This window comes from Miniopterus schreibersii (genome assembly GCF_964146895.1).
Source record: "Miniopterus schreibersii genome assembly, chromosome: 2".
In the NCBI taxonomy this organism is placed as follows: domain Eukaryota; kingdom Metazoa; phylum Chordata; class Mammalia; order Chiroptera; family Miniopteridae; genus Miniopterus; species Miniopterus schreibersii.
Genome location: NC_138102.1, coordinates 167286836 through 167431014, shown reverse-complemented (window position 1 = coordinate 167431014; position 144179 = coordinate 167286836). Strand labels below are relative to the sequence as shown.

General features: G+C 39.6%; 6 protein-coding genes and 1 pseudogene across 8 annotated transcripts in view; 1 reads left to right on the top strand and 6 right to left on the bottom strand.

The window, feature by feature from the left end:
- The window catches only part of CLEC4D (C-type lectin domain family 4 member D), a 7863-nt gene extending 4946 nt beyond the window's left edge, over positions 1-2917 (bottom strand). The window contains exons 1-2 of the mRNA XM_081128854.1: positions 2838-2917; positions 1209-1295 (exon numbers count right to left, since the gene is read on the bottom strand). Coding sequence (XP_080984980.1) covers positions 1209-1295; positions 2838-2865 — 115 coding nt within the window. The 5' untranslated portion in view covers positions 2866-2917. The remainder of the gene's footprint in view (positions 1-1208; positions 1296-2837) is intronic.
- A 22554-nt stretch (positions 2918-25471) lies between these two features.
- On the bottom strand, positions 25472-35100 carry LOC308553394 (C-type lectin domain family 6 member A-like; the record flags this gene model as incomplete). Its single annotated transcript, XM_081129288.1, has 6 exons — positions 25472-25616; positions 26925-27040; positions 28376-28527; positions 32744-32845; positions 34297-34389; positions 35070-35100. The coding sequence occupies 6 exons, from the start codon at positions 35098-35100 to the stop codon at positions 25472-25474; spliced, it is 639 nt and encodes a 212-aa protein (XP_080985414.1).
- A 16009-nt stretch (positions 35101-51109) lies between these two features.
- LOC308552938 (C-type lectin domain family 4 member A-like) lies at positions 51110-66911 on the bottom strand. Its single transcript, XM_081128390.1, has 7 exons — positions 66884-66911; positions 66360-66502; positions 62545-62661; positions 60852-60953; positions 55149-55300; positions 54015-54130; positions 51110-52274 (listed from the first exon to the last, which is right to left on the bottom strand). The coding sequence occupies exons 2-7, from the start codon at positions 66439-66441 to the stop codon at positions 52130-52132; spliced, it is 714 nt and encodes a 237-aa protein (XP_080984516.1). The 5' UTR covers positions 66442-66502; positions 66884-66911; the 3' UTR covers positions 51110-52129.
- C3AR1 (complement C3a receptor 1) lies at positions 56149-121162 on the top strand. 2 transcript variants are annotated; one of them, XM_081128388.1, is made up of 2 exons: positions 56149-56178; positions 117796-121156. In XM_081128388.1, the coding sequence occupies exon 2, from the start codon at positions 117806-117808 to the stop codon at positions 119306-119308; it is 1503 nt and encodes a 500-aa protein (XP_080984514.1). In that variant the 5' UTR covers positions 56149-56178; positions 117796-117805; the 3' UTR covers positions 119309-121156. The 2 variants fall into 2 exon arrangements, with proteins under 2 accessions (XP_080984514.1, XP_080984513.1); XM_081128387.1 differs by lacking the exon at positions 56149-56178 and adding an exon at positions 112285-112377 and having other exon boundaries at positions 117796-121162.
- On the bottom strand, positions 78449-92019 carry NECAP1 (NECAP endocytosis associated 1). Its single transcript, XM_081128389.1, has 8 exons — positions 91904-92019; positions 86902-87002; positions 86641-86745; positions 85897-85978; positions 84966-85074; positions 84689-84872; positions 82669-82771; positions 78449-82343 (listed from the first exon to the last, which is right to left on the bottom strand). The coding sequence occupies exons 1-8, from the start codon at positions 91996-91998 to the stop codon at positions 82295-82297; spliced, it is 828 nt and encodes a 275-aa protein (XP_080984515.1). The 5' UTR covers positions 91999-92019; the 3' UTR covers positions 78449-82294.
- Positions 112821-113281, bottom strand: LOC308552842 (large ribosomal subunit protein uL23 pseudogene; annotated as a pseudogene). Its single transcript has one exon. The product of its transcript is annotated as a large ribosomal subunit protein uL23 pseudogene (transcript).
- A 707-nt stretch (positions 121163-121869) lies between the features above and the next one.
- Positions 121870-140945, bottom strand: FOXJ2 (forkhead box J2). Its single transcript, XM_081128417.1, has 11 exons — positions 139858-140945; positions 133757-134103; positions 132484-132558; positions 131656-131724; positions 131335-131475; positions 130189-130387; positions 127725-128126; positions 127225-127326; positions 126475-126684; positions 125573-125671; positions 121870-124666 (listed from the first exon to the last, which is right to left on the bottom strand). The coding sequence occupies exons 2-11, from the start codon at positions 134087-134089 to the stop codon at positions 124578-124580; spliced, it is 1719 nt and encodes a 572-aa protein (XP_080984543.1). The 5' UTR covers positions 134090-134103; positions 139858-140945; the 3' UTR covers positions 121870-124577.
- Positions 140946-144179: the final 3234 nt, after the last annotated feature.

The window sequence follows — 144179 nt, the reverse complement described above, 5'->3', positions numbered from 1 at the left end:
TGTGTTTTGCTTCACAAGTTTACCTCTTAGATAACATTTCTCTAAACCGTATAGATTAGATTTGCCTGCTTTTGAAATTTATATAAATGGAATCATACAATATGCCTTCTTTTGTTTCTGTCTTCTGCTCAGTGTTGTTACAGGCAACTATAATTTATCTGTGTTCATTGCTGTAAAGTGATCTATTGTCCTAGTGCACAGACAGGTATTTATCGATTCTTCTGGTTAACATCTGCGTTACTTCCAGTGTTGGCCGATTGTGACTTACGCTGCTCTGAGCATTTTTGACCATGTGACATAAGTGTGCGCTTCTGCAGGGTCTATGCCTAGGAGTAGAATTGCTGGTAATAGTGTATACATATTGTCAGCTGTGATATTGGCAAACTTTTCCAAAGTGGGTGTAGTTCTTTACACCCCTACAGCAGCAATTCATTGGAAGGCCAGTTGTTCCACATCACTATCAATATTTGATAGTGCCGAACTTTTTTTTAACAGTTCAGAGGCCTTTTATTTTTTTACACTTATGCCATTAATTCATAGGGAATGGGTTTCAGCAGCTCAGGACCTTGGGTTGGTTTTTTGTACATGATATGAGACAGGAGACCAATTTCATTTTTAAAATGTGGATAATCAATGGTCTCTACACCATTAATTGAACAAAAGTAACATTTTCCTATAACTCTGCAATATCCACTTCTGTTTTATATAAAGACTTTATATATGCAGAATCTGTAACTAAGCTCTCTATTCTTTTCCTCTAGTCTATTTGCCTATATTTGCACCTATATTACTTTAATTATAATAACCTTATACAAGGTCTTGGTATCAGAAAGAATGGGTCTCCCAACTATTCTTTTCAAAGCCAGACTGCAGCCCATCTGAAGGTTGTTTTTTTGCTGGTTAATCTTTACTCATATGGGGCAGCCCTTTGTAATTCTAGTCCAAAGTGAGGGATGATTTACTACAGCAATCAACCTTCAAATGTATAGAAAAGGGTCTAAATTCCATCTTTTATTCCCTGACACAAGGCACCATCATCAAAGAATAGCAGATCTAGTATGTAGCTCTGAATTTTAAATCAAAGATCCTGAGGGCATTTTAGGTTGATATGTTGAGGAAAATCAAGATAACAAAACATCTGGAGCAACTTTATGAAATTTGTTTGGGAAAATAACTCAAGGAGAGCTCTAGTTTTCCTAACAACTTACCCAAACAACTTGCAATACAGCAGGCACCGAGAAGTGACATGAAGACTACAGCAATGGCCCAAAGGGTTAGCTGGAAATGCTGGCCCCCTACAAAGACAAAAAGAAACACAACTAGGTTATTCCCTTCTCAGCCCCAAGAGCTAGGAAAACTAATTCTACCAAGGAGCAAGCTAAATATGGGATCATCCAAAGTATTTTAGATGTAGAGGGAGTTTAAAGATTTTCCCTGAATAAACCAGTTTTAGAGCTAATAAATAAATAAATGAATAAATAAATAAATAAAATGTAAACTTTATTTTTTAATAGAAAAGACTTTTTATAAGGAAGGCACAAAACTCAAAAATCATAAAAAATGATAATTTGGGTACATAAAAATTAAAACTTCTATATAACAAACAATGTTAAACTAAAGGAATACCTGGAAGAAAAATCAGGTCACAATATTAATATCCAGGCTGTATAAAGAATTTTAAAAAGCAATTAGAAAACAGCAAAAATTTGAGCAGGAAATTTGATAAAAATTTGATGTGTTGAAATTATAAATGGCCATTAAACAAATAAGAATATATGCTCAATCAGAGAAATATAAACTAAAATATTATGGTATGATTTTTTTACATATCAGATTTTTAAAAGTAAATTAAAAATACAACACTCTAGATGAGAAAATAAATACTGCTACTGAACTAGAAATTAGAAAGCCATTTAGACAGATCAAATTAGCAACATTTATCGGTTTTTAAATGCATTACATTTGTCACAACAATTTACTTTTTTTATTTCATTTTGTAATTACAGTGTATATTCAATATTATTTTGTATTAGTTTCAGGTGTACAGCATAGTGGTTAGGCAATCATATACTTTACTAAGTGCCACAACAATTTCATTTCTAGAGATTTATCTTATAGAAATAACTGAATTTATTAATATTAAAGAATATTCATTGGAGTCCTTTGGAAACAGAAAAAACACTGAAACCTAATACTTGTATGTGTATTGTCAATAGTAGTTATTTTAAATTATGGTGAATCCATATGATAGAATTCTATATGGCAGTTAAAACAATCATGTGTATCAATATGTATTGTCATAAAAAAATCTCCAAGACATATTGTTACATAAAAAAGCTTTTTTTTCAGTACTATTATTCATTGTGGGTCCATTGAAGTTTGCCATGGTGGGGTGATGAGATAAAATGAAACATTAATTTTAAAATTATATATTTCTGCATATGTTTTATATATTTCTCAAAATAACATAAAATGGGGAAAAGTTAGAGCCTCAGAAACACTGTGAGCCTTAGTCAATCTGTTTTCTATATCTTTCTTCTCTCTCTTCCCTTTAAAAGAGTCTCCCCAAATTACTCTTTCTCTCTGTCTTGTTTTTCTTTTATATACTTTAACACCTCTCTTGGCCCAATTTATGTTTTACAGGAAATTTCTGTTGCCCAATGTATTCAAATCTATTTATAGCCTTTCTCTTCATCAAAGTCATTCTTATTTTCTTCCACCTTCTCCTCCCCATATCATCATATTCAATCTTCACAACTACAACTATCAATTTTATCTTTAAATCTTAGTTATGATTTTATCTTCCTCTTTAAAATTGAAAAGAGAGAAGTACTCACGTTCATTTTGAGGTTCTTCTTGCCCCATTGTGTGTTAACTCTCTTGTTGTTCAGTGTTTGGGAGGAACAGATGCTCTTATATATTTTTTCCAAGGTATATTTCTGTGGATAAAAGAATATATTCAGAAATACTTGAGATTAAACACCAGTCTTACTATTCTGATGAGACTATAAAGCTCCCAATGTAAAAGACTTAACTCAAAAGAAGAGGTATTTTTAAAGACTGGGGTTTCCTTTGATTCATGCTGGGAGATGGAGCAAAGAACAAAGGAAATTGAGAAAGCAACACCGAAAAACAGTTAGTAGAAACTTCCATAAATACCTTGAGATCACTAATTAGTGTGTCATGTGGAATTATTCAATTTATTTTTATTCATTCAAGCAAAAAAATTATCAGTACACTAACAGAATAATCATTATACCTAATAAAAATTTAATGCATCTGTTTGACAGACTTGGAACTGCTACTGTCTGCTGCTAAGGTTCCAGTGCAGACATAAGAAAAAAAGGTCCTCACACTTGGTCTGATTGTGGCAGCCAAGCTTGAATGGGGGAATACAATAGAAAAACGTGGAGTTATTACAGCTCAGAAATTACCTCGTCAACAGTTGAAGAGCCTGTTTTACTCCAAAGAAGAATCTAAAATACAAGTTCACAGGTAAAAAAAAAATTAATGAACATGCTCTTATTTTTCGCTTTCCCTGGATATTTTATTTTCAACAGCAGTTATATGCTTGAGGTGAGCTCTTCCCTAGAAAGTGCTCTGTACTAAGTTGTGTGCAAAATTGTGAAAGACAATGTGACCAATGAGCAAAAGTTTTTAATGTACACAATGTACATACATTGTATGTAAAGACACAAAAACCTTTGTTTTGGAGTTGAGAAAGAGGTAGTGGAAGCTGTTGAACTAAATCCCAAAATTTTTATAGCTGAGGGAAAATAGGCTTGTTATTGCAAAGGAAATAAAAGTGTGACATTCTCTGCTAAAGACACCATCAGGGTTCCTGACTTCATTTACTGTACTGTCATGGACCGAATGTTTTTGTCCCCCCACCACTATTCCGGCACCCCCATCGCAGACTTCTCAGCCTCCAGAGCTGTGAGAAATAAACGGCTACTGTTTAAGCCATTCGGTCTCTGGTAGTTTATTATAGCAACCCAAGACGACAAAGGCAAGTACCTATTATGTCCTTTTCTCTACGTTCTTCCTTAAAGTACAATATTACTTCATATATATAATGATCTTGAATGAAATGCTACTTTACTATGTTAAATTGAGAATGGGAGAAAGTACAGTTATAAATTTGACAATACATATCTTTTCCAACACAATTACAACCAAAAGTATTCCCACAGCAACAACAGCAATTACCTACAAACTCTCATAAGCAACACTGTAAACTAGATCCTGTCGAAAGTAATACCCATGTTTATTGAAAGGAACGAGGACTCCTGGGGGATGTATCAATCCTACTTAGAGCAGGAAAAAAATATAAACTAGATTTGGCACCTTTTGTATTCCCAGAAAACAAAAACTCTGCTTGAAAAAGTTCTCTTAAGCTAGATGAGCAGCTGTGTCCAAGATATAGTTAAGACTGCAAAAAAACAACATGAAAACGAGAAAAGGCTCTATTAACCTTTGTTTTGGCTTTGAGGAAGAAGTGATAGAGCTGTTGATTAAATCCCAAAAGGAAGCTCTTCCGATGAGAAAGCAGACTTGTTAAGGCAAAGGAAAAGAAAATGTAAAATCCTTTGGTAAAGCCACAATCTTTATCACAGATAAAAGGTACTGAAAAGTAAAGTGGTAAACTTGCAAGGATTCCAAGGACAGGTTTGAATACTTTTGTTATAAATATAATGTATTTTTATTATGCTGATTAATTAGAAATATTTGAATGTATAAAAATCTCTGAATTCACAATGATCCAAAATAAAAATAATTTATATTTGTAATACAAAATGAATAAATATTATAGGTATTTGTTTATTTTTAATTGATTTAGTAAGCAAAGGAACTATTATATGTACATTAATATATGTATTTGATTTTTCCATTAAAAGTATGTACATTTCTAATCATAGGTATTTCTTTGCTTTGTTTTGTAAACTAAATAATAGACACCAGAAATGATAAGACAAGTAATACTGGGGAAAAAGTCAGTTCTGTACCAATAACACGAAGGACTAACGTATATCAGTTGTTAACATTTAATAACCATGTGGAAAGGGAAGCCAAGAGTTTGTACAAGTGGAAAGTAACTGAGCGGAAAGAGGACTCAAAATTATAAATTAATCAGACATACTAAGCAAAAGGGCTAACAATACAGACTCACTTATATCCTAGAAGATGAATCCCCCCAATAGACCTACTGATTATTACAAAATAAGGAATACATAGTTATAGCATACTGCTGACAGATAAAGACAGTGAGTTATGTGACACTAGCCAAACAAGATGTTAGAAGTACAGCCCTGGCTGGCATGGCTCAGTGGTTAGAGCGTCGGCCTGCACCCCAGAGGGTTGCAGGTTCAATTCCCAGTCAAGGCAGGTACCTGGGTTGCAGATTTGATCCCCTCCCCCAGTCAGAGTGCATGTGGGAGGCAACCAACAGATGTGAGTCTCACATCAACTTTTCTCTCTCTCTTTCCTCTCTCACTCTCCTCCTCCCCCTCCCTTCCACTCTCTCTAAAAATCAATGGGAAAAAATATCCTTACTTTCAGGTGAAGACTTTTTTAAAAAGACATTAGAAGTACAGTATTTTTGGGAGAAACACCTGGCTGCAAAAAAAAAAAAAAAAAATCATATAAAAAGTACAGATTAAGCCTGGGGAGAAGGCAAAAGGAGGGAGGGGAAGGGTCAATGGTGAGGAAAAAGGGGACATCTGTAAAACTTCCAACAATAAAGATAAATTTTTTTAAAAAGTACAGACTAAAATAGACTAATGTCACAAGTGAAGAATGAAAATAATTATATGTTCTGGTTCAAATTAGTGACATGGGAGGCTCCTGAACTCACCTCCTCCCACAGAAACATTAAATCTACAGCTACACATGGAACAATTCTCTCTAAAAGAAACTGAAGCATGTCTCTACAGAAATTCATAAGATCAAATTTATAATTTTACTTTCTCCCTCTCCCATTTTAACATAGTAAAGAGAGCAAGCAAGAGGAAGAAAAGAAACAAAGAAATTTTAAAAACAACCAGAAAACAATAAATATGGCAATAGTAAATCCATACCCTATCAATAATTACTTTTACATAAAGTGGATTAAATTCTCCATTCAAAAAACAGAATGGTTGAATGAATTTAAAAAAAGGACCCAACTACTTGCTGCCTATAAGAGACCCAGTTCAGCTTCAAGGACACACACAGTCTGAAAGTGAAGGGATTGAGTTATAGTATTTTGTGAGAATGGAAACCAAAAGTATAGCAGAGCTAGCTACACTTAGAAACAATAGACTTTAAGACAAAGACTGTGATAAGGGCAAAGAATGTCATTATATCATGATAAAGAGATCAACCTAAAAAAAACATACCTGAATAGAGAAATAAATAAGCAATACAATAATATTAAGGGATTTTATTACCCCACCTTCATTAATGGATGGATCATCGAAAAATAAAATAAAAAAGAAACTTCAGACTTAAACTATATGTTACACCAGATGAACTTAGATATTACAGACCATTTCATCCAACAGCAGCAAAATACACATTCTTAAGAGCACATGGAACATTCTCCAGGATAAGTTATGTGATGCAACAAAACAAGTCATAATAAATTTAATAAGATTGTAATCATATCAAGTATCTTTTCTAGTGACAATGGTATGAAACTACAAATCAATTATAAGAAAAAACTGGAAATTCACAAATATGTGGAGTTTAAACAACATGGTACTGAAAAACCAATGGGTCAAAGAAGAAATCAAGAGAAATTCAAAAAAATCTTGAGACAAATGAAAATTGGAATACAAGATACAAAAACATGTGGGATGCAACTAAAGCAGTTCTAAAAGGAAACTTCATGGCTATAAATGACTATATGATTTTAAAAATTAGTTTTTTGAAGTAAAAACAAAATTTTAAAAAATTTAAACATGCATTTAAAAGGTGATATGTAAATAAAATCAAGCTACTAAATCCATTAAGATTTTGACCAGACAACCCTTTCAGATAACCAAACTAACTTGCAGTAACCAAGGCCAGAAATGGAGATAAGTGTATGGAATGTGAGTTTCAGAGGTTTGCTAGAGTGAGGAATCCTGTATAATCTATTGCTCAAAATTTTACAAATTTTTGCGAAATCTGTAGGTAATTTACAGCTTCCCATTCTGTTGAACTGCGCAATCTCTTCTACACCACAAGTTACTAGTTTTTGTCATTTTCACTTTAATGACCCTTGTCAAAGACTGTCCCACAGTGTTTCATAAGTGAATTAGTGCTCTGAAGTGCAAGAAACATTTCAGCCTCAAATCTTATGTCCAAATTTAGCAAAGAAACTGTTCTTTTTCCCTCAGAGTTTTTGAATTCACAGGATGATAGAACCTAAAAAAGGTTATATAGAAAATAAACATAACAGGGAACAACCTGATGAAAAACTAGAGCCAGAAAGGAGATGGAAATAAAACTAATCACTCAATCACCAAAATTTAGTGATCATCTACTATGGTGCTATGCATTTTGTAGGTTGTGGGAATACAGCAGGGAACATTGTCTTTTATTGATTCCACAATATACTTATTATTTGCCAGGGACTCTTCCACACTCTGGGGAAAAGGCAATGGCTAAATAGGTAAAAATTAGCTGTCCTAGGATGATCTAGAAGATGAGAAGTTGTTCTACTATGTCCTACTAATTAGATGAAAGAGAGTTTCTTTCAAATGTATTTTACAAGATAGTTGTTTCATTCTTTGTTCTAAGATGTTATAAAAAGTTAATACATAAAAATGACAAACCAGTGATCACAGACTCAAAATATTTTAAAAGACCAAGCATCAGGGAAGGACCTTGATGATAGGAACAATCACCTTTAACAAAAACACAACTGAATTAATGCATGGGACTCATAGAGAAGAAAATATAATCTTAGACCATTTCTTGGTCCAAAAAAGTCAGGATCATGTAAAAATTCATTGACTAAAGTGAGCCTCTCTACAACACATGGGCACTAAATCATGGATGTTGTATATAATTAAGTGTTAACAATCTTAACAAGGTAAAAATAAAAGTGTGGCTGACAAAAGGTAGGGATCATTCTCATTTTAATCAAGATATAACAAAAAATAAATGAACAAAAATGTTATTTATAGAGTTGCAAAAACAACCAATATTAAAAACCAAAATAATATAATCAGGTCAACTCAGAACTAAGCAAGGCTGAGTTAGTGGGAGGTTGACATTGGTCATTACAGCTGAAAGAGGCTGAAGAAAGAAGTGGCTAACCAGTATGAATGCTTTGTAGACTGATCCCTAAAAAGGTGATCTAACAGGTTGTTTCTGATTCATTATCCAAATCTCTTGGTGAATCTGCAGTATACCCTCAATCCTATTCTGACACCTCTTGGTAAAAAAAAAAAAAAGTTAATACAACTAACCCAAGCAATACACCTTGGAGCATTATGAAAAGTATATCTCTAAAGCAATAATAGTTAATACTTATTGATATGACAGGCACTGTTCTAAGCACTGAACACAAATTAACTTCCTTAATCTTCACAAAATTCAATGAAAAGTTAAAAACTTGTCTGAGCTCCCACAGAGAGTATGCTACACCTGGAATCCAGATCTAGGTAACACAGCACTCAAACCCATACTGTTGTTAACCACTATGTTATAGTCCTCTGAGAAAAGAAGGACATTTTATCAGGTAAAATGCCACTGATAAAATAAACAGTAGCTTGCAGATAAATTAAAACATAGACTAACAGGAAATAAAAGCACATCTAGTATGGAAATCATGAATAGACTACACTAAAAAAGGAGTTGTTCAAGAGGCAGAGAAGGGAAAATTGTATACCAACTCCAGTGATGATGAAATCAGCAAAGACGCAGGATTACAACCACAGCAACAAACCAATGACTCAACAGAGACCCAGTTTCCTCTTTGGTGGAGCAAGTAAAGAACACTAATCTGGGATAATATGCTTCTCAGAAGTCAGACAGGCCAGAGTACACCAGAAACATTTACAAGTGACCATGCCTAGGCCAACAGTAAATATATGAATTTCTTTCCATAAGTGATGCAGGTGCATCCTAGAAGCCAGTCTGTAGTCAAAGACATTAAACAAAGAACTTCCTTCAAGTAGGATAGACTGCACCCACACTTTTAGGCTACTGACTGGGTTTGTATAGAGAAGATGGACTTCCCCTAAATGGCCATGAAAATATTTGAAAGAAAATGACTAACTTTTTTCCAAGTTAGATGAAAACCGTAAACACACAGATTCAAGAAGTTTAACACACCCAAAACAGGATGGACATCAACATACACATACACGTACACACACACAATTAAGGTATATCATAAACAAATTGCTTTAAAAAAATAGTGAGGAAATCTTAAAAGCAGCCAAAGAAAGAAAATACATTATATACAGAGGAATATAGTAAAGAAGGGCTACAGACTTCTCAACAGAAATTGGCAGATTTTATAAAGATGTACATAGACTTTCCATTTGACTCAGCAATTTCACTTCTAAGAATTTACTCTTAGTAAATGAAAACATATGCTCTCAAAAAAACTTGGACATAAACATTCATAGCTGATTTATTCATAGTTGGTGAACTCTGGAAGCAACCCAAAGTCTACCGACAGATAAATTGTGTTACATTCATACATAGGAATACTACTCATCAATAAAAAGTAATTTGTTAACAGCTAAATGGCAGTAGAATGTAACTGGCAACCTCAGTACTTGAGCTCTGGCTAAGAAAGAATTCAGAGACAAAACTCAAATCCAAGCAAAAGTTTATTTAGAAAGTAATAGAGGTAGAAGAAATGAGCCATGGAAGAAGTGAGACAGCTGGGCTTAATGGGCTCAGGAAACAAGTTACAGAGGCAAAAAAGGGCCTTTGGAGCTAAGGAGAAAGAAAGGCAAATGTAATGTGCCCGGGAGAAGGAAAAGGGGACAAAGACATGGGTGTGCTCCAGGGAGAAAGAGCATGTCTGAGAATGGGGTGGGAAAAGGCACAGGTGTGGGAGAGAGAGAGAGAAATGGGTCCTCCCTCCTGAGGGTTTTTATTTGCTCTCTAAGGGCGAAGAGCTGATAAGGCCCAATGGGCCCCTGCTGGTACTTAGGACAGGTCTGCAACATGGTCCTGGGTGGGCTTATCTGGAATCCTGCCACACTATGCCATAATAAGAAAATGCCAGTAACAGCACCAAATTGGCTACTGATAAAAACAATAATATGAATGAATCTCAAAAACAGTATGCTTAGTGAAAGAAGCCAAACACAGAAGAATACACATTGTATAATTTTATTTATGTCACATTCCAGAAAATGAAATCTAATCTATATTCACAACAAATCAATGGTTGCTTGGAACTGGAGGTGGAAGTAAGATTGGTTAAGAAGAAACTTAAACTTTCGGTGTAATGGAAAGATTTTATCATGATTGTGTTGGAGTTCACATGGGTGTAAAAATTTGTCAAAAGACATTTAAAATGGATGTTGTAATGAAGTGAATGTTTGTGTCCCCCCAAAAGTCAGATGTTGAAATCCTAACCCAGAATATGATAGCATTAGGAGGTGGGACCTCTGGGAGGTTATTATATAATGAGAGTGGAGCCCTCAAGCGGGATTAGTGCCTTCATAAAAGAGGCCCTCAAGAAGCTCTCACCTTCAAACCACATGAAGATATAATGAAATAATAGCAGTCTGCCACCTGGAAGAAGGCCCTCACTAGAACCCAAACATGTTATAACCCTATCCTTGAACTTCCAACCTTTAGAACTATAGGAAATAACTTTCTGTTGTTTGTAAGCCACCCAGTCTATGGTACTTTGTTATAGCAGCCTGAACTAAGACAGGTATAATTTATTGTATATAAGTTATACATACATAAATTTGATTTAAAAAGAAGACAATGAGTAAAGTAAAAATGATTTTTTCCTCTTCATATTCTTTTTCATTTCATACAAAGGAATTTCCACTAACACTGCCATTGTGTTTTTGTTTCTTTTCATTTCTCACAGTATCTTAGGCTTTTTGTCTTCCCACTTTGGCTGCCTTTTTTTGTTTGGTTCTATGTATTAGGTAGATCTGCTATGCCTCCCAATCTTGGTAGGGTAGCCCTATGTAGTAGGTGTCCTGTGGGACCCAGTGGTGCAGTCTCCCTGATCACCTAGGGTGGGTGCTCCAGGAATGCCACTTGTGTACATTATGTGGGCCCTCCTGTTGTAATTGAGTCTTGATTGCTATTGGCCCATTTGTGCACGGGATCAACTCTCATGCTGGATGACTGTGAGGCTGAACCACCAATATAGCATGCAAACTACTGTGCAGGTGCTGATGACACAAATTGGAATTCACTTCAGCAGGGTTTGGTGCCAGCAGAGATCTCCCTGCAAATATGCTGCTTGTGAAGCTTATTAGATCATACTCTGTTGTTGTCTGAAGTTGGCCACTGGGTGTGTTGGTTCTGGGCCTCTCCAGAGGGACTCCAGTGCTTGTCTATGTCAGACGCTGCCTGTGACTGGTCCTGGGCTACTTGTTTAGAGCTATCAGCAATCTACCACTTGTGGCTCCCTCTGCTGGACCTGGGTACATGCAGAATGAACTAAGCTGTGCATCAGGGCCAGCTTTTACCAGCATCAGCCCCCAGAGCAGGTCAGCTAAAGTCTTAAATCACCCAGAAATCTGCCTCTGCCTGTAGGCTGCCTGTTAGGTTTAGTCACTGAAAGAGCTTCCAGTTGTACACCTCAGCAGGATATAAACTCCACAAGGTAGGACAAGAGGCATTCCAGTGTGTGGGGGTGGGGTGGGGGGCTACTGCTTCCCTCCAGGCTGATGCCAAATCTTGGGAATGCTCTGCTCAAGAAAGATGGCTTCTGCCATACAAGGGAATGACTCAGCACAGTGATTCTGGTGGCTGACCCCTCAGCTCTCTCCCCAAAGACAACAACCCCAGACTCTCCTCACATGGCTCTGGTCCACTCTGCTCTCCCTCTGCTGGATCCTAGGGTAAGTGGATATTAATGATATTTTGTGCATTGCCCTTTAAAGGGGTGCCTGCACTTCTGGCCATCTCTTCCAGATGGACAGGAAGCCCACTGCTTTTCACAGCTGGATGTTAAGTGGGTGCCTATCTTGGTCTGGTGATCAAAGCTGGGAAGCCCAGCTTGGGGTTTAGACCCCAGTGTTCTCAGTGGGAACCCCTGACAGCTGAGATATCCCTTCTGAACTTCAGCTGCTGCTTGTGGGAGCCCCACCAGCCCTCTTGAGCCTCCACACTTCCTCTCAGTTTTCATGTGGCTTTTTCTCTAAGTCCATGGTCATAAGGCTTCTCTCCAGCTAGTCTTCAGTTGGTTATTCAGGATGATTTTTCTATAATTTAGTTGTAATTCTAGTTTAGGCCAGGGAGGAAGTTAGTGTAACTTCCACCTAATCTGCCATCACCTTGGATCAGTATCTCAGACTCTTAAGAAAGAATCCAATGCTCTAATTACTTCCACTGGGGAAAACTAATTCATCAAAGGGCAAAATTCAAGTGTTGCTTTCCTCTCTTGGTTCTCTACAGGAAGGTGAATCGGAGGCCTTTTTTTCTGCATGTAGACTACACATTTTCCCTAAAAGGGGTTTTAATTTTAGACTTGGAGTTGGGAGAGTAATTTAAAAACTTTTTTGGCTAATAATCCAATCCATGTTTTTAGTACAGATTTTCCAGTAATAAAGCTAGTATTTGGATTCCTTCCTAGTTCCTTTATATATTTCATAAATTCTCCAGAATTCAGAAGTGAGAGCGGTGTCACTAATCAGTACCTTTAAACTTTAACAAATAGGATTTGATAATAGATTAGATGAGGGGGTATAATGTAAGCACCTAACAGTTGGGCTTTTTAAAATTGTAAGGCAAGTGCCTTAAGCTGTTGATTCCTAAGGCATCCACTTCAAAGATAGCTATCTTTGAATTAATACTGCCAGCCACTTGACTAGATAGAGTTGGTCTGCCCCCCTTCCCCAAATTTCCTTTGTTTTAGAAATCTCTTGTTGACTTTGGTAACTGACCCTTCAGCTGCTTGTTTTCCCTTCTCACACTTTAATTCTACTCTTATGTTTTATGTTTTAAATTCACCAATGAAGAATGAACCCACAAAACTCTAGCCCACTCACCCTCAACCCCCATAAAAGAACCCCAAACCTGTCCTCCCTCTCTCTAGCCATGACCTCACTGTGTAGATTAGGCATGCCGCGTGCCCTCCAGGACTTGTGAATGATAAACCTTGTTATTTTTTTCAAAGATTTTTTTTTAATTCTCACCTGAGAATATTTTTTTCCATTGTTTTTCAGAGAGAGTAGAAGGGAGAGACAGGAAGAGAGAGAAACATCTATGTGAGAGAGACACATCGCTTGGTTGCCTCCCGCATTCACCCTAGCCTGGGCTGGGGACTGAACCTGCAATCGAGGTATATGTCCTTGGCTGGAATAGAACCTGAGACCCTTCAGTCCACAGGCTAACACTCTAACCACTGAGCCAAACCAGCTAGGGCTTTTCAAAAAATTCTGATGGTTATTGCTGAAAGTATCTTGCAATCATGATAAGAACCACAAGGGCAGATCCAGCCATAACATTAGTTTTAAAAGTGAAGATGTCTGTGGAGGCTCACTTCAGGCCCAGGTGAGTGCCCTTAAGGACTTCTAGCCAATAGCATCACTATCGATAGACTGAGACCAACACAAAACAGGGGGTAAAGAAAGGAAAATTGTTGAGAATGTTTCTTAGATTTATAGTTTGGGCATCTGGATATATGTTGAAACTATTTACTGAAATGGGGAGCACTAGAAGCGACAGTTTTTTAATAAACTCTAGGGCCTCATTTCAACATGTAGAATTTGAAATACCTATTTATAATCTCCAAGTGAAACAGCAGGACCTACTCATTTGGAACTCAGAATGGAGATCAAACTGAATAGGCATTTGAACCATCAGAACAGAAAGTCTGATTACTCATGGCAAAGTGGTATCTTTCTGCCGGAAGCCATTCCATCCTTGCTGCTTGACACGGTCCTTCAAGGAGGAGACATTTGCATAACCAGTGCTCCATGGGACTTGGTGTATGGCATAACCCTCTTCCCATGCTTGTTCCCCTTTCTAAAGCTGTGTCCTTACCCGAGTCACTGCACCAGAAAGGGGCATTTCCCTATCTGGAAAAGACAATGATTCAGTAAAAGCCCCAAGTAGTACAGGAAAATCATGTGCCGCTTATGAGGAACTCAGACTGTCAGCAGGAAGTTTAGGGCTTGTTAGGCCACTATCACAGGCAGTTTCCCACCAGGGAAGAGGCCTGAGTCCGGGCCCCTGCTGACTCGCCGGCGCAGGGCCATCCACAGGGAGGCCACCAGTGAGTCCCCACTAAGGAATGTATTACTGGGGGATGTTTATATTAATGAAAAACTCTGGGAATCCCCACAAGGAAAGAGCAGTCTAGGAAAAATTATTTCAATCTACAGCTGAACCCTTATCATACACAGGATAACACAATGAGGACGGATGGCTGCAGGGAATGTAAGTGGAGAGACTAAGGCAGGTGCCAAGCAGGAGGTCAGTCACCACAGCTAAGAACAATCACGAGCAAGCTACAGAACTCTTACTTAGGACTCCAATAACCTTTACACAAGAAAAGCTGGCTTAGTTATTCTCCTTTTAGCTATGTGGTAGAGCAATAAATAGTAACTTCAGAATATAAATAACAAATTAGAGAGTAACATGTAGAATAGCCTATAGAAATTTAAACAATAGGTAAGACTAAAAATTAACATACCCAAACAGATGTAAATTCTTTAGCAAAGGTCAGATAAGAAGGTATATTCATTAACTGTGAAAGGCCAAAACAGAAACTGGAACAAAGCATGATGTCATGTTGTTTAACCAGCAATAAAATCAAATGGTATAAGTACAATTGTAACAAGGCAATAAAAAGAGAAGATGATTGTCCTGATGCTCTGAACGCTGTCTCCGTGTCCTTCCGTCATTCTTCGCCGACGCCGTCCACACCTTTGGGGACCCCTAGACTGCTGCAGCTGGACCCCGGCATCTTTCAGTGGAATTGCATTACACTGAAAGAATTTTCCATTATGAAGAATTTCCCATTATGAAGAATTTTGATGAGTCACTGGGAAAGAGGTAGGGGAATTAGTTCCCTTACGATTTATTATGTATTTATCAGGCTAGAGAGCTTCATGTTTTCACAAACCAACAGAACACAACCCTCTCACAGATTATTGTATTCCTGTTCTCCACATTTATTTTCTCTTATGTGTTTTAAGATTAAAATATGGCATCATGCCCGGCTGATGTGGCTCAGTGTTTGAGCATTGATTTAGCATCCAGGAGATTGTGGTTCAATTCCCAGTCAGGACACATACCCGGGTTTGAGGCTCAATCCCCAGTCAGGGTTGTTCTGGTGTGACCTGCGACAGACGACCACCAGAGTTTGTGTTTGAATTTTTGGAGCCTTTATTAGCTGGCCAGCGGCTACAGTTGTGGTGTCTCACCCACATAAGAGCCGAACTGCAGCCCCGACCCTTAGTTCTTCCCACATTTTATACTCAGTAACTACAAAGGCAACTACGGTAAAGGGGCTTCTAATAATTTGATAATTTGTTAGGTTGTCAGCTTTTGTAACATGAAACAAGAGGGGGACCTTTAGTAACATAAAAGGGATGATTTAAACACAATGTCTTACAATGAATAATGGGGTTATGCTTGACCGGAATGTGACTGATTTGTTTTGTTTTTCTATAGTCTTCAGGGGGAGTGGTAATTATTGGGCTAGCTTGTCAGGCCTTGTCCTGTACAATAAGGATCTTTTTCTACCTTTACTGTTAGTTCCTTAGGTGTTCTTCTGGCCATGGTGGCCAGAACAATGATGGCCAGAACAGGGTGTGCAGGAGACAACTGGTCAATGACCCTCATCATTGATGTTTCTCTCTCTCTCTCTCCCCCTCTCCCTTCCTCTCTCTGAAATCAATAAAAATATATTTTTTAAAATTATATATATATATGTCATCATGATTCTAACCATTTAATGCCAACTTTCTAGTCCTCTTAAATATATTCACTTTTCTATGTGCCTAACCTCAAGAAAGAAAACTTTGCTACATCAGGGCTTGCTTGTATTTGCTTTTATTTATTGTTTTATTTATAGGTTTATATATTTTTGTAATGTCCATCCCATTAAAATGTAAGGGCTATAGTTTAGAGCAGAGACTGTTAGGGACCTCACTGTTTCCTTAGTACCAAGAAAATAGTAATTATTCAATAAAAATTTTGCCTCAATGGCTGTCTACTTCTCTGTATTTTATTATCCTCTCCCCGCCAAAAAAAATCTCATGGGTCTTATATAAGTGTCTGAAGTTTTCTGACTACTAACAACTACAAAAAATATAAGGAGTAAAATAAACAGAAGAAATGTTTAATGCTTTGAGGTATCTTAGATGTCTTACAATGAAAACTATCTTTGGTAAGTACATGAACTGATCTCTCTTAGGTCCTCACTTCATTTTTTCACTCCTTTCATTTATTTTCTTCAGATTTGTGAAAACTCAGCTCAATCCAATATCTATACATTTCTCTTGATTAATGAAATATCTATCCTCAAACTCACTTCTCTCTAGCACTTGACCTTGAAAAACTAAAATGGAGCTGAAGTAAATGATGATGCTAAGTTCTTTTTTGTTTGTTTTTTTTTTCACTAAAGTCTGAGATTTTTTTTAACATTCAAAAAATTTCAAGTTGTCTAAATCAACATGTTCCTAATTCACATAATAATGCAGCTTGGGTTATTCTCACACACTCTTATTATCTTCTTATTTGGAGATATATTGGATATATATTGGAAAATAGATATATTTTAAATATCACAGAAATAGCAAAGCAGAGAGATGAGAAATTCTTAATGCCTCTCAAAATGTAAATCTTAGATATTTGCTTAATGGTGTACGAAGCAGGAATAATATATTTTAGTATTATATTCTTTGATAAATTATTCTTTGCACATATTTTTCTTTCTTAGTTTGGAAAACTTTCACATTAAAATTAAAAATATTAACCCAGAGATTATAATTATGTAAGATGCTAATTACCCAGTATACTTCTTTTGAACCATGAACATTTTAAGTCTAGAATTGGGACATAGTGTGTTAAAGGGTTGCTACCATTGATGCACACATATAAATGACTACAGAATAGAAATTTGGGTGGTGATATCAGCAAAATTGAGGGCTAGGAGGTCCCAACACAGTCTCCCCACAAAACAATAAACAACTACAAACTGACAAAAATAGCTCTGGGAAGCTCTGAGCTACAATGAAAGAACAGCAGAAACCCCCAAAACCTCAGAAACAATGAATGGCTTCAGAGAAAAGAATAGGAAGCATATGAACTGCATCATCTCATCCCCCAGTTCAGAAAAGCTCAGCACCAGAAGGAATCACCTCAGAGGTATTTTACTCTATGGGGAACAGGATAGTGGGGGAAACCCAGCAAGTCTCACTGCCATGGAAGTTTGCAGCCTTCGTTACTGAGGAATACTACAGTCTTCACTAACATTGATCCCAAAATTCTAGAGCTAAAGAATAGAAAGAATAAAATAAAAAATGCAATAGAGAACTTCAACATCAGGCTAAATTAGGCAGAAATTATCTGGGGACTTGAAGACAGCTCTCTTGATATTATCCAATCAGAGGAGATTAAGAATTTAAAATAAAACAGTGAAGAAAGCCTATGTGAATTATGGACGCTATCAAGAGAAGCAATATTTCTATTATGGGAGTCCCAGAAGGAAAAGAGGAGAAAGTGGTAGTACACATATTTTAAAAAACAATTACTGAAAAAATAAAAAATAAATAAAAAGTCACATTCCAGTTAAAACATACAAATAAAAAAGAAATAATGACTGAAAACCTTTCAAATCTGGAGAGAGATATGGACATCCAGGTACAAAAAGCTCAAATATCCTCCAACAGATTCAATCCAAAGAGATATTCACTGAGGCACATTATAATTAGGCTCTCAAAGATTAAGGACAAACATAATTATCAATTCAATAACTGTATGGAATTTTTAAACATTTATTTATTCATTTATTCCTCACCTGAGGGTATGTTTATTGATTTTAGAGAGAGAGAGAGAGAGAGAGGCAGAGAGAGAGAGAGAAACATCGATCAGTTGCCTCCCATACACACAGTGACCAGGGATTGAACCCACAACCTAGGTATGTGACCTCACCCAGAATGGAACCCACAATGTTTTTGGTGTACAGGATGACACTCCAACCAACTGAGCCACTTGGCTGGGGACAATAATTGTAGGGAATTTTAATACCCACTTACAACAAAGGATAGATTGTCCAGATAAAAATTCAGTAAGAAAATAATGGACTTTACATTATATGAAATTGATAGAAAGACATATACAGAACATACCATCCAACAGCATCACAATACACATACAGACATCCTCCAGGATAGATTATATGTTAGTTAGATCATTAAACAGGTCTAAACACATTTAAGAAGATTGAAATCATATAAAGTATCTTTTCTGACCACAATAGGATGAAACTAGAAATCAGTAACAGGAGGAAAGTAAGAAAATTTATAAATATGTGGAAATTAAACAGCACATTTTTGAATAACCAATGGGCCAAAGAAGATATCAAAAGTGAAACCAAAAATATTTTGAGACAAACAATAAATGAAAACACAGCATACTCAAACATATGAGATGTAACAAAAGCAGTTATAAAGGGAAGTTTATTGCAATAAATGCCTACATTAAGACAAAAAGATCTCAAATAAACAACCTAACCTTAAATCTAAGGAACTAGAAAAGAAAAACAAACTAAAACCAAAGTTAGCAGAAGAAAGGAAATAATAAAGATTAGAAAATAATTAAGTAAAATGGAGACCACAAGAAAAAAAAAATCAATGAAACTAAGAGTTGGTTTTTGGAAAAGATAAATCAAATTGACCTTTAGCTAAACTTACCAAAAATAGAAGATATAATTAAATTTAATAAAATTATTTTTTAAAGGAGACATTACAACTGATGCTGTAGGAATGCAAAGAATCACAAGAGACTGTTCAGAACAATTATACCACCAAAATTAGATAGCTTAGAAAAAATGTATTAATTCCTAAAACACACAAATTACCAATACTGAATCATGACGTAATAGAAAAATCTGAACAGACATTACTATGAGCAAGAAGATTCAATCAGCAATAAAAAAATCTCTCAACAAATAAAAGCCCAAAAGCAGGTGGCTTCACAGGTAAATTCTAATACGTATTTAAGAAGAATTAATGTTAATCCTCAAACTCTTCCTAAAAATTGAAGAGGAAGAAATACAAACTGATTTTATGAGGCAAGAATAATCCTGATACAAAAGTCAAAGACACTAAAAGCAAAAAAAAAAAAAAAAATACAGACCAATATTCCTGATGAACATAGATACTAAGATTCTCAAAAAATACTAGCAAACCAAATTCAAAAGCACATTACAAATGTCATACACCATAATCAAGCAGGATTCAGCCCTGGGATGCAAGAATATTTTAACAGAGGCAAATCAATAAATGTGGTACACCACATTAACTGAATAAAGAAAAAAAATCATAGAAACATATGAGACAGGTGATCAAGAGGAGTCCCACGGGCAGCAGACACAAAAACTGAGGTGCCAGGCATATGCACAAGCTCTTTTCCTGGATATAACGATAACTTGGAGTGAGGCAAAGGGAGAACAGAAATATGGTGCCTGAACACCTCTGTGGTCCTTGAACAGTATTTCAGTTAGCCCCTATGTATGTGTTAAATTAGATGCCTGGCCCATCAGGCTGAAGATTTTCAAACAGGCCTCTTTCACAGAAAGATTGGATATTTTTTAGACTTCTGCCTCTGTACTGTGCTTCAGGGGTTAGCCATGATTACCATGCTTGAGTCCCTTGAAAACTGCTTCATGGTTCTCATGGATGCAAGCCCTGTTGGCTTCCAAAGCTAGATGTTTTATTTTTTGTATTTATTATTATTATTATTTAAAATATATCTTTATTGATTTCAGAGAGAGGAAGGGAGAGGGAGAGAGAGAGAAACATCAATGATGAGAGAGCCATCATTGATCGGCTGCCTCCTGCATGCCCCCAACCAGAGACTGAACCCGCAACCTGGGCATGTGCCCTGACCAGGTATCAAACAGCGATCTCCTGGATCCTAGGTCAATGCTCAACCGCTAAGCCATGGCTGGCCAGCCCAAAGTTAGATGTTTCAGACAACTATATGCCATCAAGTTGGACAACCTGGATAAAATGGACAAATTCCTAGAAAAATACAACCTTCCAAAATTCAATTAGGAAGAGTCAGAAAACCTGAATAGGCCAATAACTGCTGATGAGTTGAAGCAGTGATAAAAAAAAAAAAAAAAAAAACACACAAAAAAAACAACATAAAAACAACCTCTCCGCACACAAAAGCCCTGGTCCAGATGGCTTTACAGGGGATTTTTACCAAACATTCAAAAAGGAACTACCACCTATCCTCCTCAAACTATTCCAAAAAATCCAAGAGGAAGGAACACTTCCAAGCTCTTTTTATGAGACCAGCATTAGCCTAATATGAAAACCAGACAAAGACACTACAAAGAAAGAGAATTACAGGCCAATATCCCTGATGAACATAGATGCTAAAATCCTCAACAAAATATTAGTAAATTGTGTATGCATCATGACCAAGTGGGATTTATTCCAGGGATGCAAGGCTGGTACAATATTTGCAAAGCAATAAACATGACACGTCACATAAACAAACTGAAACACAAAAATAACATGATTATATCAATAGATGCAGAAAAAGCATTGGATAAAATCCAACACCCATTTTTGATAAAAACTCTCAGCAAAGTGGGAATAGAGGGATCATACCTCAACATAATAAAGGCCATATGTGACAAACCTACAGCCAACATCATACTCAATGGGCAAAAACTAAAAGCATTTCCCCTAAGAACAGGAACAAGACAGGGGTATCCACTTTCACCACTCTTATTCAACATACTACTGGAACTCCTAGCCACAGTGATCAGACAAGAAGAAAACATAAAAGCATCCAAATTGGAAAGAAAAAAGTAAAACTGTCATTATTTGCAGATAACATGATATTGTACATAGAAAACCCTAAAGACTCCATTTAAAAACTGCTAGATTTGCCCGGCCGGGCGTGGCTCAGCGGTTGAGCATCGACCTAGGATCCAGGAGATCGGGGTTCAATTCCTGGTCAGGGCACATGCCCGGGTTGCGGGCTCGATCGGTGACTCTCTCATCATGGATGTTTCTGTGTCTCTCTCTTCCTCTCCTTTCCTCCCTCTGAAATCAATAAAACTATATTTAATAAAAAATTTTTAAAAACCTGCTAGATTTAACAAATGAATTCAGCAATGTAGCAGGATATCAAATTACAATCCAGAAATTGATGACATTTTTATACACCAATAATGTACTCTCAGAAAGAGAAACTAAGAAACAATCCTTTTTACCACTGCAACAGAAAAATTTAGATACTTAAAAATAAACTTAACCAAGGAAGTAAAAGACTTGTAGTCAGAAAACTATAGGACATTGCAAAAAGAGAGAGGAAGACATAAACAAGTAGAAGAATATACCATGTTCATGGATTGGAAGAATTAACATCATTAAACTGTCTATACTATCCAAAGCAATCTATAAATTCAGTGCAATCCCTATTAAAACACCAACAGCATATTTCACAGATCTAAAACAAACACTTCAAAAATGTATATGGAATCAAAAAACACCCCGAATAGCCACAGCAATCTTGAGAAAGAAGAGCAAAATTGTTGGGATCACAATACCAGAAATCAATTATACTACAAAGCCACTGTAATCAAAACAGCCTGGTACTGGCACAAGGACAGACATATAGGTCAGTGGAACAGAACAGAGAACCCAGAAATTGACCCAAGCCATTATGCTCAATTAATATTTGACTAAGGAGGCAAGAACATACAATGGAGTAAAGATAGTCTCTTCAATAAATGGTGTTGGGGAAATTGGACAGGTACATGCAAAAAAGTGAAAGTAGACCACCAACTTACACCATCCACAAAAATAAACCTTAAAATGGATAAAAGACTTAAATGTAAGACATGAAACCATAAAAATCCTAGAAGAAAACGTAGGCAGCAAAATCTCAGACATGTCTCATAGCAATATGTTTGCCAATACATCTCCTAGGGCAAGAGAAACAAAGGAGAAAATTAACAAATGGTACTTCATCAAAATAAAAAGCTTTTGCAAAGCAAAAGAAACCATCAACAAAATGAAAAGGGTTCCCACTGTATGGGAGAACATGTTTGCCAATGACATATCTGATAAAGGGTTAATATCCAAAATATATAAGGAACTCATACAACTTAACAAAAGGAAGACAAACAATCCAATTAAAAAATGGGCAAAGGACCTAAATAGACACTTTCCAAAGAGGACATACAGAGGACATACAGATGGCCAAGAGACACATGAGAAAACACTCAGTCACTAATTATCAGAGAGATGTAAATTACAACCACAATGAGGTATCACTTCACACCTGTCAGAATGGCTACCATCAACAAGTCAACAAACAAGTCCTGGTGAGGGTATGGAGAAAAGGGCACCCTAGTTTACTGCTGGTGGGAATGCAGACTGGAGCAACCACTATGGAAAGCAGTAGGGAGTTTCCTCAAAAAATTAAAAATGGAACTGCCATTTGACCCAGTGATCTCACTTCTAGGAATATATCCTAAGAAACCCAAAACACCAATCAGAAAGAACTTATGCAGCCCTGTGTTCATAGCAGCACAATTTACAATAGCTAAGATCTAGAAACAGCCCAAGTGCCCATCAGTAGATGAGTGGATAAAAAAGCTGTAGTATATTTACAGCACAGAATACTATGCAGCTGTGAAAAAGGATGATCTCTTACCCTTTGAGACAGCATGGAGGGAACTAAAGAGTATTATGATAAGCAAAATAAGTCAGAGAAAGAGAAGTACCACATGATCTCTCTCATACGTGGAATATAATAAAATAAACTGATGAACAAAATAGATCCAGAGACATAGAAGCATGGAACAGACTGAGGGACCTCAGAGGGAAGGCAGGGGTGGGAGTGAGGAGAGATTAACCAAAGAACTTATATGCTTATATGCATAACCCATGGACACAGACATTGGTATGGGAAAGGCCTGGGGTTTGGGTGGATGCATGGTGGAAGGGATCGATGGGGGGAAAAGGGGGACATCCATAATGCTTTCAACAATAAAGATAAATTTTAAAAGAAAAAAAAGCTAGATGTTTTAGGAGTCCATCTCTTGGATGCAGGACTTAAAAATTGTGGTGCCAGATGTGGGGTTCAAGCCCTTATTTCCTCAGGGATAAGTTGGGACCCTTCGAATGTAGGTCACCATGCCTGGGTGGGGTTTATGGCAAGATTGTGTCTCAGCCTCTCCTTCCCATGTTGATAAGAGTTTTTCCTCATTCGCCTTGTGCGTATGAGTTGCTTAGCTAGTTTCAGGGCTTCTTTTAGAGAAAATTGTTCAGTGTGTAGGTGTAGATTCCATTTGTCAGTTGGAAGAAGTGAGTTCGGGATTTTCCTACATCACCATCTTGAACCATGGTATGTGTTTTTCTTACCCTTTCTAGTGCTCATGTCTGAGTTATTTTTCTAATTTCCTTTTCCTACCTACTATTGTGCTCTATTCTCTATTTTAATACTATAACCAACTAACTTCACAATTTTCTCACTTACTTACTTACTTTATACAATATCACTCTTGGAATCAACATCAATTCCTAATCTTCAATTCTTGGTTTTACTTCAATTCCCCTATCTAGAACTAAAAAGAAAGTAAGTTCTCACTTCCACTTTGTGTGTGTTTTTTAGAAATACTGTGTGTGCGCTTTCATAGCGAGACATACTAGGAACTCTTATGTCTGTTTCCCCGAAGTTTTTATCCAAGAAACCTGGATTTATTCAGAGAAGTTAGACCTTCATCACTCTGAAAGACTGGAAAATGTCAAATGTAAAACTCACTTCAAAAGAAGTAGGATTGGTAAGGGCTAAAATTCTCAAAGATTTAAAAGCCTTTTCCTTTATATGGAGAAAAAACAAACAAACAAGCAAATGTACATTCAAAAATAATGTTAAGGACTTCTTCAAATATGTTAAATCATTTGCTTACTCTAATTGATTTATTATGTCATCACTGTGGTCTTACTTGCAGTCTCAAATTATGAGTGAAGCTTAGCATCTCTATAAAACATCTTTATTGGATTAGGTATTTCCTCCTCTGTGAAATGCTTTTTAAATATTTTGTCCATTTTTCTGTGTTTCTAATTCATTTGTGACCATTGTATGCTCTTTGTATTAATACTGTTTGTTATAAATATTTGAAATATCTTCTTTCAGTTCTATTTTTAAAATTTTTATAGTGTTTTGATGAATACAAGTTCATCTTTTAGTGTAGAAGAATTTTTAACTATTTTCCTTTTTGGTACACATATTTTTTAAAGAAATTCTGCTAAGGTAGCCAGCCTACAAGATAGCTCTCAGTGATTTTCATCTGCTCTTCGTGCCTTTGGGTAATCCACTTCTTAGTATATCAGGTTTGGTCTATGTGATCAATTGAATGCACCAGAAGTTAAAGTGTTTTACTTCTGAGGCTAAATCATAAAAGACATTGCTACTTTCACTTGCTGTCTTGGATTACTTGCTCTGTTGGAAGCCAGTCACCGTATTATGAGAACACTCAAGAAACCCCCTGTGGTGAGGATCTGAGGCCTTCTGGCAAAAGCCAGTACCAAGCTGCCAGCCATAAGAGTGAGACTTCTAGGAAGCAGATCCTTCAGCTCTTGCCAGGCCTCCACATGACTACAGTCTCAGTTACTATTTTGCCCAAAAGAATTTCTCAATGGCACTTCGAGAAACGTCCATCTTAATTTTCAATAGTTACCTCCTTATAAGTGTTCTGATAGACAAAATAGTACCATCCCTTGCCCAAGAAATGTTTGTAAAAAGAAGTATGAACGAAGTAAAGAATGTATAAAAAATTAAAGAAAAATACCAAAAAAGAAGAGTTCATCCTACCATCATTGGAAAAGAGGAAACTATAAAAGCAACGATTAAAAAAAGTAAGGCATCTTGGATGAGGAGTAGAGGGGATCAATGGGGAATAAAAAGGGGACATCTTTAATACTGTCAACAATAAAGATAAATTAAAAGAAAAGAAAGTAAGGCATCTGGATATTTCCATGAACCTCTATGATAATAATTATACATAAATTACAAGAGGAAATTATCATTTTATAATAGGTCTCCATTTAAAATGTGACAATGAATATAGTTCTATTCATAGAAAAACCTTCTTCATCTCACATATTGAACTTCTTTTAGAATCACAGAAAACATCATTCCAGCCCCACCCTCTAGGATTCCAGAAAACCACTGAAGCACAGTCCTCTCCAGGAAAATTGGGCTCACCGTGGTGCCATAATCTAAAGAGAAACAGAGGATAAAAACACTTCAATGAATGTATAGTGATTGATTAGAAAGTATATGGTGTTGGAGGTTGAAGAGAATGGGGTTCAGAGTGAAAGAACACCCCAGTGACTGATCTCTCCTCATACTGCCCTCCTCAAAACCCCAAGTGTAAACACACACTTTTATAATTGCTCCTCTAACACACTCTTGGCAAATTTTTATGAAATAGAGTAATCTTGACCTTTCACCTAAAATCTGGTCTTTACTTCTTCCTCTATAAAGAGCCCTTATCCTGATCTGAGTTGTTAAAATTTTCATTTCTTAGTGGCAGGTAATAAAGAGGCTGTTTGCTTAATTTGTGTACTCTGACCATCTCCCTAAATTCCTATATTCTCATGGAGCTTTGAGTCTAGTCATAAGAAGTTACCCTGCCTACAAGGAATACAATCTGTAGTAAGGGTGAAGGGGTCCGGGTGGGGAGGTAGGACTTTGTTTTTGGAATTAAGAGACCTGGTTTTGCTCCTAACTTATTTTGATCATAAGAAAATAATTTATTCTCATCAGATATTTGGTTCTTCATTTATAAAAATAGGAATCGTAATCAGGTCCCCAAATAGCTCATAAGATTATGTGAGCATCACATGAGATAATGTATAATTAAATTCTAGATTTTTTTCAAAGCCACAAATAGTATTACTACATAATTATCCTCTAAGAATTGCACACAGTTCTGACAGATATTTTAAGTCTTATTAATTGAAGTAAAATTTAATTGAAGTGTCTACAGATGTTCAGAGGCAGCAAACTGTAATGATTAAGAGCACCATCTTAGGAGTTAGACATGGAGTTGAGGCCCTGTTTCTCATCTTACTAGTTATTAACCTCAGAAAAGTTAATCCATTTTTCATCAGTAAGATGAGTTCTAAAAAAGTTTTCAGCCCGGCCAGGCATGGCTCAGCGGTTGAGCATTGACCTAGGATCCAGGGGATCGGGGTTCAATTCCCAGTCAGGGCACATGCCCAGGTTGCGGGCTCAATCAATGACTCTCTCATCATTGATGTTTCTATCTCTGTCTCTCCCTCTCCCTTCCTCTCTCTGAAATCAATAAAGATATATTTTAATTTAAAAAAATAAAAATAAATAAAGTTTTCATGAAGTTGAAGTGTGGCAATGTATATACTCAGTAAGAGCTTAGTAATTGTTAGAATCTGTCTGCATCAATATAATTGTCAGTATTAGCATTAACAGTGACTATGAACAAATTTTCCCTACATTTTTATGTAAACAAAGCCCATAGTTCATTAATGTGAGTCTGTACTCACCTCACATTTTCCATGTAAGATGTCTGATCAACCCATTGCCAATTGTCATTCCTTTGTGGATCTGAGAGTCCCAGAAAATAAGACAGTGATTTATTCAGCTGCTGAACAATGAAATTCTGCATAAAAAAAAAGTCATAGACTAAAATTTCCAGATTGAATAGGATAAGTGTTCTTTAGAGCTCTAAAGAGAAAATTAAATGCAAGGTGTGAGGAACAGTGTCATGACAGCTCATTGGATAAGAGAACAGGCTGGAAACACCAACATCATTACAGGAAGCAGGGAGTTAGAACCCATGAATTTCCATCTCAGACAGAATTTATTTTTTCTCTTCACTGAGACAGAATTTTTAAATGTATGTCAGTTTTTGTGCTTTCAACCATTTTTTAAATTTTATACATTCAGATGTGTTCCATCTTATTTATCATTGTTTATCAGTGAAATTGCATTTCAGTTATCAAAATTCAAATTTGTTTCTCTACCCTCCTAAGTAGTAATTCTCCAGGAAGTAATTACTTTAAAAAGTTAAACATAAAGGAATGCTTGTTAGATGATAATTGTAGTGGTTATTTCTTTAAAACTTATTAGTCTAATTTTTCCATCTGGGCCTTCTGCATTACCTTTTTAATCTATCTAGATTGTTTTCCGATTGAGATAAGGTGAAATTAATTTTGGATTGAATGTGCAGGCTTAAGAATTTCCTGTGCATTGTCCTGAGATTCTCTGACATAAGGCAACCATTCTGGGGGAGGGAAGCTGCTCCTCAGCCAAGGGTATTATAGAACACAAAAATTTCCATGACATTAATTTCTGTTTTTAAAAGTACCCTGCTCACCAAGGAACAATATTGTTATCTTCCCAGGAATTTTATATATCTCAATGGTTTTAAATGGATAAACATGTGGTATATAACAAAAAAACATGTGGTACTGGCTGAGTGGCTCAGTTGGTTGGAACTTCCTCCCACACACCAAAGGTTGCGGGTTTGATTCCCAGTTAGGGCACATACCTACCCTGGGTGCAGGTTCCATCCCTGGTTGGGGCCTGTAGGGGAGGCAACAGGTCAATGTTTCTCTCTCACATAGATATCTCCCCCTCTCTCTGCCTTTCTCTCTCTTTAAAAATTAGTAAAAACATATCCTCAGGTGAAGACTTAAAAAAAAAACGACGTATGATTCTATTATACAAGGTATCTAAAGCAGTCAAATTTTAGAACAGAATGCAGATGGTGGTTGCCAAGAACTGAAGGGAAGGGGAAATGGGTAGTTGTTGTTCAATGGGTATAAAGTGTCAGTTTTGCAAAATAAAAAAAATTGTAGAGATCTTTTTGCAACAATGTGAATATAGTTAACTACTGAACTGTACACTTAAAAACAGTTAAGATAATAAATTTTGTTTTTAATTAAATTTCTTTTATTTAAATGAAAATGAAAAATAAAGAAAACAAAAGTACCTGCTCCACTTTTGTGTTGATCACCACCAGATGAGCCCCCATCCCAACACAGTTCTGCTCACTCTTAGACCAAGAATTCTCTTCATTAGAAATGAGGTAGCAGCTGGAACCAAAAGGTTTCCAAGTACTTGGGCAGCATCCCCAGACTTTTTCTATGTTGCATGAAAGGGAAGAGTGAATACAAAATGAGACAAATAAGATTAAAGAGGCAAGTTCTATACATGTGAAATTCCAAGGATTTCAGGTTGTTTTCTAGAGATAGACTTCTTAATTCATGTATTTACTGTTTCCTAAATTATATAATTTGGAGCCACAGAATTGCTTTTAAATAAACATTCTTTAATATTAAATCCTCAATATTTACCAAGGTTTCCCTTCAGAATTCCTCTGGATTTTTTTGCCAAAATATCACTATCAATTTTTTCCTGTTCTTTGTATTTCTTATACATTAGATGCACCAAGTTCTATCAGAGTTACAAATGCCTAATAAAGGTGTATCTCATATACCAGTTATACTTAATAATCTTGGGCAAGCCACAGCCTCAGGTTTTTAAAATGGAAATGAATTATTCATAGGGTGATTATGAGAATTAGAATTATGCCTCATTAGAATTCTGGCTCCACCATTTATTATGTATGCCTTTGGGCAAATTACATAATCTCCTTGAGCTTTATTTATTTCATTTTTAAAATGGAAATAACAATAGTACCAAACCCAAAGGGAAACTTAATCACATAATATGTGCAGAGCACTTTAAAAGATGCTTAACATGGAATAATTGCTCATAAATGTTACCTATTGCTACTTTTTACACAGCATCAAGCATGTAAGAGTTTTAAAAATTATCAATTCTCTCTCCTTTCCCCTTAGAAACACCAGTTTGCCATTCTCCTAGAATTAAAAAAATCTCTAGCTAACCATATACAATCCACTGACTTATTTTGAGTATACATGTATACATATATGTTTATATACAATTTTAGCACATATTTATGTATACCTGAATAGTAAGTTGTTTTGATTTGTTGAATTTTAAATCTTTCAAAAGTATCATAATATATGTGGCCCTCTTGGCTTAATTTTTTTATTCCACATTGCTAAAATCCATTTATGTTGTTACATATAGCTCTATTTTATTCATTTTAAATGTTATTGCATTAAAATGTACATATTAAATGATTAGAAACAACCTATAGAATTATTCTTCCTTTTATAATATAATAATATGAATAAAATAGATAGACCATATCTGTATCATCTTACTATTGTCCACTTTTGGAAATTTATCTTAATTATGCATTCTGTTCATTATTAAAGATTGCTTTCCATAATACACCTTAAAGTGTGTATTAACAATATTTTAATTTTAAAAGTCTAATTAGGCAGACTGTATTGATGGTGGAGATTGGCTTTGTCAGTTAAGTTATATATGGCAAACGTTTTTCATATGTTAAATATGCCAAATCTCCAGTTCCAATGTTGACAACACCACTAAAAGCTGTGATGAAAGAAAGCATTTGTCAAAAGGCTATACTGACATTATTGATGTTTTATTTTTCCAGTTGTGCTGAGAATAATGAGCTAATCAAAGTGCTTTGCAAGTATAAAAAGAAATATAATTAATAGTCATTTGATAAGACTTATATAATCCTCTTTTTGGTGTAATTCCCAGAAATTGAGAAAGTGACTATTGACTGAGAAGAAAACAAACCTTTTGTAAATTATTTTATTTCTTATTCTTTATAGTCAACAACATTGAAAAATTACCTAATCAAATTCTCAGTGAACAGATTATTACAAATAATTTTTGATACTAGATTACTATATGATTTTTGGCAAAAAAACTAAAAAACTGGGTGACATTCTAACAGAGCACTTTCTATCCTATCAATTTATTTAGATGAGTAACATTTATCAGATTGTGTCACTAAAGTGAAAAGTAAGACGAGAATTGATGTTGACTTCTACCTCATTTTGGTAGTAAAATTATTCAATAGTAAGTACATCTGATTGCATTTTTTAAAGTCCATTTGTTTCATTAAAAGATGGGCTTCCACTAGTTTTGTTTTATTAGTAATAATTTATCAAAATTTATAATAAACTTGGAATGTTGGAATATTCTATTCTGATAATAACTGTAATAAATCAATCCAGAAGAAATTTTATAACACTTAAAGCTTAATGTTCCATAGGAAATAAAAATATTAGACGTTCTTATTTACATATCTTGGCAGACAGGGAAATGCTGTGTAAATGTCAGTCCTCCAAAGGCGGAAAAGAATGTTGCAAGACACATGAGTGTTAAATAATGTGTGTTTTTCTTCTTTTTTTTACGTACATGATGGGAGTGCGGTTAACGATTTGTAATGGTGTCTAGACACCCGAGATACATTTTTAAAACACATGTAACAGTTTTGTTTTTAAATGTTAACATTGAAAATGTTCCAGAAATTAAAGCTTTTGCTTCTATTACATGACCAAAAAATTTAGATGTCAGATTAAATTGTGTAAAGGGGTATGAAGTTTTTCAAGATCTTTCTGGGGGTTGACAAGCAAAAGAGTTCAAAGACCACAGGTGTAGGCAAAGTGCAGGCTTATTGAGGAAATTGTGACTTTGCTCACATTTCTAAATATCTCAACACTCACTGGGACTGAGTGGGCAACAAATTGGAAAAGATACATGTGGATTTCAATTATTTTTTACCTTTAATGAAAAGGGAAATTTTGTGTTTAGATTTTTTTTAAAAAACCCACATATCTTTATTGATTTCAGAGAGAGGAAAGGAGGGGGAGAGAGAGATAGAAACATCAATGATGAGAGAGTCATTGATCGGCTGCCTAGCCCGCAACCCGGGCATGTGCCCTGACCAGGAATCGAACCCCGATCTCCTGGATCCTAGGTCGATGCTCAACCACTGAGCCACGCCTGGCTGAGCTAGACTTTTAACTTTTTGTTGTAATAATAATTTGAAAGGATATTCTTAAAATCTGAGCTCTTTTATTTCCGGACATGGTATTATGTAAAATCATTTTCTCAATATAAGCTTATCTATAACTTGAATTTTTTGTATCAAACAGCTTGAAGGGCTATAACAGTCTCTTGTGCCAGCTGGATGTGGGTTTAATTTACTTAATATCCATTTTTGTCTCATTCATTTCAGAGCATTCTGAAGGCAGAGGCTAAAGTACCCACTGCTGCTCCAGGAGGCAGTCTTTCAAACTCCAGTTGTTGATATAGGAGTGCCTTCAAATGGTGAGATGAAGACAATATTGATGCAATTATGTTTTTCTCCCCAGAAGTGCCAGTTCCACAATAAAAAACAAAACAACAGCCCTGGCCGGTTTGTCTCAGTGGTTAGAGCATCTGCCTAAGGACTGACGGGTCCCTGGTTCGATTCTGGCCAAGGGCAGGTACCTCGGTGCAGGCTTGATCCCTGGCCCTCGGTCAGGGCGAATGCGGGAGGCAACCAATCAGTGTGTCTCTCACATCGATGTTTCTCTCTCTCTCTCTCTCTCTCTCTCTCTCTCTCCCTTCCACTCTCTCTGAGAAGCAATGAAAAAATATCCTCAGGTGAGGATTAAAAACGATGACAACAAACCTTAAAGTGACAAGAGAACCCTATGTCAGAGAGAGTAATGAAAATCATTCCTCACCACTCCCATGCACCGTATTCTTACCTAATACAAAAACAAAGAAAAATGCCAGCGTGTCGTAGAAACAGAAACTTCCATGCTGTCTTTAATTCTCATAGATTTTTTTCCATAAAAGCAGAGGAGTGAATACGAAGAGTTTGACACCTATTTGTTTGTTTTTTTTTTTTACTTAGAGGGCGTACGGCCATAAGGACACTACAAACATGTATTTTGCCTTTCTTTGGCATTTCTCACTAGACATGATGCAAGGCAGGCCACGATTTTGAATTCAACTCTAACTGTCCACATATAAAGGTACCCGCACCATATTTTAAAGTGAGGACAGTCTCTTCCTGAGCCATGTTTCAACATCCGAATTGACCAGTAATAAAGTGGGTACTTGAAATGGAGATGGGTGCTATTAACTAGGAACTTTAGATAACAAAAAGAAATATTCTCCAAATGATGAGGGTAAGGATACTTTGAAATACAAATTTTTATGAAGAATTTCCAGGGTTGGCTTGAGTAAATTGCATGGTGTATGGTAATAGCACTTCTTGATCTCAAGAAGTCTAAGGAAGGGCAAATCTAGAGCCTGATGTGAACATGTAAGTTTAGAGATATCCAAGCAGAGACTTTATTTTTTAAAAACAGAATAAACGAGTCTTGAGCTCAGCCCTGACCTCTCTTTCTCTGAGGAAACAGAAAGTCTGTTAAGAATTGCAACGCCTTACCTGTCACCCTTGTCCCTTCATTGAAGCAAGTTAGACTTGCGTGATATGTACGTAATTCAGACAGCCTTTGGTCATTTTTGCCTTGTGTAAAATGATAAGTCCCTGTGGAAGAGGAAGAAGGATTAGTATCCATCCATCCTTTTGCTATAAAGCCCTGTGCTCTATAAATCCGTGCCAGGCAGGCCTCCCTCTAACTGCTACCATTGTCTTTTCTCTAGTCAAACTCGATAAAGACCATGTTCGATTACTGCTTGTCTGTATTTATTTATCTCATTTGTTTATAAACCTGAACTTTTTCCTCCCCTCTTTTCCCATTGAAATGTAAGCTCTATATTCTAGGACAGAGATTCTATCTCTTTTCTACATATATTAATCACAAACACCTAGAACAGAGACTGTCAAAAAATAATCTATAGATATCTGTTGACCCACTGGAGGTCTACTTCTCCTTAATTTTCATAATCGTGAGGCAAGCATGCAGATTATTTTTATATTTTCTAAAATTTCTGACTGTTGGTAGTGACAGATAAACATATGGGCTAAATAGAAACTAAGAGGAGCCTTTAAACATTTAGAGACATTTTAAATGTCTGAAATAAACATTAAGTTTTATATTCAAGGGTGTGCACATTGAGCGAGACTTGTTCTCTCTCAGGTCCTGAACTGATTCCTCATTCATTTCTGTGTTGACTTCCACTACTGAAGCTCGATACTGGCAAACCTTTCTACCTCTCTCTTAGCCTAGGCTTTGGAGTCCTGAAAATCTGCTTCCTCTTGATTAATAAAATAACTATTCTTAAACCTTCTTCTCTCTTTCAGAGAAGCATATTCTAACTTTATGAAGCAGATTCTAACTTTATGATAATTAGCTGTGTTTTAGTAAAGACCAAGAAATTTATATCTGAAGGGAACTTCAAACATGACCTATTTGACAAATGAAGTCACTTTCACTTCTTTCCAGACTATTTAATAACTATTTTTAATCACTTTATCAGTGAACAGAGAACAAAATTATAGATTAGAGAGAAAAAAGTGTTCAAGATTTCTCACAAAATGTATTTGAAATATTTATTTGGAGGCAAATGGAACAGAAAAGAAATTATTTTATTCTCTTACATCTCCAATATTTCATCTGAATACTTACTCTCCTTATATTAGAAAAGACTCACACAAGAAAGTCAAAGAGGCTATTCTAAAGTATAATAGCAATTTTAGTTGCATTCTCAACAGAGGGCTTTTGTAACTACAGAACATGTCATCACTAGTGAACCATGTAGTGGAAAATGATGTCTTAGAGATGATTATAATTAACATCCATCCATATGTGATGTCATGATTGAGAATATACTAATAAAACCAAGTGAAATATACCTGGAAACAGAATCAATTATTAAAAGATGGAGGAAGAAGAGAAGAAATCAAGAAAAGCATGGCATTCCAAGTAACAGCTAACATATGAATGGCATAAGGGAGAACATACCTTAGGAAATCTCTATAGAACACAATAGGGAAAGGAATCAACAGAGTGTCAGTCACCTCAGTGAAGAACTTACCCACACAACTCAAAATGAAACAAACACTAAGGAGTGCTATGGAAATCACAGCAACAGACCAGATCTTCACTTGGAACCACCATACTGCCTTTTCTGTCAGAGATGCAAGACAAATGCAATTACCAAAGGGCCCGAGAAGCCAGAGTTCCTAAGATGCTTAGAGTCATGAAGAAATTACATGAAGAATCTCATATTAATTAAAAACCTAAAAGAAGAAAAGAGCTTAAAAGCTCCCTCAGATGGCGATGGGAGGAGACTTGACTTGGGGTGGTAAACACCAATACAGTATACAGATGATGTATTGTAGAATTGTATACCTGAAACCTACATAATTTTATTATTCAATGTATACCCAATAAATTCAATAAAATAAATAAATAAAATTTAAAAAAAGAAACTCCCTCAGAATAAATGACCAGGTAGTAGCCCTGAAGTCCTAAACAATCTGGGGAAAAGTCATCCTCAATCAACTGTAATTTCTACTCCCCTTTTCTTTCCTCTTAAATATGACATTCACCCATGGATTCCCCATCTTTCTCAAAACATCACTTTTGTCTCCTACTTCTCATACCACCGTATTATTTGGTTTCTTATTCTGTAGAGTACTTCTCACTCTGAGGAATGTTTCTTTCTTCTAACTTCTCATGACTGCTATGGTGGTCCAATCTTTAGCCCTTCAGTCTGCTCATTGTCTACCTCTTCTCTCCAGAAAACTCTTCATCTCATCAGATGCTTTTACCTTTCTCTCTGGAATTAAGAAAAGGAATGCTCACCTCTACCTTGAGATTGCCCTTCTTGCACCATTATATGGACTCCCTGTGTTCAGAAATCCCAGGATCCTCTTGTGTGTGTGTGTGTGTGTGTGTGTGTGTGTGTGTGTGTGTGTGTGTGTGTGTCTGAAGATGTTACCCAGAGCCTTGGCTTCATTCAAATAGGCCAGAGATGAGACAAACAGCTAAACACTCTGATGAGGCTAAGAAACCTCTAATATAAAGTGTGCCTTCAAAGAAGAAGTTGAGGTTTAGAATAGTTTCCAGCTATTTAAAAACATTGAGAAAAATAAGAGGAAATTGAGAAACATACCCAAAACAGTTCATGAAAACTTTGATGAGAATGTTCAGATCATTTGTTCAGTTTCTGACATAAAATTTCTCTCTCTGATTCCTATTTATTCTAGCATGCAAAATAGAAATTTTTATATACCCTGAAAGAAATTTATTTGTAGGCTTTAGTTAATTTAAGTGCTCCCTAGCCAATCTTTACATTGGATTTTACATGTGTTGGACAGTGTCCTAGGAAGTGAGCAAAAGTTTGATTGAACAGGTATGGCTTAGAAAATATGTTAATATAGTAAATTACTTAAAAATCTGTGGACATGGTTCAGGAATATGATAGCAACATGGAAGGTTCTGAAATTTATCTGCAAAAGTAATTAAACATTCTTGACGCATCAAGTATTGAGCAGAGGTTAGTCATATCTTATAATTTCCCTGATTAGGTAAGGGAAAGCTTGAAGGGGCATAACATCAGATGCAGGCTTCACAAGTTCCTTGTTATTACTCAAGGGCTTGAGGATCCTTCTTAAAATGAAGTCTCCAGAGTGAAGACCTTTCTATTAACATCAGAAACATTACATTCTCAAGTGAGTCTTGAATACAAGAAAAATAGTTTTGACTACCATGGATAAATAAATATTAAACTCAACAAGATTTTTAAATAGATAATTATAGCTGATCATGAAATAGACATTGAGGACAGAATTAAAAACCTGGTTAATTGTCCCTAGGGCTGGTTTGAGATGCAGCAGATCACTCATAAAGAGAGAAGAAGAAGTGGTTATAAAATATCACCACCTGTTTTCAGTTCCCATCAGAGATGAAAAAACACAACCCAAGGATTGGGTTACTTGTTGGTCCAGGAAAAGAAAACATGCTCCTTGGCCATATGCAGAAAATGCAGTTTAAAGACTTCGTTGCTTCCTTGCTCATCTCCAATGTAGGCTCTCCTAATCACATAATGGCCTTGACCATTGGCAAACCTGTGCTCCATTCTCTCTGCTTTTTCCCATTCCTCTGTTCCATATACATTTCTAGATTGCTATTGGCAAACCTTTGAATGGTAGTAGTGAAGTCAGAAAGGGGCAATACACCAAAATAAAATATAAAATAAAGTAAAGCAAAAGCTGATAGAGAAAATAGCGAATTGGAGCAAAAGCCGAATTGCGGATAGGTTCAGGTCAGTTGAACAAAAAAATTTAGAATATTTGAGTCTGGCTGGGAACTAATGCAAAAACTAGCAACAGAGAAGATAATAACTAGTATTGACTGAATATAAAATCATATGCTTTTAGACAAAATGAATATTCTTCTGTTTTGGCTTAAACTCTTTTTAAAAAGATATGATTGGTGAATCAGAAATCTGAACAAATTCCTTTCCAAGTAAGCAGTATTGGGTTTCCCTTTTGAAAATTGTACAAGCAACTATATGTCAAAAAATTGGATGGTCTGGAAGAAATAGATAAATTCCTAGAAACATACTGTACAGTCTTTCACACTTGATCTTAGCCGAAAGGCCGAGAAGCGATCCATACAGTCTTTCAAAACTGTATCAAGAAACAACAGAGAGGGAAGATGGCGGCCCTGTGAGAAACAGACTCAATTTACTTCTAAAATCCTACGTAGCGAGCTTGGAAAAAAGAGAGAAACATACCTGAGTGGACGGAGTGCGAGTGGGGAGCACTAAAGAAACATCAGGGAGTCCAGTAAGACAGGGGGGGGGGGTAGGAAGGGGGAGGCCCCCTGAAGCCTGTGCTAGGCGCCGAGCCCGGAGGCTTGGAGGCTGCAAAGCTCCCTCCTCTCGGGGGTGCCGACGGCATCCAAAAGTGGGGACCCCACACCCGGAGCAGAGAGGGGAAGGGGCGCCCCGTGCACAGGGCAGAGAGACCCCAGGAAGCGGTGAGTCCTGGAGGGATCGGCGCCTTCCTAGGAAACAAAGCCTCTGACGGCGGACGGCGCCTTCCTAGGAAACAGAGCTTCTAGTGGCGGCTTCGACCGGCGTCTAGTGCTCGGGGTGCCGACCACAGGGAAGGCTGCCCCAAGGTCTGTGGCACCCGAGTACTAAGGGGCCAAAGGACTGCACTGAGCGGCGCACACGGGGACCCTCTGCCTCCCTGTAAGGCAGTGTGTTGAGCCCCAGAAAGTGCTGAATCTGCGTGGTGGAGGGGAGGGGAGGAGCCCTCCCTGCCCTGAGCTCCTGGTGCTGAGAGGCTGGGATCTGCGACCAGCCCTGAGGGCGCCCTGGTGGTGCTGAGCTCCTGCTGGGGAGAGGCTGGGATCTGTGACCAGCCCTGAGGGCGCCCTGGTGGTGCTGAGCTCCTGCTGGGGAGAGGCTGGGATCTGTGACCAGCCCTGAGGGCGCCCTGGTGGTGCTGAGCTCCTGCTGGGGAGAGGCTGGGACCTGTGACCAGCCCTGAGGGGCGCCGTGGTGGCGCATAAAGCCTCCCCAGCTTTGCTGAGACCAGCAGTGTGGGGAGCTGCACGGAGCTGACTTTGGGTCCCATCCGGCTGGGTGCCTTGGCGCGTGGGAGGCAGGACCCTGCAGGGCAGACTCTCTGCCTGTGTGTTGCTTTGTGCATTTTTTGATTCTGATCGAGGAACTGGCTCCCACCTTCCCAGAGTGCGCTTCATGGACAGACCAGCGGGGGCTGGGGCCGGCCTGACGTGTCCAGCCAACCAAAGCTGGGCAGGAGGGGCAGAGCCTGCCACCTCTCCTGCAGCCTGGGAGCACCGCCCCCAACAGGAAAGGGACGGGTCCAGCTCACTGAGGCCCCAGACACACCTACAGGGCACAGTCCTGAGGGGGAAGAAAGAGCAGGTCACAGACTTTACGAGAATAAGACTCTCGTGACTATTGTTTGGGAACTGGAGGAAACGCGGAAAACCCCTGCTGGGGGCTGGGCAGGCAAAGGGCTCACTGGAATGTTCTTTAATCGAACCCACTGAGCCCAGGCTGCTGAAATGGCCCAAACAGAAAAGGCAACAGGCTGAAATCAATCTGAAGCTGCAGCAGGACAGGCCTGGAGAACTAGAATCGGAGGACAGGGTAGGGACTGAGGAGCTAGCTTTGGAGCAGAGACTAACTCCCGCACAGTGAGTGCCTGACAGTGAAACCTCTAAGGGGAGTGATACCCTGGGCTACACTAGACGCCCTGCACCCTAAAGACTCTACAGAAGACTCTGGAGCAAGACCAGGCAACTACAAAGTTGCAAAATAGCTTACAAGAGGAGATGGCCCACGGAGAGCCTCAGATCAACCATCTACCTAAGGACACCAGAGCCAAACCTAGACGGCTCCTCACATTGGCTGATACTCATGTACCTCCAAGGAGAACGGAAATCAGCACACAAAACAGAGCCTCAGACAACATAAGCTGCCCAGAAGAAACTCACCTGATTAATTGTCTTTTTTTCTTCTTTTTTGTTTGTTTATTTGTTTTCAGTGGTTGTTTTATTTGTTTGTTTTTTGTTTGTGTTTGCTTGTTCTCTTTTTCCCTTAGGAAGAAGAGAAACGGGGAAAATTTTATTTGTTTTTTCTTCTTTTTTAAATTTTATAATAATTTTTTTTAAACATTTTTTAACTAAACTTTTTTCTCTTTTTTTTATAAAAGAATTTTGTTTTGCTTTGCTTGTTTTTAGTTTTGTTTTGGTTATTTGCTTTGTTTTGTTTTATCCTTGCTTCTACAATCAAGACTTTCTTGATATTCCCTGCTTAACTATTGGGACTTTATCATTATAACCAAGTTTACTGCATCCCTCTATCATTTCCACCAAATCTCTTACCAGACTCCCTCCCTGCCTGGGCTATATATCTCTCTCTCCTCTCGATCCATTGGCATAACTTTTTTTCTTTTTCTTTTTGCTTTTTCTACTTTTCTTTCATTCTTTTGTTATCCTCCCTTCTGTCTTCCTGTCTTTCTGTTCGATTGTTAGTTTCTCTTATTCTCTTTATTGTATTTTTGTTTTCTCATTTTCAACTATTATCCTATTCCTATTCTCTCCCTTAATTTTTTGCTGGCCCTTCTTTCAGAATCTTTTCTCTGCTTCTGTTATCTCCCAGTAGCTTCTCTATTTTTTACATTTTAGTTTATTATTATTTTCTAAATTTTCACCAGTATTAACAACAATATACATCTCTCTATAAGCGTTACTTTTCTTTCTCTTTCTTTTTTTTAAGCATTTTTGTGTGTGTGTGTGTGTTCTCCCTTCACTCTCCCAGTTCTATTTTCACAAGGGTTGTTTTCATTGTGACTGTCAAGATATTTTGTAAGATACCTCTTGTTTCCTGGAATTTTAATTGTGTATTGTCCTGCCTTGCCAGCATCCGTACAACAGCTTACATGACGAGGTTGGGGCTGAGACACAGTTAGTCAACCTGAGAGGAGAGTCCTCCCAAGGACTGATCAATAACAATCTAGACCCAACCACAACAAGAGAACATAAAGAAACCACAAAAGGGACACCCACAAGAGGGACACATCTAGAACAAAGAGCTCAGAAGTATAAGGAAAACACACCTCTGGGCTCCACTGGACCCATAAGACAAAATCCCATCCCACAAGACTGGGAGACAGCAAATATATCTAATATATAGATACAAACACTAAGACCTACCAAAAAGGGGAGACAAAGAAACAACCCCCAAATTAAAGAAAAGGAAAAATCGCCAGAAAAAGACTTCGATGAGATGAAGTTAAGCAAGTTATCAGAAACGGAGTTCAGAGTATTGATTATGAAGATGTTCAAGGAACTTAAGAAGACACTAGATGATAAGATCGAGGACCTTAGTGAAAACATGAAAAAAGAGATACATACCATAACCAAAACTCAGACAGAGATAAAGAATGCTGTATCTGATATCAAGAATGCACTGGAAGGAATTAAAAGCAGGCTCAATGAAGCAGAAGATAGAATAAGTGACTTAGAAGACAAGGTAGAAAAAATCACTCAATCAGAGCAGCAAAAAAGAAAAAACACTTAAAAAGCATGAGGACAGTCTAAGGGAGCTTTGGGACAACATGAAGCACAACAACATTCGCATTATAGGAATGCCAGAGGGGGAGGAAAGAGAGCAAGGGATAGAGAACTTGGTGGAGGAAATAATGAAAGAAAACTTCCCTAGGCTGGCGAGGGAGAAAGCCACACAAGTTCAGGAAGCACAGAGGGTTCCAAACAAGAGGGACCCAAAGAGACCCACTCCAAGACACATCATAATTAAAATGGCAAATGTCGAGGACAAAGAGAAAATATTAAGGGCTGCAAGGGAGAGACAAGCAGTGACCTACAAGGGAACCCCCATAAGGCTGACGGCTGATTTCTCAACAGAAACTCTTCAGGCCAGAAGGGAGTGGCATGAAGTTCCCAAAGTAATGAAAAGCAAGAACATGCAACCAAGATTACTTTATCCAGCAAGGCTATCATTTAAAATTGAAGGTGAAATAAAGAGCTTCCCAGACAAAAAAAGGCTAAAGGAGTTCAGTGCCACCAAACCAGCATTGCAAGAAATGCTAAAAGGACTGCTCTAAGAAAAAGAAGGAATAGTGAGAGAAAGGTACATCAGCATAAAGGGGGAAAATGGCATTAAATAAGTTGATATCAATAGTAACCTTAAATGTAAATGGAATAAATGGTCCAATCAAAAGACACAGGGTAGCTGAATGGATAAGAAAACAGGACCCAAATATATGCTGTCTACAAGAGACCCACCTGAGAGCAAAAGACTCACACAGGCTAAAAGTGAAGGGATGGAGTAAAATATTCCATGCAAATGGAAAGGAAAATAAAGCTGGAGTAGCAATAATTATTTCTGACAAAACAGACTTCAAAATAAAAACCATAACAAGAGACAAAGATGGTCACTACATAATACTAAAGGGATCAATCCAACAGGAGGAAATAACCCCTATGAACATTTATGCACCCAATATAGGAGCACCTAAATATATAAAAAATTTCTTGGGGGACTTTAAAGGGGAGACTGACAACAACACAATCATAGTGGGCGACTTTAACAACCCACTGTCAGCATTGGACAGATCATCAAGACAAAAAATCAACAGGGAAATGCAGACCTGAAATGACTCACTCAACCTAATGGATTTAATTGACATTTACAGAACATTTCACCCCAAAGCAGCAGAATACACATTCTTCTCAAGTGCACATGAAACATTCTCAAAAATCAACCACAAGGCAAGTCTCCACAAATATAAGAAGATTGAAGTCATATCAAGCATCTTCTCGGATCACAATGCCATGAAACTAGAAATCAACCGGTATAAAAAAACTCAAAAATATTCAAACACATGGAGGCTAAATAGCATGTTATTAAACAATGAATGGGTTACCAATGAGATCAAGGAAGAAATCAAACACTTCATGGAAAGTAACGAAAATGAACAGGCAACAACCCAAAATCTATGGGACACAGTGAAAGAAGTCCTGAGAGGAAAGTTCATAACATTACAGGCCTATCTCAAGAAACAAGAAAAAGATTTAATGAACCATCTAACACAACTAAGAGAACTAGAATGAGAACAGCAAGAAAAGCCCTGAGGAAGTAGAAGGAAGGAAATAATAAAAATCAGAGCAGAAATTAATGACATAGAGACTAAGAAAACAATACAAAAAATCAATGAAACCAAGAGCTGGTTCTTTGAAAAGGTAAATAAGATTGATGCACCTTTAGCCAGACTCACTAAGAAACAAAGAGAGAGGACCCAAATAAATAAAATTAGAAATGAATGAGGCGATATAACAACTGACCCAACAGAAATACAAAGGATTGTAAGAAAATATTATGAGCAAACTATATGCCAACACACTGGACAACATGGGGGAAATGGGCAAATTCCTAAGCTGAACACACCCTTCCAAAGTTGAATCAAGAAGAGGCAGAAAACCTGAATAGGCTGATAACAACTAATGAAATTGAAGCAGTAATCAAAAAACTCCCAGCAAACAAAAGCCCTCGACCAGATGGATTTATAGGCGAGTTTTACCAAATATTCAAAGAAGAATTAACACCTAATCTACTGAAACTATTCCAGGAAATTCAAGAGGAAGGAAAACTTCCAAACTCTTTTTATGAGGCCAGCATCATCCTAATCCCCAAACAAGAAAAAGATACTACAAAGAAAGAAAATTACAGGCCAATATCCCTGATGAACATAGATGCTAAAATCCTCACTAAAATACTAGCAAACCAGATCCAGCAATACATTAAAAAGATCATACATCATGACCAAGTGGGATTTATTCTGGGGATGCAAGGCTGGTACAATATCCGCAAATCAATAACTGTGATACACCACATAAACAAAATGAAGGACAAAAATCATATGATCATATCAATAGCAGAAAAAGCATTTGACAAAATCCAGCACCCATTTCTGATAAAAACTCTCAGCAAAGTGGGAATAGAGGGATCATACCTCAACATAATAAAGGCCATATATGACAGACCTACAGCCAACATCATACTTAATGGGCAAAAACTAAAACCATTTCCCTTAAAAACAGGAACAAGACAGGGATGTCTGCTTTCACCATTCTTATTCAACATAGTACTGGAAGTCCTTCCCATAGCCATCAGACAGGAAGAAAACATAAAAGGTATCCAAATTGGAAAGGAGGAAGTAAAACTGTCATTATTTGCAGATAACATGATATTGTACATAGAAAACCCTAAAGACCCCATCAAAGTACCACTAGATTTGATAAATGAATTTGGCAAGGTAGCTGGATACAAAAACAACATCTGGAAGTCAATGGCATTCTTATACACCAACAATGAACTTTCAGAGAGAGAAACTAATAAAGCAATACCATTTACCATTGCAACTAAAAAACTAAGATAACTAGGAATAAACTTAACCAAGGATGTAAAAGACCTGTACTCCGAAAACTATGTGACACTGAAAAAAGAAATAGAGGAAGATTTAAACAAGTGGAAGAATATATCATGCTCATGGATTGGAAGAATTAATATCATTAAAATGTTCATACTACCCAAAGGAACTTATACATTCAATGCAATTCCTATTAAAATACCAACAGCATATTTCACAGACCTAGAACAAACATTTCGAAAATTTATATGGAACTAAAAAAGGCCCCTAATAGCTGCAGCCATCTTGAGAAAAAAAAACAGTGGGAGGGATCACATTACCGGACTTCAAACTGTATTACAAAGCCACTGTAATCAAAACGGCCTGGTATTGGTACAACAACAGGCATATAGATCAATGGAACAGAACAGAGACCCCAGAAACAGACCCATGCCATTATGGTCAGTTAATATTTGACAAAGGAGGCAAGAGTATCCAGTGGAGTAAGGACAGTCTCTTCAATAAGTGGTGCTGGGAAAATTGGACAGATACATGCAAAAGAATGAAACTAGACCACCAACTTTTACCACGAACAGTGGGATTTATTATTGGGATGCAAAGTTGGTACAATATCTGCAAATCAATTAACGTGATACACCACATAAACAAATAAAGGATAAAAATCCCATTGCAGCCATGGGTGGTTTTGCTCAGTAGTTAGAGCATTGGCCCACAGACTGAAGGGTCCCAAGTACAATTCTGGCCAAGGGCACATACCTCGGTACCTCGGTTGCAAGCTGGATCCCTGGCCCTGGTCAGGGCATGGGCAGAAGGCAGCCAATTGATGTATCTCTCTCACATCGATGTTTTTCTCTCTCCCCTCTCCCTTCCACTCTCTCTGAAAAAGCAATGGGGAAAAAATATCCGTGTGTGTGTGTGTGTGTGTGTGTGTGTGTATTTAATCCCATTGCAGAAAAAAAACATTTGACAAAATTCAGCACCCATTTATGATAACTCTCAGCAAGGTGGGAATAGAAAGAACAGACCCAATATAATGAAGACCATATATGACAAACACACAGATAACATCATAGTCCATGGGGGAAAACAAAACACGTTTCCCTTAGGATCAGGGACAAGACAGAATGTTCACTTTCACCACTCTAATTCAACATAGTACTGAAAGCCCTAGCCACAGCCATCAGAAAAAAAGAACAAACCAAGGCAAAAGTTAGTAGAAGGAAGGGAATAAGAAAAATTAGAGCAGAATTAATTCAAATAGAGAACAAAAAGACAATAGAAAAATTTAATGCTACAAAACATTGGTTCTTTGAAAAGGTTAGTAAAATTTACAAAGCTCTGGCTGGACTCATTAAGGGAAAAAAGAGAAGAGACTCAAACAAAATCAGAAATGAAAGAAAAGTTACAGTGGACACTACAGAAATGCAAAGGACTATAGGAGAATAGTATGGAAGACTATACACCACCAAATTCAATTACCTAGAAGAAATGGACAAGTTCCTAGAAATATATAACTTTCCTTGACTGGATCATGAAGAACTGGAAAATCTAAATAGACTAATCAACAGTAAGGAAATTGAAACAGTCACCAAACATCTTCCAAAAAGTAAAAATCCAGGACCAGACAGCTTCACTAGTGAATTCTACCAATCAAGGAAGATTTAATGCCTATCCTCAAATTCTTCCAAAAAATTTAAAAGGAGGCAAATCATCCTAATTCATTTTATGAGGTCAACATTACCCTGGTATCAAAACCTGGCAAAGACAACACACACAAAAAGACTATTTTTGAGCAATATTTCTAATAAATATAGATGCAAAAAATGCTAAACACAATACCAGCAAATTGAATAAAACACTAAATTAAAAAGATAATACATCCATGAGGTTCATTCCAGGGGCACAAGGATGGTTCAACATGCACAAATCAATCAATGTGATACACCACATTAAAAATATAAAGGATAAAAGTCATATGATCATATCAATAGATGCAGAAAAAATATTTGACAAGATACAACATCATTTTATAATTAAAACACTCAGTAGAATGGGCATAGAGGAAAGTACCTCTATGCTCATATATGGAGGCTATATATGACAAACCCTCAGTTAATATCATACTGAATGCTAAAAGGCTGAAGCTTTTTTTCTAAGGCCAGGAACAAGAAAGGATGCCCACTCTTACCACTGTTTTTCCACATAGTACTAGAAGTCCTAGCCAGATCAAACAGGCAAGAAAAAAAATGCATCTAAATTGGGAATGAAGAAGTAAAATTGTCACTTTTTGAAGATAATATGAGTCTTTATATAGAAAATACTTAAGACTCCACCAAATAGCTATTAGCAACAATAAACAAATGCCATAATATTACAAGAAACAAAATCAGTGTATAAAAATCCATTGTGTTCTTACATACTAGCAATGAAATTTCGGGGGGGGGGGGGACCAATAATTCTATTTGCAATAGCAACAAAAAAAATAAACCACCTATGAATAAACTTAACAAAAGATGTGAAGGACCTGTTCACTGAAAACTACAAAACATTATTGAAAGAAATTGAAGAAGACACAAAGGAATGAAAAGATATTTCATGTTTGTGGATTGTAAGAATTAATATAGTTAAAATGGCCATATTATCCAACTCAGTACACAGATTTAATGCAATTCCTATCAAAATCCCATTGGCACTTCTCAAAGAAATAGGACAGAAAAACCATCAAACTTCTATGGAACCACAAATAAACCTAAATAGCTAAAGCAATCCTGAGAAAAAAAGAACAAAGCTGGAGCTACCACACTCCCTGCCTTCAAATTATACTACAAAAGCTACAATAATCAAAACAATATAGTATCTGCAGAAAAACTGACACAGAAAAATGGAACAGAACTGGCACTTTGGAATCCAGTTTGATGGTTTCTTACAAAATTAAAATACTCTTACCATGCAATCCATAATCACACACTTTGGTATTTACCCAAATGAGTTGAGAATTTTTGTCCACATAAAAGCCTGCACATACATGTTTATAACAGCTTTCTTCATAATTGCCAAAATGTCTACCAGTAGGTAAATGAGTAAATATACCATAGCACATCCAGACAATGGACTGTTATTCAGGCTAAAAAGAACTGAGCCATTTAGCCACAAAGAGACACGGAGGAACTTCAAATGCATATTACAAAGTGAGAGAAGCCAATCTGAAAAGGCTGCATAGTGTGTCATTAGAATTATATAACATTCTGGAAAAGGCAAGAAAGAGATCAATGGTTGCAGTGTGAGATGGGGAGAGATGAACTGGCAGACCACAGGGGATTTTTAGTGCAGTGCAAATACTTTGTATGAGATTATAATGTTGGATATATGCCATTGAACATTTGTCCAAACTCACTGAATGTACAACATCAAGCGTGAACCCCTAATGTAAACTATGGACTTGGGTTATTATGATATGTCCATGTAGATTCATCCATGGTGAAAAAATATACCATTCTGGTGAGTGATGTTGATAAAGGAGGGGCTATTCATGTCTGGAGCAAGAGATGTATGGGAACTTTCTGTACCTCGCTCTTGATTTTGTTGTAAACCTAAAATGCTCTAAAAACAGTCTTAAAAAAAAAAAAAAAAAAGCTATAATAATTAGCTATATATATTATATTTGCATATAAATCTGTAGCTATAATAATGTCACACAAAGCAGATTTCAGGGCAAGAAAAATTATCGGGGATAATGACAGGCATTACCTAATGATAAAGGAGTGAATATTCCAAGAAACCATAACAAACTTTAATGTGAATGCACCTGACAACAGAACAAAGAAGTACATGAAGCAAGAACTGATAAAAATGCAAGGAGAAATAGACAAATCCATTATTACAGTTGGATCTATCAGCACCCCTTTCCCAGTTTTGACAGATCCATTGGACTGAAATAAGTAAGAATTTAATTAAACTGAACAGCACCATTAGTCAACTGAATCTAGTTGCCATTAATTTCATCCAGAAACAACTGAGTACACATTCTTCTCAAACTCAAATGTAACATTCATCAGGATAGGCCATATTCTGGACCATAAAACACAAATTTTAAAAGAATAGAAATCATACAGTGTCTGTGTTCAGCCCACAGTGGTGTTAAACTAGAAACCAATAACAGAAAGATAGCTGGAAAATCCCAAAATAAACGGTGAGATTAAATAGCACACTTCTAAATAACACGAATCAAAGAAGAAATCTTTTTTCTTTTTTTTTAATCTTTATTGATTTCAGAGAGAGGAAAGGAGAGGGAGACAGACAGAAACATCAATGATGAGAGTCATCGATCGGCTGCTGCCCGCCACCCGGGCATGTGCCCCGACAGGGAATCGAACACCGATCACCTGGATCCTAGGTCAACGCTCAACCCCTGAGCCACGCGCGGCTGGGCCAAAGAAGAAATCCTAAGCAAAATTTTAAAATATCTGATAAAGTTGTATCCAAAATATCCAAAAAGCTTTTAAAATGCAACAATAAGAAAACAACCCAATTTAAAAATGAGCAAAAGATCTGAACAGACTATTTTCTACAAAAAAAATTAATTTATAATTACAAAATTATAAATCAAAACAACAAGATAACACCCTAAATCCGTATTAAAATGGCTAAAATCCAAAAACACAGACAATATCAAATGCTGGTGAAGATGTGGAGAAATAGTAAGTCTCATTCATTGCTGGTGGGAATGAATCTTACTGTATGAAAAATAATACAGCCACTTTAAAAGACAGTTAGACAGTTTTTTACAAAGCTAAACTTAGACTTACTATACAATCCAAGATATTTACCCAAATAAACTGAAAACATGTACACAAAAATTTGCACATAATTCTTATAACAGCTTTAGTCATAATTTCCCCAAACTGGAAACAACCAGGGTGTCCTATAATCGTTGAATCAATAAACTGTAATACACTCATACACTGAGATATTTTCTGCAATAAAAAGAAATGAGTTTTCAAGCCACAAATAGACATGGAGGGACCCTAAATGCATATTGCTAAGTGAAGAAAGCCAGTCTGAGCCCAGCCGGGCATGGCTCAGCGGTTGAGCGTCTACCTAGGATCCAGGCGATCGGGGTTCGATTCCCAGTCAGGGGCTTGCAGGAGGCAGCTGATCAATGATGACTCTCTCATCATTGATGTTTCTCTTTCTCTCTCTCCCTCTCCTTTCCTCTCTCTAAAATCAATAAAGATATCTTAAAAAAAAAAAAAAAGCCAGTCTGAAAATGCTACTAACTGTATGATCCTACATACATTACAATCTGGAAAAAGACAACAATTTAGAAACTGTAAAAGGTCAGGGGTTGCCAGGGGTCATGGGGAAGGGGGGAAGGTATGAATAGGTGGGGCACAGGGATTTTTAGGGCAGTAAAACTATTCTTTATGATACTATAATGGTGGATACATTTCATCCTAGGAATATATCCAAAGAAATAAAAATATACATCCACAAAATACATATGAAAGAATATTTATAGCAGATTTATTCATAACTAAAACCTAGGAAGAACATAAAGGTTACCACAGGAGAATGAATAGTACATTGTGATCTATTTGTACAATAGAATACAAGTCAACAATAAAATTGAATTTATTGCTGAAAAAATACAAAAACTTGTACAAATGTCACAAACATGCTGAGCAAAAGAAGGTAGAAACAAAAGTGCATACTTTATTATTTCATTTGTATGAAATTTTAGAGCTGGCAAACAGATATATGTTAATGGAATTCAGAGTAGAATGTGTTTCAGGAATAGTTGATTCCTTTGCTCAACAACACCCTTAAGGAACCAGGTTCTTTCCATTGTTCTACTCTGGTATCCATGGTGTTCCTGTCAACCTAAGGCTAGTTCCCATCATGATCATAGCATGACTATCAGTAGCAAATAGAGCTACATACTTCTCTGTTCATACTCTTTGGGAGAGGGAGATAAACTCCATAATTTCTCTGAGAAAAAGGGGGAGGTAGTTGATGGGAATAACTTTTGCAATTTGTGCCTATGGCTAAACCACCAATCGGTGGTTATTTTGATCACCTTGGATTGATTAGTCAGTATTCTCCCAGGGAGCTGAATCTGAGGTTAGCATCCCAAGGCACCTGGGATACTTGAGGAAAGTGACTCTTTAAACAACACTGAAGTTTTGCTTGCAAGGAAGAAGGGATAAATAGACCGACAATATATGCCAAAGTCCTAATTATAAAATCCCACTTGCAAAAATTTTAACTTGTAGAGCATTTCATTTTGTGGACAGATTATGATTAATCAAATCCTTATACTGAACATTTGGTTTAACAGTTGCATGGTCACATTATTTCTTCCATCCTGGAGTCATTAAATTTATCTTGGTAAAGTGTGCACCACCAATGATTTCCATATTGGCAAAAACAGAACTATTAATGTTTTGGTATTGAGATCATGTAATGAAAATTAATATTATACCAGCCCTGAAGAGCTGTCGGGTGTCAGGAGATTCCCACATTTAGAGAAATCATCCAGGTTGATCATTTCAGTCCCAGTGGGAAAAGTATTTTCCCTGTACTGGACATTCCAATGAGTTTCTGCCCCCTCTTCCATTTACTAAGGGCAATTTGACCAAAAGAGCTTGGAGCATTGGTAGATTTATTTATTTATATGTGCATTTTTCTAGAATAGTGATCTCAAAACAATTTTTTGATTGTGCATCCCTAATAATAGAAAAAAATTATTCTATGCATACTTAATATTGTACATACATTTAAGAACCACAACCTATGATGTAATATAACATAATATAACAAACCCATTCTACAATAATATGTATTAAATTATATAAAAATTAAACATTTTAATATTGCATTTTATTTATTGATAGTACAATTAATCTCCTCTTATTATGAAATTGTTACTAATCTTTTTAGAGGCAGCAGTGTGATTGAATGTATTTCATTATTTTCAGGATCTCAGTTCAAAACTGCAAAATAATTTGAAGATGTCTCAGTTATATATTGCTAAATAATAAACCACCCCAAAACTTAGTGGCTATAAACTAGTTTGTTATTTTTCACAATTCTATCCATTGATTGGGACAAAGCTAGATGCTTTTTCACTTAAATGTCACTCTTAAACACAAATCTTACATAAAAGCTGCTACATACAATCTTGATTTAATAGTGTTCTAGGGAAAATGAAAGAAAATGGACTCTGAACCACATTCATACAATGGAAGGGGGAGGAAGGAGAAAAGTTGCAGCACTGATAATATTATCGCCCTCCATCTCACTCCAGGTCAAGCACACCTTCCACTCTGACAATCAAAGGCATTTAGAAAAGAGGTCCTTTTTGCCCTCCCTACATCCCATCCCCATATTATTGAAATACTAATGGGAAAAGCTCATTGTAAATAAAGTTTCCCCAGAAATTTCCCAGAATTGTGATATAAGTTGCTTTCTGGGAAGTAAACTGGTAAATTCTACATATAATGTATAAAATCAGACCCTTATAAAAATAACTCAACTTATGATATAGTCAAGAAGTGAGTGGTAAATATAATTAATTACTCTGTTAAATCAAGAAAATCAGAGTACAATTTTAGGCCATATTGGGATAGTCCTGGCAAGAATCAGCTTTATCATGATTAATTACAACTACTATACTAAAGCATGAATTGCAGGCTTTATTGTAAATATCATATATTTTATAATGTTGTAGAAAGAAAATGATGTGTAAGAACTTAAGTGAAAAGGGGATTACAAAGATGTCAGGAACCATTTTGAGTGGCAATCTATACATAGAAATTATAAAACTTAAAGATAAAAATGTATCAGAATACCTTATGAATATAAATCTGTCAACTCACCAGTGTTAACCTAAAAATAAAAGGCCAAAGTGAGAAGCAACAAGCATTTATTTGGGATCCAAAAGCTATTCTGGAAGCACGGATTTGGGCAGAAACTTAATGTTCTAAGTAGGAGTTGATGGCAAGGGGTATTTGAGAACGGTAATGGGAACAAATATACAGACAGAAGGAAGGGATTTCTATAGGCGCAGACAGATTAACATAGTGATGCTAATTCTAAAGAATGACTTTAATTTTCAGTTGGGAGACATTTTTATTAGCTTTTTTTGTTATCTTTGCAAAGAGTTATTTGGGATACAATGTTGCTTTAGGCCCAGTTCAAAGGTTATTTTGCCAAGTTTTAACATCCAAAAGGTATGAGAAGTAAGACATGCAATGCAGTGGCTCTGTTTATATTATTTTTACACCAGTAATGGCTTCTAATTCTCTAATTCTAAATATCCAATGCTCAATCTCTGATTATCCTGCGCCTGTACTCTGATATTAAATGACAGTTCAAGTCCAAACAGAGAATGTTAAGGAGCACAAGAGCCTACTTATCTTCCGTTTGTATCATACACATCAATGGAAGATAAGTTTCAGCTTATTGATGTGTATTATATTCCAACTGATGCGTAATATGCTGTCAATGAAAACAATGAATCTGTCTGAGAAAAATGGAATGTAATAGTTGGTATTATTTTGCTTTTGACCAGCCTGTAAAGAGATAAATCCAGATAAATGGAGGAACCACATCATATTGTTATATCAGTATCTAACCCCTTAGCAATTAGACAAAAATTGGGAGAGGAGGCTCATGCTCCCTCCATTTGTCTGCAGACAGGCTCTCCAGTATACAGTATACAATAAAATGCTCAATAGATGTTCATTGTGTGAATGAATTTATGAATTAAGGTGTATACTTATTTTATATAAGTTGAATAGATGACAGCCTACTGGAAAATTCTCTGGAGTTCACTTATGCAAGCTTACACAAAATTCTAAAAGGCAAATATTCATCTCTTTAATGGTGGATACCAATTCAACCACATGTTCATGGAGAATTTCCCATTCATAAGTAGATCTTCATCATCTTGCAAATTGACATGTGAGAGTTAATACAAGGAATATCATTCCAGCCCCACGAGACTTGGAAAGGAGCACTCAGTATAACACAACGCTCAGCAGGATTATTGGGTTCACCTGGATGCCAGAATCTGAAAGGGGGAAAAAAATCAGGATGTGTTTTCAGATCTTGAGAAGGGTTAGGAACAGTGAGGGAGGGGGCAGGAGTTGAACTGTGCAAAAGTCAAAGCAGATATGCTCATTTCTTTTCCATTTATCATGCAGTTTTTTTCTCCATCTGTGTCTCTGGCATTTCCCATGAAAACTGTTCCTACACATCTCCCAGAGTCATGTCATCTTACTGCATTAAACACTTTCCCAGCAGATATCCCAGAGGCTCCCTTCTATTTGTCCATGCCCTGTTCTAGGGGACTGTCAATCCATAGGCTCCCTTAAATGATGGCAAGGTTTACCCTGGTTCTGAGTCTTAATGTAGTTTGTTCCTTTTTTTTTTTTTTAAAGGCATCAGATTATTTATTTGGCTTCACAAACTCTATCTGGTCTTCAAATTTTATTGGCTCTTCTAATTAGTTCATCCTTTTATACTTTCTGCATACTCTAGGCATAGAGAGAGCAGTTTATAACTTTTAAAAATATATATTTATTTATTTATTGTTGAAAGTATTATAAATTTCCCCTTTTTCCCCCCATTGACACCCTCCACCCCACAACCCACTGTCCCAGGCCTTCATTACACTATTGTCTGTGTCCATGGGTTATGCATATATGCATATAAATTCCCAGGTTAATCTCTCCTGACACCCCCCCACCCCTCCTTCTCTCTGAGATTTGTCAGTCTGTTCCATGCTTCTATGATCCTGTTCAATGAATCTATTTTGTTCATTAGTTTATTTTGTTCATTAGATTCCACATATAAGTGAGATCATGTGATACTTGTCTTTCTCTAACTGGCTTATTTCACTTAGCACAATTTGTTCCTTTTTTTTAATGTACTGCTTTTGGAGTCTAAAGAAGTAGTTAAAATCTATAAATCCAGCCCAGCTGATGTGGCTCAGTGGTTGAGCATCAACTTATGAACCCGGGAATCAAGGTTAGATTCTGGGTTGGGGCACATACCCAGGTTTTGGGGATTGGGCTCAATCCCCAGTCGGGGGGGGGGGGGTGGTGGTGCAGGAGGCAGCTGATCAATGCCTCTCATCATTGATGTTTCTATCTCTCTTTCCCTCTCCCTCTCTCCGAAATTAATAAAAACATATATATATTTTTTAAAAATCTATAAATCTTCTATTATGCCTGTTATCTTGGACAAGTTCTTTAATTTCCTTTATTTACATATCTAAAAAATAAAGAATAGAGTAATATCCCTATATATTTCACACAGTTGATACAAGGATTAAAAATGGTAATGTACTTAAGAGTTTTAAAAGACCTACACAAATGTGGGATATTATAAAACTATCAGAATTTAGTTCATTTGTTTTATGAGATAATAAATATTAACAATTGATTATGATCTTAATTAATATGACTATGTGTTTGTTTAGCAATATAGATGTGTGGTTAAAAACCCAGACTTTGATGTTAAATAGACCTGGGTTTTAAGGGCCATTGTCATCACTGCCGGATAACATGCACTGAGTTATCTAAACTCTCTAAACTCAGTTTCCTCAGCTGTACAGTGAGAAAAACAATAGCATGTACTTCACAGAGTTCTTGTGATGACTGAATGAGATAATAAATAAAATTATTTAACTTTGTGACAAGAGTTGTAAGAAGAGTGAGCTATTTTATTTTAATGCCTGATAGTATGGACATCCTAAAATGCCTGATGATTCAGGACTCAGGATTTCTTTATCTACTTCTATACTCACGTGGCACTTTTATTGTATGGTGTCTGATCAACCCATTGCCAGGCTCGTTTCCCCTCTGGGTCTGACAGCCCCAAATAATAAGCATATTTTTTATCCAGGTTCTGAGTGATAAAATCCTGAGGAAAGAAAAGAAAGGAGTTATGGTCTTTTGAGTATTCAAGTTGAATTGAGTTATTTATGGTCTTAGGAAGAAGAGGAGAAGATCCAGGAATAGCCACATGGGGGCTCTGCCCAGGAGTCTGGGCCTTCTCTGGCTGTGCAGTACAGGATCACTGACATCACCTGTGAGCCTGATGCTTGTCTTAATTTATTCGGGCTGCTACAACAAATTCCACAGACAGGGGAGCTTATAAACAACAGACTTATTTCTCACAGTTCTAGAAGCTGGAATTCCCAATCAGAATACAAGCATGGTTGGGTAAATCCCTCTTCCTGGGTCATAGCTGGCACCTTCTGGTCGTCCTCAAATGGTGGAAGGCAAAGGAGCTGTTTGTGGTCTTTTTCAAAAGAACACGAATCTGATTTATAAGGGCCCCACCCTAATGGCCTAAGCATCTCCCAAAGACCCCAATTCCTAGTATCACCACTTTTGGAAATTAGCATTTCAACATATAAATGTAGAGGGGACACACATTCAGAAGAGAGCAGTGTTCAATACATATGGAAGTGATTTCTATCCATAATCGTAATGAATTCTCATCTCAAACTCATTCCTACTTTTTTCTTCAGTAAGAGAGGGTTTTCTTCAAAGTTATGCATGAGTAAACTTTTGCACATTAAATCTGTTTCTTTCATAACCTAAGAGATTCTTTTACATATTTTATTCCCCTATTTGACTTAATACTGCTCCTCAGTTAATAATTTAGAAAACATTTACACGTTGAAATAATATGCCGATATTTCAGGCTTAAATGTTTTCATCTTTCCACTCAACCCCCACATATTATATTTTAAGTGTCTCCATTTATTTTAGGGGAATTTAGTTTTATGGAAGCAGGAAGAAGATGTGAAATTTCATTGAAAGCCGTTCGGCACAGCACCAATATCCCAAAACAATGAAAACATCCTCCTTAGCCAAGAGAGGCGTACAAAACCCACACAGGATTTTTGGCTCCATTATCTATCAGAGCATACCTGCTCTTCCTTGGTATTGATCACCAGCAGGTGAGCCTTCATTTCCGAGCAGTTCTTTTTACTATCCATCCAATTTCTGACTTTAGTAGAAAAAAAGTAGCAATGGAAATTAAATGACTTCCAATTCTTTGGGCAGCAGCTCCAGACGTTCTCTGTATTGACAGAAGACCATGTAGATGCAATATAAGAAAAGTAATTTGCAAAGTGTGTATCACAATTAAGGACCAAGGGGAAGCTCATGAAAACCAAGTCAGACAGCAAAAGACAATACCACATAATTTTACTTACATGTGGAATCTAAAGTACAAAAAAAAATAGAGCCTGGCCGGCATGGCTCAGTGGTTGAGCATCGACCTATGAACTAAGAGGTCACGGAACAATTCCCAGTCAGGGCACATTCCCAGGTTTGGGGCTCAAGCCCCAGTAGGGAGCGTGCAGGAGACAGCTGATCAATGACTGTCTCATCATTGATGTTTCTCTCTCTCTCTCCCTCTCCCTTCTTCTCTCTGAAATTAATAAAAACATATTTAAAAAAATAAAAACATACTCATAGATACAGAGAACAGACTGGTGGTTGCCAGAGGGAAAAGGGGTTGTGTTGGGAGCCGGTGACGGGTCTGGACATGGTCCACGCCACATGAGGGGGTCTGGAGTCAAGGACTCGACCCTCCCCACAATTACCCTTGATATTGAGAGCCCCTTAGTGTCTGGACATGGTCCACAAGTTCCTGTGAGGAGCCGAGATAAGGATAATTACCAAGGCCTGGGCTCATGCAGAAGGCAGGATGTTTACTTTGAAAGAACTAGTTTGTATCACCCTCACCCCATTATCACTTGTTTGTTACTTATTATATAATAAAGGCGTTGAAGCCCTTTGGGGTGCTCCTCATTGGAGGGCAGCCCTCCTGATCCCATAACTTTGTTGTCTCTTTAATTCCCACCGCTCGAACTCAGGTTTGTTCGTTTCTCAGGCTGGCTCCTGACAAGTGGCACCCGAACAGGGACCTGAGTCCTCGCGACGCAGCTTAAGGTAAGGTGAGGACCCCTCTGTATGTGGGCGGCACGCCAGAAAAGGAATTGGGGGAAGGGGAGCATTTTTGTTTTATAGTCAGGAGGAAAATAAGATGGGGCAATCTAGTTCAACACACAGGCTTTTTGTTCAAATGTGACGTTCTATGTTAAGAACAAGAGGAGCAAAGGTTTCTGAAGAACATATTTTAAAGTTTTTAAAATTCATAGAGACAGTCTGTCTTGGTTTCCTGAAGAAGGTACAGTTAATATAAAAACATGGGAAAAGGTAGGGGGAAAATTACGAGACTGGTATCATGCACATGGGCCAGAAAAGGTGCCCATGGATACATTCTCTCGCTGGAGCCTAGTCCGTGATTCCCTTGATCCCAGTCATGAGTTTGAACGTGAAACAGGGAGTATAGAGCAAAAAGAGGAGGCTCCTATATTAGAGGAAAAGTTAGAAGGATGAGAGAATGTACAGAGAGGGGGGTAGGGCTCCCGAATGGGATGCCGAGGAGCTCCCACCAGAAGAGCAGGCTGAACTAGGTGACGCGGCTGCTCGTGACAATCATAATAACCTCTATCCAGCTGTGACTAATACAACTAAGGAGGTAACTCCAGAGATTGTCAGGCAGTTGACGCGGTTGGTGCAATCTTTACAAACTTCTGAACAAAAGCCAACTTTCCCTTCTGCTTCGCCTGCCTCTCCATGGAAAAGAGATTATCAGGAAAATTCTAAATTGAATAATTGTAACAGGGAAAATAATGTAAATTATCCACGCATGGAAAAACAGATCAAAGATACCCTGTCTCCACTGCAAAGAACGCTCTTGAAAGCGCAAGAGAGTGGAGAGGAGGTGTGGAATTCTGGGTTTGCCGTCTTGCCAGTCTCTGAGCAGCCAAACCCTAATAATCCTAATCTGGTGCAAAGATATTACACTCCTTTGTCATTCAAAATGTTAAAGGAGCTAAAACAGGCTCAATATGGGCCCACTGCTCCGTATACTTTGACCATCCTAGGAAACATTGCTACTGACGCTTTAACTCCTAATGATTGGAAATCTATAGCTAAAGCATGTTTAACAGGAGGAAAATATTTATTGTGGACATCAGAATTTTATAATCGTTGTCATGAGGCTGCAAACAGAAACAGGGCAAACAATATTCCTATAATTTATGAGATGTTAGTAGGAGAAGGGCCTCACTTAACCAATGATGCACAAGTAATCTACCTTCCGGAGGCTTATCATACAGTTAATGCACTAGCCTCTAAGGCCTGGCCTACACCTGGCAAAAAATCAGAAGAAATAGCCAAAATAAGGCAGGGACCTGAGAAGCCTCACCAAGATTTTGTTTCCAGATTGCTTCAGGCAGTTAATCGCTTAGTGCCTGACGGAGAGGCAGGAATGTTGCCAGTCACACAGCTGGCTTATGAGAATGCAAATTCAGCATGTCAATCCGCTATTAGACCTTGGGAAAAGAAGGGTTCACTATCGGATTATGTACGTCTCTGTGCCGATATTGGACCATCACATATACAAGGGTTGACATTAGCCGCAGCACTGCAAGGAACTATTCAAGGAGTAAAGAAACAGCACCAAATGGCTTCAATGCCTTTATTATATAGAAAGTAACAAACACGTGATAATGGGGTGAGGGTGATAAAAACTAGTTCCTCCAAAGCTGCATAAACACTCTTTCAGAGTAAACATCCTGCCTTCTCCATGAGCCCAGACCTTGGTAATTATCTTTATCTCGGCTCCTCACAGGAACTTGTGGGGAGGGTTGAGTCCTTGGCTCCAAGCCCTCAGGCTACATGGACCATGTCCAAACACTTAGCGGGCTCCCAACATCAAGGGTAATTGTGGGGAGGGTCGAGTCCTTGACTCCAGCCCCTCAGGTGGCGTGGACCATGTCCAGACACGTCACCTGCTCCCGACAGGGTTGGGGGCCTAGTGAAAAAGACAAAGGGATTAAGAAGTACAAATGGGAAGTTACAAAATAGTCTCGTGGATGTCAAGTAAAGCATAGGGAATACAGTCAATAATATTGTAATAACTATGTATAGTGCCAGGTGAGTACTTGGAATATTGGGGAGAGCACTTTATAAAGTAAGTGCTGTACACCTGAAACTAATATAATATTGAATGTAAACTGCAATTGAAAAATAAAATTCTCTTTAAATTAAAAAAGTAAAAATAAGTAAAGCCAAACTCACAGAAACAGGGAGTACAATAGCAATTGCCAGGGGCTGGTGGTAAGGGAAATGGGGAGATGTTGATTAAAGGGTACAAACTTTCAGCTCTAAGATGAGTAAGTTCCGGGAATCGAATATACAGCATGGTCACTTTAATGAATAATACTGTATTACATAATTGATAGTTGTTAGTAGAGTATATTTTAAATGCTACCATCACACATAAAAGGTAATTATGTGAGGGGATTAAGGTAACTAACCTTATTGTGGTTATTACTGAAATGTACATGTATCACCTCATCACACTGTAGTCCTTAATCAACAATATCTCAGTAACTCTGGGGGAAAAATTAAGAAAGAAGGGGGACCACATGGAAACTAGAACCGCCATCTTCACCCAGAGGTAACAAGGAGCCACACCCATTAGATGTCAAGGTCAAGTCTATCTACATCAGGCAGTAACAAAGCAGGGCCTCTTTATTCTTGCCAGAGTGGTGTCAGGAAAAGCCAGCTAAACCAGAAGGTTTAAATAAGATTCAGATGCTCAGGACATAATACAAAAATGTCCAGATTTCAATAGAAAATCTAAGAACCACAAAGTTCTCAAAATTAATTTCAGAAAAGAAAATAAATACATGCCAGTACCAAGCAAACAGAAATATTAGAATTATCTGACCAAGATTTTAAAGAAACCATGACAAAGATGCTACAACAAAAAAGTTCAAACATGTATGAACCAAGGGATAAAATAAAAAGCCTCAGCAAAGAAATAGAAAATCTCAGCAAAGAAATTAAAGTGTAAAACAGAAACAGACGGAAATTTATAAATGAAAAATATAATAACGAAAATAAAAAGCTCAGTGGGTGGGCAAACAGCAGAATGGAGAGGCCAAAGAAATCAGTGAATTGAAAACAGAATAACAGAAATTACCCAACTGAACACAGAGACAAAATAAACTGGAAAATAACCCCAACATAAATAGGCTTCCAGTTTCCAGTCAAGCATATAAGAGGCTTTGTTGGAGGAGGTCATCAGGGGGATATAACTGCCAGCTGACCTGTGAGCTGGACCCAGTCAATCAGGGGCTCCTCTCCTCCTCCCCTGTCTTTGGAATATACGTTCCACTTGCCCTTTCCTTGCTAGAAACTGCCCCAAGGACATAGTGTTGAGATAATAATGTGGTGTTGAGATCCACCTGGATGGTATACTGGACCCAGTTAAAACCTCTATATCAGGAGTGGGGAACTTTTTTCTGCCAAGGGCCATTTGGATATTTATAACATTATCTGAGGGCCATACAAAATTATCAACTTAAAAATTAGCTATGAAAAAAGCTCCTAGATTTATTGAATTTCTAGTCCTGCCTGTGGTTGCCTTGGCAGGGCCAGACCAAATGATTTTGCAGGCCGTATATGGCCCATGGGCTGGATGTTCCCCAGGCCTGCTCTTTATAAACTTAAAATTTTGCTGGGTGGGGTGACATACTGGTATTGGTGCCACTCAAGATAAGCCTCATAAATAAGTTCCTTTGCTCATTAAAAGTACCGCCTACCAATCTGGAGTGGTCTGTGTTTTTCTTAGGACTTTCCTTGCCCTCCATGCATGGGGGCTAGTTTACAAACCAAAAATTGGCAAGTGAACCAGAAGACTGAAGAAATGGGCCTTAGGAAAGAGACATCCATGGGAGAAATCCCAAGTCTGACATTGACCTCTATGTGGGGAGAAGTCAGACTTTATCAGATGCTTATGGACAGACACATGAGTATGAGGACACTGGTTTGGTGTGCTTGTTTGATTGACTGTGCAGAGCGCAACTGTGGCAAATAAGAGAAACAAATGGCTGCCACACTGGACTAGTGGCTACTGTGGGCAGTTCAGCAACCAATGCCCAACTAGAGGCTGAAGCTTGAGCTAGAAAGTTAGAAGAAAAGCTAAAGAAAGTCATGCAGGTGTCCACTACTCTGTTATGTTCCGGGCTAGCAGACAAGGTGGGAGAGCAGAATAATAACTTCGAGACCTTAACATGCTATTTTGCAAAGCTAAAATATGAAAGTGGCTTTAAAACTGGGTGATGGGTAGAGGCTGGAAGAGTTTTGAGGTGCATGCTAGAAAAAGCCTAGATTGCCTTGAATGGGCTGTTGGTAGAAATATGGGGCCAGGGGAGCACTTGAAATATCAGGGGGATCACTCTGTAAAGTACATGATTGTCTAAACACTATGCTGTACACCTGAAACTAATACAGAATAATATTGAATGTAAACTATACTTGAAAAAAAATTTTTTTAATTTTAAAAGACTATTTTCTTGCACAGACATATTAGAGATATTCATATATGAATGTTATACCCTATATATCTATAGACCTAAAGCTTGAAATGATCATGATACTCAGCTTCTTAGTGTGATCTACTTGTGAATCTTTTCAGAAATATTGATTGGGGGATCTTTACACAGTATAGTCAACAACTAAATTATAGACACATTAATTTTTACCTTCCATGGTCAAATTTTCTTTCATACATTCCAATGCTGTGTGAGTAAATTCTTTTATAGTCTTTTTTTCTTTAAGAAGCTGAGAATATTTTTGAAAGAAAACTGAAAAAGAGAATAAGACCATTCATTTTCCTGGTAGTGTTATGACTTTGCTTTTTATTGTTACTTTCTTGAATTCTTTATAGAAACAAAACCTGCAAATGCCCAATTACTTGAGTAGAAAGATCCTGATTATGGGAAAGATTTCCTATCACCCCATATTCAATGTAACCCAAATCCTACTGATTTTAAAACCAGAGATTTCTCCAGGAATAGCTACAAGATGCGTAGTTGAAAGACATGTGACAGTTTCATTATTATGTGTCAAAAGGATTTATTCATATTCTCCTTCAATACTAAATGTACGATGCACACAAAGGCTAACCTTTGAAGGAGGAGGAATGGTGAAAAAAATGGATCCTGCTTCCACCACTCTGGGAAAGCCATCCTTGCACTGGTCATGGCTAATATCCCAGGTTTCCTTCTTTTCTTCCTCTTTGACCTCCTGCAATACTTGACTCCAGTTCTCTCCCCACTTAACTCTTGGCTTCAGCCAGGACCACTGAGCCCAGTCCAGACTACCAAATCACAAAATCATGAGCTAAATATATAGCTGCTGTTTTCATCCACTAAGTTTTAGGTTAGTTTATTAAGCAGCAGGAGATAATTGATAGAATAATCTTCAGGGGAAAAATTCACCCTCTTTAGAATGGTACACAACACTCTTCATGATCTGAGCCCCACTACTTTCTCCCACCTACAGCTTCATTTCTCACAGTTGACTTAGCACCATATGTTCCAGTCATTTATTCACAGGTTTCCTCACATTTTCCCATGTTCTCTCTCTTCTCTATGCCACCTCCTTCAGGAAGTCTATCTCAGCCTCCTATGCTTCTTATCTGTACAACACTACCATACAATGTTGTAACCACTGGTTCATGTGACCAGTTACTGCCATTTTCTGAACTTCTTGAGACCAATAACTATGGCTTGTACTCTGTCTGGCACAGTGTCTGACATAAGGTAGATGGCCATCATTGCTTATTGAATGACCAAATGGATGAATAAAATATCTACCCAAATATATACTAGTTTTTATTCCTTTTTTTTTTCTTTTTAACAATTTGACAAATTCTTAAAGCCAAAGATATGCAGAAATCTACTTATTTGCCAAGTTGCCTTTTAGAATATCATGTCTTGGGCAATACAGAAATAATTAAAGTAAAAACTCAATGGGAAACTTTTCCTGGATATTTCTTCCCATATCCTTGTTCACTTGCTCATCCCAAAATATGTAAGTGTGCACTCAAAAAGACCTGGTCTTATAAACACTAAGGAAATATGAATTTGTCCTCTCACAACTGTCTAATGTAAAAATGGTGCCCTATATATTTCACTCTACAACACAAACTCCTGGACACACATATACTCTTCAATTTCTATAGAGTGTATTCCATTATTTTTATAGAAAAGTAACTAAATTCAAATAAAAAACAAAGTTTCTAATGGATTCCCACTAATTATATCACCTGTCCCCAGAGAAGACTTTTTTCCCTAAATTTCTGGATAAATCCCTTGTAAAGTACCAGAATCTAATGGAGACCCTCTGTTGGTGTAAGGAGGACATTCTTTATAGTTTCATTTGGATACTTACTGATAAAAGCGATAAAAAATGAGATTGCCAATAACAGCAGAAGCATCAGCAATAAGGGTAAGAGTACCTTGGGAAAACCAGGGTTACTTTTGTGAAGGCTTGTCTTCTCTTTGGGAGCTAAAGAAGAAATCAAATTAGTTTTATCAGTTGTAAATCCTGACCATTACTTACTCTTTCTCCTTCTCTCCCTCTTCTCCCTTTTCTCAGGTGGCATACTATTACTAACAATATGACACTGGAAATAACATAAACAAAGGAAGGAAATATGTTCATTGTAGAAGCTTTGGAAAATATGGAAAAGCATAAACCCTACTGTTGAGGACAACTGTTAATATTTTGGTATATGTCCTTCCAGCAATTTTTTAGGGTATTTATATATACATGCACATTTTCCCACATGATTGACACACCATATATACTAGTTTCTGACCTATTATTTTTTATATGCTGTATAATGACATTTTTATATCATAATTTATTCTACCACACTCTTTATTGTGGTTGGAGACTATTTCATTATATATTCAATTACTCTTCTAGACTGTTTCCATTTTTCATTGAATTTATTGAGGTTGCATTGGTTATTAAAATTATATAGATTTCAAGCATACAATCCTATAATACATTTATTGGGGTGACATTAGTTAATAAGGTTATATAGGTTTCAAGTGTAGATTTCTATAATATATGATGTGTCTTATAAACTTTCTTGTTAGCAGGGTTGGATACATGCCTAAATCCCAGTATACACAGACACATGCAATTTGTGCCTCAAAATATTTAAAAACTTTCCCTTAATGTCCAAAGAAATTGGAGATTTTTTGCCCCACCCTGGTGATTCCCAGAAACCTCACTCCTCCCTACTTGCAAGCTCATCCAAGCCATTTCCAGTGGCTTTTCTATGCAAGTGGCCTCTCTAGCCTCATGCTTAGGACTTTCCTAAAATCTCTCAAACAAGCAGCAGGTGGCCTCAGCATGCCCCATACTTCTCCATAAGTGGCCCCAGACCTGGCACTAGCAGCAGCCTGCATTGGTTCAGAGCTTGGCCTCTCCTGGATGCTTCCAAGCCAAGCACATATAGCAGCCATCTACGGATTTCTGTGTAACTTATGCTGGGTGACTCTGGGCAAGACATAGGCAGAGGCTGACTTTGCACCTCCTGGGAGGCCTCAGAAACAGTGCACCTGGTGGTCAGACTCGACCATGCTGGATTACAACCCTACAACATCCATGAGTGATACACCCAAAGGGCGCACTTGGTGAACACCAAAGCTCCACTGAAGTAAATCCTGCTCCTTAGGAGTGTCTCCAGCACAGCAGCTCTTTGAATGTAGTTTCAGCTGGTCCTTACAGCTGATTGGCCTGGGGGTCGACTTCTCCCAGTGACACCAATAGCAACCAAGGCTCAACTACAACAGGACAGTGCACACAGCCCACACAGGGGAGCACCTAGAAGGCCCAGCTCAAGTGATTGGGGAGGCTGAGCCACTGGACCCTACAGGACATCTACTACACAAACTCAATGCTACCAATTGCAGGAGACATAGCACCTCTACCTAACACATAGAAACAAACACCAGGAAGCAGCCAAAATGTGGACGCAAAAAAACATGTCACAAAGGAAAGAACAGACGAAACCTCCAGAAAAAGAACTAAATGAAATGGAGCCAAGAAAGCTACTAGATATAGAGTTCAAAACAATGGTTATAAGGATGCTCAAGGATCTTAGTAAGACTATTAAGGAAATTAGTGAGATCATCAATGACATAATAAAGTACCAATCAGAAATGAAGGCAACATGAACTGAAATGAAGAATAATTTACAGGGAATCAACAATAGAGTAGAGGACACTAAGAATCAAATCATCAGTTTGGAATATAAGAAAGCAAAAAACATCCAATCAGAAGACCAAAAAGAAAAAAAGAATCCAGAAGTATGAAGATAGTATAAGGAGCCTCTGGGACAACTTCAAGAGGCCCAACATTCACATTATTGGGATGCCAGAAGGAGAAGACAGCAAGAAATTGAAAACCTATTATAAAAAATAATGACAAAAACTTTCCCTGCCTGGTTAAAGAAATAGACTTAGAAGTCTAGGAAGCACAGAGAGTTCCAAACAAGAGGAACTCAAAGAGGCCCACAGCAAGACACATCATAATTAAAACGCCAAAGGTTAAAGACAAAGAGAGAATCTTAAAAGCAGCAAGAGAAAAGCAATTAGTTACCTACAAGGGAGCACCCATAGGACTGTCCGCTGATAACTCCACAGAAACCTTGCAGGCCAGGAGGGAGTGGCAAGAAATACTCAAAGTGATGAAAAGCAAGGACCTACAACTAAGATTACTCTACCCAGCAAAGCTGTAATTTAGAACTGAAGGTCAGACAAAGAGTTTACAGATAAGAAAGGGCTAAAGGAGTTCATCACCACCAGACCAGTATCACATGAAATGTTGAAGGGTCTTCTATAAGAAAAAGCTAATGAACAAAAGAATTTGACAAACCAGATAGACCCAGAGACATTGATGTATGTATGCAACAGACTGTCATATTTCAGAGGGAAGAGGGTAGGGAGGGTGGGGATGGGAAGAAATTAACCAAAGAAATTATATGCATATATGCATAAATGCATAACCCATGGACACAGACAATAATGGGGTGAAGACCTGGGGAGAGAGTGGGAGAGAGGTGGAGGGGGTCAATGGGGGGGGGGGATGAATGCAACACTGTAATACTTTCAACAATAAAGATAAATTTTAAAAATAATGAATAAATAAATAAATAAATAAAGCCAGAGCAGATAAATATAATCATCCCTGATCACATCCATAGGATAAGGTCAGATCTTTTTAGTCACTATTTGATGGTTAAAAATTATTTTCTCAAAGTAATGTCACATTACTAAGTTTATTATCTAATTTTTAGAAAAAAATACATATATACATTTATGTATATTTATGTCCGGAAGGATATACACTAGAATGTAAGTTATATTTATCTCTAGATGGTAGAACAAAATTTCATGTACCTCTAGCTTTTAATTTTTTCTACAATGAACATTTTAACATATAATAAAGAAGTTTTATACATTTTTAAGGGGGAAAATACAGTTTTCCTGAGTATTCTCCATATCTCAGCAGAGGAATTTTGGAAAACATGAGCATCATGACCACCCTATCATGGCTTCTTAGACTCTACATGCTTTTTTCTCTCTGTTTTGCTCTATATCTGAGATGTCAGAGATGCTACTGAAATTACATTTTATCTACTCCAAAACTTAGTTGAATCCATCTCAGAGATGCACTATGCAATGGGTTATCTCATTACAGAACAATTTCCCTGGAGATATAAGGGACTTTATAAGACTTTCTAGTCTTTTATCTGCAATGATCTTTTGTTCCACTTTAGTCCAGCATTAACAAATACACCCAGGGCACTCTCCACCCAAACTCTTGTTTCTTTAATTGGTCAAGAAACAAAGCCCACTAGTTCATTACTCTGCAGGAGCTATGGATAATTTAGTGGGCTTTGTTATTGCTGACTGCAGTCTCACTGAGCCTCAGAAAACTCAGGAGGACCACTTTCCCCCATAATTACCACCCTCCTTAGCTCATCTCAGTTTTTTCTAGTACAACTGTACAAACTCTAATACTTCTCTTCAGGCAGTTTAATCTTATGAGAATCCTATATTTCCAAACTGTGGCCAGTCAGAAAACCAGTATCTAATATCACCTATGTTTTGTTTATAGTATTCTCTCTTCATTCTTCATCTCATCATTAATATCATTAATTCTGATAACCAGAAAATGTTTCTTACCTGCAGGAGGCTCTGATTTGGTGCCTAAGGACTTGGATTCATTTGTGAACCTCACTTCAGCATAAGTGATCTCTGAAGTCATATTGAGAAGTGACCCTCTGCTCTCTTCAAAAAAATCCTCTTTATCTCTTCCTTAAAACATCCTAAAATGAAAAACAGACAGGATGGTGACTTGTCATACTTCCTATTATGCAGCCAAATGAGAACAGATGCCACAGATTGTAAGTAGCCCTGAGAGGAACCTCATGAGAACTTAAACCTCAAGACAGAGGCCCATTCTCCAGGACCAGCATGGTGGAAGTTATAGCCTTTAAACATATGCTAGCAAAAGTGAAAAAAACTAGGAACTCAAAGGGTAGAGGAAAGAAATAAGAAGTAACATAAAAGAGGAATTAAGCAACTAGAGAAGTCTTTCATGAGAACTGTGTTATTTGAACTCACCAGCAAGAATAAAATTTAAGTATTTGTATGCATCTATATGCAAACAATTATTTGCAGACAGACCAATCTTGGCATATACTCACTTAGGCTGCATTCTCCTCACCATCTGTTGCTGATCAAGGACACCACATTCTAAGAGGATCATTGAAAAAAACTTATGTCAGCTTCCTACTTTTAACAGTCAGCATCCTCTAATATATTGGGGAAGTGAAACTTTAGATGGTATGCCTTCTGAATCTTCTCAGTGCTGTCTGATCTTCCCTGTTGTTCTTAACTAACTCCATCATGAATCTCCATTTATTTTGCTACAGTCACCTCCAGCAACTTCTGAAAGTGACTCTCTGTTGGGTGTTAGAGGAGTAGGCCACCCTTCTCTATTCCACCCTTCTCTATCCCTTTTAATCCCCACAACAGCGCAACAAAAGACTATGCATGTATATATAACTATTTTTTTAACAGTTAGGATAATTTAATGAAATTGCAGTTTAGAAGGAGATAAACTGAGTGTTAAATATGATTATATGATTTTTTTCCAAAGGCCAAGAGAAAAACACTCCAAACATTAAATCCTCTGTGTGAAATCTTTTCATAGACCACCTCCCAGCTCACACCTGACACAGCTATCCCCAAATAATCCTCCTTTTAATCCCCCCACTTAACTCATCCCTCTCCTATCACACACACACTTCTATATTTATTTCTATATCTAAGCATTTTGAAAATATGAGCTCACACTAATACCTCTAATTCTAATCCAACACCAAAGAGTTCATTCCAGTTTTCTCCCTTTCAACAACTCCCTTCTATGACAATAAGAAATTTGCTTTCATTACCTTGAACTTCTTCCTTATTTGATCAATCCTCTGGATATAACCAATCTTCTATTCTTGCTGCCACTCCCTCCCTCACTAAGATGCCCTTCTGTCCCTGAATAGGCTCTGACTCCCCAGTCCAGACCCCCACTGTTGTTGATGTCCTCTTCATTCTGCTTGGGTGTTCTTGCACAAGGCCAACCAGCCCCCATGGACATCCTCCTCACCTTGCTCAGGTCTGACACCCTACACTAGGCCACCAGTACGAAATCACTCCTTACTCTTGCTGGACTGATTCTGGATACTGGCCCCTAACCCCCATTTTGAATGCATCGTTACCCCATTTAGGCTCTAACATCCTACACAATGACCTCATGTGTGTAAGCTCTCCTCACCCTGCCTGGGCTCTGCCTCTTCACACTGGGCTGCCCCGCCCCATGGACAGCCTTCTTATCCTGCTCAGCCTCTAAAACCCACACCAGTAAGGGAAAGGGAAGCTCTAATTCTTATAAATTTTCTAGAAAATCACTACAGCACCTAACAAGCACTTGCATGTGAACAGGTATGCATTCTCCTCCCAATAATAATCATTGATTATCAGAGGCTTAATGATCTAAGCTTGTAAGGAGAAAGCAAAATATATTCTTAAAGGAATCTCTCTTTCCATGGAGTAAGTCACAATCTAACTGGATTCCATTGTATTACAAGCAACCCATAAATCTGAGTGTCTCACAACAACAAACATTTACTTCTCCCTCACATTACATGTGGGCTTAGGGTCTGCTTAAGGTTGACTGTAACTCTGCTTGGCGCTTCATTAAGTGTTTTCTCATTCTGGAACTTAGGATCATAGAGAAGATACTTGTAAGCTGAAACATGTAGTAACATTCAAATCCTCAGTTCAGATAATATGTACATTCTATCCACTCTGATTACACTGGCCTGTGCAAGTCACCTGAGCAAACCTGTGAATGGGGCAGGGAAATACACTCTCCTGACAGGAAGACCTGTCAAGGGCAGCAAAGTGTAATACTATCACAGAAAGAAACACTTGAGAACAATAATATAATCTACCCAAATCCCTTTGTTTTAGTCATTTGAGCTGCCAAGATAAAAATAATATAGACAGCGTGGCTTAAACAACAAACATTTCTTTTGCAGAGTTCTGTTGACTGGGAAGTCCAAGATCAAGGTGCCAGATGTGAGACTCCTTCCCGCTTCCCAGATCATAGATTGCCATCTTCTCACTGCATCCTCACAGGACAGAAAGAGTCAAGGAGTTCTCTGGAGTCTTTTCTAAGGACAGTAATCCCATTTGTGAGAACTCCACCCTCATGACCTAATCAGCTCCTAAAGGCCCCTCCTACTGATACTATCACATTGGGGTTATAATTTCAACATATAAATTTTATGAGACACAAACATCCAGTCCATAGCATTCTTTAAATTATTTAGCCAAGGGATCTCTAGGGCAGTAATCTCAAAAATGGAACATACAAGTGCCCCAGGTAGTATAAAAGAGGAACTTCTAGGGCACAGAAATAAAATACTAGAACTTCTATTTATATGTATTTAAACTGTTAAGGAAAATAAGCCTTACTAATATATGGATTGAGTATAGGTTGCATGTAATGTGTGGTAGGGGATCTATCATGAGGAAAAAGAGCAGAGGTTCCACAACTCTAGTTCCTGGAAGGTAGCCTCTAAATCCTTGTATTTCCTGAGTAATAAGAGTGTCTTTGTTATTCATGGTGAGCCTTGACACTTTATATTAATGAAGTCACTCATAGTAGGCCCGGAGATAGTTTATGCTAACAAGATGATTCAAGATGGGGACTGGCCAAGCCAGAAAGACCAAGCATGGGATTAGAGTGTTGGGGCTTTGAGCTGTGAGATATCAGTCTGGAAAGGAGAGGGGAGCTGGAGATAGAGTTCGACCTTGCATCAAATGATTCAATCAAGTATGCCTATTGAAAAGGTTCAAAACAGATCTCCCCAAGATGTGACATTTTGGCATGCGAATTACTTTGAGCTGAAGTTCTCATGTTGACTCATGAGAAACTTATTTCTCCCTTTAAAAATTTCAGTAGGGGGCCTTGCCCATAATAAGACATAACATTTTATGACTTATCTAATTACTGAACATCTGCCCTTATTGTCCTGTGAATGACCTTTCTCCCCTCTAAAGCCCCAAAGTGCTTTACCTCATCCTCAGCTCAGAATTCCATATATACTTCATTTTAATTTTGTCTTCAAACACTTCGTATATGTGGGCTTCTCATATGCACGTAGGCAATTAAATTTGGTTATTTTCTCTTGTTAAACTAGCTCATGGAGATTTAATTATTAGACCAGCCAGAAGAACCTAAAGGGTAGAGAAGTTTCTTTTTCCCCACACTAATTAATAAACCTCAATAAAAATTCTGGGCACCAAAGCTCAGGTGAGCTCCCTGGTTGGCAATACTCTATGTATCATCACACATTAATGTGCCAAGAAGGTGACACATCCCTGGGGACAATGAAAGCTTCCCAATTGGGACCCTCCTAGACCTCACCCTATGTGTCTCTCCCTCATAGTTTGGGTAGGGTTTATGGTTTATGGAAGGAAGACCACAGAGGTGAAGTAACAAATCAAATGCATATGACATAAACATGACTTATCGCCCGGCTGGGTGTGGCTCAGCGGTTGAGCGTCGACCTAGGATCCGGGCGATCGGGGGGGGGGGGGGGGTTCGATTCCCGGTTGGGGCACATGCCCAGGTTGCGGGCTCGATCAATGACTCTCTCATCATTGATGTTTCTCTCTCTCTCTCTCTCCCTCTCCTTTCCTCTCTCTGAAATCAATAAAGGTATATTTTAAAAAAACAAAACAAAAAAACATGACTTATCATTGATGTTGTTAACCTTGATCACCCTGTCAATGTAGTGCTTACCAGGTTTCTCCATTATACAGGGTGGGGCAAAAGTAGGTTTACAGTTGTTCTTATGGAAAATAATACAAGAATAAATAATAATACAAGAATAAACTCTTGTGTTTCGAGTACTCACAATTGTAAACTTACTTTTGCCCCACCCTGTATTCTTTCTGCCTCCCTTTCCATACTGTACTCTTTGGAAGCAAGTCACCTAATATACCACACAGTAAAGACTGAGGAAGGGAGCTTCACCTCCTTCAGGAGAAAGCATCTAAATAAATTATTTGGAACTCTAATGCACAGGGAATTTGTCTATTCCCCATTCATTTACTCCATTATTTATATAAGTCTGAATTCATGGATATTTAGGGGGGTTATAATTTGGGTTGTAATCTAATACTACTCCATTTATTATGTTGCTCAGATTTCAGCTTTGGCCATTTTTTTAATTCTTTTTTTACTTTAAACAATTTTTTATTTTTCAATTACAGTTGACATACAATATTATATATTAGTTTCAGGTGTACAACCCATACATTAGACATTATATAACTTACTAAGTGATCATCCCAATAAATCTAGTTACCCATCTAACACCATATATAGTTATTATAATATTATTGACTATATTCCATATGCTGTACTTTACAATGCCATAATAATTCTGTAACTACCAATTTGTACTTCTTAATCTCATCACCTTTTCCACCCATTCCCATAACCATCTGGCAACCATCAAAATATTCTCTGTATATTTGAGTCTGTTTCTGTTCTGCTTGTTTATTTTGTTTTATAGGTTCAATTGTTGATAGATGTGTATTTATTGCCATTTTATTATTCATATTTTCAATCTTCTTCTCTCCTTCGTCTTCTCCTCCTCCTCCCCCTCCTCCCCCTCCTCCTCCTCCTCCTTCTCCTTCTTCTTCTTCTTTCTTCTTCAAGACCCTTAACTTTTCATGTAATACTGGTTTGATGGTGATGAACTCCATTAGCTTTTTCTTCTCTGGGAAGCTCTTTATATGTCCTCTGAATCTAAGTGATGGCTTTGCTGGGTAGAGTAACCTTAGTTGTAGGTTCTTGCTTTTCATCACTTTGACTATTTCTTGCCAATCCCTTCTGGCTGCAAAGTTTCTGTTCAGAAATCAGCTGACAGTCTTATGGGAGCTCCCTTGTAGGTAACTAATCACTTTTCTCTTGCTGCTTTTAAGATTCTCTCTTTAACCTTTTCCATTTAAATTATGATATGCCTTGGTGTGGGCCTTTTTGGGTTCATCTTGTTTGAGACTCTGTGCTTTTTGGATTTGTATGTCTATTTCCTTCACCAGGTTAGGGAAGTTTTCTGGCATTTTTTCACATAGGTTTCAATTCCATGCTCTCTCTCTTCTCCTTCTGGTACTCCCTTGATGTGAATGAGGCTCCATATGTTACCAGACAGGGGCCGGGCCTAGAGTGGGTCTGTCTCAGGCCAGCCAGTAGTGTGTGGGTTCTTGACTTCATGCAGGAAAGATTTCACAACACAAATCCAGGTGATTGTGAGAGTCATTTATTAAAGCTTGGTACAGTGAAACAAGGAAGGGCTTAGAGCAGAAGAAGCAACAGGCGAGAGCCTACGTGGTGGTCTGCTTTGGTTCCCTAGAAACATTTTAAGAAAGAAGTGAGCCAAGGTGGGGCTGCTGTTAGCTCACTGAGAAGTAAAAGTCACAGTGACAGAAGTAAGCCAAGGTGGGGCTGCTTTTAGCTCACTGGAAAGTCTGAACAAATGAGGGTCTTGGAGACAGGCTCAGGGGTAGTAAGCCCAGGATGAGCTGCCACTGCCCACTGCTCCCCTAGTTGCAAGTATTGTGGGGATCCTTAGAGTTTAGGAGAAAGAAAGTAAAAAGTTCATGCCCCAGAAAAGGCATGGGCATGCTCCAGAGTGAGCCCACACTGGTATCCTGTGTCTTGAGTTGAGAGACATCTAAGTACAAAGAAACATACCAAAAAAAGAGTGAGATACAATCACTGAATGAAGACTAGAGAGCTCTATCTGAGGGGCCATCATAACTTGGAGCAGGGGCAAGGATAGCACACACACAGGACACAATGCATATAATGAGCACTCTTAGAAGTGGAAGCACATGAAGTATGGCAGGCAAACAGATGACACAGCATCAACAGCCCTACATATGACCATTTAATAAGTAATCAAGAAAAATCAGAATTAATTTGCTTTTTCTCCTATCAGAAACAGTACCTTCACCATCTTGCCATATATAGTCCAGAGAACTGAAACAACTCACCATTCCACAGGATATCATGCTGGTCCATTCCCTTGATAGTATCATAGAGATACCATGAGAAGGGGAGGGCAATTTGGTACCTTAGATGCCTTGGTAAGAGTGGTCAAGGTGCTGATTTTTTTATGTGGAATTAGCAGCATCAGCATCACCTGGGAAGTTGTTAGAAATGCAAATTCTTGGGCCCCACCCTAGACCAACTGAATCAGAAATTTGGAGGGTGGGACCCAGAAATCTGTGGTTAAACAAGCCCTCCAGGTGATTCTGATGAATATCTAGGGCATTTAAATATCCCCTCCAGAATGAAAGTGATGGTACTTCTACAACACATTCAAAAAATTGTCTGAAAGCACATATACTAATAGACGTTTATTAAGGTGATAAATAAAGAAAAGGTGATAAAAAAAAAAAGAAGAAGAAGACAGCTTCATTTAGCCTGCACCATCCCACTCCCAGGCCAGCATGCTCAGAACCAAGAGGGAACTATCCAGCTAGAAAGAGTCTCCCTTATTGGGAAAGGAAGAGTGGGATGAGTGATCAGCTTCCTTAGCATTTTGGGGGACTTAAAGAAGGTCCTGCTTCAGTTTCACCCCATCCATACTGGCAAAGCTGAGACAATAGAGATGGCTAGGAACAAGGAAGAAAAGCTGGGGCTACCAACATCAGCCTGTTCAGTGACCTGCTCTGCAGACAAACCCAGCAGATTTTAACAGTGCAAAACTAACAGCTGCAAAACTAACAGCTGCAAATTTCACTCTACAGGTTTTCATATTTGCTGATGCCATCTACCCAAGTCTCTCTCCACTCCCTCCAACACCCCCACTTCAACCCTCACCAGAGTCCTTGAACCACAATAGCAGCTAGCCCAGGCCTCGATAAGATACCAGCACAGATTCCAGCAGCTGACCCCAAACACCATGTGACACTTGAGGCTAGCCTCCCTAGCTATCTTGCATGCTATCACTAGCCACCACTGCAGGGCACACATCAGAGGGGTAGAATTCTGCAACCACTAGAGAACACACCAATAGCCAGGGACCGCATAGCTGCCAGTGAACTTAGAGTTAGCTTCAGCCCTTGCTGCCTTCCCTGGACTCCACTGCTACATGTGTGTCTGCAACAGGCCCTAGCCACTTCATAGTCACCTGCAGCTGGTCCCCATAGCAAAATGTGCACACACCACCAGCTCTAGCCACCACCACTATCTGCTGTGGTCCCTAGCCCTGGATCTGGAGGCATTGCTGAGGACTCCAAAAGCCCTTACAGCCTCTGTAGACCCCTGGTAGTCCTCACCAAGGATCACAATTGCCAATGATGTGGACCTCAACAACCTGAGCTGGACACATTCTGCCCCTACCCCACCCCCACCCAGTACAATTACACACCCCAGTGCTTGGAGCCCTACATCACTACTTGGTGTCATGTGTGCTTCAGCATGCCCCCACCTACAGATGGAAGCATTCCTTTACCAAAGTCAGTCATAAGTCTGGAAGAGGTGACTGTTTCTTCAAATGCTCAGACAACTATGCACTAACTACAGGGATAATAAAGAATAAAGGAAACATTTAAAGGAATACAGCAAACCTCCAGTAACTGACCTCAAAGAAATGGAGATCAGGAATTAACTGACAAAAAAGTCAAAATAATTGTTCTAAAGATGCTCAGAGATATATAAGAAAACACAGGCAAACAATTTAATGATATCAGAAAAACAATACAAGGGAACAACACAGAACTTCAACAAAGACATAGAACATAAAAAAGAACCAAACAAATTCTGGAGCTGAAGCATACAATGACTGAACTAAAGAGTTCAATAGAGAGCTTCTAGAACAGATTTAACTAAGCAGAAGACAGAATCAGTGATCTATAACACAGATCCATTGAAATGATCCAATCAGGGGAGCAAAAAGATAAAAGAATGAAAAGGGAGGGAAAAACCCTACAGGACTTACGGGAAACTATTAAGACAAATAATCTATACATCATTAGAGTCCCAGAAGAAGAGAGGGAGAAAGGAACTCCATTCTGAGTCCTAGAGTTGGGGCCCAGAGTGGCAGGAGTGGTGCTTTGGGCCCATCCACATGAAAAGATGCTCAAAAGCAGTAATCAATAGCAAACTTCAAATAAAAACCACAAGACATCACCTCACACCTGTTTGAATGGCTATCATGAAGAAGACAGGAGATAATTGTTGGCAAGGATGTGGAAAAAGGGAACACTTGTACACTGTTAGTGGGCATGCAAGCTGGTACAGCCACTATGAAAAACAGTATGGCCCTTTATTGAACAAGATGGTGGTGTAGGTAACCGCTGTACCAGCCGCCTCCCAGAACCACATCAAAATCACAACTAAAATACAGAACCACCATCACTCAGAACCTCCTGAAATCTAGCTGAACAGAAGTCCTACAACCAGGGAACTGAAGAAGCAGCAAGACCAGTAGGAGGGGTGGAGACGCGGCCGCAGGCCCACACCTGGTGCCACAGGTTAAACCTGGGAGGGACATCTCGGTGGTGGAGGTTTTCCGGAGAAGTGAGGGGTCCCAGCCCCACATCAGGCCCCCTGCCCAGGGCTCCAGGGCCGGGAAGAGAAGTCTCCACAACTTGGGCTGTGAAAACCAGCGGGGACTATCACTGAGGGACACAGAGGGTGCGGGAGTCCCAGGCAGCTCCTCTTAAAGGGCCTGAGCACGGACTCACTCAGACGCGCTCCCTCTGAGCCCCAGAGCCAGGCAGCAGCCTGAAAGGACCTAGGACACTCGGGGAGGAGCTAACCTGCCTGAAATTGGGGTGAGAGATGGAGGGGCAGCTTCCTCCCAGGCAGAAGAGCTGGCAGAGGCCATTGCTCCTTTGGCGAGTCCTCCCCACACAAAGCGGGCACACAGGCACCATATTTGAATCTCCAGCACCTGACTCACACCTTTGGCCCCACCCCTTGATTCCTGGAGGCCCAGCCCCTCCCCACCTGCAGGCTCATCCAAACCATTTTCAGTGGCTTTTCTATGCAAGTGGCCTCTCGCGCCTTATGCTTAGGACTTGCCTAAAACCTCTCAAACAAGCAGCAGTGTGCCCCACATGGCTTGATAAGTGGCAGCTGGCCTGGAACTAGTGCCAGCCTGCATTGGTTCATAGCTTGGCCTCTCCTGGATGCCTCCAAGCTCAGCACAAGTAGCAGCCAACTACGGTTTGCTGTGTAGCTCATGCTGGGTGGCCCTGGGAAAGGCACTGGCACAGGCTGACTTTGCACCTTCAGGGAGGGCCCAGAAACAGTGCACCTGGTGGTCACACTCGACCACACTGGATTACAACCCTACCACATCCACGAGTGACACACTCAAGGGGCGGACTTGGAAAACACCAAAGCTCCACTGAAGTAAATCCTGCTCCACAGGAGTGTCTCCAGCACAGCAGCTCTTTGAATGTAGTTTCAGCTGGTCCTCACAGCTGATTGGCCTGGGAGTCAGCTCCTCGCAATGACATCAATAGCAACCAAGGCTCAACTACAACAGGACAGTGCACACAGCCCACACAGGGGAGCACCAAGAAGGCCCAGCTCAGGTGACTGGGGAGGCTGAGCCACTGGACCCTACAGAACACCTATTACACAAAGCCACTCTACAAATTCCAGAAGACATAGCAGCTCTACCTAATACATAGAAACAAACACCGAAAAGCAGCCAAAATGTGGAGGCAAAGAAACATGTCACAAAGGAAAGAACAGGAAAAATCTCCAGAAAAGGAACTAAATGAAATAGAGCCATACAAGCTACTAGATAGAGTTCAGAATTATGGTTAAGGATGCTCAAGGATATTAGTAAGACTATTAAGAAAACAAGTGAGACCATCGATGACATAATAAAGTACCAATTTGAAATGAACGCTACAGGAACTGAAATGAAGAATAATTTACATGGAATCAACAGTAGAGTAGAGGACGCTGAGAATCAAATCAGCAATTTGGAACATGAGGAAACAAAAAACACCCAACCAGAAGAGCAAAAAGAAAAAAGAATCCAGAAATATGAAGATAGTATAAGGAGCCTCTGGGACAACTTCAGATGGCCCAAGATTTGTATTATTGGGGTGCCAGGAGAAGAAAGAGAGCAAGAAATTGAAAACTTATTTGAAAAAATAATTACAGAAAACTTCCCCTACCTGGGGAAAGAAATAGACTTCCAAGTCCAGGAAGCACAGAGGATCCCAAACAAGAGGAACCCAAAGAGGCCCACACCAAGACACATCATAATTAAAATGCCAAAGGTTAAAGACAAGAGAGAATCTGAAAAGCAGCAAGAGATAAACAGTTAGTTACATACAAGGGAGCACCCATACGACTTCCAGCTGATTTCTCAACAGAAACCTTGCAGGCCAGAAGGGAGTGGCAAGAAATATTGAAAGTGATGAAAAACATGGAACTACAACCAAGATTGCTCTACCCAGCAAAGCTATCATTTAGAATTGAAGGTCAGATAAAGAGCTTCTCAGGCAAGGAAAAGCTAAAGGAGTTCATCACCACCAGACCAGTACTATGTGAAATGTTGAAGGATCTTCTTTAAGAAGCTAATGAACAAAAGAATCTGACAGACTAAATAGATCCAGAGACACTGAAGCATGCAACGGACAATCATATTTCAGAGGAAAAAGGGAAGGGGGGTGGAGGGTGGGAAGAGATTAACCAAAGAAGTTATATGCATGTGTGCATAACCTATGGACACAGACAATGTGGTGAAGGCCTGAGGAGGGGGTGGGAGGGAGGTGAAAGGGGTCAATTGGGGCAAAAAAAATGGGACACCTGCAATACTTTCAACAATAAAGGTAAATTTAAAAAAAAAGAAAAAGAATATGGCCCTAGCCTGTTTGGCTCAGTGGTTAGAGTATTGGCCCATGGACTGAAGGGACCTGGGTTTGAATCCAGCCAAGGGCATGTATCTCAGTTGCAGGCTTGATCCCTGGCTCCATTTGGGAGGCAACCAATCCATGTGTCTTTCTCACCTCGTTTCTGATGCACTCTCTCTCATTCTCTCCCCCACTTTCTGAAAACCAATGGAAAAAAATCTCCTCAGGTGAGGATTAAAAAAAACCCAATATGGAGGTTCTCCAAAAATTATAAATAAAACTATAATATAATTGGAAATTCCACTTCTGGATATATATCCAAAGGAAATAAAAACAGGATATAAAAGAGGTATATACACTCCCATGTTTACTTCAGCATTCTTCACAATAGTCAAGATAGGGAAACAAGCTAAGTGCCTGTTTACAATGAATGGATAAAGGTACAGTATATGTCTACAATTCAACCATGAGAAAAAAGGAAATCCTGCCATTTGCCATAACATGGATGAACCTCTGGGCGTTGTTAAGTGAGATAATTCAAAGAAAGAAAAATACTATATAATCTCACTTATATGTAAAATCTAAAAAAGCCAAATTCATAGGAACAGAGTAGATTGGTGGTTACCAGGGGCTGGGGCCTGAGAGAATTGGGGCGATGTGATTTAAGGGTACAAACTTGCAACCAGTAGATACATAATTCCTGGAGATATGATGAACAAACAGCATAGTCTTTAGAGACAATACTGCATTATAAACTTCAAAGTTGCTAAGAGACTAGGTCTTTTTTTAAAAAATATATCTTTATTGACTTCAGAGAGAGGAAGGGAGAGGGGGAGAGATAGAAACATCAATGATGAGAAAGTCATTGATTGGCTGCCTCCTGCATGCCTCCAACCGAGGATCAAGCCCGCAATCCGACCGGGAATCGAACTGCAATCTCCTGGATCCTAGGTGGATGCTCAACTGCTGAGCCACGCCCAGCTGGGCAAGAGACTAGATCTTAACTCTTCCCACCACAAAAAACAAATAATTATGTGATGTGATAGAAGTGTTAGCTAACACCTGTTTTTCCACATTCCCAACAAACTTTGGATTGGATGCATGTTTAAACTCCATAGACAAAATGTGCCTTGGCAATCTTCATTTATGTTTCTTTCTAAATGCTTCCTGTTTGTAGGAAGAATGAGCAGTAGTTCCTAGTTGTGCTAGTTGCTACAAGGAGCACGCCCTCTGGTGGCCCCCGACTGATACGCAGCCAGATAAAACAGTCACAGAGTGCTTCAATGACATTGCTTTCCTACTACAGGTTTAGTGGCAGAGCACACATAATGTTAAAGAGCAAACTTTTTAAAATCCACACTAGATCTTAATGCATTATTGTGTTTGAGGGGATAACACTATCCTTAGATTGAAAGGACAAAACATTTGATCACAACAATTATCTTACTCCTGCCTAAGATGTAGGCAATTCAAGTATGCCAGAGCTTTTTAAAAAAGGATACCATCCCTATATCTTTTTTTTTTTTTTGTCTTTATTGATTTTAGAGAGAGGAATGAAGAGGGAGAGAAGTAGAAACATCAATGATGAGAGAGTTATTGATCGGCTGCCTCCTGCATGCCCCCAACTGGGGATCGAGCCTGCAACCCAGGCATGTGTCCTGACCAGGAATGGAACCACGATCTCCTGGATCCTGGGTCGATACTCAACGAGTGAGCCACGGCAGCTTGGCCCTATATCTTGATAGCTTTCAAAAGGGGATGGAACTTCCACAGCAACCCAAATTAAAGGGGCATCACCTTCCAGAGCACGTAACATTTCATGAAGTAGTATTTAAGCTAGCTTTACACGATGAGAAGGATTTCAATAGGCAGGCATAGAGGGAAAGGTATTTTAGACAGAGGGAATTTTTTGCAAGCATTCAGTGCTCACGGTGCTGATGGCATTTGAAGAATGACTAGTACCCTGGTTTGCTAGAGCGTACTGAGTGAAAGGGAAAACTCAGAACGGAAGATAAAATGGTATTTGAACTTTATTTTGTAAGCAAAGGGAAATCATTTAAGGCAATGAGCAGGGAGGAAAGAACATGAGCAGGGCTTGGTTTAGGAAGATTATTCTGGTGGCAACATGTAAACTGAATTGAAGCTAAGAAAGCTACAGGCAAGTGATTACCTAGAAGGTTACCAGAATGGAGGAAGTGAGGAGTAATCAAAGTTCACATTTCAACCATGAAGGCAGGTGTCAATGTGTAACTGGGGGAGTTGGGCTAAAAAATGATTGTCTACATTTTTTCCCAAACAAAACCTGAGGATTAGGTTACAGTTCTATCAGTGACAGTGCCTCACAACTCAGTAAAGTAAGAAAGGCCACAGTTGGGAAACCATCTAACCCCTACCGTTAGAGATCAAATGGGGAGGGATAGCAAAATCTCTAGAGAGAGCAATGTGTTACTTTACAAAAAAATTTTAAAAAAAAGGCAAGCACCCAAATCATTGTGATTCATCTCCTGTAATAATCACTGAGTGAGAACTCCAAGGTCCTCTAGCTTCCAAAGTCTATGACTCACTTTAGTTCTATCTCTTACACTGATTCCTTTCATTTATGCTGATTATAGTTTGGGATGTAAGAGGTGGCCTAGATCATGAAGATAATTTGAGGCAAATGAAATTAACAGAACTAGCAGATAAATAATGAATATAAATGATCTCTATTAGGAGTGCTCTATGGGTCTAGAACATGAGCAGAGATGTAACCTCAATTCCTTAAGAGCCCCTATTTCTTGAAAAAGAATAACTATGTCATTTTATTACCTACTGGCCCATTCATATTAAATTTAAAAAGGGTAATGAAATAGGAAAATTAAAAGATAAAAGAGACACTACCTTTTTTCACATTTTTAATTACCATTATTGCACCAATACAGCATATGCTTTATATACATATAATCTTAAACTTCAGTATCAACTTTTCAGCAATTCAAATACATAATATATTATCATCTTGAGAATACAAAGAACACAACGTGGAGGAAGATTGAGAAAATAGGTTCCCAATAGTCACTAGTGATTCTACAGACTTTCCTTTTAGTGTTTTCTATGGAATTTTAAAATGTCCTGCCATGGCTCTCTAAGAATAGAGCTGCCTGGAAGGCGAAGCAATGAAAAGAAATGGACCCAAAGTTAAAAGGAGTCAAGAAGTAAATCCAGGAGAGAGAATATATTTTGAAAATAAACATAAGGACTCCCTTCCGTCAAAATGTACACATCTAAATAGGTACTATGGGAAGAAATTGTATCTTTTCATTTTATCCTCAAAACTGTTCATGAACAAACAGATAGTGCCCAATCATCTAAGAAAGGGAACTCTCTTCACAGCATTGTAGAAGGAATGATGGGCAGAGGGAAAGGAAAGTGTTGGGAGAGCAACTTGCTTTGAGATACCCTGGGTGATGGGTATTAAAGCCGTCATTTGAGCAAAACCTATCATAGTAAAGCAGTGACTCTCCAGCTTCCTTCATAAGTGATGATTCATGTAATAGCAGCTTTTCTATTGAAGAGCTAGATGGATTGAAAAATGTTTATGGAAAGGGGCCAGATACCCAGGCAGCAAGGCAAAGTGGGTACTGAACAAGAGTTAAATGCTTTCAACCTCTGCTCTGCAAATCAGGTTAAAAACTCTAACCCTTCAACTTTAGGTCAAAGTACAGCAATTAAATGGAGCTGCAAGGAAGTACAGCAGGTCCTTTAATAATGTAATTTTGTTATGCTGATGAGATGCTGTAGGAACTTAACTCTTGTTTATATCAATTAGCCTATGATAAAACTGGTTTTTTTAATGAGCGGTTTAGCTTAAAGTCACAGAACCTATTGACATCCTTAAGTGAGAACTTACTGTAAACACTTTTCTAGAATATAACTTGGAAAACACTTGAACCTCCTTCATCCAAGAGACACCCACTGATCAAAGACGTTACACTATTCAACAAACAAGAATAGTGGAGATGCCACCAATACAACCCTCTTATCATAGGAAGAGACATGTAAACACATGAGGGTGACGGAACTGCACTCAGCACTGGATAGTCACAGAATAGGATTAACCTGGAGGAGGACATATGGCAGAGACCCGCGACACAGGTTTTTCTTCATTCCTATCCCTGTCAAAATTCTGTATTTGTAAACACTGAGGTCAGTCTATTTTCAGAATCTTGGGTGAGTGGAAAAGGAAGTATCAAGGCTTTTGTCTCCCCTGAAATTGCTAAATAGGGCTTCACAAAGAGGCACGCAAGGGTCATGAGATGATTCTGAAATATGTTAAAGAATTTTAAAAATGGAGAAAAATTCTGCAGATGTTAGGTGTCATTTTCCCCTCACAGAGACCCTGGCCTTTGGAGCACTGCATAGTCAGCCATGTGTATGATAAGACCCACTATTCCCCTGCCTTGATAGTGAGGAGAGAAGAGATACTTTCTTGGCTGTACAAGTAACAACACAGGGGAGTGACATAAATCAGCCAGAACGCAATGGAGAAGCTATAAAAAAGATTGTCCAGTAATTTTGGTTCTGAGGAGAGTAGGGATCCCTAACTTCCCTCACAGATTGGTGCCCTCAAGGTCATTTTTTCAATTCTGTCCTTAATGTCCTGCCAATGCTATTCAGAACTGGACCCAGTTGGATGGCTGTGGTGCCTGGTTTGAAACAGAGCTGCAAGACAAAATAGAGAGAAAGCCAAAGGCATAATATTAGGATAGCTACTCCATTCTTTACTTAACAGTTTCAAAGAAATCACTGCTCAGAATTTCTGAAACTATTTCCCAGCAATTCTACTTACCAAGGACTAAAATATCCCACTCAGACTTCATTCTACAGTTTTATCTCACCATCCCCAGCACTTCTATACTTCCTTAGAATTCCTGCCAAAAACTCTGTATAACCTACAAATGCTGTTTTCCCAGATCAAAGATTTCATCTGACTGTACATACCATTCATACCCTGACTGAGACTATGTTGGTTTCACTATGCTTGTACCTGGATGCAGTGCTAAAGTCTCCCCACAAATCATTGCTTGCAGAAGCTGGAGCTGGTGCTGGTGTGGGAACAGGAGCAGGAGATTCCAAATCTAAAAGGATATCTGAATATAAGGCAAGAGAAGAAGAAAAAAAAGAGGAGAAACAAAATAAAAAATATTAAAAATGAAAGCGTATGTTCACAGAATCTATATACAGCAGCTTTCTTTGTAATAGCCAAAAACTGAAAACAACCTAGATGTCTTGACATGGGTGATGGTGAAACACACTGTGGCACATTACTACTCAGCAATAACTAGGAAGAAACTATTGATATACACAACTTGGACAAATCCCAAGGGAATTATGCTGCGTGAAAAAAAGCCAAGCCCAAATGTTCTATGCTATGATTCCATTTACATAACATTCCTAAAGTGACAAAATTACAGAGATGGAGAACAGATTAGTAATTGCCAAGAGTTAGAGACTGGGGAGAGGATGGGGATGAAGGAGAGGAGAAGACGCTAGGAGGAAGGTGTGGTTATGAAAGAATGACACAAGGGATCCTTGTAGTGATAGAACTATTCTGTATGCTGACCATGATGGTGGATCCAGGAACCTACATATAATAAAACTGCACAGAACTAAATACACACATACGCACAACAGAGAACACATAAAACTGATGAAATCAAAGAAAGAATGTCAGTTTCCTAGTTGTGATATTAGACATAGTTTTGCAAAATGTTACCATTAAGGGAAACTGAGTAATGGGTACAGGGGTTTCTTTGCATTATTTTTACAACTGCATGTAAATCTACAATTATCTCAAAATAAAAAGTTTCATTTAAGCCCTGGGCCTGGTGTGGCTCAGTTGGTTGGAGTGTCAACCCATACACCAAAAGTCACAGGTTTGATTCCCGGTCAGGGCACATACCCAGGTTGTGGGTTTGATCCCTGGTCAGGGTGCATATGGAAGGCAACTGATCGATGTCGCTCTCTCTTTCCCTCTTCCTTCCTCTCTCTCTCTAAAATCAATAAAAACATATTCTTGGGTGAGGATTAAAGGAAAAGTTTAATTAAAAAAATTTTTTTTAATAAATCTTATATATTATCCCTAGCCTTCCAGTGATACTTTTATAACTCACGGATTGTAATATCTGGTTTCCTAGTCTTAGGAAAATTCCTTTCTGAGTTCTAATATTCTCATTCTTTAAATGTAAATAACTATATGTGTTCTTTCTCCCACTTGATAGTAAGGAAGAACAAAAATGCATTCACAAACCCAGATGTCCTCTCAATTGCCTTCTTGAAGAAATGGGAAGGATTAAGAATTAACATTTACTGAATGGCTACTAGGCTTCTAGTACTGTGCTCAGTGCAGTTCATCATTTAATCTCCATAATCCTGGGATAGTTTTACTTCTCTATTTTGCAGATAAGGAGACTGAAACTCAAAGAACTTAAGTAATGTCACCAAGTACATTCAGATATAGAGTAGCAGAGCCATGACTAAAACTTGGTCCATCTGACTCTCAGGCCTACTAGCATCTAACCAAGGCATAATGAAGGAAATCGTCTTTTTAATATCTACCCATTTTCTGCAAAGAACCTACCAGATACCATTATTCTCAGTTCACCAGAAAAGCTTTGGTCCCTTGCTAGAGGCTACATGAATCACCTTTTCAGTACCAAGTGGCATTTAATAGAAAAAACATCAAGCCCAGCTGGCATGGCTCAGCAGTTGAGCATCTATCTATGATGCAGGAGATCGTGGTTCAATTCCTGGTCAGGGCATATGCCTGGTTGTGGGCTTGATCCCCAGTAGGGGTCGTGCAGGAGGCAGCTGATCAATGACTTTCTCATCACTGATGTTTCTGTTTCTGTCTCTCTCTCTCTCTCTCCCTCTCCCTTCCTCTCTCTGAAATCAATAAAGACATATTTAAAAACAAAAACCATCAACATTCTCCTTGGCAAACAGGTGTTATCCAGTTATAACCTCAGATATGATTTCTGAAAGTTAAAAGTATTAGAGAGATTTACCTGCATCACTACCTCCATGGTTAGATTTCGGAATGGGTGGTGGAGTGACATGATTGCTGATGGCAACTGAGGAGGATGGTGGAGGAACAGTGACTTTGCCTCCAGGTGGGGGAGGGAGTAAGCTTAGGCCTCCAGTCCCTGCAGTCTTGGGCTTTGAAGTGCCTCCTTTCTTGGTTGTAATGTTCTATAAAAGTAAAAGGAGGGAGAGTGAGAGAGAAAAAGAGGAGTCACAGGCCTCTGAAAAATACAGAAAGGGAGAGGGGGAAAACACACTCACCCCAATACTCAACTTGATGGTCTGCCCTTCCTTGAAGCCCAGATCCAACTTGGGACGGGTGTCCATCTCCTGAGATTCTTTGGAAATCTCAGATTCCTGCTTTACCCACCTTCAGCAAAAGAGTAAGTTATCTTAATTTGGGATTCCCTGAAAACAGAGTTTCACACACAAATATGAGCGTAGCTAATTTATGTAAAATAGGATTCCAGAAAGCAAAGTGAGAGAACATGAAGAGCTGAGAAAGAAAAGCCAAGAAAGAAGGCAACTAGGGCTCAATACCACTGAAAAACCAAACAGAATGTGTATTAAACTTGTCCATCCAGAGGGCATTTAGCCACCAATTCCCACCCCCCAAAGTTGAGGGCTGCTCCTGAGGGGTGTTAACTCCTCAGTTCTTCCAGGCTACACCCCTGTGCTGAGTGGCCTTCCCAACTTCAGAGAGTCCTGAGGCAGAAAAGTAGAGAGAGGTATGCCTGCCCTTGAAGTAGGAAGCAGACAGTGTGCATGGTACTTTCCACTACAGCTATGCCAAAGTCAGGTGGGCTGAAGAAATGGTGCAATAGGCACAAAACATGTCAGTTACATGAAGTAACAAAACTGGCACTTAACTCCCCACATATCTTACATGCAGCCATGCTGTTACTGTATGCCTCCCTCAGTCACCAAAAACAATGGCAAATTCCCCAGAGGCATAAACAAAAGCATCATCTCAAACCATTGTACAAGGAATCTAAAACATATTCCGGGCTATAAGAATAAAATAGATGTGAATATCATGTAAGGAAACAGAGTGAATGGGAAAATTTATATTCATAATAAACTAGTTTACCAAATAAAGCAGCCAGGAGGTAAAAGAGATAGTGCCCATTCAACTAAGAAACAGCTTTCCCAAAACCATTTAACCTGGTAACTAAGGATGAGCTTCACTCACTTGAAGTGATCTTGCAAGGAGACATTAAAGTCAAAGGCATCACCCCGATCTGTGAAACCAATGCCAATGAAAGCGCTGCGTCCTGGGAAAAAGATAGGAATACTTAGAAGTGTCCTTATGGCAAATTCTACCCAATGAAAACATAAGTTATTCTACCTGAAGTCTAGGAATGTGAATCATTTTCCCCCAGACCAGAGGTCCACAAAATACATAGATAGAGCCCTTGTTCAAATGCTGCCGTAGCTTGCTTTTGTAAGTAAAGTTTTACTGGAACACAGACACACCAATTTGTTTACATATGGCTGCTTTTACACTACAACAGCAGAATTGAGTAGCTGCAATAAAAGAGCAACCTCAAATATTTACTACCTGTCTCTTTATAGAAAAAGTTTGCCAACCTCTGATATTGACTATGGAGAAAAGATAATGGTTGCCCCAGATATGGGTGACTTAAGATAGTCCCACCACAACCCACCACAAACAACAAATGGGCAATACGTGTAAATCCTTTTGTTATACATTTTGATTTATTTATATCTACCTACTAATTACGTCTTGAATTTGTATTTATATCTATTACAAATAATATGTTAATCCTCCTTTAGCAGCTATAGTTAACTGTGGAGGAAGAGGAGGAAAAATTTAGTAAACTGAAGCGAGATAAATGCAATCGGGACACCTTTTCACTGAAGTGCATCAACTATTTTCCTAATCTCACCCCATTCCAAATCTCACATCCCTTACCAGTACCATCCTGGATCCGGATTACAAAGTAGCGGCTGGAATCTGTCACTGTCTCCACAGCAATACCAGGGTACTGTTCTACTGGTGCCTGAGCAAAGAGTTCCCCTGACAGGTAAGAAAAAGACTTCTTTGAGCAAAGGAAGCAAAAATCTGAAACTCCACTTAACAAGTATTTCCATTTCAGTCCCCAACTTGAAGGTACTTACAAAAGCATACCAAAACAATATCCTTAGTATGTTAAGAGCCACCAGCATAGATTACCTGAAACTTTATCCTCGAGTTTGATATAAGCAATCTTCCCTTTTGAAGTGATTCGGAGGCGACCAGTCCAATCAGGCTGGTCTAATTTCCAGTCAGATGCCCTACGACAGGAAAATGGGAAGCCTCAGGCCTCGGGTCCATGTCTTTAATATACTGACAAACTACACAGAATTGTTTGCCATATTTCTATTTTCCTGTCCTGGATTACTTATTCTTTCCACCTATTAAATAATCAACAAAAATAGCTCATGATCCCCTCTTTAAAATGTCTCCTGTTACATACAGTCCAAAACAAATAAAGACAATGTTACTATTAGAGGACTCTGGAGTCCAATAATATTACCTTTCATTGAATTCAACCAATATTTACAGTTATTGTTCTAGGTGTTTAGGATACAACAGCAAATAAAACAAAGACCCCTGTCCTTGTGAGGCTTACATTCTAATAAAAAATAGGCACCCGGCCAGCGTGGCTCAGTGGTTGAGCATCGACCTATGATCCAGGAGATTGCAGTTGGATGCCCGGTCAGGCACATGCCTGGGTTGCGGGCTCAATCCCCAGCAGGGGATGTGCAGGAGGCAGCCGATCAATGACTCTCTCTCATTGATGTTTCTTTCTCTCTCTCTCCCTCTCCCTTCCTCTCTCTGAAATCAATAAAGATATATTTAAAAATAAATAAATAAATAAAACTAAAAAAAACGGACAATAAAAAAGAAACATACTAAGTAAAATAGTAACTCAGGAGGTGATAAGTACTAATGTAAAAAGAAAAAGCTGAGGCAAAAAAGGGAGATTGGGAGGGTAGTAGGAGAGTAAAAACATGCTGCAGCAATCAAGAGGGTGGTCAGAGTAGGCCTTATTAACAAGGTGAAGTGTGTGTAAAAACGTGAAGGAAGTGAGAGCAAAGGTGCTAAGGTAGGAGCCTGCCTGGAATGTTTGCCCTCAAGCAAGGAATAAAGAAAGAGATGAGGTGGGGGAGCTAAGAGAGGGCCTATTCATGAAGGACCTTATAGGCCACTGCAAGAACTCTGGCTCTGCCCTAGCCTGTGTGGCTCAGCTGGTTGACCGTCATTCCATACACCATAAAAGGTCACTGATTAGATTCCCAGTCAGGGCACATGTGCGGGTTATGGGTTTGAGCCCCAGTTAGGGGCATGCAAGAGGCAGCAAATAGATGTTTTTCTTCTCCCTTTCCCTTCCTCTCTCTCTAAAAAAATCAGTATAAACATATTTTTAAAACAACAACAAAAAACTCTGACTTTTACTGAGTGAAAGAGGAGCCTTTACAGGTTTTAAGCAGAGGTGTGACATGATCTCCCTTTTATTTTAAAAGAATTCCTTTCTGCTGTGTGTAGAAGCAGTGTAAGGATATAAGTGCTGAAGCAGGGGGATTAGTTAGGAGACTACTGCAGCAATCTAGAAGAGTCATGATGGTGACCAGGAAGAAATAGTAGCAGAAGTGGCTAGATTCTGGATATATTTAAGGTAGTGGCAGCAAGACTGCCTAACAGACTGAAGAGAAAGAGAGAAGTCAAGGATGACTCCAAGGTTTATAGCCTTAGCAAAGAAGTTGCCAATAACCGAGATGAGGAAGACTATATTGGTAGCGCATGTCTGGGAAGAATGATCAGGAGTTTCGGATATGCTGAATTTGAGATGTCCAGTAGATTTTCAAGAGAAGATATAGAGTAGACAGCTGAATATATGAGTCTAGAGTTCATAAAAGACATGTGGACTAGAGATACAAATGTTCATGAAACACTAGAAAACACTGAATATTTATCATCTGTATCATAAATGAATTTGAATGCAATCTAAACATTCAAATATGACCAATTTTACAAAACAATGCATTTGTGATTCTCTTTTGCCAGGAGTGTGGAAAAAGGAGGGCAAAGTAAAAGTTATTAATAACTTATCCCTTTGGGACCTGAGGACTAATACGTCCAGGTTAGAAAGGTAACAACAGGGTATATCTGAACAAGAATGAGTTTAACAATAAGCAAAAGGTGGAAAGGAGAAAAGTGAAAATTAAAATTAGCACAGGTTTTACAGGATTTTTAAGGTAAATCCTTGTCATGCCCTTCTCTTGATGCCCTGCTCTCAAAGACCCTTCAGTACCTGAATCTGATCCAGATTAGAGTGCTGTAGAGGTCCCAACTATTAATTTTTAATTGAGTTGTTACTTATTCAACCATACCACAAGAGCTAGAGATAGTGAAATGGCTATTGAAAATATTAGAAACCAGCCTACTAGATGTGTTTCTTTGGCCAGGTTCCTTCTCGTATTTATCGTGTGTGTCTAGTGGTCAATACTTAACAAATTCTGAATAAGTGAGTGGATATTCATGGCAGCAGTTTCCCTCAGTCTTTAGCCTTTAGCTTTAGTTCCTCTCCCACTCCCAAGGCCTAGCCTGAAGAATTCTTGGTTTTGCTGGTTTTCTGACAATATTCTAAACTGACCTCACAAATTTTCATTTACCTTAGCAATAAATCCTTACAGCAGTCACATGGAATAGGCATGAAAACCCTATTATCACTTTCTCTCTCTCTCTAAATGAAGGGAAGAATAATTATACAGTAACTAATAATGTCTAAGTTCAAAGTCCAGCATTCTTTTCATTACACTAAAACACACTAGAATTTAATATTAATTTCACTGGGGAGATAGGCAGTAATGAATTTATAGCTTGGGAAACCATTTTCTAGCTATTTATAAAGTTTCTCATCAACCTAAATTTTCCTTCCATTTGTCTGGACAGTGAAAGTCTGGAAAGCAACAGCTTACATTAGGTGAATCCAAGTCATTTATTCCCTCTGATATTATTAATCACTAAAAGAAAGGATTTCTCCTGCTCCCTAAAAAAAAAACAGTTTTTCCTTTAATGGTAGCTTAGAGAATAAATCATGCTCATAATGTAAAGTGGATTCTGATATACAACAAAAAAAAGATTATGCAGACAAGACAGAAAAGTAATATTTATCAAGCATTTATTACGTGTCAGTCATCATGCCCACTCTTATGAAAATTAAGTGAGAGGATCTTGCAAGGTAATTAGTATTATATCCATTTTTATAGATGAGGAAACTAAAGCTCTAAAGAGTTAAGTGACTTGCCAAGGGTAACCCAGCAAATAAATAAGAATCACGATTCAAACTTAGTTCTGCTCCACTCACTCACTACACTAAAAAAGGAAAATTAAGAAATTGCTTTGATGGCTCAATGCAGTTAACTGACATAAGGATAAAGGCTGTGGATAATCTACGAAATGAGATAGAGAATGCAGATAGGGAGAGAAGGTAGGTCTTTTAAAAAGCTTGAAGTAGAAGAAAAGGAATTGAACCCCACTACAATGTGTATCACATCCTTCAGGAAATCTTAACACCTAAAGTTGAAAGGCTTGAGCTATTTCCCTTATTTAACACTTTCGGTCAATGCTAATTTGTGTGATTAAGTATAATCTTCTAATTTCTTCTTACAGTCAACATTTACAGAGTGCCCACTATGTGTCAAACAAGATCAAGTGTTCATAGTCTTGTCTGGAGATACAGGAGACCAAATAATCAATTACAATACAGAAGGAAGAGCACTATGAGAGAGACAAGCATAGGTGCTAGGGAAGCACAGAGAGCACACCTAAGCCAGAATGGAAGGGTCCAGGGGGGCTTCCAAAGAAGGAGTCTCAGATGAGTCACACATACAGTACTACCATCAAAAAGCATGTAGATTCCTATTCATGCTCAATCTGGGGTCTGACTGAAAGCTTGAAATTAGGGCTGTCTCTTTGCCAAAAGGGCACAATTTACAGCGTTTAGTGCATAGGTCAGCAAGCACAAAGATATTGATTTATGAGGAACAAACCTCTGCTACAAAGGCAAAATAATGGACACAGGGAGAGGATAACTTTTCAGCCAAGGAAATAATAAATGCCAAGAGGAAAATCATAAAGATGATATGGATCAGAGAGAGGAATAAAAACAGTATCATATATTTATATACTGCTTTACTGTTTCCTAAATTCTTTCACATGTATTATATGATTTCATTTAACTCTCCAAAAACTTCTGTGAAGTACATAATTACAGCAGGTTTTATTATCATTGGTTTTTTTTCTGTTTTACAGATGAGAAAACTGAGGCTTGGAGAGGTTAAGAGCTCTGTCCAAAAATCATACAGCAGTTAAATTGCCAGGGCTCATAGTCATACTTTTCTAACATGTACCCACTGAGTTACATGTTAACTCTTTCCACTACTGATTTCATAACTTCCTACAGCATCCTCAGACCTTCGCAGTCATTTTATAGCCAGGTGGTTGGTTAGTCCTACAGAGTAAATGCTGTGTTAACTCCGAAGGGAAAGGCTATAGGAGAGGATAAGTGGAGAGGGAGTTAAGAAGATTGAAAATACTGTATAAACATCAAGAAAATATGAAAAGAAACAAAATGGACAACCACTGGAAAACCTAGGATCATAACCTTTGCCCACAGGCAAAAGATGTGAAAAGAAAACCAATTGGTGGATGATGACATTTGGTGGCAAGACTGACAACTGCACAAAAGATAAAATGGATCATACAGAGAGTGGGCAAGAAAACAATGATTATCCACAAACGTGCACGTAGTATTAGAAATGGCGGGGGCAGAGGGGGATGAGGGTGACAAATTCAAGGGCGCAGGGAAGAAGGAACGAAAGGTGACTGGAGACGGAGCAGGCAGAACTGGATGTGGGTGATGGGACGCGGGCGGATGTCCCTGAAGGGTCCGGGGGAGGAAGGACTGGAGGGAGCAGGATGGTAATTTTTTTAAAGCGGTGTAAACAAGGATGATGGCAGTCAGGAGTTGGGGAAGAACAGGACAGGGCGGTAACATCCCAGGTGGGGAGGCTAGCAAGGTGACAACCCAGAGATGGGGCAGTGGCCTTGACGAGCGGCGTGCTACCTGGGAAGGAAACTGTCATCCCCGACCGGGTACGCGTGTGCTGCAGTGCCTCGGAGTTAGTACCTGTAACCGCGGTTGGAGGCCCGGGGCGGAATCCGGTAGACGCTGATATCGGGCTTCACACACAACACAGACTCATACTCCACCTCCGCCGCCATCTTGGCTCTGCTCGCCCTGCCACTGGGGGCGGGGCGTAGAAACGGGGGCGGTATGGGGGCGGGGAGTGTCGGGACGTGACAACTTCCGCGTACGTTACTTCCGTTTAACTTGGTTCCGGAGCGGGTTGGGAAGCCATATTAAAACCTGGAAACGGTGAAGCTGCGCGGCTCCCATCTTAGGTAATGGCAAAGATGCCATCCTAGTGCGTGACTCACATTTAGGCAATCTCCGTTCCCGAGAGGTAACGGGGGCAGCGCCATCTTGCTTCCGTCAGGGACCCGCGATGCTCTGAAGGATGAGGACTACCTTGAAATCTGGCGGTTTTTTCTGCCGAGAGTCACTTCTTGATCATAGTTTCCTGGCAGAAATTGGCCTGGCGGTAATTCCCAACCTAGAGGAACTGTATGATCCAGTCCTGGACATGGTGGATTTTAACCCATCGGAGCCTAAACGTTAAAAATGCCCAGCCTGATTAATTACCGCATAGCGCCATTGTTTCTATTTTCCACAACAGCACCTGTTGAAATACTGTGCTGCACTTTCAGTTGTGTATTCCGGTTATCTTTTTGGAAAATTTGATCCTGTTAAACTTTTAAGGGGGATCAACCCTTAACAAATACAGGAAGCATAATAAACTATTTCATGGCTCCTATTTGTCCCCAGTTCTGTTATAATGATAACAGCCTACCGAGCTCTATAAATAATGTTCCCATGCGCTCCAAATGTAAACTTGCCACAACAGTTACAATTAAAACAATTAAGCACACATAGCAAATGGCAAAACCAAGATAGAACTCAAGTAATACTTTCAACAGTAAAGATACATTTAAAAACAAAACAAAAAAATGTATGTACAATGTTTATTACAACGTTGTTTATAATAGTGAAAAAATGGAAACAACATGAGTGTCTATCAATTGAACGTGGTTAATGGCATATTCATTACCATGGTTTTCTTTGCAATGTATATGTTAAGGCCATAGAAAGAGATTCAAGATTTAAAGCAAAACAACAAAACCCTTTCACTTAAAATTTCAGTAATCCTCAACTGTTTCCCTAAATTGCTGGTTCTTCATACCTTTCCTTCCGTGCATCAAACTTTCTACCTTAAACACTCTCCCCAGCCTGTCAATTTGAGGAACTGATACATTCACGTATCAGCTAAAATAATACCTGCTCTCTGACTTTCCTGGGACCTGTAGGTGAATTTTCTCTAATGCTTCCACTTGCTTGTGCTATGCCTTTTTGTTGTACCTAATACTTCAAGTATCTCCTACTAAACTATAAGCTCCTTAAAGGCAAGAACTTTGCTTTTTCAGCACCCAGCCAATGCCCTTCACATAGTAGGTAATAATTGTTCAATAATACAAAATTTTTATTTAAATCTAATTAATCAATTTGCCCATTTCCCCAAATTCCCCAATTTCAGAACCCTATATACACTTTGCAAAAAAAATCAAAGAGGCCCTTGACAGTTTGAGGCAGTGGTTAGAGTGCCAGCCGGTGGACTGAAAGGCCCTGGGTTTAATTCTGGCCAAGGGCACATACCTCGGTTGCAGGCTCAGTCCCCTGCCCCAGTTAGGGCATGTGCAGCAGGCAACCAATCGGTGTGAGACACATTGATGTTTCTCTCTCTCTCCCTTCCACTCTCTCTGAAAAGCAATGGAAAAAATATCCTTGAGTGAGGATTAATAATAAAAAAAAAAAAAGTCAAAGAATGTAGAAGGGTATCAAAGAAAAGTGAAGGTCCACGTCTCTATATTATTAACATCTTAATGCCAACAAATCAATAACTTAAATGAAATGGTCATTGATGTACACAACTTGCCTAAAATAATTCAAGAAGACAGAAAATCTGAGGAGCTCCATATCTATTAAAGACATTGAATTCATAACTGAAAATCTTCCCAACTGGTTCAGCCAACCTTCTCATTGTTGATCAAATGTTTTAAAAAGAAATAATATAAACCCTATACAAACTCTCTAATAGAAGAAGAAAAAACACCTTTCAACTAAATTTTATGAGATAATCATTACCTTGATACCAAAACCAGACAAAGATATTACAGGAAAACTGCAGACCAATATTTCCACATGAGCAAAAATTCTTAACAAAATACCAACAAATCATACATCCAACAATGTGTAAAAAGGACAATACACTATGACTAATTGGGATTTACTCCCTAAGAATTTAAGGTTAGTTTAACATTCAAAAACGAATAAGAATAGCTAATATCTGGAAACAGCCCAAGTGCCCGTCATTAGATGAGTGGATAAAAAAGCTGTGGGACATTTACACCATGGAATACTATGCAGCTGTAAAGAAGAAGGATCTCATACCCTTTGGGACAGTATGGATGGACCTGGAGAATATTATGCTAAGCGAAATAAGCCAGGCAGAGAAAGACAAACATCACATGATCTCACTTATATGTGGAATCTAAAAAACTTAATAAACTGATGAACAGAATAGATTCAATGACATGGAAGCATGGATCAGACTGATGAATGTCAGAGGGATGGAGGAGGGCGGGTCGGTGGGGGGGGAAGAGATTAACCAAAGAATTTATATGCATATATGCACAACCCAAAGACAAGGACAATGGTGTGGAGAGGGACTGGGGAGGAGGATTGGATGGGGTGGAACGGGTCTTTGGGGAGAAAAAGGGACATCTGTAATATTTTAAATAAACAAACAAAAAAGAATGAAGCCTATATCTGCTAAATAGAAAAACAAAACAAAACAAAAAAACGAGTAAGTATACTGAAATTAACAGTATAAAGGAAACGTATGTCATCATCCTTCCCCCCGATTCAATACTTATGATAATAAAAACTCTCAGCAAACTAGGAATAGAAGAGGAATTTCTTAGTCTGATAAAGGACATCTATGAAAAACCTACAAATAACATCATGCTTAATGGTTAAAGATTGTATGCTTTTCTGCTAAGATCAAGAACAAATTGTCCTAGAAGTCTTAGGCAATACAATAGGGAAATAAAAAGAAATTAAAAGTGTACAGTTTGGAAATGAAGAAATAAAACTGCCTTGACTCGTGGGTGACATCATTACATACACAGAAAATACTAAGGGATAATTTGTTCTTTCCCAGCCAAGAAAATTTAAAATACATTGGCAAGAATTTACCTCAACCTACCACTAGGGGGTAGTAGCTACATAATGCAAAAATTCTGGGCTGGAGAATAGATTAACTGCCCTAGAGATAAAGCTAATTTTCTCACGTGTGACTTTCTAAGTGTATGTGACTTAACCAAGTTAAGCACCTTTGTTGAAAACGATGGAGGCCTCATCCATTCAAATCTCAATTACCTCTAGATATAATTTAAACATGGTAAGTCATGGTTTTCTTGACTTATCTCCACACACAAGTCATGTGTAGTACGTAGGTGAAATAGTAGTAAGATGAAATAGTAACGTATTTCCCAGCTCTTCCTTCTTTTCCCACACACAAAAAGTTATTTATCACAGATTTTTAAATTCTGATTTACCTTCGCTCAGAGTACTGCTATCCATCATAAAATCGTACTTGTTAAAGTATAATTTCTCTGAATACTGGGGTTGCTACAATGCAGTGTCAAAAATCGTAATGAGATCGAATCATAGTTTACATAGCTTTCTTACTTAGAATGGACCTTACTGCCCTTGTAGTTGACATCTCATATTTTGCATGACAGGTTTGAATCCCGGACTTATTAAATCATTTGTCCAAAGACAGTTGATGATGCAGTCTGAATTGGACTTATGACTTACAAACTAACACTCTTCACACCACACTAACACAGGGAGCACCCAAGACACTGGTTCAAAATTAGCAGATATGTATGGTTTTATATGCACATCTATGTTAAGATATATGAAATATTTATTGCAGTATTTTTGTAATAAAAAATGGAAACAAATACCCATCAATCTGGAATTGATCAATTCCATAAATAAATGGTACATCTATCAATACAGTATTATGTGCCTGTTAAAAATTAAGATTGATCTATATGTTCTGATATGAAAAGGTAAATTGATAAGTGAAAACTGCAAGGTACAGAAGAAGTATAGTATTAGGTCATTTGTATAAAAATGAATATACAATATTTAAATGTGATAGGCATAAAGTAGTTATGGAACTATGGCAAAGACTTTTTCTTTTTTTAAATTTTTATTTATTGATTTTAGGGAGAGAGGAAGGGAGAGACAGAGAGACACTCTGAGAGAGAGTGGCACCTATTTGTTGTTCCACTTATTTATGCATTACTTGGTTGCTTCTTGTATGTGTTCTAACCGGGGATCAAACCCACAGCCTTGGTGTATCAGGACAATGCTCTAACCAACTGAGCTACCCAGCCAGGGCTATAGCCAAGACTCTTAACAGGGGCTGTTAGTTCTGGGAAAAGGAAAAGGAAAGGAAACTTTTTTATCTTATACCCTCCTTTATGTTACTCTTATAATAATAGTGATAACTGCCCTGGCTGGTATGGCTCAGTTGGTTATAGTGTCATCCCTTACACCAATAGGTGGTGGGTTCAATCCCCAGTCAGGGTGAGTGCAGGAGTCAACCAACTGATGTTTCTCTCTCACACCAATGTTGCTCTCTCTCTCTCTCCCCCTCTCTAAAATAATAAAAATAATAATAGTAATAACTTGTAAGAGTAAATCAAGAACTACTTATATAAAATTTCAAAACATGAAAAAAACTATGTATTGCTTATGTGCCGCGGACCAGCCGCTAAGTGGAGTAAGCTGACGACGCTGGAAGTGAAAGAAACAAAGAGAGAGAGACAGCAGGGGCTGGGGGGGCCTCCGAGTCCAGTGATTCTGGAGCAAGGCAGGCGACTTTATTTCTGCCAGCAAGCACTTATATACAATCCTACACAATAGCTAGGCTACATAAGTTAGCCATAAAGGTCAATGAGGCTATACCACAAGTTCCTGTTATCAAGCTTGACCCTATCTCCTAGTTACTCAAACACAGGTGTGTGTAAGACCTTCCTAGGGGGCACAGGCTAGGATAATAAAACAATTACTGATTACAAGTTATTTCCCGCTTCTCCCCTACAGCTGCCTCCCGCTCAAGCCGCGACCCCGGGGGCAGGCACACAATCGCTTGGCATAGGGATGTGGGATCGCAGGCGCCGCCATTCTTCGGGGCTATTCGACCGTTTAGCCGGCCTTTCTCACAGCACTCCTAGGCAGATCTCTTTCAAGAACACCCATTGTGTGCCATTGCCCTTACTCATAGCAGCCCTGGTCTCCCACACTTATGGAGTCATATATATGTAGTAAAAGTATAGAAAAGTGATTATCTCTGGAAAAAGAGGGAGATAAAAAATTGGGGGAAGGAGTATATATATATATTTTTTCAAGTGCAACACATGTCAAATTTATTAATGCATTTGTCATTTGCTGTACCTGAGGACCTAGTTAAAAAGAAAAAGTAAAGTCCAGCCTTTTAACCCCGAGATCTCTCCTCATATATATTGTCCTCCTTCCTACTTGAGTTATTAATGCTGTTGTGGTAACTTATCTGCCTGAGGCAATACCAGTCCCCTCTCTCTATTTAAAGACAGCCTGTACCTTAGAGGTGAGAATCTTCACAAAGAATGTATTCAGTGTGTAAAGTGGCACCACCGCTCTGCTGTCCATTTGTCATTTACTATTTCACAGCAGGCAAGTGGCCCCAGGTGAATTATGAGCAGGTATTATTAGTCATACCCCTGCTCCTCCGCCAGGCGTATATATCTTTAAAAAATACCTGAACTAAATATAGCAAAATATTAAAACCTAATAAAGCTAATTAGTTAAAACTTGATAATATTTTTATATACTTATTTGTCTGTTTTAAATATTTGTAATAATAAAATGGAGAGTGGGATTCCAAGAGGTAAAAATTAAATACTGAAGAAATGATCTGATAAGTTACTGAGTGATATGAGTTGCAGAATTATGTGTATGTTTAAAATTAGTGTATGCAATGACCAAAAGCACAAAACACACCCATGTACTTACATGTACACAGCAAATTTTTGAAAAGGATACACACCTACATCTAATAATAGCCACTTCCTGCGAAATGGCCTTGGGGAGAGGAGGAGAGAATAAATTTTAACTTTTTTACTTTATACACGTCCACATTTGATTTATCATGAGTATGTTTTGTAATTCAAAAAACAAACTTTTTATATTTACTTATTGGGGCGGCATTATTTAATGAAATTATCTAGGCTTCAGGTGTACAAATCTACAACACCTCATCTGTGTACTGCACTGGGCGCTCACCGCGCCAAGGCAGGTCTCCTCCCATCCCCGCCTGCCCCGTGCCTCCCCTCGCCCCCTGCCTCTGGGAAACGCCGTGCTCTTGGCCACGCCTGAGTTTTGTGTGTGTGGGTTTTTCTGCTTACTCCCCTCACCTTTTTCACCCAGCCGTGCGATGACCCCCATCCCCTCTGTTGTCTGTTTCTATTTCATTTATTAGTTAATTTTGTTCATTAGATTCCACATATGAGTGAAATCATATGGTAAAAAGGTAGATAAACATTTTAAAAAGTGACAGATACTACACTGGCCTTAATGATTTGATGATGTTTTAACCAAGCAGTGAATAAAGTCAGCCACTGACCTAAATCTAGCAGCCCTGCTTCCGGTTCCTCAGTGCTGCACTGCAGCTCCCGTGTCAGGTTAAACTGCCTCGGCTTGCGAATTTGACAATCTCTAAATCTGAGGCATAATGAATTTCAGTTTTGCTCAGTTGATTTACTGCTATATCCCCAACAACTAAAACGGTGCCTGGCACAAAGCAGGTTTTCATCAATATCGGTAATTTAAATGACAATGACCTCGAGAAAAGGAAAAAAAAAGAGATTCTAGAATGACAGACGTTAGGATCCAAGCCGTCTTAGCGTTTGTGAAGAAAATTCAGTCAGGTCCTACAACCCTGAAAAGTAAAGGGTATGTCACACTTGAAGAAAACTCACTTGAAATTCCAGATCCAGATTAGAACTCTTAAGTTAGGGTTCTTTTTCCTATTTAAGGAAAACACCTATTTCCTCCTGGGCGTTCTCGTCCCAACAGCTGCAGAACATGGGTAATGATTTGGACCCAGGGCGGTTTGCAGCCGTAACTCATCCTTTGAAAGTCTCCACTCCATCCCAAGGACATGAAGCAAGTGCCAGGTGTAATTAAGAGACGGATCAGACAGCAGAGTGGGCGATGTCTGCCTTTCCTTCCACCTCTGCCACCCCCCTACACCGCCAAACACAAGTCCAACAGAAAGACCTTCTACTCCCTGCTACGGCTACTAGAGCCTGCAGATGATTTTCTAAGGAAATGCTTGATTTCCAGAGTAATCACCTTATTCAACCAAGAGTCTTAGAGGGCATTTATCACCTCCGATTGTCAAAAAGAACATTTTTTTAATCTCTCAATACCCAGTGTTGACAAGAATATAGAACAAGGGGAACTGGCGGGAGATAGCAGTACCTAGTAAAGTTGAACACGCTTGTGCTTTATCACAGACATTAAGAACAACTACTGTGCCCTGGCCAGTGTGGCTCAGTTGCAGGGTGTTGTCCTATGCACAGAAAGCTTGGTGGTTGTTCGGTTCGGGTCAGGACACATTCCCCGGGCTGCGGTCTCCATCCCCGGTAGGTGGCCTGCAGGAAGCAGCCCGTCGATGTTGCACTCTCACCTGGATATTTCTCTCTCTCCCTCTCTCTTCCTCTTGCTCTAAAAATCAATAAAATTTTTTTTTAAAAGAAGAACAGCCCTAGCCAGTTTGGCTCAGTGAGTAGAGTGTCGGCCCTCGGATTGAAGGGTCCAGGGTTTGATTCTAGCCAAGGGCATGTACCTCAGTTGCAGGCTCGATCCCCAGCCCCAGTCCGGGTGCATGTGGGAGGCAACCAATCAATGTGTCTCCCTCACGTTGGTGTTTCTCTCTCTCTCTCTCTTTCCCTCCCTCCCACTCTCTGAAAAAGCAATGGAAAAATATCCTCTGGTGAGGATTAAAAAAGAAGAAGAGCAACTTCTGCAAATATACCTAAGGTCCACCCACCGGCTGGGTGTATGGTATCCACGGAGTATTGGTTCCAGGACCCCCTGAGGATTCCAAAATCCTCGGACTCTGAAGACCCTGATATAAAATAGTGTAGTATTTGCATATAATCCACACACACCCTCCCATATACTTTTTTCCCCCCTCTTACTGAAATACGTATTTTACTTAATGTAAGTATATTTTGAAACAGATTTGTAATTTGTACAATTTAATGCTTTAATTATTTTTTCTATTTAAAAAAAAACACAAACCATTAGGCTCTTTCCATTTCAGACCATGTTGTATTTTCCCCTTTATTATTGTTCTGACATAGCCGGCCCCTGTAGCTGCCTCTTGCCATATTAGCTGCCTCTCCCAGCAGTACCTGGACAGGAGCTGCCTGTCACCATGGCAGTGGCCTCTCCCAATAGTGTCTGCCTCCCACCAACTGGCTGCCCCTCAGTGACAGTGGCTGCCACTTCTGAAACTCGCTGGCCTGCTAGCTGCTTCTAGGGATAGTAGCGGCCTCTGGCCTCCATATACTTTAAATTATCTCTAGATTATTTATAATATCTAACACAATGTAACTGCTATGCAAATAGTTGTTATACTGTTTTGTTTAGGCAATAATGACAAGAAAAAGGTCTGGATATATTCAGTACAGACGCAACCATCATAAGCCTAACTACATAGTACATATCAATAACAACATAACATTTTTTGGAATATTTTCAATCCACAATTGATTGCATCCACAGATACAGAAACCACGGATATGAAGTACTGGCTATAGTCAGTGTATGGTGAAAGGTGGAGGTCTAGTTTGACTTTTTTGCATGTACCTGTCCAATTTTCCCAGCACCATTTATTGAAGAGGCTGTCTTTTCTCCATTGTATGCCCTTGCCTCCTTAGTCAGATATTAACGGATCATAATGGCTTGGGTCTGTTTCTGGGGTCTCTATTCTGTTCCATTGGTCTATATGCCTGGGGTTGTACCAATACTAGGCTGTTTTGATTACAGTGGCTTTGTAGTACAGTTTGATATCCAGTAAAGTGATCCCTCCCACTCTGTCCTTTTTTCTCAAGATGGGTGCAGTTATTCAGGGTCTTTTTTGGTTCCAGATAAATTTTTGAAATGTTTGTTCTAGATCTGTTAAATATGCTGTTGGTATTTTAATTGGAATTGCATTGAATCTATAAATAGCTTTGGGTAGTGTGGACATTTTAATGATATTAATTCTTACAATCCATGAACATGGAATATTCTTCCACTTGTTTATATCTTCCGCTATTTCTTTTTCAGTGTCCTGTAGTTTTCTGAGAACAGGTCTTTTACATCCTTGGTTAAGTTTATTCCTATGTATCTTATTTATGTATTTATTTTTTAAATATGTCTTTATTGATTTTAGAGAGAGAAACATCAATGATGAGAGAGTCATCCATCAGCTGCCTCCTGCATGCCCCCCACTAGGGATCAAGCCCAAAACCCAGGTATGTGCCCCAACTGGAAATTGAATCTCGATCTCCTGGGTCATAGGTCGATGCTCAACTGCTGATTCATGCCAGCTGGGCAAGTATCTTATTTTTTTCAGTTGCAATGGTAAATGGTATTGTTTTTTTAATTTCTCTTTCTGAAAGTTCATTGTTGGTGTATAAGAATGCCATTGATTTCTGGATGTTGCTTTTGTATTCAGCTACCTTGCCAAATTCATTTATCAAATCTAGTAGTACTTTGATGGAGTCTTTAGGGCTTTCTATGTACAATATCATGTCATCTGCAAATAATGACAGTTTTACTTCCTCCTTTCCAATTTGGATACCTTTTATGTTTTCTTCCTGTCTGATGGCTATGGCGAGGACTTCCAGTACTATGTTGAATAAGAATGGTGAAAGCAGACATCCCTGTCTTGTTCCTGTTTTTAAGGGAAATAATTTTAGTTTTTGACCATTGAATGTGATGTTGGCTGTAGGTTTGTCATATATGGCCTTTTGATGTTGAGGTATGATCCCTCTATTCCCACTTTGCTGAGAGTTTTTATGAGAAATGGGTGCTAGATTTTGTCGAATGTTTTTTTCTGCATCTATTGATATAATCATATGATTTTTGTCCTTCATTTTATTTATGTGATGTATCACGTTTATTGATTTGCAGATGTTGTACCAGCCTTGCATCCCCAGAATAAATCCCACTTGGTCATGGTGTATGATCTTTTTAATGTACTGCTGGATCCAGTTTGCTAGTATTTTGTTGAGGATTTTAGCAACTATGTTCATCAGAGATATTGGCCTGTAATTTTCTTTCTTTGTAGTGTCTTTATCTGGTTTTGGGATTAGGATGATGCTGGCCTCATAAAAAGAGTTTGGAAGTTTTCCTTCCTCTTGAATTTTCTGGAATAGTTTCAGTAGATTAGGTGTTAATTATTCTTTGAATGTTTGGTAAAACTTGCCTGTAAATCCTTCTGGTCCAGGACTTTTGTTTGCTGGGAGTTTTTTCATTATTGCTTCAAATTCATTAGTTGTTATCAGCCTATTCAGGTTTTCTGCCTCTTCTTGATTCAGCTTTGGAAGGTTGTATGCTTCTAGGAATTTGTCCATTTCACCCAGGTTGTCAAGTTTGTTGGCATATATTTGTTCACAGTATTTTCTTACAATTCTTTGTATTTCTGTTGGGTTGGTTGTTATATCACCTCTTTCATTTCTGATTATATTTATTTGGGTCCTCTCTCTTTGTTTCTTAGTGAGTCTGGCTAAAGGTGCATCACTGTTATTTATCTTTTCAAAGAACCAGCTCTTGGTTTCATTGATTTTTTGTATTGTTTTTTGAGTCTCTATGTCATTAATTTCTGCTCTGATCTTTATTACTTCCTTCCTTTTACTTCCTTGGGGCTTTCCTTGCTGTTCTCGTTCTAGTTCTTTTAGTTGTCGTGTTAGATGGTTCATTACAACTTTTTCTTGTTTCTTGAGATAGGCCTGTAATGTTATGAACTTTCCTCTCAGGACTTCTTTCACTGTGTCCCATAGATTTGGGGTTGTTGTCTGTTCATTTTCATTTTTTTTCCTTGAAGTATTTGATTTCTTCCTTGATCTCATTGGTAATCCATTAATTGTTTAATAACATGCTATTTAGCTTCCATGTGTTTGAATATTTTTGAGTTTTTTTATAGTGGCTGATTTCCAGTTTCATAGCACTGTGATCCAAGAAGATATGATTTCAATCTTCTTGAATTTGTAGAGACTTGCCTTGTGTCCTAACATGTGGTCTATTTTTGAGAATGCTCCATGTCCACTTGAGAAGAATGCGTATTCTGCTGATTTGGAATGAAATGTTCTGTAAATGTCAATTAAATCCATTAGATCTAGTGAGTCATTTAAGTTCTGTGCTTCTCTGTTGATTTTTTTGTCTTGATGATCTGTCCAGTGCTGACAGTGGGTTGTTAAAGTCCCTCACTATGATTGTGTTGCTGTCAGTCTCCCCCTTAAAGTCCACCAAGAAATTTTTTATATATTTAGATGCTCCTATATTGGGTGCATAAATGTTTACAAGGGTTATTTCCTCCTGTTGGGTTGATCCCTTTCTTTGTCTCTTGTTATGGTCTTTATTTTGAAGTCATTTTTGTCAGAAATAAGAATTGCTACTCCAGCTTTCTTTTCCTTTCCATTTGCATGGAATATTTTACTCCATCCCTTCACTTTTAGCCTGTGTGAGTCTTTTGCTCTCAGGTGGGTCTCTTGTAGACAGCATATATTTGGGTCCTGTTTTCTTATCCATTCAGCTACCTATGTCTCTTGAATGTACCATTTATTCTGCTTATATTTAAGGTTCCTATTGATATAAGCTTATTTAATGCCATTTTCCCCCTTTACGCTGATGTACCTTTCTCTCACTATTCCTTCTTTTTCTTAAAGCAGTCCTTTTAGCATTTTTTGCAATGCTGGTTTGGTGGCACTGAACTCGTTTAGCCTTTTTTTGTCTGGGAAGCTTTTTATTTCACCTTCAATTTTAAATGATAGCCTTGATGGTTAAAGCAATCTTGGTTGCATGTTCTTGCTTTTCATTACTTTGAGAACTTCATGCCACTCCCTTCTGGCCTGAAGAGTTTCTGTTGAGAAATCCGATGTCAGCTTTATGGGGGTTCCCTTGTAGGTCACTGCTTGTCTCTCTCTTGCAGCCCTTAATATTTTCTCTTTGTCCTCGACATTTGCCATTTTAATTATGATGTGTCTTGGAGTGGGTCTCTTTGGGTCTCTCTTGTTTGGAACCCTCTCTGCTTCCTGAACTTGTGTGGCTTTCTCCCTCGCCAGCCTAGGGAAGTTTTCTTTCATTATTTCCTCCACCAAGTTCTCTATCCATTGCTCTCTTTCCTCCCCCTCTGGCATTCCTATAATGCGAATGTTATTGTGCTCATGTTGTCCCAAAGCTCCCTTAAACTGTCTTCATGCTTTTTAAGTGTTTTTTCTTTTTGCTGCTCTGACTGAGTGATTTTTTTCTACCTTATCTTCTAAGTCACTTATTCTATCTTCTGCTTCAATGAGCCTCCTTTTAATTCCTTCCAGTGCATTCTTTTTTAAAAAAAATATATATATATCTTTATTGATTTCAGAGAAAGGAAAGGAGAGAGAGAGAGAGATAGAAACATCAATGATTAGAGAGTCATTGATCGACTGCTTCCTGCATGCCCTGACTGGGGATTGAGCTCACAACCCAGACATGTGCCCTGACCAGGAATAGAACCCCTATCACCTGGGCCCTAGGTCAATGCTCAACCACTGAGCCATGCCCAGCCAGACTCAGTGTATTCTTGATATAAGATATAGTATTCTTTATTTCTGCCTGATTCTTGTTTAAGATATGAATCTTTTTTCATGTTTTCACTAAGTTCCTCGACCTTACCATCAACTGCCTTGTTCTCATTAATTTCCTTGAGCACCTTTATAACCATTACTCTGAACTCTGTTTCTGATAACTTGCTTAACTCCATCTCATCAAAGTCATTTTCTGGTGATTTTTTCTTTTCTTTAGTTTGGGGGTTGTTTCTTGTGTCCCTATTTTGGTGGCTCTTAGTGTTCGTATCTATATATTAGATATATTTGCTGTCTCCTAGTCTTATGGGGAGGGATTTTGTATTGTGAATCCAGTGGAGCCCAGAGGTGTGTTTTCCTTGTACTTCTGAGCTCTTTGCTCTAGGCATGTCCCTTTTGTGGGTGTCCCTTTTGTGGGTTCTTTGGGCTCTCCTGTTGTAATTGGGTCTAGATTGTTGTTGACCAGTCCTTGGGAAGACTCTCCTCTCAGGGTGGCTAACTGTGTGTCTCAGCGCCAACCACGTTATGTAAGCTGTTGTACCGGTGCTGGCAAGGCAGGACAATACCCAACTGAACTCCCAGGAAACAAGGGGGATCTTACAAAATCTCTTGACAATCACAATGAAAACAACTCAAGTAAAAATAGTACTGGGAGAGTGAAGGGAGAACACAAACTCTAAAGCAAAAAAAAAAAAAAAAAGGTAAAAATAAGAGAGAAAGAAAAGTAAAGCTAGAGAAAGAAAAGTATATTGTTGTTAATAGTGACGAAAATTTAGAAAATAATAATAATAAGCTAAACTAAAATGTAAAAAATTGAAAAGCTAATGAAAGGTAAAAGGGTAGAGAAAAGATCCTGAAAGAAGGGCAAGCAAAAAATTAAGAGAGAGAATAAGAATAAGATAATAGTTGAAAATGAAAAAATAAAAATACAATAAAGAGAATAATAGAAACTAACAATCAAACAAAAAGACAAGAAGATAGAAGGGAGAAAAACAAAAGAAAGAAAGAAAAGAAGAAGAAGAAGGAAAAAAGTTATGCTCATGGATCGAGAGGAGAGAGAGAGAGAGAAAAAACCCTGGCAGGGAGGGAGTCCAATAAGAGATATGGTGGAAACTAGAGAGAAAAGCAGTAAACTTATTGATTATAATGATAAAGTCCCAGTTATTAAGAAGAAATATCAAGAAAATCTTGGTAGTAGAAGCAAAGATAAAACAAAACAAAGCAAATAAACAAAACAAAACAAAAAACAAGCTAAGCAAAACAAAATTCTTTAAAGAAAATTAATTAAAATTTTTTAAAAATTAAAAAAACTTATAAAATTTAAAAAGAAAAAAAATTTTTTTTTCTTTTCTTTTTCCTAAGTGGCAGGGGCGGGAGGGGGGGTGGGGAAGAAAGTCAGTCAGGGGAGTTTCTTCTGGGCAGCTTATGTTGTCTGCAGCTCGCTGTTTTATATGCTGATTTCTGTTCTCCTGGGAGGCACTTGTGTATCAGGCAATGTGAGGAGCTGTCTAGGTTTGGCTCTGGTGTCCTTGGGTGGTTTGTTGATCTGAGGCTTTCTGTGGACTACCTCCTCTTGTCAGCTATTTTGCAACCAAGAGTTTTGGTAATTACAGTAGATCCTCATTATTCGTGGATTCCTTATTTGTGAATTTGCCTATTCACTAAAATTTATTTGTAGCCACAAAATTAACATCCACTGAACTTTCACAGTTTTTCCTGGACATGTACAGGATAACAATAAAACTTGAGTTGCTGGACATGCATTTACACAGCTCAGGTCAAACAAGGTGGTGCTCTGCCTTCCTGTTTCAGTTCTCATATTGTAAGCATAGGTTCTGGAGGCCAACTGTCTGGTTCTAATTCTGTCGTTTACATGGTGTGTGAACTTAGATAACTTATTAGTCTCTTTGCATCATCGTGTACTTTTCGACAATGAGATACTAGTATTAGTACCTATCTCTTGATTGGAGTGTTGTGAGAGTTAAATAAGGTACAGTCGATGAAGCACTTAGCACAGTGTCTGGTAGATAAGCCCTCAATGTGAAAGTTATTACTGTTATTAATACTAATTTACATTTGAAGTAAGAATTATGCTTGTTTAGGTAAATATAAACATTGACACATTCATTATTAGTATTTCAGGAGCTATACAACAGAGAAGACAACTAAAATGGAGTTACCATTTCAACACTATTTTCCCTTAAATGGCTGACAAATGTGCGCAATGTAAAATGGCTTGAAGAGATATAGAAAGAGCATTTATTTCACCTGAAATGGGTATGCGTAATATCATGATTTATAATAAGAAATTGACATTTTGGTCTCTGCCCCTGGGTCTTGACTCAGGGCTCCAAAAGCCTTATAAATTCCTAACTAATAAGATCACCAGGAGCATCTTTTGTTCTAATATTTGGCTTTTGACCCTGGTTCATGACACAGCTCCTGAAAGCCCTATAATTTCCTGAATGATAGAAGTGTCTTTTGTTCTAATGAGGCAACTCTCGTGGGCTAATGGATGGCTCCTGGATAAGGGTTGGTCAATCAGTAAACAGTCCAAGCTATGATTAGAAGCTTAAAACTTTTAGTACCCCCCCCCCAATTCTCTTTAGAAGGAAAAAGGGCTAAATATTGAGTTAATAATTTATCATATCTATTTGATAAAGTCTCCATAAAAATCTCAAAAATACAGGATTTGGAAAGCTTCCAGGTGGGTGAACACATCCACACTGGGAAAGTGAGGCAACCTCAACTCCACATGGACAGAAGCTCTGGTGCAGAACCCTCCCAGACCTCACCCTATGTATCTCTTCATCTGGCTGTTCACCTATATCCTTTATCATATCCCTTAATAATCTGGTAAATGTGTTTCCTTGGGTTCTGTGATCCACTCTAGCAAATAATCAAATCCATTTGATTAGCAGTGTAAGAAGTTATGTCAACTTGTGAAAGTAAAGGAGACACACTGGAGATGAAGAACTGAGTATTTCCCTACACAGAGGGAGAAGATGGGTGGTTTTCTAAGCCAGTATGCTTGTGTAACACCACATTCTTTTTCGTGCATACTACGGAACATGAAATGGGGAAGGAAAGGACAAGGAGAGAAAAAATAAAGAAGACATTTTAATAATTCACCAGTAGGATAGCTAACTTGAAATATCAATCAAAATTTACTCAAAAATTTATCTAGATCTATAAAATTTATGAGAGCCATCCACCCCTCAATAGTTCTGAACCCTGTCCCCCAGAAAAGTTCCTATGGTTTCTATCTAGATTAGATAAACACAAACTGAAGCTTCATGCCCTGTCCACTTTCATTTTTATGTAACTAAAGTCACAAAAATGTGTTCATTAAGCTCAATTTACTTTCCTTCTAATCTTTCTTCCTTGGCTGCCCTAGATACATACTATAATAGAAAATCAATAACCAACAAATTAATAGGAGAAGGAAAGTTGTTTAAATTTTCTTTTAACCACTCAGACTTGAGTGATTTCTTCATACCAAACACGGCTGCTTTCTTTAAGATCTAAGCCTAAGTGCGTTGGATATTTGTTGTTTTAAGTTCATTGGATAGTATGTTATTATACATACTATTTTTGTTTTGTTTTTATTTATTTACTTCTCAACTAAATTACCTTAGTTTCTGGGCAACTTTGTTCAACTTGTGTTCCTACTTGGTTTTACTGTAACTATGTGCATAATTAGGCAGCTCTGCTGTAGGGAGCACAGAGTACATTTAATCTACATCTTTGAGGGCCATGTGTTAGAATTTGATTAGACAGAAAGGGTGTGACTTAACACTAGGAAGGGAATATCCTATAGATTATTTGCTACATGTCCAAGATGGGAGGCTAGTTTTTTGTGTGTTTTTTAATGTTTTTATTGATTTTTTTTTTTATTATTTAGAGAAAGAGGAAGGGAGAGGGAGAGAAAAAGAGAAACAGCCATGTGAGAGAGAAACAATGATTGCTTGCCTCCTGTATGCACCCCTACTGGGGATTGAACCAGCAACCTGGGTATGTGCCCTGACTGGGAATTGAGCCAGTGACCTTTCGGTGCACAGGGCGACACTCAACCAACTGACCCACACTGGCCATGGCAATGGAAGGCTAGTTTTGATCTAATAGGTAACTGGAAACATTAGTTTTTTGACATAATAATTGCTAACATTTATTGAATGAAGGCACTGTTTTAAGTGCTTTGCATGTATTGATTTCTTTACATTAAAAATTCTATAGAGTAGGTACAATGAATATTTGATTTAGTCATTCCTCAGCCAGGAATATAGAAACCATTGTAGGTATTTCAAACAGGGTATTGAATTCAGGGTATTGATTTGGATATAAAAGTATTGGAAGGACTAGAAACATAAATGAGGAGAAAGTAATATAACTACAAGAGGCTGCTTCCATAAAATTAGAAGGAAAAAGTGAAAAAGGAAGTTACCTAGAATGGGCAAGTGTGTACTTGTCTTTGAGACTGGAGCTCTTGCTTTGCTTAGCAGAAATTTAGGAACTCACAGGCCTGTGGCTGCTGCTGAAACTACTAATCCTGTTAGAGCCCACAGTTGGCAGCACCTGCCACGGCCACACCTGGCATTTCCACTGTAGGAGCCTCCCACAATTTTCTGCCTCCGAATAAACCAAAAACTAAATGATTTCCCTTTTAATATCTCTCTCTCTGTGTTTTATTTTAATAGTTTAAATATTTATTCTGTTTTATAGTTTTTGTTCTTTTACTTTTAAAATAGATTTGTAATCTCTCTGCACAAACTAAGTTCCAGAATCAAATGCAATGATTCTCTTTTCACTTTCCAACACATGACTATGCCCCTCTGGCAGAGCTTTTCAAAATCTCACTAGAGAGAAGGTCTAGGAAATGTAGCACCCAGGCTTCCAATACAGAGACAGTATGGAAAGATGGGAATGGGCTTGAGTATCAATAAATTTTATATATATATAATTTATATATTTTATTTTATAAATTTTATATATATAAAATTTATATATTTTATTGTTTTATATCAACAAATTATATATATATATATAATTTATATATATTTATATATTTTTTATATATTTTTTACATAGCCAGGTACTGCATGTTTTATTTTTATTTTTTTATTATTTATTTTTTATTTTTAATATATCTTTATTGATTTCAGAGAGAAGAAAGGAGAGGGAGAGAGAGAGAAACATCAATGATGAGAGAGTCATTGATCGGCTGTCTCCTAAACAGCCCCGACTGGGGATTGACCAGGCATGTGCCCTGACTGGGAATCTAACCGAGATCTCCTGGACCGCAAGTCAATGCTCAACTCCTGAGCCACGCTGGCCGGGCAAGACTGTTCAAATACATTTGACCAAATAAACTTTATTTTATATGCATATATATAAAAGAATAATGTGGGTGAGAATTCCTTACAATGTATACTTTAAGAAGGAATCATTGCTCAAGGTCCTGCTTCAATCTTCTGCGCTCTCCTGATGAAACACAATCAAATTCCCCAGACTCCTGTCTGTTCCCCAATGCCTAAAGCACTCTCCCACCCACCTGCTTCTGACTAGGCTCCACTTAAACACTCTAAATACTTGTCATCCTTTTCTGCCTATAGAAGTCCTATAGTTTTTTAAAACCTTATTTCTACTTTATCTTATTTCTACCTTAAGACTTTCCTAGATTGCCCCAGGCTAAATGTACCGTTGCCTATTATACTCTATTTTACTTCTATGTTTATACTATTATAGTCTGAGTTGTATTACAGTTTTTTGTGTATGGGTACATAGTTCTACTAGATTGAGAACTTCAAGAAATAAGAACAGATGAGTGGATAAAAAAGCTGTGGGATATTTACACCATGGAATACTACACATCTGTAAAGAAGAAGAATCTTGTACCCTTTGGGACAGTATGGATGGACTTGGAGAATATTATGCTAAGTGAAATAAGCCAGGCAGCAAAAGACAAATATCACATGATCTCGCTTATACGTGGAATCTAACGAACTTAATAAACTGATGAACAGAATAGATTCAATGATATGGAAGCATAGATGAGACTGACAAATGTCAGAGGGATGGAGGAGGGCAAGTGGGTGGAGGGGGAGAGAGTAACCAAAGAATTTACATGCATATATGCACAACCCAAGGACACGGACAATGGTGGGGAGAGGGACTTGGGAGGGGGAAGGGATGGGGTGGAATCGGTCATTGGGGAGAAAAAGGGACATCTGTAATATTTTAAACAAAAATAAAAATAAAATAAAATAAAATAAAAACTGCAAAAAAAAAAAGAAAGAAATAAGAACAGTCCAGCTGGGCGTGGCTCAATGGTTGAGCATCGACCTAGGATCAAGGAGATCACGGTTTGACTCCCGGTCAGGGCACATGCCTGGGCTGTGGGCTTGATCCCCAGTTGGGGCATGGAGGAGGCAGCCGGTCAATGACGACTCTTTCTTTTTTTTTCTTTTTTCTTTTTTTAATGTTTTATTGATTTTTAGAGAGAGAGGAATGGAGAAGGATAGAGAGAGAAAAACATCGATGAGAGAGAAGCATCATCTACCGGCTGCCTCCTGCACACCCTCTACTGGAGGTCAAGTCTTGACCGGGAATTGAACCATGACCTTGACCGGGAATTGAACCATGACCTCCTGGTTCCTGGGTGGATGCTCAGCCACTGAGCCACATCTGCCGGGCAATGACGACTCTTTCATCATTGATGTTTCTATCTCTCTCTCCCTCTCCCTTCCTCTCTCTGAAATCAATAAAGGTATATTAAAAAAAAAGAAATAAGAACACAGTTTTTTAAAAAAAAATTTATCTTTATTGTTGAAAGTATTACATATACCCCCTTGTTCCCCCATTGATCCCTTCTACCAAGCTCCTCAACCTCTGCCCCTGGCCCCCGGCCCCCGGCCCCCTGCCCCCACCCCAGGCTTTCCCCACACTATTGTCCATGTCCATGGGTTATGCATATATGCATATAAATTCTTTGGTTAATCTCTCTCCACCCACTGCCATTTCTCTGATTCTGGCATGGCACATTTCTTTACACATATTAAACATTTAAAAGATGTTATTTGAGATTCATTACATGGGGTTGTGCAGGTCATTCCTCCTAACCATTCCCAATCCCCACCCACACATACCAGAGAGTCATTTTGGTGCATTTCTAAAACGAAACAAAAGCAAACACTTAGAAGATCAGTAGCTCATGCACAGAAGTATTTTCTTTCTTAAAGATGCACTGTCCTACAGAAAATTTTCAAGAATTATGCACTCCCACTTCTGTTTTCTACTTTTCTTATCTGATACTTTTAGAAATGACTCACTTTGAAACACTTCCTGTGCAGTCAAATAGTAGTCAAAACTGTAGGGTTGAATTTATCAGCGTAAAGAGAGGAAAGAGGAAGAGCTCAGCCAGTTTCCTAAACACACTTTATGACTTGATTGTGCTTAAGAGTGAGGACCAGACCGGACTCGTGGAGGCCTCCTGATCAGTGCTGACACCTTGAGCTACGTCTCAGGTTTCCGGTAAGAAACTAGATTCAGCTGATGACTTGTGCCTACTTTGTTTTGCTTATTGTACATGATGGTTGGAGGGTCATTATCTTCTATTTCCCCTTATTCCTTCCCAACTTATATATCTTTTGTTTTCTCCCCATGTGCACCTTTCTTGACATTTCTAAATATTCCACAGTCTATTTATCTTTGCTCTTAATATATGCATTCAGAACTAATAGTGAATTTTTACATCATTTTCCCCTCTTAAATTGGCTTTGATTCTCTTTCTGTCCTTTAATTTCAGTTTTCCCCAATAGTTTTTTCAAATCACTGATTGCCTATTTTATATATATACATTTATATCCATATATAAATGTGTATATATATTCTTTATTCCATGTACTTTAAAATATTTTTTTTTATTTTTTACAGTGTAAAATTTTTATATTTGGAATTAGCCAGCTGGACTCAGTTTAGATGATCCCAATTTTGTTGGCAACATCCAAAGCATCACAGTCAGGAGCCAGTCGAACATATGCCTTCTTCTGTCCATCAGGCCTGATCAGGGTGTTGACCTTGCCCACGTCAATGTCAGAGCTTCTTCACAGCCTGTTGGATCTGGTGCTTGTTGGCCTGGACATCCACAATGAACACAGTGTATTGCTGTCTTCTGTCTTCTTCATGGCTGACTGTAGTCAGGGGGAACTTGATGATGGCATAGTGGTCAAGCTTGTTTCTCCCGGGTGCACTCTTTTGAAGCTATTTAGGCTGCCTTCGGAGCCTCAGTGTCTTCGGGAGATGGGTGACGTGTGGGTCTTCTTTTTCTGGCTGTGGACCCCTTTCAGCACTGCTTTCTTGGCCTTCAAAGCCTTTGCTTTGGCTTCTGTTCCACTTTGGGAGGGGCAGGGTCTTCCTTCTTCGCTTTCAGCACCATCTTCAAAAAAAGCCCATGCACTGTTTATTCAGCCTTTTACTTACTCCTTGCTCCTTGTCATCCTGTTATTAGTATCTGATTCTGGAATCTACTTTTCCTATCATAGTTGAATTTTAGTTTCAAATTTTACTTATCTTTTTAGTTACTGTCAGTCAATTCAATATTAAAAATAAAATAAAAAATTATCTACCTTAAATGTAGGGGTATTTTTTAGTCAAAACACTTGGAAAATCATAAAAAAGTGATCTTGTTCTGAAAGACTTTAAAACTCTGATTTATATAAACTTTCATTTCAAGACAGATAATATATGGTATTTAAAATAGCTCAGGGAGGTGGGGGTTGGGGGGCTACACTGGGGTGGGGAGGGGGTTAGTGGGGGGGAGGAAGGGGACATCTGTAATACTTTCAACAATAGAGATAAATTTAAAAAATAAAATAAGCCCAGCCAGGCATGGCTCAGTGGTTGAGCGTCGACCTGGGATCCAGGTGATCAGGGTTCGATTCCCGGTCAGGGCACATGCCCAGGTTGTGGGCTCGATCAATGACTCTCTCATCACTGATGTTTCTATCTCTCTCTCTCCCTCTCCTTTCCTCTCTCTGAAATCAATAAAGATATATTTTAAAAAAATAAAAAATAAAATAAAATAAAATTATGTACTAAATGTTAAAAAAAAAAAAAAAGAGTATCAGTTTGAGAGCCATTCGACTTAGGATCTGCGAACCCTCCTAGTTGCATATGTAAAAGTCAACTAATTTGCTGAGTATCAGTGTCACAAACTGCACAATAAAAATAGAGATGAGAGATGATTGCTAAGTTTATTTTCTGTGACTCTATCTTTCTCTCAGTATTTTATGTATCTAACCATGAATACGTGTGTTGGAGTAGGAAGGGGATCAGGGTCGCTGCCATGCACAACAAGGAAGGAAAGGACACTGGCAGGACTTGAATATTTGAATATAGGAAAGGAAATGAGAATAACTTTTTTGAAGTTATTATTTTGTTGACTCAGTTATTTTAACTTCTGCTAATTATTTAAAGCCCTAAGACAACATTTAGTTAACTCAGCAGAACTATTTCCTAGTCACAAAAGTATATTGGGCCTCTATAGAGGGAGACGTAAAATGCTGTTATAGCCACTAAGAACTGGGAACTGGAAAACAAAGAGGAAGTAAGAAGAGAGCATTTTTACTGGATTAAACAGATAAAAATAAGAATTTTAAACTTAGTTAAAAAAGAAAAAAGTAAACCCTCCAAATGAACATCTATCCATTCAAGTGATATTTCATCTTTATGTCATATAAGGCTTTGTGCTTATTCTGTGGAACAAGCTTTTAGGAACAACGCTCATGTGAAAAGAGGTTCAAACGTCACACACACAAAAATTTAAGAGGCTGAAGAACTAATTTCTGACTGAGGTTATCAGAGTAAGTTTCAAGGAAAATATAATATTTGAACTGATCTTGAAGAATAGCTAGGATTTCAACAGGTAGAGATTAAAGATGGAGGAAAGGGAGGTTAGGTGAAGGACATAACTGCAGATAGCAGTAAACTGCACAACCCAAAGTACAGAAAATAGCATTAACTTGGAATAGTGAGCTGTTCAGGAGAACTATAAAGTAGGGTACATTTTAGGAATGTGCACAACTAGGGGAGAGTAATGTCACGGGGCCAAGGGAAGAGAGCGTTAAGGAGTTAATGTATCGAATGACTCCTAGTACGTTCTGAAGGACTGAGACAGAGAAAAGATGCTTGGGTTTTTTATTTAGAGGTAATTTTAGTGAAGTGACAGGGGCAGAAGGCAAATTACACAGGGTTGAGAAGTGAGTGGTAAGGGCGACAGACCCCCAAACAAGCCAGTATCTTTGAAAAAGAGAAACTAGGCTACATTAAGACACTTAAGAAACAACCTCCCGAGGCAAGTGTGATCCTAGATTGGATGTAATTGTGGGCAAATATGCTATAAAAGGTATTTGGGGAACAGTTGGAAGAACTGAATAAAGATCGAGATCGACTATGCCTTAGGGAACAAGCGTATTGTATAATGTGGAGACTGACAACTGAAAAAGAGAAAGCAGTTTATAAAGCAATATGCATTTACACTCACATTCATAGCAGTGTTATTCACAGCAGCTAAAAGGTGAAAGCCACTCAAATGTCCACTGGCAGGTGAATGGATAAACAAAACGTGGCCTGTACATACAATGAAATATTATTCAGCCTTAGTAATGAAGGAAATTCTGACACATGCTACAACATGGACGAATCTAGCTTATTTCATATTATACTAAGTGAAATAAGATAGACACACAAAAAGATGAATGCTGTATGATTCACCTGTACCAGAGTCAATTGCATAGAAACAGAAAATAGGATGGAGATTGCCAGAGGTTGGAGGGGAAGGAAGTAGGGGGAAAGGAGTTTTTGGGTTTTTAATCTTTTTATTATTATTATTGATTTCAGAGAGAGGAAAGGAGAGGGAGAGAGAGAGATAGAAACATCAATGATGAGAGAGTCATTGATCAGCTGCCTCCTGCAGGCCCCCTGACTGGGGATCAAGCCCACAACCCGGGCATGCGCCCTGACCGGGAATCGAACCCTGATCGCCTGGATCCTAGGTCGATGCTCAACCGCTGAGCCACACCTGGCTGGGCGGGAGTTGTTGAATAGGTATAGAGTTTCAGTTTTGCAACGTGAAAAAGTCCTGGATTTTGCACAATAATGTGAGTGCATATATATATATATTTTTTAAAAACAAATTTTTAAAAAATATATCTTTATTGATTGCAGCGAGAGAAAGGGAGAGTGAGAGAGAGAAATAGAAACATCAATGATGAGAGTTGTCATTGATCGGCTGCTTCCTGCACGCCCCCGACTGGGGATGGAGCCTGCGACCTGGGCATGTGCCCTGACCGGGAATCAAACTGGGCACGATCACCTGGACCCTAGGTCGATGCTCAACCACTGAGCCATGCCCGGCTGGGCAGTGTGAATATATTTATCACTACTGAACTATTCACTTAAAAATGGTTAAGATGGCAAATTTTATGTTACATGTATTTTGCTACAATTAAAAATTTTTAACTCAGGGAAACCACTGTTAGCGGGCATGTAGCTTTCTAGAGATTTTTCTGTGCCTACACATGTCCACACATGCATACACGCACATGCTCGCACACACTCACATGGTTAAGCGTATAGTTCAGTTTTCTTTTTACAGAAATGGGGTTCCATGTTCACCCTTCTGCAAAGCACACTGGTTATCTTTCTATGTCACACCAGTGCACCCTCTGCTCTTGTTTGACTAGAATTCTCTTTAATTGTGGTAAAATATGTATAACATAAGGAAAAACAATTTAAGGACCAATATGCACATTTGATGTAATTTTGTTAAGTTCTGCATAACAAAAATATACACACACATATATATAAGTGCGTATACACACACACACATATATAACATAGAAAAGATGCAAAGAATGTAAATTAAGGTGCTAAAGTAGTAATCAATGGCTGGTAAAATACGACATTTTAATATTCTTATTCCTAGTTGTCTGTATTTTCCAAATTTTTTCATGCATATTTTCTGCTTCTGTAATAATAAAGCTATTGTTTCTGTTATATTCAATAAACAACAAAGAAACAAGAAAGAAACAATGGGTGGTGAGAAAAATCAATGCCAACAGTGTACACAGCTCTTGAAAAACCAAACAGCAAAAGGAAAAGCTGAGGTTGTATCTAAAAGACATAACTGAGTCTAGGACCTTTTTCTGTGGTGGTGAGTCCTTTGAAAATCTGGTACAGGGAATGGATGGACCTTCCACCCTCAAGGAAATGAAAATAAAGTTAAAATTTTCCATATGATTTGAGGTGGTGATGGAGCTTCTCAAAGCCCTTTCATGGATTTAGAGTTGGGAACTCCTGGTATAAAAGTTGTGTGTTTGTCCATTAGACTCATTTGTTTGTTTTTAATAGGGAATATTAGGTAAGGAAAGAAATTAGTAGAGAATGAGAAATCAAAAGTGCAAGAAAAGGGAGGAAATGACAATGATGTAAGTTTCCAAATGAGGATATTATTTTGATACACACTTAAATTGGTACAGTAGGTTTTGGTCTATCACAGAATGTTTTGTGTGATCCAATAAGAAGTCAAGGAGTACAAACTAAAACAGTGTGAGGGCCTGTGCAGTTCTACATCGTTATGTGGGAAGGTTAGATGTCTAAGACACGCATTTTTTAGAAAGATAATGTTACTTTAAATATATCTTTATTGACTTCAGAGAGAGGAAGGGAGAGGGAGAGAGAGAAAGAGAAACATCAATGATGAGAGTCGTCATTGATCGGCTGCCCCCCTAAATGCCCTTGACTGGGGATCGAGCCCCCAACCCGGGCCTGTGCCCTGACTAGGAATCGAACTGCGATCTCCTGGATCCTAGGTCGTTACTCAACTGCTGATCCATGCCCAGCCTGGCAAGATAATGTTACTTTAAAAAATGTTTGTTCTTCTTTTTGCAGAAGTTTAGCAATGGAGTCTTTCCCTGATGAGACCAATTCAACTGACATACACTCACAGCCCTGGAATGAACCCCAAATAATCCTGTCCATGGTCATTCTCAGCCTTACTTTCTTATTGGGATTGCCAGGCAATGGGCTGGTGCTGTGGGTGGCTGGCCTAAAGATGAAGAGGACAGTGAACACAGTTTGGTTTCTCCATCTCACGCTGGCAGACTTTCTCTGCTGCCTCTCCTTACCCTTCTCCCTGGTCCACTTGGCTCTCGGAGGACACTGGCCCTATGGTTGGCTCCTCTGCAAGCTCCTTCCCGCCATCATCATCCTCAACATGTTTGCCAGCGTCTTCCTGCTGACTGCCATTAGCCTGGACCGTTGTCTTTTGGTACTCAAGCCCATCTGGTGCCAGAATCGCCGCAGTGTGAGGACAGCCTCCGCTGTCTGTGGATGTATCTGGGTGGTGGCTTTTGTAATGTGTACGCCTGTGTTCATGTACCGGAAAGTGTTCACTGTAGCAGACTATAATACCTGTCGCTACTATTATGGCGTCGATAGCTCATTAGATTTTTCAGACTTCCTCTTTGATCGACTGGAAAATGAGTCTCTTGACAGCCCCATTGTTCAGTTGCCTAGAGAAATGGATGACAGGGTAGATGCCTTCTCTTTACAAACAAATGATCATCCTTGGACAGCTACCAATCTCCTCCATTCTGAAACATTTCAAAGACCTCCTGGAGATTCCCTCCCTGTGGATTCAATTAGATTATCTAATCAACAGCCATATTATAATTTCCTTAGACCTGATGATGAGGCCTCACCTACAATCCCTATTGACATTCCCATTGAAGATCACAGATTTAACCCACCGGATGACTCTGATGCTTTCCTCTTTACTGATTTAGAGCGTTCCTCTAGTGCCTCTAGCAATGCCTTATACATGACTGAGCCATCACAAGATTTCCAGGACTATGCTGAAGGCTTCTTTGAATTTGACAATCAAGTTCCAACACCTCTGGTGATAATAACCATCACTAGGCTAGTGATGGGTTTCCTGCTGCCCGTTGTTATCATGATGACCTGTTATAGCCTCATTATCTTCCGAATGAGACGGAGCCGCTTCACCAAATCTCGGGGCAAAACCTTCCAAGTGACCATAGTGGTGGTAGTTGTCTTCCTTGTCTGCTGGGCCCCATACCACATTTTTGGAGTCCTCTTTTTGTTTATTGACACAAACACTCCCTTTGGGGCAACTCTGCTATCCTGGGATCATGTGTCCATTGCTCTAGCATCTGCCAATAGTTGCTTCAATCCCTTCCTCTATGCCCTCATGGGGAAAGATTTTAGGAAGAAAGCAAGGCGGTCCATGCAGGGCATTCTGGAGGCAGCTTTCAGTGAGGAGCACACACATTCTACCAGTTGTACCCAAAGCAAAGGCTTTCGGAAAGAAGCGGTAGCAGTAGAGCTGTGTGAGAATATAGAGCATTTGACCCAAACGCTTGAGCCAAGCGGAGCTTCTTAGCTATTGGCCAAGTGTGACATGTTTCTAAAAGAACAAGGAACATGGTGAGCAGGGATTTCAGAAAATATCAAAGACTCGATCTAGAGGGCTTCAAAGTATGGTCCCAGACTAGTGACATCAGCATCACTTGGAAACTGTCCAGTCCAACCAGACTTGAAAACAAGCTCTCTTGTTTCTGATGAATGTTATATTTGAGAGACAGTGCACAAATTAGTCTATTTCTATCTCAAACTAAGCCACCTTAGATAAATGAGAATCTAGTTTTTTATAAAATAATGTTTCTTTCCATTCTTAAATTTTCTATTTAGTATACCTAAATTCCCTTCCAGATTCATTTTCATACCAATTCTTCTGGCTCTGAGTGAGAGATGATCATTTATTCTTTGGCTTTATTGTTGTACCATTGGTGGTGGTGAGGATGGTTTTAAATAAAGAGAAGGTGCGGGTGGGGGGAGGTAGTAATGGGTAAAGGGGCCAAATATGGTGACAGAAGATGATTTGGGTTTGGGTGGTGGGCACACAATGCAATTTACAGATCATGTATCATAGAAATGTACACTTGAAAACTGTATGACCTTATTAACCAATGTCACCCCAATAAATTTAATGAAATAAAATTTTTAAAAAAGAAACCGTCTTTGAAAACAAGGATTTATGAGACTGAGCCTGGCAAAGAATACAATGCCAGACACTTCCTATTTGGAATACTCATGGATACAAGACACAATTCCAAGTTTCCATTATTGCAACTAAATAAGCATCTCTTGTGTAAACATAGGCTATTAAGGCATCTAACTACTTACAATCTGTAATGTAAGCTGCCCTTTGAAGAGTTCTCTTGTCTTTTTGTTTTCTCTATCTGCCTATTGATAGAGCCACCTACCTTCTGCTCCTTGTCTTAAATTCCATAATTCCCTTATTCCTCTTCTGCCTCTAAATCTTCTTCCACATTAGACTTTGTACCTCTACTAACCTCTAATTTCAAAAGTTTAAAATCACTGAAAAATGACTGCATACCCTCCAGGAATACCATCAAACTTATTAAAACATGACTATAGTTGTGTATCTTTCATGTTATAATTACTAGATGTATTTTTAGGTTTTTAAATTCAACTTTATCAAAGTAATACATACACATAGTTTAAAGAGATTCAAGATTTATAATGAAATATGAGAAATTTCTGCCACACCCTGGCCAACTCCCTCCTCCCACTCCCATTTCTGAGATAACCCTTGAACAATTTTAGATGTTTCTTCTGATATTTGCCATGATATTTCTCAGTCATGCGCTTATGCTGATTACTTTTGTAGACAATGATAAAATGACTTCTGATTTTGTGAGATGAAGAATTTTATCCAAGCATATTCAGAGTCCCAATATTTTTTTGGTTATCCAGAGTCCCAATATTCATTAACCATACTTTAATTCATTCATGACCACACATTTTCTTCCACTTTCCCCATTCCAGTCGTATATATGGCTTTCATTCTATCCTTCTTTCACTTTATAAAAGCATTGTTCAATTCCCTATCACCTCATTTTCTCTGTATACTAGTCTATATGTGTTAAACCTCTAAAATGTCAGGTTTGTTACTACTTCAACATAGTTTCATCTAAGATGAATACAATTATTTAATCTAAAGATAGAAAATGAGAAGTTTTAGACTTGCAGTGGTTGAGGTGATGGTCTGAACTACAAATTTGTTAAAAAGTGTTATACAGAAAATTTCAAATAACTAGGAATTCTTTCACTTGTGAGATGTCTGATATGATGTGCATTCACAATGTTACCTTTTATTTTACTCTGCTTATATATTTGATGGGAATAAATGCTTTCTTTCTTGTGATTCCTTACAAGGCTCAGAGATTCATGCATTCTTTTAATTGTGTGATACTCAGAATATATCATAATTTCTAGATATGCAGTAAATAAATCTTATTGTGAGTAGCTGTAGACTTGCTGTAATAGCAATTGGCTAGGCTTCTGGAAATCCCAACACATCTCACAAGACCCTGTGTTTAAGTCCCAAGCTCCTTGATTAGTGTACAGGGTATTAGGATGAATAAACTCAGCATACTTACAAAGATTCAATAGTTGAACTATGTTCAACTATTGAACATAGTTGCTGGACTCCTTCTAGAGTACAATTTACCTTGGAAATGTAATCTCAAATATTCCTACAATTGGAATTCCCTCATTGCTGATGCAAAACTCTGGGGAGTACCTGCAATTATGGCCCAGTTCCTCCCCAAATTGTAGTATCTTTAATCTTTAAAATATCCTAGAATGAAAGCAAGGTGGCCTTGACCACACACCAAGTTGCAAAGGGTGACTGTCCCTCCCAAGAATATTTCACTATTTTTAATAGCATTTGAAAAAGGGAATGTTAAGGCATGCTTTACATTCTTTTCTCTCATCAATATTCCCCCCAAAACAGTCAACTAATCAAACCCTATGGTATGAGGTGAGGGAGGGGCGAAAGACCAATTAAAAAAAATGCTTCACATTTCTCCCTTCCTACTCTGGCATAAAAGAAACTTGAGACCAGCACCAATAAGATAAAACCATAAACATTCTTCTTTGTTTTTATTAAGAAAGCATGCAAAAAAACAACAACAACAATTGTGAGACCATACCCCCCCTTCCCAGCCTGCACCAATGCAAAGCATTATGAGTGGTAGGAAGGACTCACCAAACCAGAAACATAGGGGTTGAAGAGAGGAAGGCAGGGATGGGTGGATGTACACCAAGTAATTGCTCCTTCTGTCCCTCTGCTCCACTTTCCCCCTTGTTTCCTCTAGCAGGCAGTGAGCTCCTGCAGTTTTGCACACATCACCCAATACAACAACGACTATACTTCCAGTCCAGCAGTGCTGAACCAACAAGAAAAAGTAGTATTCTTCCATTTCAGGGTGGGGAATGGGGAACTAAGGCCCAAAGAGGGTCAGATTTGTCCTGTGCCACTGAGCAAGGCTGAGTTTAGTGGAGAGGACCTTAAGTCCAAGGAGGCCTTGATGGACAATCTCCAGCCCTAGCCCCAAACTTCAGTTAGTCTGGCAGCCCACCAGAGTTCTTAATGAGACTAGTTTTCTTTAAGACACAGATGAATTATAAACAAGGGACATTAACATGTATGATTTAGTCTACCCTTGCAAACCCTGTCTGGATCTGAGTAGAAAAGGGGTTTACAAAAGAGGAGTGATAATATGTAAAGGGGATATCTTAGGGAGAACAGATGGGAAGTTGTATGAAGGAGGCACCTTGATTGGAAGGAAAAGGAAGAGATGCCCAAAATAGGAACATGGCAAAGGCATTGTGCCACCCTCTAAGGGAAATTCTCCTTTCCCCAGTAGGAAATATTGTGTCATACTTCAACCCCACTAACTGCCCTCCAACACAGTGGGGGGATTCAAGCCACTCCCACCCCCACCTCTTACAAAGAACTTCAAAGAAATAAAGTGCTCTTTAGTCAACTGCCCTTTCCTGCCCCTTTACGTCAGCCTCACTGGACATCTTCAACAAACTCTCATATATAACCCCCTTACAAAGAAAAGAAGGGGTGGAAGAGGGGGGAAAGCAGGAGAGTGAAAAGTTAAATTTCTTGGAAATCATCAGTAAATTAAAGAATATGAACAAAAAGCAGAAATCAGAGAGAGTGGCCCTGTCCATTCCATACACTTTGTCCTGTAGCTTTCAGGAACTAAACATTCAGAGAAATAAAAGTAAAACTGTTCTTCCCACCCACAACTAAAATTCAACAATTAACATTAAATATACACTAAATACTCTGCAGCAATAAATCATGGCCACTCCTTGTTAAAGGAGATAAGTTATCCCTATATCTTTTTCTGGGGGTCTCCCTCATGGAACACTTCCCTCTGGATTATTTACTCCGCACTACCAAATTCCTTCACCCCCTCAAAAGACTACTGCAAACGTTTCATCCCCAATGGTCTGGAATCCAACACAAAGCATTTTCCTACATAGTTAAATAACTGAAATATTCCTTCCTATGCCTATGCCAGCTCCATTTTCACTTCCCCACCCTCCTACCACCAATTTGGGTTGGTTCTGCTATGATCGGTGGGAAAGAGATTCCCATCCCGTCCTAGGACATGATGAAACTAAGAGTGATAGTGGGTTACTTTCATACTGTGAGAACGCCAGAAAATGAGAGGAAATGAGGGAAGTGAGTAGAAGAGTTGAGCAAACAACCAAAGGAGGACAGCATAATATTTGCTGAATGGGAAAGGGATTGAAGAATAGTCTGTAATTGCAGAAAAGAGCCACAGTTAATTTTCAGAGAAAATTACGTTTAAAAAGCCAAAATGGTTTAACTGAAAACACCTCCAAAAAGCTGACCCTATGCTGAATAGTTGTCTTCATCCCTCCCACAGCTGCAAAGCTCAGGCTTGACCTGCCCCATCTCCCTTAGAGAATGGCCTAGGAACGAGCCGATGGACGTTGATTTGACACAGTATTATATACCAGTTACTGAGTGTCTTACACTCCATCACCCCGCTGCAGTATTCTACTCCACCCGACCCGGGCCTCATTCCACTAGGGTTCTGCCGTCACCTTCCGGCACCACCACCATCACTCCTACCCTTGATGGGGAATGAGGATCGCCAGAAGTAAGGACTGGAAATATGAAGGGACAGGGAAGAGCTCAGAGGACAAAATTAGCACCATTGAGTAAAACCTGCAAAGTCACACCTGCCAAGCAGTGTTTGAGATCCTTCTACTTGATAATGTGGCCTCCCCAGTCCTGGACTGAATTGATAAGAACAGAAAACAATTTAAGGCTGAAAGGTGTGATTAGCATTGAATATCTCAGAGAGAAAGGTAAATCCAAAAAAAAAAAAGAGAGAGAGAAAGGTAAACCCCAGTTTGAAACCTTTCTCTGTAGCTATCACAGCCTCACCTTCCAGCCAGATGATTTTAAATTAGTAAGGGGTGCACATGGTTGATGGTATAGGGACAGGAGACAGGGGACCACATATAACCAATAATCATAATAATAACATAATAAGAAGAATAATAAAAGAATTAAGGGGAAAAACAAGAAGAAAGAGGAAGAATGAGGCAGGAAAGAGGGGTTATCTTCGGCAGCATCTTGCGGTGGCTTCTCTGACAGAGAAAGAACAAAACAAGAGGATATATATCTATATACAGGCAAGGGGAGAAGGGATGGGCTGGGGCTTCTCTTTCCCCACTGCCAGACTTCACCACCCAGCCCTGGGCTGACAGTCACACTCCGTGATGCACTAAGTGATTAAGTCCCAGTCGAAGTCATCAGGGATCTCCTCATTGGCACCAGGAGGTGGAACCGGTGGCCGAGGGACCATATGGTGTGCTGTCAGGAAGAGAGAAAGAGATTAAAAGAAAAGTAGATGGGAAACTACTCTATCAGTTAGATGGGCAGTGCTCAGCCCCCAAAATGCCATGAGGAGCATCTGGTGAAGCTATTGTTCTTAACAGCCCTGAGTTAACTTTGTTGCCGGCCACTACTTCAACGAGGCGCCAGGAAATAAACTAGAGTAGACCAGCTTCCACGCCAATATAATAGTTTGCAGCCATTACACTTATACTTATGAAGACCATGTAATAATGACAAACAACAGGCAGATGTACAATTATTTGAAATCACAGTTCAGAAATTTGCATATGTATTATATGAATAAGGGATACATGGATAAAGATTCCAATATCACCCCCAAAATTGAAAACACTTGGGCTTTGGAAGGATATTAGTAATTTTTCTAAAATGGATTTAAAGGTAAAATAGCTCAATTTGTACTATTTATGGTAATCTTGGGTCTCTCCTGACACTCCTACCATTGGAGATAGTTCAATCCCAGACCCCTGATACTAGAGGTCAGGCGACAGGAAAACAGACATGGAGACAGAGCAGCTATGTTTTATGTTTACATACCATGTTCATTTTATTTGCCTGAATATATCTCTTATCCAGCTTCTAATGCTAGACTTAAGTGTTCTACCTATCTTCTGTATACATTCATGCTTTTACTGCCTTTCATTATCAAAGGTACCAGATAATTTTAAAGTAAATCTGTCTTCTTTAGTCTCCTATGACATACACCTCACTAGCAGGTGGCCCACACTCTGGCCTTTAGAATCATGAAGGTTCATTCCTGTCAGGAGGTGCAGGGAATGCAGGCCCAGAGAGAGAAGAAAGTGAAACACCTGGTCAGGGAAATAAGTGCTTGGTTGGTGGTGAAACAAGCTTCCTGGCTCTTACCTGGGCGGTTGTATCCTGCTGAGTCCTGGGTGGGGATTGGGTACATTGGTGATGGGCCAGGGTAGAGGTGGGGGGCTTGTGGGTGCCCATAAGAATTCACTGCCAAACAAGAAGAGAGTTACTTGAGTGGGATCATTCTACTCAGTGAAGTTGGGTCCAATAGAGAGGGGAAAAGCAGTCTTCTTCCTCCCCTTCACTTCTTCTCCCTTCCCTGCTTTGTTCTGTGGCCTCCAGGGGAATGAAGGCCTTCTGCTGAAGCTATCAGTCCTAACCACTCAGGGTAAACAGGGCCCAGATACTAGAACTGTGGAAGAACATAGCTATTAGAAGGATAACAACTATAGAAACAGGATCACTGAATCTCATGGCACTGGTTTGATGCTCATACAATGGCAGAGAATCAAAACTTCACCTGATACGATTCAGGTATGGGTTACTGAGACACAATTTGGAATGGAGACATTCTCCTCCCTTTTCTTATGTAATCTCAATTTCCACACCCACAAATCACATGGTCTATTTCTTTGGCAATCTTCAGTACTGGACTTTACAGATAAAAGCTCATTCAATGTGGTGAACAAACTTGTCCCGCTGCTCAGTTAGCTTTTTGTTTTTTTAAAAAATATATATCTTTATTGATTTCAGAGAGAGGAAAGGCGAGGGAGGGAGAGAGATAGAAACATCAATGATGAGAGAGTCACTGATTGAGCCCGCAACCCGGGTATGTGCCCGCGACCGGATCCTAGGTCGACGCTCAACCGCTGAGCCACGCCCGGCAGGGCCTGCTGCTCAGTTTGCATCACTGCCCATTAGATGATTTCTCTCCATTCTCTCCTGCCCTTCTCCTCCCCCTCCCTTTTCCTCAGAGTCCCCACCTCCTTGGCCACTTGCTTTGTTCGTACCTTGGTTCAGGGCTGGCTCTTGTTTGCCACTGGTGAGGGCACAGGAGTCAGCAATACGGGCAGGGGCTGGTGGCCGGTGGGAGCCCCCTTGGGGGGGCATGTGACCAGTCTGAGTAAGGAAGTGGTTGAGGGAGTCACACAGATTGGCAATGTGATGCTGGTCCAGGCTCCAGTTCTTCTGTTCTGCCTGCCGTAGACTCTCCATCAGTTCTACAGAGAAGCAAGAAACACTAATCTTGCAGAGGCCCCAGATCTGTCCCATCTCACTGTTCCAACCATATCATAAATCAGCACTACCGATTAAACGCATTACCCATTATTACTGGCATCCGTTAGAGCTCTCCATTTTCAAACCCTGTACTCGTTTGTCACTAAATTCGTATTATAATTTCGATTTTACTGGTGAATAAAATGAAATTTCAAAGTAGCTGAGGAAATTAGCCATGGTCACACTGTCAGCAAATGGTGACAAAAATACAAACTCCTTGTCCAGGGTTTCTGAATTCCTAAGAGCCTTCCCTCTCCCGCAGACAGAACTGACTAGGATAAATCACTGTCATGGTTTGATAAGGCTTAATATATGAAACTTAATTTGCAATTCATATTAATATCATCTACCTTGTGAAATATGGAGGGAAAATAATGAAATCCTCAATCCTCAAACTTCAGCTAACCATTCCCTTCTGGCTCTGGTTTCTATTGGGTTTGTCCACTTACAATGGATCCCTCCTCTCTCTAGTCATCACTAACCTGAGAACTGTGACTGCTCAATGCTGGACCAATTGAGCCGATTCACCATCTTAAAGCTTTCCTTTAAGGAGTCGATATTGGAGCACCAGTCAGGAGGAAAGGCTGTAAAGAGGAGGGCAACGTGGGGCATAAGAGAGAGTCGAGTGTAAGATGGAAGCCAACTCATAGCAGACTAACTACATGTAATATTCTTACATCTACACAGGTTATCGATTATATTACCAAGATAGTTTTAGAATCTCCCTCCCTAGAGATTTAGGACGAGTAAAGCTATCTATACTTGAGGTATTGACAACCCAGGTCACAGGCAGGAGTATGCAAAACAATCCCAATTTATCCACAATTTCTATAACAGAGCTTGAAGCGGCAACTTCTGTTAGCTCAGATCGGCTCTCATGGAGGAGAGGCTAGACTTGGTATTTACTTCCTCTCCATGCCAGAGTCAGAATAAGGAGGTCATTCACTCTCCTCTAGCATCTCCCTGCATTCTTCTTACTCACCAAAACCAGTACTGTTGATAGGAGCCTGGCCTTGTGCCTGTGGCTGTGGTGGTGGAGGCTGCTGGGCAGGGTGGGAGTGGGGATGGTGCTGATGAGGGTGGTAACCTCCATGCTGCAGTGGGGGTGGATGCATGGCCATCACAGAGGGAGGCCCATAGCCTTCCGCCCCAGCCTGCTTCCCCCCTGGTGGGGTACAACCATCTGGGCTTGGGGTGTGCAGTGGAGGAGGACCCCCTACAGTTGAGGGGCCCTGGGCTGGTGCCTGCTGCTGCTGTGGCTGTGCTTGTTGGGGCTGTGGCTGTGGCGGCTGCTGCTGTTGCTGCTGTTGAGGTGGCGGTGGCTGTTGCTGGTACATGTAGTAGTTGTTAGAGGGCGGCATGTCCCCCAGGAGAGACGAAAAGCCTGCAGTATGGGAGGAAAGTCACTTGGGCAATGCATTTTTCACTCAACAGAATTTCCAGTGGGGTGAGGTGGTTGGCCTCAGACAGAAACCACAGACTTCAAAGGTAAGGGTGTCCTGGGACAGCAGGGATCCCATTGGCCCCCCAGTAGGTAAAACAGATAGAGGGAGGGCCTTAACAGTGTGGTGACCACTGAAACTTTTTCCAAAGGTCAGCATGTACTTTTCTATGCTATTGCACAGGGATCTGGGTGTAGGCCTGTAATCACAGTTTCAAAAGACACCAGTCATCAGGTAAAGTTTAAAAAGCAAAGGGCAAGTCATAAATAAAACAAAGCCATTTGGCATCTATTCTCTCCTCTTCCTCATTGTCTCAACACCCTTCTATTGTATTCACTACCAACAAATGGAGCTTCAGTGAGGAATGCATAAGGGATGGATGAATTTCTCATACAGATTGGGCAGAAAAGAACTAGAGATTGAGGCTAGGGGCTTTCAGCCACCATTAGACTTCAGTGACCACTTTGCTGTCCTTGGCAATCTAATTTTTTCCTTTGTCTCTGAGAGCTCCTCCATGTCCGTCCCTCCCAATCAACCAATCACCAGAGTTGGACTCATTTCTCATGAAACACCACTCTAGATATGAATCCCCTGGGATATAAAAAAAGAAATTCATGACAATATAAATTTTCCAAAGAGTGAGTCCTAACTACTTTTAATCTTTCCATTCGTCTCCTGCTGTCTATACAGGGCCACAGTATGGAACAAGCAAATCTGATGACTCACCCCAAAGTTTGTGGGTTTTTTTACATTTTATTTATTTATTTTTCCATCACCACTTATCCCCCATTACCCTCTTCCACCTCCACCCACCCGCTCACCTAAAGTCTTGACTTTATACCCACATTTAATTTCTCTAAAAACAAAACAAAACAAAACAAAACAAAAAGAAATTGCAGGGGACTGAACCAGATCCTCTCTCAAGGAGCCTCTGAACCAGATCCTCTCTCAAGGAGCCTCCCAATAAGGACTTTAAATCATTCTCAATTGACCATTTAGGAAATTGAGTATGGACAAGATATAAACTGATACCAAGTTGTGTTAGGAATGGTGATAGAAATAAATAACCAAAAAAATGTTTTTTGCTAAAGATGCATGTTGAAATAATATACAGGTAGATGACATATCTGGGAATTGCATGAAAATACTCCAATAAAAAAAAAGGGTGGGTAAAGGTGGAAGAGGGGATGGGGGTGGGGGGGATAAGTGGTGATGGGAAAGAAAAAAAAAAAGCTGAGTGGTAAATGAAACAAACCTAACAAAGTATTGGTAACTGTTTAGGTTGGGAGATAGAAACATGAGGGTTTATAATACCATTTTCTCTACTTTTGCATCTGTTTGAAATTTTTACTAATAAAAATAACTACGTTGCCCTGCTGGTGTGGCTCAGCAGTTGAGCATCAACCTAGGATCCAGGAGATCAAGGTTCGATTCCTGGTCAAGGCACAATGCCCAGGTTTTGGTCTTGATCCCCAGTAGGGGGTGTGCAGGAGGCAGCTGATCAATGAACCTCTTATCATTGATGTTTCTGTCTCTCTCTCCCTCTCCCGTCCTCTCTCTGAAACCAATAAAGACATATTTTTTTAAATAAATAAATAAATAAATAAGTATGCTAAAAAATTAAATTATTCTCACAAAGAAAGGCAGGGACTGACTCTTTTGGGGGGGTTGTTACTGACCCTTAAAGAAAGAGAACTGCTGTCCCCTAGTGGTCATTCTCTAAATGACCTGCTTGCAGCAATAAAATCACTGCCCTTCGTTCTAGAAGGGGGACCCTTCCAGCTCACTTTCTGAAGCTAATAACCCAGACCACATATTGAAACACTTGTCCTTCAAAACTAAGCCAGAAGAGCTCAACTCCAAACAGTATTGACTCATGAGATGTTCCGCCTGACCAGTGATCAACCTCTTCTTGTGTTAAAAATAAGAAAGGAGAAAAGAGAATGTCACCACCTGTTCAAAAACATAAGGACAACCATGCCCCCATCCCAACTCCGGACTCACCATGCTGAGAGGAGGAAGAGGACTTCTCCAGCATGGATTTGTAGAGGTTGCGGAAGGACCAGCTCAGATCCTGAAAATTGATCTCTGAGTAGGAGAATTTGAAGTCGTGGTTGGTGTTATACAAGGGAGGGGGACCTTCAGCACTCTCTCGGCCTGGAGCCCCTGCAGCCACTGCTCCACCATCCACAGATCCTGTGCCCTGCAAACAGAGGTAAGGAAGACTTGATCCACGCCCCAAATGGGGGACCATGCCGCCCTTTAACGGCCCCCCAGCTTCCCTGCCTGTCTCTGTCCTCTACCAACTTTGCAGATATTGAGCACACATCCACACTTTGATGCAGCCTCTTGCCCTTTCCCTATGCTACATCCATGAGCTTATTTATCTTATAAACTTTTTTGCACCCCCCTTTTTTTTAAATATGTCTTTATTGATTTCAGAGAGAGGAAAGGAGAGGGGGAGAGAGAGATAGAAACACCAATGATGAGAGTCACTGACCGGCTGCCTCCTGCACGCCCTGCACCGGGGATCGAGCCCACAACCCGGGCATGTGCCCTGACTGGGAATCGAATCGCCATCTTCTGGATCCTAGGTCAATGCTCAACCGCTGAGCCAAGCCGGCTAGGTGCCCCCCTTCTTCTCATCCCTTTTTTTCCCTAATCTTTCTCAAAGTTCTGTTCTCATTCTTTCTCCCCCACCCCTTCTCTCTCTCTCAGCTTCCCTCTTTTGCTTTTCCCTTCTCTACCAATTTGTCTGCCTACTGTATCACAGAAACTCAATACATAATTTCTTTTATAGTTTATTGATTTTTAGAGAGAGAGGAAGGGAGGGGGGAGAGAGAAACATCAATGTGAGAGCAGAACATCGATCAGCTGCCTCTTGCACGCCTTCTACTGGGAACCCAGCCTGCAACCTGGGCAAGTGGGCATGTGCTGTGACCCGGAATCAAACTGGCAACCTTTTGGCGCAAAGGACGACGCCCAACTAATTGAGCCACACCAGCCAAGGCCTCAATAAATCATCTTGAACCATCAAATATATGACTGTATTCAACCACCCACCCACCCATCCATCCATTCACCCAGCCACTAACTCATTCATCCATCCATTTATCTGCCCCTAAGCCCCCTGCCACCTCTCCTTCCTACCTGGCTATAGCTGGTGATAGATGTGGGGCTCTGCAATGACATCTGAGGATTCCCCTCAGGAGGCAGTGAGGCTTCTCCACTCCCTGGAACACCTCCCCGGGGGCTCTTGCTTGCCTCCTGTTCTGGTGAGTCCTGGGACAGCTGTCGGTTGTGAAAGAATAGAAATCCATAAGCAGATGCTAAACTTCCTCCTAAGACCCATGGTTTCACCTCTGCTGGTATTTGCCCTTTGCCCCAGACATACAAAAGGAAAACTCAGGAAAGAATGTGGAAGGAGCAGCTGGCTCAGAAATGACATCTCTCCATAAGGTGGGGACTTACATCATCATCTGGAGGGTGTCTTCTCTTTCGGGAGATGTCAGGACAAGTGTCGATAGTCCAATAAGAGCCCTAGAAGGAGAACCAGTACCACAGAGAACAAAATCACCTTCAGTGAAAATTCTCACCTTTGGAAAAGTAGCTATTTGGGAGGATTTTCTCATAAAATAACAGTTATAGTTAAGCAAAATGACTGGGACAAAAAAGAAAAATGACTGGAAATTCACAAGGAAGCCTGAAGATACTGGTTAGTTTTGAGTAAATCTGTCCTAAAAGCTAGTATATAAAAGATACCCCCTGTGGTGCAAACACAGACCTCTATTATTCTGGAGAGATGGAATAATGGTATCTGGTTCAAACAGCTGGAAATGCCAGGTACAACCCTGCCCTTCCACGTGATCTGAGGCAAGATTCTCTTGGACTTTAGTGTCCATATCTGTCAAATGAAGAGAATGACCTATCCCTTTTTCTTTTTAAAGATAAAAATCATAGGATTTGTGTAAAGAAAAGTTCCTACAGAGGTTATTAAGACCACCTTTTACATCTAGAAAGAGTACTACACACAGAAAACAGGGCAGCAAAGTCAACTTTAAAATAAATATTTCTATTTTTTAAAAAAGATTTCACAATCTTCCTTAGTCACTCCTTTCAGTGAGGGCCCCAACAAGCTTGATTACCAAGCTCTTCCATTGAGAAAAAATAAAGCTGCTTCTCTAATTAACATGATTTCCTCTTCTGGGTAATTAAAACAACCACAAGAGTCTGGGCTGTCAACTACTTTTCTCTCCTTCCTGTTCCTCCCTTCAGTGCTTACAGCAAGCAGTTTCTCACCTTCCCAGGGTCATCCCGAGGTCTGGGCACCTTCCGGAAACACTTGTTGAGAGAAAGGTTGTGCCGAATTGAATTCTGGGGAAGCACAGAAGCAAGTTAGATTTGAGCATTGTGCAAAGCAGAACATTTTCCAATAGGACACAAAGGGACACAAAAGGACATAACACAAAACAAAATTCAAGTATCAGGGTAAACTTAGCACCACTCAACTCTACTAATGGAGGAGCTTACCTATCATTTAGCAAGAGCAATGAGCTAAGAAAAATGCAGAAATTACATTGATGAGTGGCGATGGCTATAAATTTGGCTACTAGGTGCTTCTGGAAAGCTGTTTATGTAGTTTTTCAATCTTTCCACCCAGCTGATAATAGGTATATAAATGCCTCGAAATCACATCTGCCCAATTTCTATACCATTTTATCTGTAGTTAAAAAAAAATGTTTTAAACCTGTTTATATTAATGATAACATATATAAATTATGAGTAAAACAAAGGCACGGGTTCACCTTTGTTTTCTCAACAGCCCATAGAAGGGACACATTTGAAGGAAAGAAATATTGTCGCGTAAATGTGTTGGGGGTTTTGGTAGCTAGCAGGGACATATGTATAAAGGAAAAAACTGAACACTTTCAACAGTCTTCAGCTCATCATCTGGTTTGTATATCAACTGGTGATTCATACAGTGAGAGAACGACATTAAATCCCAATTCTGTCCTGCAGTTGGCAAATGAATTGTTACTCCAAAAGACTGAGAACATCAATCTTCCTTCTTAGCGTGGAATAGGAGTCCCCTTCTTTTTTTTTTTTATCTCCAGCCAAACGACTCATCCTTATGACTTGCTCGGTATGAGCTGCTGGTGAAGGACCTAATTATATTCTTTTTTTCCTTGGTATACAATTTTTAAAAAGATGATGACTATGTGCAACGAAGCTTTGGAAATGCAACAAGATTCCTACCATAGGTAGGAAGGGGCAATGCCATGCCTTGCATAGTGACTTGAACATAGTAGAGTGGCAATAAATATTTGTGAAATGAATGGATCTTCTTTTTGAGGAATCAGAAGAGGGTATGATGACCAACAACACCCTGCTATCCCCGTAACTATTCTTAGAATCTGGGTATTGCTGGGGTCTCCCTGATGTACCTGATGGAAGTATATATCACATGTCTGAGACAGATCAGTCAACTGGACAAGATTACACGCAGAAATAAAAGTAGAGAAAAAAGTGGTCAAAGGCTGAAAATAATCCCTGGTTATAGAATCCTTCCCACCTTCCAACCAATGCCAGCATTCTTGTAATAGGGGAAGTTATCACAGATCCAGCGGTAAATCTCACTGAGGGTCATCTTCTTGGCTGGAGAGGAGTTGATGGCGTAGGTGATGAGGGTGGCGTAGCTATATCGTGGTTTGCCATCCTGGTGGACTGCTGCCTCATCTTTGCTCAGGGTGGCATTAGGATCTGTGGGTGAGCCTGGTGGACACTTGCGGCTGCCCCCTGGAGTCCCAGCCTGGGAGGCACTCCCAAGCTTCTCAATGGTAGCTCGGAGGGTCAGCTGAGGGAGCCAGTCTATGGAGGTGAGGCTACTCTCTAGGTCAGAAGCCATGGTTCTTCTGGGTTCTGCAGAGAAGTGGACAAAGGGAATAGGAACACAGAAAAATGAGTGTTACCTCTGGTTACTGGTGGTAAGTAATACGTGAATCCTAGTGCTTTAAGGATATCCTAGTGCTTTCTTCTATAATTCCCTTAGTAGGCGTTTCTATGAGACAGCCCTCCACATGGCCCTAGAGCCCCCAAACGGATCTGCCACCAATCATCTACCAGACGACAGACTGGTGCTTATTCTACATCTTAATGTGGAACATGGCCAAGAGGTCTCTGCCTTTACGCAGAACTAAAAGTGAGATCAAACCACCCACCCAACTGAGCTATTCCCTCTATTCTCCTTATTGAAAGCCCTACAACATATTTTAAAAGTATGTAGAAATAATTTTTTAAAATACACTTAGCAGGAAACATCTGCCAAAGTCTATTCTTCAATTTTGTGACACTTGTTACAATTTACATACATCTACAGAGAGCACAGTGAGCAAGTGAAGAAAAACAGTCTAAACAGAAACATACACTAATGAAGCACACACCAACACTTTAAAGATGTTTCACATTAGATATTTTGAGCACTCGCCCTCTTTAGCCCACATACATGTGCATGTGAGGCATATTAGATATATACCAAGCATAAATTACACATAACTACCAGAAAAGAACAGATGTGAGACAGACACATAAACAGAGATCACAATTAGCTATACAGCATACATTACCAACAGAGCACAAAGTCACACACAGAGAGGTAACAGATCTGGAGGACAGCTGCCCTCACACCTAGAAAGCTACCCCTTTGCAAGCTCCCGCCCACAGACACCTCCACCAGGAAGAAGTCATCAACAAGGACCTCCCACCTCTCAGCCTGCTGGGCTTCACTGAGCCAGGGAGACACCCAGCTGAGTGCGCACCCGTAACAATCAGATAGCCTGGCTAAAAATAGCCGCTCTGGGGCTAAGAGCTGGCTCCCCTTCTCCCGCCCTCCTCCTCCTCTCCCCTTCCTTCCCAGCCAGGCACGCACTCTCGCTGCACCTCCATGCAAACTCCTGGCGCTGCCAAACCGCCCACGCCTGATGTTTGCACGCCCTGCCGCCACCCACACAGCCTGGGCGCTCTTACTGGTGGAGAGGTGCAGCTAGAGTGACGTCTTGGTGGGGGAAGAACGATGGGTGACATCTGTAATGCGGGGTCTAGAAAGGCTGGCAGGAACCGCTTGGTAGCCATTTGGCACTCCCCTAGAGCTGATGCCAGCAACCCCTAAGCACTTGCTGCCTAACAGGTTTGTGCCTGCACAGCTTCCAGAGTCCAACTAGTATTTCTTCCTCCTATCCCTGCGGACAGTCTCACCAGGGAATTTCTCTAGCACATCTCAGATTTCAGAATCCTGGACAGAAACATATTATGCATGTAATTTCTAAATCCACGCACAGATACTGTGCACAAGCATATGCACACAACTATACACAAATCCACACAATCAGTCCCAGCTATGGCCGCCTCCCCCTTTCCTGACTCCAACACATCTTTCAGGCTATCAGTCACTCTTCTGGTCAGTCACTCTTCTCCCCTTGACACTTACCCCTTTCTCCTAAGGGTCAACATTCATGCTCATCTCCGTCTCCCCCAAGGTCTCCACCTACGCAATCTTTGCACATACACACCAGTACCCTGCCCTGAGCTCGTCACCAGCAACACACCCACTCCACAGGATGAAGGAAACACCTTAGTCCCTCAGGGGCCTGGGGAGCCAGAGACCCAATTGCAGCCCAAGAATTGCTTGATAGGAAAAAGGGGGGGTCAGATTTATAAATAGCTTCATAAAAGGGTTTTCCTTTTATCCACCCTATCTTCTCTCCCACCACCCACCCTCCTTTGCATCCCGCCACCATGGAAACTTAGGAGCTAACAGGAATGTCAAATCATTCCAGGCCATCTCAGACCTCCTAGCACTATATTAAGTCAAAGCACCCCAGCCTCTGGAGTAGAGGCTGTAACCTGGTCCCATAGCCGGGTTATCCCAGCTGGACAATAATATGACAATGGGCAGGTTCTCAATGACCAGAAGGGTAGGTCTGTAAAGAAGTTTTACCCTACTCCCTATGATCTCCTGCTAAAGATTCCTAGGAAATCTCATCTTAAGAGCACAGAAGCCTTTAGTGGATATTTCATTTGAAACTCACCCAACATTGGATAGGAGCATGAGAGTAGACTTAAAGTGCTAAGAGGGCTTACAGAACCCATTTGGCACATGCCAATCACTGTGACTTCCGAAAAGGGAGGCACTCTCAGCCTTTTGCTAGTTGTTCTCTGCCCTTCTCTATCCTTACCCCAGCACCAGGTTAGGACACGGAGGTTAAATTTAACCTTTCTCCAGAACCTGCCCAGTCAGCCCTCCAGATATGCCCCAGCACTCAAAATATATTCCAGTCTTCCCAGCTACAAGAAGCTTGCAGCAAAAGGTCCTTCTGATCTTTCAGCACCATTCTCCTTCAATCCATCCCACTTCCCCACTCCTGTCACTTCCCCATTCTTGAAGGGCAGCCCAGTGTGAAAAAGCTCAGAGGTTGAGGTTCCTATGTTCCATTCCCAACCTTGACATTGACTCAGTAAATGTCCCTAACCACCCCTTGCTCCCTGCCCTAACCACCCCTTGCTTCCTGAAGTCTTGATGCCTCAGTTTCCCCTGTTAATAAAAGGGATGAAATCATAAACACTGCCAAAGCTTCGTTCCTGGAGGGAAGTGAATGAAGCTTAATGAGCTCGTGGCTGCCACACATTCCACGCTCCCCAAAATAATGGCATGAGGCTAATGTTCAGGGCTATTATTAGAAAGGCAAACAAGAGGTACTTCCATTTCTCAGTCCAGCCAACCTAGTTACCCAGACCTCTCTCTGCAGGTGGGCCTCGTGCCACTGGGCTTGGGCAGAACCTGAGTCAGGCCACATTCTTCTCTGCATGCTGGAAGACTGAAAGGAAATACCCATAGAAACTAGGAAAGGCAGCCAAAGGGCAGGCTCCATCACATCCACAGGACGCCTAATGAAGACTACAGTACTGGGAGAAAGGCAGAGCAAAACAGAAAGACATTCTTTTGGAGTGGAAGGCTGATCCTGGATGAGACATGTACGATCCAAAATTATAGGCACAATTTTCTTCCCATTTTATCTGCAGGGCCAATAATTGTTCTTTGTATGGCGCCAAGGTCAGGTATTAAGGAGTGATAATTTCCTGCTTTGTACATAATGCCAAAACTAATAGAGCAATGGCTAGGTTAACCACATTACCAATTACCAGTCGCGCTGCCTGGGTTTCAGTCCTGGCTCCACTACCTACTGCAACCTCAAGCAAATTACTTAACCTCTGTGTGTTGTAGTTTCTTCACCTATAAATAAAAGATGATAACTGTACCTACATAGGGCTGTTGAGAGGGTTATCTTAATATTCTTAAAGCATTTAGTAAGTATAGCTATTATTATTTTTGAATAGGGGAAAAGAGAATATTAGAAATTAAAAATTAGAAAACTGACAGATCAGAGAGGTGAGACTGGAGGCAGAAAGCCTGTGATGGCTTACACTGCAAAGCCTGCACTGAGTTTGCAATCGTTTTCAGGATGTCAGAAACAAGAGCTTTTCCTTTGGGGATAGTATCACGCCAGTACTGACCAATACCAGGTCTGAGGAGACTCCAAGGATGAAGGAATGGGGGAATACCATCTCTTATTTTTCAAGGGGAACTTGGTCTGCTCATAAGATATGATCTGGAAAATAGCACTCTCTAAATCACAGTTAATTCAGCCCCAGAGCCATTGCTTCTGACTGATTCCAGAGTCAAGGAGAACTGGGAAACAGAGCAAGAAGGGCCAGCAAAGCTGTGTGGTGGTGGTACACCTGGAGGTGTTGGGATGCTATTCACTCTGAGCCATTCAACAAGTTGCATTCCAGCATCTGGTAAAGTACTTTGTAAGAAATAAACTGCTGTTACACCAGAGTTGTCTCTTTTCAGAAGTCAGGAAAGTAGTTCTAGGGTTAAGAGCCAAAGATCCTCATGCTTTGGAGACCGGAGATACAAGAAACAAAGCTCTCTTATTAGTTCTATGAGAAGTGATCCCAGCCTGAGACTGGGGCATCCTGCTGCCTGGGATGACTTTCATGCAGCCATTCAGGAGGGCTCCCGCTGGCCAGAAGAGGCAAAGCCCTTCCTCCGGGCTGGGCATCCTTACCAGGACCCTCCCCAGGTCCTTGCACAGGGGCACCTGCTTTTAGAGGCCTACCGGAAACATACAATTCTAGGTCATTGGAGGCTTGGTCTGAAAAGCACACATGTACCTGTCTCCAGAAACATATCCACTTGAAACAAAGACAGAGATTAAGAAACATATGCACATCATTTTAAAGCACAGCCACACAAACCTGGATAGCAGCTTTGTCTCCTATACTCCTATACCACTACTAACAGGTAGATTCCAGGACCAAGTGGATGTACTTAGGGACATAGGACAGCTCATCCATGGCCCAGACAAAGAGAGAAAGAAGAAACATAAAAACTCAAACAGATCAAACCTGGCCTTGCTGTAGGGTATAATATCCTTTACAGAAGATATTTCCTAATGGCAAGGCAGGAAGGCAGGCACCCAATTAGTGATCCCAGGTTGAAAGGCAGAGCTCTACTAAACACCACCAGCCTGGGCTTAGCTAGAAGGATTTCCTGGCACCTTTTCCCTGCATTTTCTAAAGATTCTGGACTTTGATGATTCCTACTCCTATTTTACAAAGGAAAACTTAAATACAAGGTTCCAGAGACCCAGAACTGAACAAGAAGTAAGAAGGGAGAAGATGAGACTCTTAGGTGCTTTTAGGAAAGGGAACTCAGCTCCTCAGAGGTCACATCTCCCTGGTGGCAAACTTATTTAGATGGAAGAGTGGAAGGAGGCTGGGCAGAACACTGTTCTCTTCTTGTGTAGGATCTGATTTTTCCTGAGGAACTATCCAAAGGAGTTGGATAGGGAACTGGGGCAGTGATACAGGGTCAGCATTAGGGAACAACTTCAGTCCAGGAGTTGGCATCCCCCTGTGCCCTTTCTTCTCGTCTCAGGGCACGTGGAGTTCCCATTTTCCCTTTGGATTTTATTGACAGAGGCATGCTTCCAGCCAGGAATGGGAATATCAGGACAGGAGGCTTCTTGGTATCTGAGGTACAGTGAGTGGGGACAGATTGTTTTTTTGGTCAAGGGGGCAGTAATCACAGTGGTGGGAGAGAGTTCTGGCAGACATAAAGCTGACCTAGGGTTACAGATAAGAAAATGTAATACCAGTGGAAGGCCTAAGCAAGGCCAGGCCACAAAATGCCACCTTGACTTTAGTGAGGGCCCCCTCTCCAGGTGAGAGGGTCCACTGTCCAGGCAAGATGGCCCCAAGGATGAAGGGTGGTATGGGAGTTTGGTTGGGATGTGTCCATCATTGTTACACCGTATGGATGGATTTGGAAAATGCAGGTGTTTTCTGACAGCCCTTTGCTGTCAGCATGGAAAAATACACTTCCTTAGGGACCTCAGAGGAATCCCATCCCTTTAGAGCCCAAATACTAAGAAACCCACTTCTCAGAGCCTCTGCATCAAGGTGTGGGTTCGAATCCAGGAGTTGCTTCAGAACACATTTCTCTGAGTTATCACTCTACCTTCCCTAGTAATGAAACCCAAGAGCCACCATCTCAGACCCCTACACCCGCTAGTGCCTAAAGATGACGGAGAGAAGATGAAAGAGCGCACTAACCTGTCTCCAAGGTTCCCCCAGCAAAGGGAGGGAACCACCTGGTACTGGAGTTTGGGGTTGGAGGGATCCCCCTCTTCAAAGGCAGATGAACCGTCTCATCCTCAGTGGCTCTTCCTGGGCTTGGCTGAGCCTCCCAAGCTGGGGGGGGGATCTGGGTCCCCTGAGGATGAGGAGCGGAGGGAGGGGGCGGGGGAGGAGAAGGAGGTCCTACCTGGGGAAGGTGGCACACCCCCCACACCCTGCCTGTCACGCTGGGGAGGAGGGGAGGAGCCTCTCCCAGCCAGGAGTTGTCTCCTCCCCCTTGGGGGAGTTCCCCTCCCCCCCCAACTGGATCTTTCAGGAGTGGAGGGCTCCTCGGGTCGGCTAGAGACCGGGGCTGAGGGGCTCTGCCCTGTTCCACTGTCTAGGTGCGGGGAAGTTGGGGGGAGTCCTTCCCCTCTCCCGAAAGGCTGAAAGCCGATTCCTCTTCTTTCCCTGGAGGGTCCTCTGCTTCTGTGAGTACCGGCGAGGATGGAGGGTGCCTATGCCATAGGTTTGCCCCCTTTCTCTCTGCCTCGAAAGTCCCGAAGTGCTGAGAGTGTGGCTGGAGGGGCGGAGGCGCGCGGGGCGGTCCGCTCCGCTTCCTCCGCGGGGATCGCCCCTTCTCCTCTGGAGCCTCGGCCGGGCCGGTCCGGGCTTTCCTCGCCTCCAGCAGGAGCGGCTCGTGCCCTGGGAGGGCTCCTTCCTTCCCTCGCGCGGATCGTGAGGGTCTCCGCTTCCACGGGGAGAGCGGCGCGCCGTGCCCGTCCCGCCTCCGCTCCTGGGGTGCCCCGGAGGGTGGGGTTTCGCACTCCCCGCTCTCCCCGGGCGGGCCTGGGCAGCAGGGTCCGGGAGGCCGCGGCTCCGCACCCCCGTCACTGGCTACTGTGGCGGCAGCGCCTCCTCCAGCCCCGTCCGGTCCGGGCCGCTCACTTCGCGCGTGGGGCTCCCCGCGCTGCCACCTCTCGGGCTCCGGCCAGTCGGGGCTCTCGGGGAGCCAGAAGGCGGACGGACAGTGCCAGGGCTCGGCTCGGGCTCGGGCTCGGCTCGGCTCCGCTGCAGGCCCCGGCTCCTCCCCGGCTCCGCGCCGCGCTCCCGGCCCCTCCCCCTCCCCCGCCCGCCGGGCCGCCGCCGCCGCCGCCTCCCGCGCGCGTTAAGGAGGAGCGGGCGGCGCCGCCCGGGGGCGCTGCGGGGGAGCGCGGCGCCGCTGCGCCCCGGCTCCGGGGGGCGCCGCCGCTCACAGCCCGGAGACGAGCGCCCCCCGCTCTCCTCCAGCCGCCCCCTGGGCACCTCGCTCCGCGCAGCCCCTCGCCGTGCACCCGAGGCGACGCCCCGAGACTCCCTCGTTCGCCCCTCGCGCGAACTGTCAGTCCCAGGCGGACACTAACTCTGGTTCGCTGGCCTTTTCTCATTCTGCCGCGTTCCCCGTGCTGACGCGCAGCTCCGCTTGTCTCAGGAATGCCTTCGATGGGCTTCTCTTTCCCCCCAGGTAGTTTATAAACGGTTAGGGGGTTAGGGTGAAGTTAATATGTTACCCTGATCTCATCCTGGGGCTCAGTGAGTGCTTGTTGAATAGTTGAATGAGTGAGTGTGTAAAGGGATAAATGAGCCTGTAACTGAGAAAACTCTGAGCTAAACATAAAAAAGTCTAGCTTTATAAATTTGTGCAAAGTCCTTGTTCTCTGGAATCTTGGTCACCAAAGAGAGGACGCTGATCCTCATCTCACCTTGCCTACCCAATAAGCGTTGCTTTTTAAGTTGTACAGAATACAAAATATGACTGTTCAGTTTGCTTGAAAATCCTATAACATATCTTATCCTGGTCACAGAGTGTAGAGTGTTCTTATTCTCTGCCCCTTACAGAATAATGCCCACCCAACGATAGAAAATGCCACACCAGGGAATCTACCTCCACTTTTCCTCCTGGAGTTATATTATTTACATGCAGATTCTTATATATTTCATCCTCTGGACTATTAAAGTTTTCTAAATCTACTCTACTTTCTATCACGTAACAGGAGCTGGGTGGAAGGAGTCAATGGGGGTGGGGACATTTGTAATAATTTCAACAATAAAGATAAATTTTAAATGTAATAATATGAAAGCAAAAATATCCATGAAATATTTGAATCGCTCTAAAAAAAGACTGCATACTCAAGATTATAGCTTGATAACTTCATTTCACATTTAGATATTAGTCTTTTGTCCTCTGACTAAATATATGACACTGTATTTTATTTAAATTACACATGTATAGCCCGGCCGGGCGTGGCTCAGCAGTTGAGCGTGGACCTGGGATCCAGGTGATTGGGGTTCGGTTCCCGGTCAGGGCACATGCCTGGGTTGCGGGGTCGATCAATGGTTCTCTCATCATTGATGTTTCTATCTTTCTCTCTCCCTCTCCTTTCCTCTCTCTGAAATCAATAAAGATATATTATAAAAAATAAATAAATAAATTATACATGTATAAAATTACCTTATATTTACAATGTGCCAGGCATTGAGCTTAGCACTCTGCATGTGTTACCACATTTAATTCTTCTAGAAGTCCCATAAGGCACTATTATTATACCTGTTTTATAGGTGAGAAAACTATGACTAAGAGATATTGACTCTAAGTTCACATGATTAGTAAGTTGCAAAGTCAGGACTTAACAAATCCAAAGGACTCTAAAGACCCAGCTCTTAATTGCTATTCCATTCTCCAGAGCTGTCAGAATTAAAAGTCATCCTTAAACTTAAAGGAAGCGAAGGCCTGTGGAGCCTTTTCTTTCTCCCCACCCTTCCAATATCCAGATACCCCACTTTGAAACATTAACTCATTCCCCTACATACAGATAATTTGGCATCAAATGTTTCTTGCTATGTGTTAGATACTGTATTATGTTTCTTTTTTTCAAACTTTTTTGACATTTTATTTGTGTATATGGAATTTGGGGGGCAGGGGTAAAGAAGTAAAAGTACTAAAAATGGAAAAACTAGGGAAGGATTAGTCTCTTTTTTTCTGGAAATTTAGAAAAAGTAAAATCTCAAGAAATTATTTGATATATACAAGGTATTTGTTGCAGCATTATTTGTAACTGTAAAAAATAGAAACAGGCCCTGACACAGTAGCTCAATTGGTTAGAGCCCACATCCCGATGTGCCAAGGTTGCAGGTTCCATCCCCAGTCAGGGCACACACAAGAATCAACCAATGAATACATAAATAAGTGGAACAACAAATCTCTCTCTCAAATCACTAAAAAAATTTTTTAAAAGAATAAAAAGGGAAGGATCCACCCTTCTGCATAATAGAACATATGTAATTCTTCGTATTAGTTGACCTTGAGCAAAGTGCTTCTTCATAATATTGGTGACTAATATGGCACAATACACATTTTGGAAGCATTAAAGACCTGTGTATTATATGAAACATAGTATAGTGGATAAGATTCCTGTATTTAAATCTCAGCTTTAGCACGCAGTAACTGAGAACTTAAATCATTAAACTGCTCTGTTACTCAGTATCTAATCAGTAAAATGGGAATAATAACAGTACCTATTTCATAGTGTTGTGGAAAGACCATGTGACTTCATGCATGTAATGCATTTAAATAAGTACACGAGGAAAGGGGAACCTAGAGACTGAAAGAGGCTTGAAACCTATATTAACCAAATGCAATATGTATAGGTCAAGAAACATATCCATCAAATACAGTATGTGGACATTTGGGGCAAATCCTGATTTTAATAAAGCAGCTGCAACAGATACTATGAAGCAGTTGGTGAAATTTCAATCCTGACTGTGGTGGTACCAAGGAATTACAGTTATATTTTAAATGTGCTAATGAATTGTGTTATTATTTAAGAATCTTCATCTTTTAAAAATGTATATGGAAGTATTTAATCATGAAATGCCTGAAATTAGCTTCAAAACAATAAAGTGATGGGGGGGGGGGAGAGATATAGATGATAAAAGATTGCCCCATTGTTGCTTATTACAGCATGGTTGTTATTTTTTAATACTGTTCTCTCTTCTTTTGTATGTGTCTGAAGTTTTACAAAATAAATAGTTTTTAAAAGTGCTGGAACATAGTATGGATGATGTAAATCTTTACTATTATTATGTGCTATTTATAATATTATCTATAAATACGTCTTTTGTTTGCACCTTTCAGATTACAACGTGTTTTCATTTATGTCTTCTGCTTAGTCACACTAAACCTAGAAGGTAGGTATTATTATGCCCGCTTTACAAATGAGAAGACTGAACCAGAGACAAGACTGCAAGCCCAGGAAACATACCACCTCCACTCTGCCAGC

What these genes read in the sequence shown, in the direction of transcription:
- LOC308552938 (XM_081128390.1), bottom strand. Translation starts at nt 66,441, where the DNA reads ATGACTTCAGAGATCACTTATGCTGAAGTGAGGTTCACAAATGAATCC. An exon ending in AGAAAATTTGACCATGGAAG is followed by an intron (nt 55,301 to 60,851) that starts GTAAAAATTAAT and finishes CTGTCAATACAG; the next exon opens with AGAACGTCTGGAGCTGCTGC. An exon ending in TCAATACCAAGGAAGAGCAG is followed by an intron (nt 54,131 to 55,148) that starts GTATGCTCTGAT and finishes TTCTTTCCTCAG; the next exon opens with GATTTTATCACTCAGAACCT.
- NECAP1 (XM_081128389.1), bottom strand. Translation starts at nt 91,998, where the DNA reads ATGGCGGCGGAGGTGGAGTATGAGTCTGTGTTGTGTGTGAAGCCCGAT. An exon ending in ACTCGAGGATAAAGTTTCAG is followed by an intron (nt 86,746 to 86,901) that starts GTAATCTATGCT and finishes CTTACCTGTCAG; the next exon opens with GGGAACTCTTTGCTCAGGCA. An exon ending in GACTTTAGCACTGCATCCAG is followed by an intron (nt 82,344 to 82,668) that starts GTACAAGCATAG and finishes TTTGTCTTGCAG; the next exon opens with CTCTGTTTCAAACCAGGCAC.
- C3AR1 (XM_081128387.1), top strand. Translation starts at nt 117,806, where the DNA reads ATGGAGTCTTTCCCTGATGAGACCAATTCAACTGACATACACTCACAG.
- FOXJ2 (XM_081128417.1), bottom strand. Translation starts at nt 134,089, where the DNA reads ATGGCTTCTGACCTAGAGAGTAGCCTCACCTCCATAGACTGGCTCCCT. An exon ending in CTATCACCAGCTATAGCCAG is followed by an intron (nt 130,388 to 131,334) that starts GTAGGAAGGAGA and finishes CTCTGTTTGCAG; the next exon opens with GGCACAGGATCTGTGGATGG. An exon ending in TATCAACAGTACTGGTTTTG is followed by an intron (nt 127,327 to 127,724) that starts GTGAGTAAGAAG and finishes TCCTCTTTACAG; the next exon opens with CCTTTCCTCCTGACTGGTGC.